General features: G+C 47.5%; 1 protein-coding gene across 3 annotated transcripts; it reads right to left on the bottom strand.

Moving 5' to 3' along the window:
• Positions 1-23,532: 23,532 nt before the first annotated feature.
• LOC119395211 (calpain-9) lies at positions 23,533-135,142 on the bottom strand. 3 transcript variants are annotated; one of them, XM_049415527.1, is made up of 19 exons: positions 134,860-135,142; positions 55,170-55,383; positions 52,496-52,565; positions 49,145-49,397; positions 47,739-47,913; positions 47,049-47,126; positions 44,915-45,081; positions 43,632-43,804; positions 41,492-41,652; positions 35,730-35,935; positions 33,373-33,439; positions 31,843-31,881; positions 31,132-31,189; positions 29,268-29,350; positions 28,409-28,477; positions 28,237-28,315; positions 25,651-25,764; positions 24,802-24,857; positions 23,533-23,834 (listed from the first exon to the last, which is right to left on the bottom strand). In XM_049415527.1, exons 2-19 carry the CDS (start codon positions 55,344-55,346, stop codon positions 23,808-23,810), a joined length of 2,052 nt encoding a protein of 683 aa, XP_049271484.1. In that variant the 5' UTR covers positions 55,347-55,383; positions 134,860-135,142; the 3' UTR covers positions 23,533-23,807. The 3 variants fall into 3 exon arrangements, with proteins under 3 accessions (XP_049271484.1, XP_037518410.1, XP_049271485.1); XM_037662482.2 differs by lacking the exon at positions 134,860-135,142 and having other exon boundaries at positions 55,170-55,422; XM_049415528.1 differs by lacking the exon at positions 134,860-135,142 and having other exon boundaries at positions 29,268-29,332; positions 55,170-55,422.
• Between the last annotated feature and the right edge of the window lie 9,037 nt (positions 135,143-144,179).

Below are 144,179 nucleotides of genomic sequence, written 5' to 3'. Positions count from 1 at the left end.
GATGCAGGTATGGGTAGGCCATGCGTCACTGCATCCGAAGTCCTGGGTCAAGAAGAAAAAGCAACAATGGACAGCCCGGACTCACAGAGCGTATGTTTGCTGGTTACTGAAGGTCGCAATAGACACTATCGTCAACAACCTCATAGTGGGTGCCTCTGACCATTTGACTCAAGGACGAGAAAGACGACGTCATCGTGACCCCAGGTTTTGTTAGCTCTGAGATCAAGAAACCGTGCCACTTGCAGGGCCGTTTGTGCCGGTAAGTGCCAGTTCTGGCGCTGTCAAGAGTGCATGTTGATGATCCATGCCAGTTACGCGTCTATGTAGGGTCAGCTAGCGTTGTATAATTACTGGTCGAATTGCAGTGCCTTATCCGTCTACTACACCGGAACTGAAACTGGCGTGCTTTTTAGTTGTTTTGGCGCCATTCTTTCTTTTTTTTTTTTTTTCACGCGATGAAATTTTTTAAAATGTGTATAATATATTGGCTGATACTGGAGACAGATATTGGCTGAATTCAAGAATGTCGCTGTGCAGGCCACGGCGGCCTCCCATGGCGTACCGGCGAAGCGCATATATCAACCAGAAGTAGCGGACAATACGGTCAAAGATGAGAGAAGAGAAAGCGCTGAAGGAAGTGACGCGCGGTGATGTAACTTTCGGTGCGACAGAATTTGCAGTTTTGCGTTACAAAGCTTTACTTCAAAAGGCGCCTAAAGCATGCGGGAGCGCGTAGAAAAAGCGGACAGATGCATATACTGAACACACACAGTGTGCGTGTGTTCAGTGTATTCATTCAACTTTATCGGTATGTGTTTAACTCTGTGCGCGTGTGTTCAGAAAATGTTCTGTATATAATTCATTCAACTCTATGTGTGTTTGTTTAACTCTGTATGTATGTGTTCAGGGAAAAACGCACGCAGAGTTGGCGTGAAACACTCTTGATATGCATACATAGGATTGTTAGCAGTCCGTAGCAACCAATGGTAACGTTGTTATCACTTCCATATTCACGACTCCAATTCTGATTTATTCTCAGATTTCCTCTGCCAGGCCATCACGTGCTAGACCAGCAACGTCGGGGGGAAGCATTTCCTCATGACCACCATCGAAAACAAGGAGGACTCGCCCGGTAAGCTCGCAGAAAAACTTATATAGAATCTCGGATTTTGCATGCCAAAACCGCTGTACTTTTATGACGCGCTTTGGGGAGGGGGGGGGGGCTACTTAGGCTTCTCTAACGTGCACCTAAATCTAAATACGCGTCTTGCATTTCGCGCCAATCAAAATGCTGCCGTCATGGAAGGGAATCGAACCCACGTCCCACATCCTCGTGTTGTTATACGGTAACACAATACGCAGCCTGAAATAGGCATTTTTTATTTCTCCCTCGCAAAGAATGGTCAAACTAAAGTGCCACGCCAATTCGATCACAACAACTTATCAATTAGTTGTGCTGTCTGCAGCCACGTTCAACCTGTTTCTTGCCATGTTTGCTCTTCAAATATGCAAGCCTGGAAGAAGCATGCTCGCGTGCATATGTAGTAGAAAACCGCAACAAAAGCTTTACAACCATCTCGTGGAAAAGGGGAACAGAAATAATCTTCGCAATGTAAAAGTGTTTTGCGGTGAAGCATACCAAAAATTATAAGGGGCCGCTGTCACGTGACAGTGTGCCTCCAAAAGACGCGATTTTTTTTTTTTTTCGAGGATGGGTTTCGCAGACACCAAAAAATGGCTTCGCGGACCCCCTGTGGTCCGTAGACACCCATTTGAGAACCACTGCTCTACGGTCTAACTGAGAAGCAGCAAGTAACATTTATTATACTTTCTAAACGCAGAAAACGCTGCAGACGTCAAATGAGGCCTAGTGCGAACATGCGAGCCAAATATTATTGCACTGCATAGTGAAGAAAATTTGCAATTTTGTGTGCGAAACAGTCAACATCACTAGCTATCTCCTCGGCAAACTACAGGCGGGAGCAAGCGCGGGCGCGACAGATACTGGCTGATTTCAAGAATGTCGCCGTGCAGGCCACGGCGGCCTCCCATGGCGTACCGGCGACGCGCATTTCTCATCCAGAAGTAGCGGCCAATACGGTCAAAGATGAGAGAGGAGAAAGTGCTGAAGGCCGTGACGCGCAGTGACGTAACTTTCGGGGCGCGCATCACTCCCTTGCGACCATAGGCGCGCGCAGGGTTCCCCTTCAGGAAGGGCGAAGGTTCATCGCGGCGCCCCCCCCCCTCCCCTCCCTATGAAGTCAATGTATGCGGCAGACTTTGCGCCCTTTCTTCTTAGGTGACAAGGGGGAGGGGCGCCCCCCTGCCCCCCCCCCCCCTCCCGTGCGCACGCTACCCCTCCTTTTATGCAGCTCGCTCATGGCAACGAAGAGAGAAAACGAACATTTTGGGCGCTAACTCCGCTTACACTTGACGAACTCGAAGACGCAAGGTTCGCGAGGCTGCAAAATAGTAAGGTCATGCTATAACTTACAGAGGTGTTGCAGTGCCACTTAAAAAAGGTTGCAACACATTGATTCCATTCCCGAAAAGAATTACGCACTCACCTTTATGAAATCAAGGTTACCAACATCTGCTAACATTTCGTGGCGCTGAATGCCTTATAATAATGTGGAAAATTGATATGTAATGTAAAGTGATCGTCTGAGATGTTAATTAGCTTTTACTAAAGTAATAATAACATTGAGGTTTTACGCGCCAAAACCACGACATGATAATGAGACACGCCGTAGTGGAGGGTTCCGGAAATTTCGATGTATTTGCTATCGCAATAACAAAATGCCACAGCTATATGTAAGCTGAGGTGAGCTCGTATACAGCACCGACTAGAGCCTTCGAGATGTCTGTAGGTTGAAATACAGCAGTGGCTACAGTATAGACGTGTTACTTTGTTACCAAGTCCAAAATGAAACTGAGACATTAAAATAAAACAATGCTGAATCAATGTTGAACCAAAGCCAGGAATTCAGCTACATATGTAATAAAACAGATGAACCAGTTATCACAGCTTGAGCCTTGCCACCAAAAACAGCTAAACATCAGTGTTAAATACTGCGAAGAATTTACGCATACACGACACTCGTGTCTTTTGTTTTCCGTGTGAACGTATACCAAATTGCACTTCTGAAGATGAATGCAGCAGTAGTCTCGACCATCTCATGATGATGACCAGTGTCAGGATGATTTTAGTAATTGATGACACTTTCGTGTCGGCGACACTGAACTTGGCTTTGAGCAAAAACGCCTTCATCCAGGGATCAATATAACATCGATAGTTCCGTAAATGCTGGGGCTACATCCACCTTTGTAATTTAATTGTTAAAACAAAAAGAAGGATTCCTCGCCGTTTCATCGTTCTTGGGGTTTTACCGTAGAGGCTATTTATTCGAAAAAAATATTCGAAAAATGTTCGGTATTTTGAATATGCACCATTCAATAGGTGAATAGCAAGATGGCGCGCCGTCTGCTAGCGTACTTCCGGTTCGAGACCTAACACTTCGCTGCTTCAAGCTGCTGGCTATTCAGTGAATTAGCGGAGGAAACAGGTGTACTTCTGCGACGCGTTTGTTATCGGTTGTCCAGAGATTGCGTTCTTGAATTATTTGGCCAACGGGCACAAGATATTCCGCATTTCGGAAAACGAAGCGAGAAGTGGGAATTGGCAGTCGTCGTGGAGGAAACGCGGGGAAGGGTGAGCGGTGGGTGTCGAGCCCAGCAGCCAGTGTACGTGTACGGTTATGCTTTAAAACGAGCTGCAATATTTTGCCGAATTAGCTCGATTTAGTATTTTCGAGCACAAACAGTGGCTACCTCAGAAGTCCATAGAGGAATAAACGGAAAATTACGAAGAAGAAAAGCTAAATGCAGTACCTTATTATTGTGCGACGTAGTACACATCATCTTCACTGTATACATACGCGAGTTACACAGACGAAGCCAGTGACAAAAATACGCACCAAGAGAGCAGCACACACATATACAGTCGAACCGTTTAACAAAATATTGCGCATTACACAGGCGTAATGCCGTGAACATTACGAGGTCCGGAAATTTCAAATTGTTTGGGAAGGCTGTGAATCGCAGTTCGTTAAAATGGGGCGCTTCCTGCGACAGCACCTCGTGATTTTGAAACAAATATCCAAAAAATCAGAAAGGCGAAAATGTTCCGCCATTTCTTTAGGTGGCGCTTTAGGAATGTGTATGAGGAGTGAGTGGCAGTAGCGGCGTGGGTGTGGTGTGTGCCGCTTAACATTTCTTTTTTTTTTTTTTGAGGTGGGGGGGCTTTGGATACGTGACTGGTCGAGGGCAAAGGATTTTGTGGCACGACATCAGAGCAAATCCAGCCGAAATCTAAGCTTTGGAAATATTTGTCGCTTTTAAATCGATTTGTATCAGAGTGACGGCACACTCTCAATCAGTCCCTGCTTGACATGCCATTTAAAACCGGGAAACCAGACAAAAAGTTTTTCGTCTCCCGGCTATAGGTAGCACTTTACACGGGATCTGATTAAGGGTGCACACGTGTAATTTGTTTCTCGGAGAATACTTGGTAACTTTTGTTTATCTTATATTATGTAATCGTGAAGGAAATGAGATTACTCTTAAGGGCTCGTTTTCTTTGTTAGACACAATATTAATGAGGTACTAACAGACAATAACGCCAAGGTAAGTATAGGGGCTGTTATCTGTAGTATTTAGAATATAAATGTGAAGAAAGTAAAGTGGACGAAAAGATAACTTGCCGCCGGCAGGGACCGAATCTGCGACCTTGGAATAACGCGTCCGATGCTCTACCACTGAGCTACGGCGGCGCTCATCCACCCGTCCACTTAATAGGGTATATATGTGCATTCGAACCTTGGAGTGTTAGTCAGCGCCAATCGCAGCCATGGCGGCGAGTGTGGAACACTCTTTTTTCGCCTGTTGGCGTCACGTAGCACGTGATCTTTTACGAGCTGGTAGCTGACTAATAATCCCTCGCATACTACCTGAAGGCATCAAGTCTGCCAGAACGAGACCCTCGCTATGATCATGATCATGAGCTGTAATCATGTAATGTGTGTGTACTGTAAGCATATTAAAAGGCGTAAGGTTCACATGCATTGCGTGTACTGATAGATAGGAAGGTGACCTTAATTTGAGGATTTGTGAGGTCATCCAGGTTTGTCAATTGGGGCACTCGCAAATACGTTTGTGCTGACTTTAAAGAAGATCGGCTAACATTCAGTGTTATTCATTTGCATTATGTGCCTCACGAACTGTCCATCGTTATTGCTCCTCAACTCGTCCGTATAACGTGCGGGGGCATTTTCAGGAATGCCACTTGATGACGCATCACTTTTGTTTCGTCATCACGTGATCGACTTCAAAGTTCAATCGAACAAATTGAACAGCTGCCACCTAAATGTGCCACGAACGAGTCGCGCGTGTCGGGTTCCTCTATTGCGCTTTCCTCTGGACATGCGGCGCAGTCTGCAGAGACACGCACACGTTGTCTCCCTCCCTTTGCCTGACCTCCGACACACGCCGTAGCGTGCCAACGATACGAAGTAATATCGTGTTGTCCAGCCCTTGATCATGGCCGTATTCCCATGCAGGAAAGAAAGGCAACAAAGAGAACTACGTAAATAAGGCACGAGCACATGCGGTATCGCGCTGATATTCTTGGGGATGCAGGTGCGATGCTCACCACTACAGAACCTTTTAGTCCTTTTTTTTTATCCAATTAAGAAAAAAAAGCTTCAGTGAATATGCCGAAACACGGTAAAATTTACAGAGGGGAGAAATTACTCTAAGATTGCTATTTGCATCAATAAAGAACACTTCATGAGCCTTTGCACGCAGCTTGGATTTCTGAAGTGCTACCGATACTAAAGTGCACGCAGCCAGCATTTGTTGGGCGATTTAACTGGCTGGAAGCTACAAATGAGCTGAAGTATGCCTCCCCCCCCCCCCCCCCCCCAAACCCTCAACTAGCATATCTGTTGACAACAACGGGATACATGCACGTATACCCGATGACATTTAATTCTCCCAGTACTTTCTTTGACAGCATCCCGTTACTCTTGTATTCCTCGCCCTTTATCTGGCACGGAAGATCGTCGAATACGAAAGATTTTCAATACAGCGCAGTGTATAATGTGCTTCCGAAACGATATTGAGTCCGTCTTTTGCTTAGGTGGCCAAGAACGCCGGGACAAGGCTAGCGAGTGCGATCCCAGCGATGATGCGCACGGAGCGTATGAGCCCCCGGTGCCGCCTCTGGACGACTCGGTCGGTTGGTCTGGTGTACAGCCGGCTAAGGCCGAAGCCCGTGGCCTAAAAGACGTGGCGGTGAAGGCGCCTGCAGATGACTGGAGTTGCGTCGACAAGGACGACAACCCGGGTTCGCTGAACGATACAGCACCTTCGCATATCACTGTGCAAGGGGAAAAGCCCCATCGGGGTAAGTCGCGATCGCAGTGGTCGACCAGTAATTTGGGAACTGTTCACGACTAATGCTTGCAACTTCAAAAGGAATGACGATATGAAACGACTCTTATAAAACCAAACTTGCATTTGAGCGTCAACATTTGAGACAACTCAGCCTGGTTTAGGAAGGGGCTAGTTTAAATAATAACATACGCCAACCAAAAGAAGTTTAGGTAAGGTAAGCATTTACTTCAACGGCCTTCGTCTTGTTGCAGTAAGCAAGCCTGGCGGTCCCTACTGACCAAAGACAGAGCGAGCTACGTATCTATGAGGAAGGTTTTTGTGTTTGATTTTTTAAAGCTTGCTCCGCTTTCTTTAGCATGCATGCTAAAGAAAGTGGACCAGGCTTTAAGAAGCAGTGTTTAAACGAGTGGGCAGTGAATAAACATGAATGAGGATTAATGGAGGGCATCTCAGGAACCTGAGATTTGCTTATGCCATTATGCTCTTCAGCAATGATAATGGCGGATTGCAAAAAATATTATGGGCTTAAACCAAGAAATTGTTAAACTAGGGCCGGAAATGAATATACCGAGGACAAAACTAATTATTAATAGCCCGGCAAAAAAAAATTGCGATTATCAACCAACCATTGGGGTCTCTACAATAGTATGTATACCTAGCTCAACTACAGGGAGTCGACTCATGAAAAGGAAATCAACCGAAGGGCAAAGATGGAGCGCATACCATATCCGGAAGCATTACCATATCCCGACAGGCAAACTGCGCATGTCCCTAAGACGAAAAGTATACAATCGTTGCATACTTCCAGTTCTAAGATATGAGGCTGAAACTTTGAGGGTAAAAAGATAAAAGAAAAAAAAAGACATGAAAACTCGATAAAATGTTAAGGACCACAGCGCGCGAAGGAACGGGAAATGGTAGGCGTATCATCAAGAGATCGGAAGACAGTATAATGGGAAAGATAGCAAACAGGCGTAGCTAATATTCTCGTTGATATAGGACGAAGAAGTAGACCTGGGCCGGCCGTGTAATGCAGGACAGAAAACCCGTGGCCAGTTGGAGCAACGGAGCGGATACAAAGATAAGGGAAAAGGAGCCGAGGACGGCAGCGAGTTAGACGGAGCAATGAAACCAAGACGTTCGCAGGGACGAAATGGAATCAGCCCGCGCGAGATAGGGCAAATCGGAGATCACTGGAAGATGCCTTCTCCCTGCAGTGGGCAAGCAGGCTGGGCACGATGACCATGATGATGATAACTTGTAGCGGAACTGAGAGAAACAGCTACGGAAAATATTGTCGAGCCTGCTCTAAATTTGTTGTCGGCATTTCCTGATGGCCACCATCGAAAACAAGGAGGAATCGACCGGTATGCTCACAGAAAGACTTATACAATCTCGGATTTTGCATGCCAAAACCGCTGTACTTTTATGAGGCACGCCTTAGGGGGGGGGGGGGGGGCAGTGGGGATGCGCTCCGGATTATTTTTGACCATGCCACTTAGGCTTCTCTGACGTGCACCTAAATCTAAATACATTGGTGTCCTTGCATTTCGTACCCATCAAAATGCTGCGGTCATGGAAGGGAATAGAACCCACGTCCCACGTCCTCGAGCTTAGCGGCGTGATGCCAAACTAATATATATATATATATATATATATATATATATATATATATATATATATATATATATATTCAGAGAGAGAGAGTGCGTTGGAGCTTCAAGCTTCATCCGCACTACCATTTGGATACCGTCAAAAAAGCTCTTCGCGACCACTTCCCGTTACAGATACGGAGCTCACACGCACGTTGGGCGACGGACACCCTCAAGGAGAAGAAGAAGACAGCCAAGAGAAAGAGCCGAAGGCCGGGAGAAGCAGAGACCGTGGTCGGAAGGGAAAGCGCTCGACAGGTGCAGTGCGATCGGAGGCAAATGAGGCAGAACTCTCCGTGTCCACCGCGAGTGGTCGCCGGCAAGCGAGTGATGCTGCAGCCGCCCCTGTAAGCACCCGCCAAGCTCCAATTCTGCGGCGATCAACAAGGAATCGACGTCCACCGGAGAGGTATCAGCCTTGAAGGGAACAAAATCCGGTCGACCGACTCGGGCCAAATAAATCACTGCTGTGTTCTCTTGTCCGATTGTCTGTAAGAAGCGCCATTCAAACACTGTCAGGTTTCCGCTCTGAACTGTCGGCCAGCAGCGAAGCACATCAGCGTTTTTTGTCTTCGTGGAAAACTATATGCCAAGGGTATTGCAACAGCGACTGCGATTATAAAGAAAGAGAAGGCTCCGAAGTGCATACGGTAAAACGATTAGTAAGCAGCAAACAAGGCTGCCTGCCGATCACTTTTTTTTACCTCTTTCTTGCAAAGGCCGCTGCGAAGCGTTTATAACTTATTTAGGGACACTGCAAGCCCCACGAGTGATCATAGCTTGAAAGGGGTTACGGTACATATATTTAAAGCATCCGATCGCGATGACTTATCAACAACAATGTTGCAGATAATACTGGTGTGTACAAGGGCATATGGGTTGTAGTAATGCCATTAGAAGTTGTGCTACATAAACCTGTCGATAAGACAATAGCGGTACAGAAAATAAAACCGGTAGTTTTAAATAAGTACAATGCCGGGGTGCGGTGCGGCACGCGGTACGTGCACTTCATGTGAATTAACACTTTAAGGAGCCCTACAACACGTTTTCAGCATGGTCAGAAAACGCTGGTGATCGGTAGGCGAGGCTCCCGAGAACACGCGAGCCAAACATTACAGCGCAGCAAGCAGCCTGGAATTTACAATTAATTCTCAGTCAACTAGAAATCGTTCCCTCTTCTCTTCTTTTTCGTTCTACTTTCAAGGCCAAGAAGGCCAGCCACTTTTGCAGCAGTCCGGGCACGTATTCGAAATTGTGCTAGAATTCTTCGTAAGAGAAAATTTCAGCCAATCCTGATGCTGGGCATATCATTAGCGAAGGCAGGTGGCCAATGGGAAAGATCATTTACGAAAGAAGTCTTAAATTTGCTATATTTCAGATGGCATCTGCAGCAACAGCTGGCATTTCGGGTGATTGATTCCGTTGCGAACAGTGCGAAACAATATTCGGAAGACCGCGAACATAAGTTGCGCATTTTTTGTAGTCGGCAGACACATTTACTTCTATCACTGTTAAGTAAAAAACTGTAGGTGGATGTGTCCACGTAAGAACGAACACGAGGTCTCGGGCACCATTGCCGATTTCGATGAAATTTACTCCAGGCGCAGATTTTAGACCCGGAACAGTGATTTTGAAGTTATTTTAGCAAAAAAATTTTGTTGGCCTAAAAAATACACATATTTCGGCCGCAAAAACCACTTTTCCGCCAATTTCGCAATTTCTCAACATCGAGCGCGCCTAGCGAAAGAAAAAGAAAACCGTGCACTTCTTGGTCACAATATTTGTTCCCATCAAAGAACAAGTTCAATGTTATGAGTATTATATTTCCATTTCCTGTCGAAGGACTTTTGAGGAAAAAAATGACAAACATGGTAAACTGTACAAAATACATGTGTTTCAGGAATTTATTGCTACAGATAAGTTGAAATGAGGTTAATAAAACTCGGTAAATATGGACGTTGATATCTTAGCTTCCTTTTAAAAAATTTCATGGTTTTCGCGCTCACCTTTATAGTTCAAGATTGTACTGAAACGTATGTAGTTTACCAAAAACGCCGAAGTTTGAAAATAGTTTTCTAAAAAGGCAGATTTCTCGTCGCGTAAATGCACCTTGTTGGCAATTTACAGCTTTTACTTTTCATAGTGATGCATTCCTTATCTCATTTGCCCTCCGAGCGTCCTTTGCACGCGCAAGCGGAGCTCGCTCGCAATCGAAGCGGCACTGGTAAGCCTCGAGCGGCCGCCGGTATTCCGGTCGTATATTCAAGTTTGCCAAGCGGCTGATCACGAGACAAGGCTTGCTGCAACATGCAACCTGGCTGCACATTTGGGTTTTTGGAACAGCTGCTTCGGTATTATGTCACGCACAATTATTTTGAACAACGTGTATCCTAAATTAACGGCGCAGCAGCTAGGCTGAGTTGATCACGATTCACGCCTCATAACTTGTTCAAGTCAAATAATGCAAAATTCTTTTTTTTTACGCAGAATAGAATGTCCATGACTTCAATCAGAAATATTAAAAAAATTAAACTTCGGCGTTTCTGGTAAACCACATACGTTTCACCACAATTTTGAAGTGTAGCAGTAATATCTGGGGTTTTACGCCCCGAAACCACGATATGATTGCGAGGGGCTCCGTAGTGGAGGGCTCCGGTAATTTCGACCATCTGGTGTTCTTTAACGTGCACTGGCACCAGTGCTGGGCAGTATCGAAGATACATGTGTCTTAGATACTATCTTAGATACTATATGAGTATCTTGTATCTGTATCGCGATACGCCTCGAAAGACGAGTATCTGTATCTGTATTTCCGATACATTCGATAATTTATCGTGTATCTTAAGATACAAGATACTCCTATCGCAACACAACCGTGCGAAACAGCAATCGCTGGCCAAGCTCCGCTTCTCAAGCTGGTACTGGTACCACTAAGCCGTCTGAATAAGTCTAAGGGCAGTGACGTTATTTTATTTTTATGCCAGCGAGTCATCCACTGAGGGTAGAAGATCAGGAAGACAAGCACGCGGACGTCTACGCCCAGCCCACGTACCTTTTGTTTTCTCGATTTCTTTTCTCTTTAGTTGCGCCATTGCCGCGACCTGCTCTTAGCCACTGTCCTGCGCCGCGTACTCCACTGCGTGCGGCGTCTATCGCGCAAATTCTGATGTTGTTGCAGTGTCGTTATTGAAGATTCTCTTGCGTCTTGCTCCGTAACGAAATGTGATGCGTGCAACAATGTGGTTGCTTTGCGTCGCGTGGATTTTACATATCAGCGATTTGAAGAATCTCGTGGATGTAAGTTTGACTTGCATGCAATGAATTCACTTGTATGCAAATAAGATTCTAACAACTTTAGCACCACTGGTACTGATGCTAGATCTTAATAGAGGAAGCGTTTACCTAACAGAAAATATCTTGGTGTACCGCATTTTCCCCCTTCCATCTGCATTTATTCAAAGAATTTATAAAATCATAATTTGATTATTAGCACAAGTGTTTTCTTAGCTGCCGTTTTTGCATGACATACACTACCTAGGTCTCTGCACTGTTTTTCCGGTCTGCTCACTGCAGTATGTCTTTTGTAGTGCGCTCCCAAAATAAGATTTCTGCTTTATTCTTCTAATTGTCTGCTTTATTTCTTCTACTGTTTACACATTTACACGTTGCCAAGGCGATTTCGTAAACAAATATATTATGTGGGCGTGCCTTGAGTATACAGTGCAAAATATTCTGCTTACCGCTTAAGAGAATAGAGAAATTGAGTCTGCAATATAATAATGGAAGTCATTAGGAGCCACCTTAAAGATATTAGGAACGGAATTCGAGAAACGTTGTTTAACTGAATGCTCCGTTTTTCTCATGAGCGTCCCAAAGAGCCGTTTCAGGCAATTTTCTATAGGCACTGAATTTTCTATTGTCTCAACAGGTAAGTTGACGATACTTCATGCTCATAGCTTTTAAGGGCGCCGTCTGTATTGTGTTTCTGTACTCATTCAATGTGAATGTTTGATACACAACCATCTCTCTATTTTACTTATATTTGTTTTCCTGTTTTAGGCCTTAAATATTTTTCGTATTAGTAATCGCCACGTAATGGGAGCTATAAGCGGCAATAGCGCGAATAGCGGCGGTGTCTTGCGACGCTTTGTGCAACTATACAATATGTCTGAGATATTTCTGTGTTGCACATGTTCTCTCTTTGAAGAAAAATTGCTAAAAGATTGCACTTTAGTGAGTATATCAACAAAGAATCCCTTACGCCAGCAGCTAGGTAGAATATGGAAATTCATTGCAGTTTTACATCATCTACGTATACACCAGGGCTCTCAAACTCAGCTTATAGCCGGCGGGCCGCAGTCGTCAAATTTAGCTCCAAGGGCCGGCACAGTGAAGATGGTGGGGTCGGAGAGAGTTTGAACAAAATGACGTTGTCATTTGAAAGGAAGCATTTCTCATATCTCATATACAGGTCATTTATGAAGAGTATTTGGAGTCAGGATTCGAGAAATATCGATACCCATGTACACAACGAGCGAAATCTGGACGCGGATTGAAATATAGAGTTTTTGTTCCACAGTTATGTTTCAGCACATGGTGACCACATGTTCCTCACTAAAAAAATGCTTGATACCAATCATGTATGTGTAGCTCACGAACATACTTATTTATAAAATAAAAACAAATTGGACGGAGGCGGTCATGTGTGCCGGCCGGGCCGCTGGCGAACGGTCTCGAACGTCGTATACACCATGCGTCCCCCCGCCCCCCCCCCCCCCCCCAAGAAAAAGAAGTCGCTACCAGCGTTGTTGCTGCTGTACACCTGTCCGGATATGCGGTATTGTGCAAACTGTCTTTTACAGACAAGGTAAAAGTCCACACTGGTATTTGCGCCGTCGTGCAAAGGCTTCTTATCGACGTTATTGTGATTATATGGCAACGCGATAGCTGGTCGGCAAGCTGAGCAGCGATTCCCATCAATTGCAAAAATGACAAGAAAGAACCACTGTCAGCGAAGTGTATAAAGAGTTGTCCTGTGAAGAAGCTAAGACAAGCCCCAATAAATTGTTTTGGAAGGAAACTAATGTACTTTGAGCAAGAAGGGCAAAACTTTTGAGATACTAACAGACATTTCATTCAAGTGAAACAAAATAGGTCACAGTTAAGAAATTTTCAAGCAGACATTTTCGTGTATTGGCGTTTGCTGCTACAATATATGGATATATAATAACAAATTTGAGAATGTATCGAAGTATCTTAAGATACAACTGCCAAGTATCGTATCGGATACAATTATTGCGGCAGTATCTTGTATCTGTATCTCCAATACTTCTTCCTGAGTATCTTGTATCGTATCGCGATACAGTTTCAAAGTATCTTTGCCCAGCCCTGACTGGCACATTACTCTACACATGGGCCTCAACGATTTCGCCTCCACCGAAATTCGACAGCCGCGGTGCAGCCGGGATCGAACCCGCGACCTTCGGGCCAGCAGCCGAGCAACGTAATCACTGATCCACCGTGACGGACGAAGTGAAACAGTAAGCGCGAAAACCACGAAATTTTTAACAAGGAAGCTCAGATATCAAAGTCAATATATGTACCGAGTTCGTCAGTTTAACTTATCATGCAACGATAATTTCATGAAATACAAGTATTTTGTGCAGTTTACATGTTTGTGATTTTTTTCCCTCAAAAGTCCTTAGTCAGCAAAGGAAAATAATTTACTCATAAGATTGTATTTCGCTTGTTCTTTTATAAAAATAAATATTGTTACCAACAAGCCCGCATCGCCACCCCTGTCGAAATGCTAGAAGTCTGTGTACTGTGCAGTGTCAGAGCCCGGCAAAGAACCCCAAGTGGTCGTAATTATTTGGAGCCCTCCCCTACGGCGTCTGTCGTGACCTGAATCGCTTCGGAACGTTAAACCCAATAAACCAACTGAAGTTAAACGCATGTTATCATAGAAGGCACTTGGTGAAGTGTTCAAATTGTGGAGTTTCCGAATTCAATACGAAATGTATAATGCGAAATGTTCGAGGAAAACTTCCTCCGAATATGGAATCGACTGTCGCATTATTTCTCACTTCTTAACGAAGTAAAATGCAAAGATGACGTGGAGTCCTTCGATAAAAAAATATCAAAGCCCCTGTCTTAAAGGATCCCTGCAACACTTTTTCAACATGGTCAGAAAACAGTGCCGATCGGTAGTCGAGGCTCCTGAGAACACGCGAGCCAAACATTACAGCGCAGCCCGCGACCTCAAATTTACAATTAATTTTCGAAGTCAGCTAGAAATCATTTTCTCTTCTTTCTACAAATGACGCCATATACCCAAGTGACCGCGCCATATACCCAATTGCACGGCCATTGGCTGATTTGAGCATCGTGAGCTGCATATATAGCTATCGCGGGATGCCGCGGATCACGTGACCGCGACGTCACGGATTAGCGAGTGGGCGTGACCCCCCCCCCCCCCGCGCCTCCTCGGGGGAGACGGGGACCTTTCGCCGAAAGGACAAACAATCCCCCGGCGGTGGGAGATATAGCGAAATTTCGGGCTTTTGTTTGGCCACATTGTTGCACTTGCTCCTGCAGAGAGCGGCAGCGGGTGTACAGTCTGCAGCTGCATGGTCGTCTGCAGCTCGTCGTCAGCAGCTCGTCAAACGGGTGGTGCAAGCCACCAGAGTAGTCTAGTAACACTGGTCTCCCCCTCCGTTCGCCTCGTCCGTGTGAGTGGGGGGCATTTGTGGAGACTTCTCCTCGCGAGCTGACGTCACTAAGCTCCGCCTTTATCCCCCGAGCATTTCTCCCCCGTCTGAATACCCCTTACTGGACGGATTCTAAAAAAATTTGCGGTGATCGATTCGTGAGACAATAAACTCCTTTAATAAAGCCATTCGACGGTTACTTGAAAAAGTGTTAGAGGGCCCCTTTAAAGAAAGACCATGAACGCGAAGCTTTCTCCCATGCAAACTGAATCAAAGTCCAAAGCCAACGAATACGCAACGAGTCCAACAATTGCTGAGTGACTCGATGCGATGCATATGTGATTTGATTGCTTGTTTAGGATTGCATTTTTTGAACGTTGAAGTTGAATGAAGACATTTCGTTGAGTTGCATAGCCTTTATTTGAAATCATGTTGCCGTTGATTACACGCACACAGCTCACACTTTCATGGATGAATCTACACTTGCCCAGTATTGCCTTGTGATCGCTGTGGTAGACGGTCAGAGGCTCTGCCATCTTAACGTGGCCAACTCCCAACGAGGCCACCGGCAAGCTACCTACCTTCAGCACTGCGAACAGTAACGTGTGCCCTGCTACGCCCCAGAGTCTATACCGAAGCTGAACGCAGTGGAGGAGTGACTGGTTGCGTCTCGACCGCCGTTCATGTGCATCAGGCGCCTAACTCACAGTCGCGGTCAGTACGGCATCAAGGGACAGATCGTCCATCGTTCACACACAGATGAACACACATGAACGGCAGTCGAGGCGCAACCAGTCGCTCCTCCACGGCATTCAGCTTGGGTAGACCTTCGGGAATCGGAGGGTACACGCAACTGTTCGCGCTGCTGAAGGTAGGTAGCTTGCCGCACACTCGAACCAGCTGGATCGCCGAGACCCGGTTGGTACTTGCGAATCACGTCAAACGCTTTGCCGCGCTGATCGTCTGAGCGAATTCCCGACAGTGAGGACACCTGATTGTCGAACGAGAGCCGATCGCAGACGTCGCGTGTAGTAATGCAATGCAGATACATACAGTTCGTCTGGGTAGCATGGCGTTGCAGTTCCCATTGTTCTTATCAGTGCAACTTCGAATGTAAACTCTTCTGCGATACGCATGTCGTGCGCCATTGTTATATTGTGTGTGCAGATGCGCAGATAGTCCCATATTGTGCGCGCACATAGTTCCATTGTGTAAGTTGGCTTTCCTGCAGCGCGTTTTCGACGCTCATGGACGAATCAGCGAGACATAGAAAGCTTCGGGAACCCAAGCTCAAGTTTGGGCGCGACGCTCGCGCGGCCGAGCTATGCGTTACTGGGGATAGACGCTGCCGGCGAAGGCGGTTTGTCGCCGGATTTGGCGGCGGCGGCAAGGACACGTGCGCGCATGCGTTCCTCAATCGGTTTGAGCACTGCTAGTCAGCAATAGTTACATCGTGAAGCATCGCAATCCGAGAGCTCTGCGCGTTCGCGGTAGCCGCGCCGGCAGGCAGTTACGATAAGAGCAGTGACGTCGCTCGGCGTTTTCTTATTTATTTATTTATTTATTTATTTATTTATTTATTTATTTATTTATTTATTTATTTATTTATTTATTTATTAGTTTGACGATACATGATTGTCGTGGTGCAGGAGACTAAAGGCGACATTATTAGTCCAAGACTCATTCTGTGTCCGAAACAAGATCAATCAATCAATCAATCAATCAATCAATCAATCAATCAATCAATCAATCAATCAATCAATCAATTATGAGTCGCCTGACTACGCCTCAAGCAAGTTGCTTGAGGCCTAGTCTGTAAACGTTGCTTTGGAAGCCTATTTTCCTGGTTAGATGCAGGCACGGTGACCGCGACTTCACGTGCGGTTAACTGGGGAACTTGTAAAATGAGAAATAAGCGTTTGCAGTTGCCTGGTGCACCGTGGCATCACCAGTAATATACAGCCAGAATGACATCATTGTTTACGGACGAAGATGAGCAAGTGTCATTATCAAGCAGCGATCATTCCAGTTTCCTTTCTGCACCCGATCGCGCTTGCCGGAATAACCGCCTGACAACGACACTTGCCCCTACTCGTTCGACCACGCGAGCGATGCCACACTGGGCAGTAAGTCACGGCAATTTCGCTTCTTGGCAATTCGGTTTCGTGTTTTTTTATTATTATTTTTTAGTGAAATTAGCGCGACCCCATCACTCCAAATAAACTAGCAGCATCGTTGTTCGACAATTTTTTAAAACGAATATGGATACCCTTTATAAAGAAGTTCCGCTTTTCCATTAGGTTCCAGCCCCTCCTTGTTGTGGTTTAACTGTTAGCCTATTTTTGTTAATTACCGATAGGATTTTCACACCGACTCCTCACTGAAGAGTTATTGCCGCTGTAACCAACGCAACTGGGCAAAAACTGCTCATATATCTACTCCTCTGTATTTTATAAGGTCTCGAGGCACATTTTCTGAAACACCCTGAATATCGCGCCTCTGCGCCTGCGCGATTTACCACACGTTCATCCGTGTATACATGTTGCTTATGCAGCATCAAGCCGCGTACATGCATTCGCTTACTTCGCGTTGTTTGCGAAGATATGGCGATGGGCAGTGACGGTGACTTCTCGGACGAATGGTCGTACATAACGGTGCCCGACCCCACCAGGTTTTGGCGGCCGCTTCCGCGCGCTTCGTCGATGCCTTACGGCTGGCTTCACTGCGTGCGGTCGCCGCCGCCTTCCCGACAGCGAACTCAGCTTATAGCACTTCGACGCCCGCCGGCTCCTCGAATCTCCAGCGAGGCATCGGGAAGTGACCTACTGTTCCGTGATGGTACCAACCATGCACCAAGATGAAGCAGGAATGCTGGGGGGAAAGAGTTGACGTTGCAGTATACCTTGTGGAACAAGCAACGTCTCTAGCGCTAAGGTTGCCTGGTTGTCACTCTCAAATAAAGTATCGTCCAGCGCCGCTTCACATTTTATGAGGAATCCAAAGGCTTGGGCTATAATTTACAACGATTTTTCGTTCGTAAGCGACTTTTCCAAATGGCTTGTCGCCTTCTCCTATACGTCCAACATCACGGTGCTGAATTCGCAAAGCTTTCAGTTTTTAATTAAGCTCTCGCTTGCCTTTGGCCAGCTAGCTCTGCTAATTATATGTCAAGTGCGGCAAGATGGGAAGGTTGGTTCAAATGAGTTCAATGCAGAGGCGCACAATAAACGGAGGCAAGAGAAAGAGACGTAGACAGGACAAACGCCAAGTTCTCTTTGCCTCCGTTTCTTATGCTTTACTCCTTTGGAGTTAATTACAGGTCCCGTGTCAGGAATGGCAGAAACCTTCGCTTACGAACATTTCTAGAGTAAGGTGTTTTCGTGAATACGGCCCCAGGATTCGCTGAAATTTTCTTATTTGCAAAGAATTCTGCAGCGCAACAGCGTCTTGTGAATACGTGCCATGATGCTGCGAGGAATGCAAATCGTGAGTATTGTAAGGGGCTCCTTCGTGCCGTGACCCGTAGCCGACAGTTGGGCCCGACTAGGTCAGTCGTCAAACAGGGCCCGCACAGCGATGAGGCGAGACGACATCATGCGCTCTTTAGCAGTGTACTTACTCGAAAGGTAGTTTGAGGCCCGTGTGCTTAGATTTAGGCGCACGTTAAAGAATCCCAGGTAGTCGAAATTTCCGGAGCCCTCCGCTTACGGCGTCCCTCATGATCATATCGTGGTTTTGGGACGGTAAACCCCAGATATTATTATTATTATTATTATTATTATTATTATTATTATTATTATTATTATATTATTATTATTATTATTATTATTATTATTACTCGAAAGGTTCTCTTCCAAGCACTTCCGCCCGAACACTTACTTCCGGATTTACGAGTATTCAGAAAAAGTCTTCTAAAAAATAAAACTGCCGCGAAAGCGATGGTTCTGGTTCAAGTTGAGAGTGTCATGGCATACACATGATACTGGAGCATAAGTTCACTTAAGGCAAGGGCCATTTGGTGCTCAGGATAATCAATGAAGATTAATTGAACGAGTTCATTGAAAAAGCAAGCGGCTTTCCTTTGAGCGGCTGGGATCGTTGCGGTACGTGGCGGAGATCTCAACCACGCGCTTCTTCGTACGTGGCCTCTGGGATCCGCTTCGGCAGCGCTACGAAACACAATGTTAACCCGAGGAATACACCAGGGCGCACGAACGCCGACTTGCGAGTGCCGCCACCAGACACCTACCTATAAGCCAATGATTAGGGTCGCCTCCAATTTTTTTATGACCTCTCGAGAACAGTTTGCGCATCGGCTCAGAAGCCTCCCTACGGAAGTTCCCCATCCATCCTTTATCTGAGCTGATAAGCGACAAATGCACCATGCGCTCTTGAAGGCCCCTTGCCACTTATCTTGCTCGGACAGTGACATTGACTTTGACAACGACCGATGGCGCGGCTCGGTGATAGGGGGGGGGGGGGGGGGGGTTGCCTTCGCGTCATTCGCTACGCTCTAGCCGTGCTCGTTGCATTTTCATTGCTATCCGAGTACATTAAACTCTCTCTCACACACACACGTATGTATATATGTCTTACACGCTAATGATATGCGGCGTACGTTTCTGAACATCACAGGATTGAAGGCGGTCATTGCATATGCAACACGGCTTCTTTATAGTTGTGCGAAGCTGCACGCCACGCGAGAACGACCGTGCCGACGGCTTCCTGGTGTGCCAGCGACGCTCAAGGTCTTCGACCTCGTCTTCGTCACGACGCCGCTGTATTACCTGATTTTAACGAGTTCCATAAGTATATTCTACAGCCTTAGTGCATGAAGATCACTGAACATGTCCCATTTGTACGCCGTTATTGATACAGCACGTTGCCCAAAATGTCCTCAATTGCACAAGATTTTGAAGGCAGTCTAGACCCTTATCGACTAACATAACTTGTAGGGCATCAGAATGACATGATATGCTTATTTCCTTTTCACTTAATCATGTTAAAAAATGGCGACTCCTCGATTTAAGTTTTCTAAAGTTAAACATTACCGCACTGCTATATTTAACTATGCCACGAAGTCAAGACATCAAGACATTCGAAATATTCCGGGGATGAGACAAACGGTGATGCGGATCATCCTGTTCGACCACTCGGTAATATTAATCAGCAACGGCGCGAAAACATAAATAACCGGGGCTATATTTAGAATCGAGCTCGCACTCTCCTTACCGCAGGAATATGCCATCGACTTTAGAAGTTCATCCGCATTGGTGGGTGCTTCCAAACCTTGGCTCTAATGAAGCCAAGGTGGTGAAAACTAATCCAGAGCACTCCACAACCGTTCTTCTCAGGCTGTACAGGTGTTGCTTTCAGGTGTTACACTTTATCGATCTAATTTTACTGTACCAGTGAACCACTAATCGCATATATGTCTGTGTGCGCATATTAACGCGATAGCGTTAAAAACTCCGTGTCGCCGAAATACCAACGTTGGCGTGGCGTCGACGGCGTTGGTTGTGAGCGAGAAAGCGCGATGAATGCCCAGAACATAAGTCAGCGGTTCGAGCCGGAATCGAACCCAAGCATTCTGCGTGGCAGCCAGGTGTTCTACCACATAGCTGTGTCAGTGCATGCTTGAAACTGCTTCGAAGAAAAAAAAGAACTCTACAGGCATCATGTGGTCTGATGAGTAGCGTTAACACATGTAATATTATGTGCCAGAGGCGCAAAATCTCACCAGGGGTCACACATTGTTAACCCTTTCAGACGCCACCTATGAAGAACTGCCTGTAAATGTATCAAATCGATACAACGTTATTTCAAGGCACTCAGTATTCCATTGAAACAAAAATAATGTCCTAATAAGTTTATATATATGTGTTATAGTAATTAATCCTAATTAAATTGCAATTAAAAATATGTTTATTGTGCAGGCATTCATGCTCTGCCTTTGCATAAATAGATTGAAACTTCAGGCTAGAAATATAGTGCAAATACGCTTCCTGGTATGTCCATTTTGAGCAAAGAAAAATTATGGTTTTGACGTGGCTCGCGGGAAGCGGCACGTCGAACGAATCGTTAAACATGGTAGTGCCTTCAGCAAAGTGATCATATGCAACAGTACACGGCAAAATGGATTTAAAGAGGACAAATTTATTATGCAGAGGCTCAAAGCTCAATGTTCATCCAAAGCTCAATGTATCTTGCTATTTCTTAGCCTTTAGTCTATACAAATAGCTAAAACAAGTGGTGCACACAATTGCGTACATAGCGTCTAAAAGGGTTAATTGCGAAACGAGTGGGTGGTTTAGAAGCCCACCCATTACCAAACCCGTAAGGCGTAATTGATAATCATCATCAGCCAAACCATCAACAAAGTGTGCTGCTGCACGCGTAACGGGTACTCCGCTACTTTGCGAAATGATGAAGTGTGGAGTAGTGGGCACTTCACAACTGCACTTGCAGCAGGAATAGTAGGAGAGTTTAAAAAACGGCCGGTGTTACGCGCGCAGGCGTTCCTTTCCTCGCGGCACGGCTGCGCTGTCCGCCGAGAAACGGAGCCTGGCAAGCGAATGAGAAAGCGATGCGAACGGGGTCCGATTACGCTATCGCATCCCACTCGTGAAGGCGAAGCGTTTTTACAAGTTTTGATCCTTGATCAGAATTAAATAACTGGAACTTACCAACCGTGTCGCCATTCGTGTTTCTATAGGGCTCCATGTTTTTTTTTTTTTTTGTTCTTTAGGTTACACAGTAACCCTTCCTGTTAAAACATAGCTGAAAAATTCGGCAGGTCCCACGCGTTGTGGGAATCGGTTTCACGCGAAGCAGTCAGCGAGTACTTCTATGCTGTATTTTATGGCCTTGAGTCAAGCTTTACGAAGTGGATCGACGTGTTTTTGCAAGTGTAGTAGCTGTGTGCACACCGTGGGCTTACCAGGCACGTCGACAACACTGGCGTTTAAAGGGTAACTTATGGTGCGACGTAACGTCAGCCCTCACGTTAGAGTACATACGTCAGTATTGTCGAAACTAAGTGCACTTTATGGTGCAATCATGTGAATATCATACGTAACTTTCTTTAAAATATTCCTCCGGGGTCGAACAAGGCTTCAATATACGTTGCCGAATCATAGGAATACAAATGCAATGTTTATTAGACTGCTATAAAAGTGGAGCCAACACTGGAACCACGGACGTTAATCTGATATGACGCCTGTATGGTAGGAGTACATATGTAGTGTTTATTGATTTCTTGTAAAATTAGATAGCCAGCACCACAACCACAATTGACGTTGCACCGACATTACGCCTGCATAGGCTGTTTGTCCAATCCAGTTTGTAGACCTGGCGTGGCTCTGTGGTGTATAATACCTGACTGCCACGCAGAATGCGTGGGTTCGATTCCTGCTGGGATCCTAATTTTTATTCTTTTCATTCGTCGGGTCAACGCTGCCGATTACGGTTTCTCTTAACGCTCTCGCATTTAAATTACCAATGTCTGTTCTCGCCGTTCCTGGGTAGGTATAAACTGTCGATCACCTGTGGCGCATACCCGTACACCGCGGCCCGTGGTAAACGGGTATGTGCCGCACGTGTCTGGAGGAAAGGGTTTTGCCACGTACGCGTCAAGATTTTCCCGTTATTCAGGTCATGACCAGACAGTCATATTCGTCAAACCCTCATACCCTCCCATGCCAATTTTGGTCTACACCATGTTAAGGAGGCGATCCCGAGAGCACCCAGACGTAGGCGGATAGATAGATAGATAGATAGATAGATAGATAGATAGATAGATAGATAGATAGATAGATAGATAGATAGATAGATAGATAGATAGATAGATAGATAGATAGATAGATAGATAGATAGATAGATAGATAGATAGATTAAAACGGGAGGGGGGAGAGGGCGGAGAAGGAGGAGGAATGAACTTTATTGAAGAGTGACGGAATTTTAAGGCACGATGCGAGGATCAGGATCTACGAGCGGATTCTGTGGTAAAGAACCGGAGAGATTGCACGGCTGCGCGATGGTCTTCTAGCCTGCCAACTGGTCGAATGCACCCGTTGCAGCTCGGCGCATTTTCATGGCGGAGGTGCTGTCTCCGGGTCGCGTCATGTACCGGACATTTCCATATAGCATGTGCAATGTGAAGCATCGTGCGGGTTGTGCGCAGTCGGGGCAGGCGTGGCCGTAGTTGCGGGCGCCATGTGCTGATCATTCGTAGTCATAGTACACACCTCGCTTGCTTATCTTGGTCTAACACCTCGCGTATGTGCTCTACTTTTCTGGCACTGTGACGTGAAATCGTCCAGCAGGGAATGTCGCAGTTCTGCTTTTCCAGCACGCCTGACATGGCGGTGACAAAGCCAGACTGCAGAGTGACAAAAAACAAGCACTTGTGCCGGTAAACTATTGGAGGCGACGGGTGCCGATCAAGACGCTCATAAATCAGCATTAACGTCACGGTCTTGAATCTCACCTTGAGGTATGTGCTCCTGTTGCTGCTCTGCGAAAGCGATGAAACTCCCCTGTGTCGATGCCACGCGCACTTCGATGTCATTTCTCCCTCTGGTGCCAATATTTCTGAACTCAAACTGCATGGGTAGCCGAAAGGACAATATGTGAGCGTCAGCGGGTAAATCACATCTCTGCGGTGCACTGTGTGTGGGAACGACTGCGGCAAAATAGACACGACAAGGTGTTGTAAAAAGACATCCTTTATTTCCTTCTTGCGAAAGATAGAAAGAAAAGATGTCGCTTTGGGCAGGCACGCACACACTTACGAGCGCCACACTCGCACACGCACGCAAGGTACAAAGTTCTCGATAAAGTTTTGTTTTCTCGATAGATTAGTATATATTACATATTTTGGAGTCGCGGTGCGCGACTCGCCTATTTCGAAGTCTCTGTCCATGGAACCCGGCACCACGACAGGATCGGGATGTCTTCGTAAAAGTATCTCGCTTTTGTCCTTTAGGTCTCAGGAGTACACCGTCATCAAGATCATCTGCAAATGAACATCGAAAGAAAAGGTGTAAGAGAAAAGGTGTAATCTGAAAATTAACGCCAGTGCTGCCGTCGTTTGGGTGTCCTGGCTCTCTGAGCAAATAGGCTAGCTGCCTCCACGTTGTCCGCATACAGCATGCGCCACCACATATGCGAGAGTGGTTTTAACTGCAGACTTTAGTATAATTTACAAATAACGAAGAGTTATGTGGCCAAAAGCAAAAAAAAAGACTTTTTTTTAATGCCTCAGTTGTTATCAACACCATTACGCTGTGTTCACACTTCAGTTCAATAATGAAATCTCTGACATGAATGCTGAAAAATAGACGGAACAACTAGAGCTTCCTGTGCACTACGCAAAACGTGCGGTAAGATTTCTTGACTACCTTATTCAAAAAGGGCCGAGAAAGAAAATCCGCTCCTGTGTTTAGATTTAGACGCACTTTTAAAGAATCTTAAGTGGCCGGATATCACTTGGGCTTCTCTCTGCATATTCGGAACGTTAAACCACACAATTAAATTTTAAACGACCAAGAAATGTGTTCCACTGGAAGAAATTAAAATAAATTTTGCCATTTCACGCGCCAAAATCGTAATCTTATTGCTGAGTTACTCCTTTGAAGGGGCTTTCGAGTTATTTCCTACCACCCGGGGTTCCTTAACATGCACTCATTACACGATGCACGAGCGTTTTTCTGTATTCCGCCTCCAACGAAACGCGGCTGCCGCGGTCACGGGATCGAACCCGCGACCTGGAGATCAGCAGCGCAACGGCATACACTCTGAGCGACCGCGACGAGTTCTTCGACGCATGGAAACGGAGTGAACTTAACGACGACCCGGCGCATTTTTCTCCAGTCGTACTGTCGCGGCCGGCTGGCATATACCATATACAGACACTTCCTGCGCGACGGAGCGAGCGATGCCGCCCCTTATTAGTGCTGCTCCAATGCGCCAGGCCAACTCACCTCTTCCAGGGAGATGGTGTTCTCCTTGAGCTTCTTTTCCACTTGACTGTACCTGTCTGCGAACGATGAAAACAAAATAACAATTCCTAATGTCACATGCATACAGTATACAGCAACAATAAGGGCCGTATTCATAAACCAGCCTTGCCCTTATCGTTCCTATGCCCTTAAAGGGCCCTTAAACAACCTCCGATTACGAAGAACGAGTGCGTTATTCTCTCCTGGCGGTGCCCCGTCTTTTCGGCACAGTTCGGGAAGCTAGCAGCCTGTTCGCGTGACGTCCTGAGGAAATAAGCTCTCGGTTGGTCCATATACGAGGGATACCAGTTGTGAATCGCCTCCTACCCTGCTTTGCCATGCAGTCGCACGCCCGTTCTGCCTTGTCTCGCATGACTATCGTGCGCGATCAACTGATTTCCCTTAGCTTTGTGCGTTTTCGACTGCGCAAACGGAGATAACGGCGTGTAGCCGAAAAGTGCGAAGTCGTGATAGGCTTTAGCGCAACGCTTAGTGCTGACATTGTCCGCGTGTCTTAAGATGAAGTGGCGAGGAGATAGTGCCTGTGAAGAGGATAGTGGCGGCGAGAGAGAGACCAGTCTCTTTGAACTCGGAGTGGTTTAGACGTCCTCTAACGTGCTTCATAAACAAATATAAAGCCAGTATTCACAAACCAACCTCTGTTATCTATTGCCTTGCCTAGTTTATGCACTTAACGCGCGTTAAGGGCCCAAAAACGATAAGGAAAACGAAAGATAAGAAAGGTTGGTTGGTGAATACGGGCTCACGGTTTATTGTGTGGGTATGTATACCATACGCCCTGGCGTTCCTCGCGCTGCGCAGCTCTCTTACCGTGTGCCAGGTACAGCTTGACTAGAGCTCCGATGAAAGCCTCCGCCGTGATGGTGCAGTCTTTGGTGTAGCGGATGACCAAGCATTCCAGTACCTTGTTGCTCACCGTGATCCCTGCGCGAGTCGAGGAGGCACGGGTTCAGCGCGGCTATTCAGGAAAGGACGCAGCGGACAGCGCTCACTATGTAACATTCCAACATTCTTGCAGAATAATCTGCACCGTTTTGCTATAGATATTGAAAATTGAAGGAAAGTCCAGTGCAGATTCAATACGCATATAAAACTGTTTTACCTTCTTGTGATGCTTCAGCTTCCCTTTAAGGAAATATTTGTGCAGCGGTATTACTGGACAACCATCATTTAGGTTTCATCTGTAACGTTAAGGCACATACGTCGTTGTATACTTTTCGAAAAGTCTCCTGGGTCTCAGCTCGTTTCCTGTTCTTTTTCCTCTTCCCTTTTTATTGCGATATCAATTATATGGACAGTCTCGGCTGATTTTTGCCGTCCCCGTCGCCGCCGTCATGCACCGTATATGTATATGTGCATATATATATATATATATATATATATATATATATATATATATATATATATATATATATATATATAAATAAGAGCCACAAAGAAAAATAATTCAGAAAATCTTTCCGACGCGCGGAATCGAACGGGCGACCTCTCGCTTCGCAGCGCGCGGCGTTAGACGGTTAGGCCACGAACAGTGCCGTCTTCCAGCCTGCTCACGGCAAGCTTTTTATATACACCATTTACTTCAGCATGCTTTCTTAGTCCCCAGATAGATGGCGCGCTTTAAAGATCGTCGCCCCGCTCCTGCAAACGCCGTTGCTCTTCGCCCTGCAGGGCGTGGTCGCCTTCGTGCGCTTATCTCTAGTTGAAAGAAGGGGCGGCCGGTGGGGTGGAGCGGGGGGTACGAAGGTCACTTCGCTCGCTGCAGCGACCGCGTTTGCTGAAGGAGCGCGCTGTTGAAACAGAAATAAGTAACAACTGTGACATTTCGCGCTCGTCCTGTGTGTACCTGTTCGTTCGTTTCGTGCGTCCTGCTTTATGTTTGAGCAGTGCGCTTCAAGTGTCGAGCTGTGACGCATTAGTTCGCGCTCGTCCTGTGTGCGTTCTTTTCGTGCGTCCTTTGGGCTCGAGCGACACGCTGGCAATTTCAGGCTGCTTTCCGTTCTTCGCGTTACATTCCAATTTATTGCTATCGCATTCATTGCTTCGCCATTGCGGCGAAACTGACTTTTTTTTTTCAGTGATATCATATGTTGATGATATTGCCACGTGCGTTTCTTATTATCACTTTTGCTGTATTCGGTTTTCGCCCACAAAGGCTGTCAGCAACGCTCAGCGCAAACCGTGCCTCATTGTTCTAGAAGCTTAGCGATTATTGCAGATCATTTTGGTAAGATTGCGCGGAAGACGCGAACACTCGAGCTTTTTCTAGAGATTGCGCAACAACCAACGACATCGCTGGAAAGTTCGATGGCGCCTATATAAAAGCCGACGCGCTTGACCACTTGTCAGTTTTTTCGACGGTCGACGCCCAGTTCGCAGCTATCAGTGTACAGCGTGTATTGCTGTAGTTTGAGTTTTCATTTCCCGGCCCCAAGTTCAGCCAAGTTAAGTTGACATAAAACTACGTAAAGGAGCAGAAATCACGCGGAATAAACAGCGACTTTTTTCGTGTTCACTGTTTCCTTGTTATTTTCTTACAGTTATATGAAACAGTATCAGTCAGCGTTTCAGATACGATGCGTTAGGCATCATGATTATTCTTTTCCGCTGTTTGAGTCTACCAATTCCTGCCAGGATCAGCATACAGACCCGGCGGACACCCCGTAGTGTGCAGTCATAGATGATTAATTGAATAAATAAGCATGCACTTCTTCTGATTATTATTTTTTTCCCTTCGTCCTTCGTCAACACTGCTAAAAGGTTTTCGGAGGCTTTTTCTCCGGGTAGCTATTGAAGTAAATTTGCTTGCGTGATTATTTTCATTTAATTTATTGTGCCCTCAGGCGTTCACTGCGCTAGTGAAAAGGGCGGACGTGGTGGGGGCAGCGTAAAAAAAAAGGACGAAAGAAATAAAGAAGCGCGAAACCGACTGATCGCAAAAACAGAACAAATATGTACTACATGCCCTCTGTTTAAGCGTGGTCCTTGCTCTCATTATTAAAGATATGGGTTTGGAAACACAGTAATACCGTTTCTTTCTTTCTTTTCTTTTTCTTTTTAGGAGAAGGGCCAGAATTCACACGCACACACAAAAGTTCTTACGCTAATATTGCTCGTTAAAAAAAAAGGACATGCCATCCCGTCATGATGACTGACAGCGAAAATATCTGTGGATTTGGCCAAAGATTCGCAATGAGGATGGACGAAATGATACTCCCTGTCATATCACTGAGTGCCCTTTTCAGTACCCGACGCTACCAATTAATAATTGATAAGGTACTATCCGCGAAGCGGCTTTGGTTAAATCATCTATCAGTGGCCATTCCACCGACGTTGGAATAATGGGACAGCCGGTGTAAGCGAGCCGCGGTAATGTCTCACTCGGCAGTGGCTTACCTGCTTCCCACAAAAGCGGCCTCAAGTTGAAGCTGCTCGTTCGCCCTTTGTGCGGCCGGTCAAACTTCACGAAGACACTCTGCACGCAGAGAAAAAACGAGAGACGGAGTTGATGCTACGGCAGGCACGAGAGAGAAGGCGTCGCAATTGAAACATAGCCCCATATACGTACCCGCCAAAAGTGCAGCATGCCCAGGATTAAGGGCACGTCCTTGATGTTTATCTTGCCGTTTATCACGGGCTGGTCTCCAGTTAAGGCTCGGCAACGAGGGGGCAAATTTCTCCGATCACACTGGCATAGGCGATCTAACAGGTACGCCCCACGAACAGTATTTGAGCACTTCTGCGATAATGCAGGTGCAAAGTATACCAGTATTTCGTACTGGTTCCTTCTACAGCGGGCGAGGTCTTATGATTATTATTTAGTGCCTGCAAAATTGTACAGATGAACCGATGGCAACAGATTCGACTTTTCTGTATTTATGACCGTATTTTTTTACTGTTCATAATACCTTCAACGTTCAAGCAAGACCAACCAGACGAACAGTTCGCCTGCGAATAATATTGCCAAGTTAAGATAATGCAGGTGCACAGTATCAATATTTCGTCCTGTTTGAAGTTCTTTTTTGTAGCTCCTGAGGTCTTGTTATCATTTTTTGACGCCTAGAAGTAATGAAGATGCACCTATGGCAACTGGTTTTCAGGTATACATGGCCCTCGAACGTTGTCTTCCCCATGCCAATCTGAAATTATTTTTTTTTTCACGAAAATGCAATTTTGTCGTAACAAATGTCACATGTGACTCGGTTTCATTTAACGGCGTGCGTAGAGATTTGAGGTACAGGCGCTGCTCACAGCGTGCTGCCGCTTTAAAACTTGTGGTTGCTCAGACGTTCTATGTTGAGCTTGCGGTGTCGCAGGAACGACTATAACGCCGCACTTTACCACGCAGTGTTTCATATGGGCAACCACTTCCGCACAGTACCTGCAAACGCTTCGCAGATAACCTCGGTCACATTGAAAAAGGATACATCCTTCAGCATGACGAGGTGCCGGCACAGCTCCAGAGTCGGCTTCTCCAGCAGAAGCTGCGTATCTGAAAGGCACAGGTTTTCTGCGCGGAATAAGCCCAGCGACCTTCGTGAAGATTATCGCACATACACGTACTACAATCGGCACAAAATCAAACGCGAGCGATTAAAATATGCATATAAAACCGAAAAGGTAAATCGGAACCTCTCTCGTGTTCACTTACCTCAAAGAGAGATGTACAGCCGTTTTCTAAACATATCGTAGTCCGAAAACTACGACTAGAATCCGTAATTGCACTAAAAAGCGTCGAATTGTTAACGATGAAGTGCAAGTAAGCTTTAGTTTATTTTGATTCGTTCGCTTTTCAATTTGTGCTGACAGTACCATAATCGTCATATACATTAGCCTCGGAATACGACGCAGCAGTCAATTAGCCTGACTGCTGCACTTCATAAACTCTTCTAGTTCTCAAAAAAAAAAAAAAAAAGTGGAAGGAAGAAAACTTCCGAGGTGCAGGTCTGATTGACACAAGGTCCTTTCTGCAACTAATTGGTTGTTGTGGCAGGAATAAGATCAATAGCACGGCGTACAACAACTATACGCGTGGGGGCCGCCACGCACATATAATGGAAAATGTGTAGTATAACATTCATGGACCTAAAAGAAGTTTAAATCTGTGATGAAAAAATGGTAAGCTATCGCTGTAAGCACTTCCACTTGCAATACTGAAGTCAATCATAACTGTATCGTGCCACACTGTTATACAACTATATATATACACACACACACACACACACACACACACACACATATATATATATATATATATATATATATATATATATATATATATATATATATATATATATATATATATATATATATATATATATATATATAGTCGTGTGTATGTAAGTCGTAGTTACTTTTGAACAGAGGAGTAATTGGAGGGGACCACATCTCCCAAAGCTGCACTTATATACTTATATAGACTATGAGGAGAGCTTCAACTAAGGGTCGGGATGAGAGTATTGAAAGGAGTACTGACACCAATTTTAAAAATTTTCGGAGTATTGCTCTAAATACAAATACTGGTGTCGAGAAACCTGAAACGAGTATTGTGGTGCCTGGGAATGCATTGAATATATTTTTATTACCACTACCTTAAAAAGACACTTTCGGTTTCGATATCGAGGGGGCGGCTTCTCAGTGACGTGTCATAGCAGTGTGACGTCACGGGGAGACAGCAACTCGTGGCGTACTAGCGGAAAATGTGTCATCTGCTCGTAGTGCACGTAAAAAACGATGAGTGAATTGTCGTCCAGTGACCCCGACAGTGATTTCTGCGATTTAGGCTGCATGCACGATGCAGAGCACGCAAACTCAGGGCAGCTGTGTTGACTCATCGGGATAATGTCTGTTGCAGTGGGGCTGGCTTGCATATTCCGTGACGAAAACTTTAGAATCAAAATATTTTATACGTGTTGTCTGGCTCCGGTGTGTGGAGAGCGTTTACGCTGCATACCAAGGAAACGAAAAATGTCCCTTTTGCGAAGTCTCAAAATCGTGTCAGTACTCCTTTAAATTCAATCCATTTTTTTTTTCAGATTGGCTGAAACCTGACTGTTATTAACCCGGGAAGTTAACAAATGAAATGCACAAAGACACAGCAGTGCATGCGAAACAACACCCTTGGGAATGATTTCTTTTTTTTTTTACTGTCGATGTAAACTCGCCGTTATAAAACTTCTGACAGGCGCCATTACACTCGCTTGCCCATTATATTGATGAATGAAGGTCTTGAATTCGATAAACAAGCATCACGTGTGATTTGTCTCGTTGTGTGTTCCTCGAGTCACTTACTTCTGGAGATGGCCCGCAAAATCTTGAGCAGCATGTAGGCGTCAAGCTCACATGGTAGCTGCGATAGGTACATCACACGAAGCGTCAGTCAACCCCGCTTCGAAAAAAATTCACTCCGGCATCTTATCACCGAGAATTTTTCACTTCATGTAACACTACATAACCAGAAATGATAGATAGAAACACAACAATAATAATAATTTGTGTGGTATACGGCAGCCAGCACGCGAGAAGTTGAAAAAAAAAAGGAAAAAAATGCCGGGGGCGGCAACTGTCGCCGAAAGGGAACACAAAGCCTCCCTGCTCTTGAGATAATAACCGAATGAAAACGCTCTTGTTTTTGAAGGAGTCATTATGCTAAGTAATCCCCACTTCCTCACCCGTCTAGACTTTACACGTCTTAGATAATATGGGTAAAAGTAATGGGAAGAAAAAAAGAAGATACGGAAATAGAAGTTGATATGCCTTAACGACTTCAGAGAAAGTACAACGCTAGCTGATCTGCACGAAGGGCAAGACTGACAGTCCGCACAGAAAACCGAACAGTAAGAACAGATTTGCTAAGGAATTTTTTTAGCCTAGTCAAGGAAAAGCCTCAACAGACAACTATAGACTACTTGTTCGATTTGTGTTAAGTGTCAGACGTGCTTCCGAAACAGCAGGCGTTTAAGTGCAGACAAACCAACGATGTTCTGAACAAACAATACGTACCTTGTGCGCTAGCTTTGAAAACATGGCAGGTCCTTTCGGCTGCGAAAAAAAAAAAAAAGTATGAAAGCAGATGACAGGGCGTCAAATTTCATTCAGGGTAAAATTTGTGGCGCGGAACTGTGCCCTTAATGAATAAAAGTTTTTATTGGGCAATCGAGGTAAGAAATTAGATACTGTGCTGTGCGCAATGAAATGAACGTTGCAGTTTATGAGTAACCAGAACAATAGAGCTTCGCATTCAATTTAACATATAGTGCTAAGTTCCTCTCCGGATGCCTCTGTAACAGCGAGGAGTCATTTACCTGCCTTGCTACGAGATGTTAAAAGGCTGACGTTCATTCCAGATGGGTAGCTGTTACGATGACATAAAAACTAACTATTTGGGCAAAGACACCGCGTTGTCGCCGAAACTCTGCGACATATTTTTTCAAACTTGAATAGTAGGAAAACATACGTCGTAGTTCACGGTGAGGGGGGGGGGGGGGTGGTAAGAGGGAGGAAATGAGGCTAGAAGTGTACTATGAAAATTAACTGCTCTGCCGGCTCTCAGATCTTGAGTATTTCTCATATTTCCTAATAACCTACGGTATATTGGCAGATACTGCACGTGCAACTATAATAACAACGACAATTTTACAAGGCCGCGCACAGACGGAGGAGGTCACCGCCAAGACATCTTCTGCGGCCCCGGTTGACTACACCGAGGCCATGGACATCACTATGGATCGTGCAAAGTATATGGATCGTATTTCTGACCCAAATACCCCATTCGGTCAGAGGAACATACTTGGCCAAGAGACCCGCGCAAAATTACCTCTGATTCGGGCAGGTCGAGTATGCATACAAAGCCGGTCATTCTGTGCGACACCGATGCGCAGACGACTCGCGGGGCATAGTGCGATCATATACCGCGAGCAATACACATCGGTATAATATCAAGGTTCTTACTGAGCGTATTATATATCCCTGTCATTGTACTTTGCCAGCTATATTACTGAAACCGCAATTTTCATATATATTGACATTCGTTTATTTGGCCTGAACAATTATGTATAACGACGCATATTTATTTTTAAATACGGTACGGCAGCCAATGTAAACGTTTCCAGGTCTGTACGGATCCCGACACTTGATGTTTTCGGGACATTGGCAATTGACTTGTTTCCACGCCAGCAGTGCGTTTAGCCAGCCCGGCAACGTTTCAGATAATGTTCAGGTATAACACGTCAGTCTGCCCACTTCACCTGTGCAATGTGATGAGACCCGATGATAGAGCGCCCTCCTTATCTAAGTTCCTCGAAATACAGCTCTTATCTAGGCTGTGTTTGTTGCCCGACGGGCTTCTAAAAATCACACGGTCGTGTCCATGAATCACATTCTGCAGCTAAAGCCTACGTTGTACAACACGCGCGCATATGGCGTGTCGACCTACATCACCGATCTTGAAAGGGCGTTACAAATGAACATACGGAATCTTTATAATTCGCTTAAGCATACCAAAAAAAGGAGGAGTTCACGTAGAATACTCACATGACCCGTAGTCCCATTCTTTGTCAAACTCAAATTGCGGTAGATTAGGTTGTCATCGTTGACTTCCCTGCGATATAAATTTATGCGGGATGCTAAAATGAATAGCGTGGAAATCATACTGATGATTAAAAAACAAATAACACACACCCGCACACAAACAAACAAGCATCAGTTATTGCTCCGGTTTTCTTAACTCGTCTCCTATATACGACAGCGGAAGGCCCCATGGAAGTGGTCGCTTCCCTGTTCTCGGGAATTTCGCAGTGCGCTCGACGTCACTTTCCCGTTTTACTCTATTGCCTGCAGAGGCTTCTTAAATACAGGCACAGACACCCGAAGCCACCCCCAGAGTCAGCGATGAACACAATACAGGGCACAAGTTGCCACGAGCGAATGTCGAGTGGTGATAGCTGTGCTTTATTTTGGGAATGTGCCCTTGCGTTAGCACGGTGCGCTCGAAACTCGGCCAAACAAATGCGAGCGCACAGGCAACGTAGCTGCGTGTGCTCAGAGTTCCCTTAAATATTTGTGGGGATTTCTTTTCTTCCTGATATGTTTTACTGTCTTGTAATTAAAAACAGTAACAAAAGGCGCTGATAGCTTAATGTTTAGTGTATGAGCTCTCAACTGAACATCGCCGTTGGGTGCATAATTTAGATCTCCAGCGGCGACGAGAGGAAAAAATATATATATTTTTTTCATTTTGTCATATGATAAGGGTGAAGTTAAGAATTGCAAGTTAGCCCGATGACGATGGCGTAGCGGAAAGGACGACCGTATATGGTACGCAGCCAATCACGTTTCGAGGCTTTAACGGCTGTTGCTGTTAATTAAAGAGAGAGAGAGAGAAATACAGATTCAGCGACCCCATTACGGTTGGAAACGAGTGTAAAAGCGGTCGTGTACCGAGCACCGTAGATGAGTGCTAAATGAACCCCACCACCACCGACCCGCGCTATGTGGCGTCGAGCAATATACTGGGTGTTGTTTCTGTAAATGCGCTAGAAATTGTTTAATAATAAGAAATATATGAGATACCTGGGGCGATGTCCTAAGGACTGCCGTTACCACAGCGGCATTTTTAAAATGACTTCAAGTAGGATTAGTTAAACAATAATAAAAATTAGACGAATAAACGTGTTAGAGCTAAACCGTAATGTCTGTGGTGTCCCTTTTAAGTTTCGCGCAAACATTTTCCGGCATAGAATGAACCAACTAGCCCCTCAAGACGTCCTGATCAGTCATACGACCAATCCTATTGGTGTGCTTGAAAACTGTCGTCCACGGAGTTCATAACTGGTGTCAGACTTGCAAAAAGATGGCGCTACTAATCTATTCGGAGTGATTGACTCCGACTAATTTTGATCACAAATTCGAAATTGAAATGCCTCAGAGCGCAAATGTTAGGACATGTATAGATAGCCGACTATCAAAACAGCGAACTATAGTAACATGGTTGTTTTCTCCTCGACGGTGCAGGAGCGACTTCCTTCAACTTCTCGCCCGCTGGTGAGACCTGCAGTAACCGGCATTCTATACGCTTCTCTCACGCACTCATCGCTCACGCATGCACCTCACTCGTCTTGACTAAAACACGCAACCAAGGCAGCTCTCGTATGTAACTTTCAAGAGGCCTAATCTCTCCCAACCGCAGGTGACGTGAAAATGTAGATAAATCCTTGTTTTCGAGCATACGTCACAGCTCATGGAACCCGCAAGCAGCCGTGTCTATACGCACCATGCGACCCGATGCCTGACAACGAGTCTATTAGGTATATGTATAGTATACATAGCAAGTGACGTCCGCAAGCATTGCAGTGCTCCCCGTTCCCGCTCACCCAGAATGCACGTAGACATTTCTTGTTGCCGTAAACACTGCGTCACGGCCACGCATTGTCGCTGCGCTTTTGCTGACTTTCTATGTCGGCAGCATCGTCGGTCACGATGGCTCTACAAGCGTATACGTGAACCACATCAGCCTATAACCAGTTCGCCGCAACGTAACAGAATTGCCGAATTACAAACAGTCGCGCTTGTCGTGCGCGAAAAAGTGGGCTACAGCAGTCGACAACCCGCCATTCCGTTACCCGTCCTGTAGCGACAAAGCGGTGTAACGGCGCGTACGCCGGTCAACGAATGCTCCCCTCGTGGATGTAACGGGAAATATCTGCTTTAGTACACTCAGCTCGCGGCCGGCGAGCCGAGAACATTACCCGTGTCCGCGCGTATACGCGCTGCCGTAACGACCTTAGCACGCTCGCACAGTCCGCGTGGGTCGCGAAACACATTACGTCCAGCTATGGCACCGCGTGTCCGACGCCCCAGATAGAATGGCTCCCCCTGCACAGATGACGTACCACACGTTGCTGTGCTCGTCGGTGAAGATGCGCAGCAGGAAACGCGTCTCGCAGTTGGGCGCGCTGGTGCAGGGCAGCACGATGTAGTCGCCCGCGGGCAGCGTGAAGAAGGTGACCGTCTCGCGCGTCGTCGTGTGCACCGTGACGTCCAAGGGCCGGTGCGTGGCCACGAACTGCGTCGTCAGCCGCGTCAGGTTCGCCGGGATCTGCGGGGCAAGCACGCATATGTATATATAGATGCGGGCATCTCGAAAAACGAACGAGGAAGGACATCGCGGGTATAGCATGCACCTTTGTTTTTGAAGTACTGCGTTGGGATTTCTCGATTGACGGAGCTTTACATTTCGAAGCGGTAATGAGACCGTGAGAAAGACCGTGCATAGCAAAGAGATGTCGATTATTTTCGACTATTCCGAAACAATGCGGTCGTGCCGTTGCTCTTCCGCTCCCTTTCGCGCTTCGACAGTGACCTAGGGCGGTTCTGCGCCGACACTATCACAAGAGACCCTCGCGGCTTTTTAACGACGGATAACACTAGCCTAGCCTCTTTTCGCGTATTTGCCAGAATAATTTAGAAGTGATCGTAGAGGAAAATAGGCTGATCGTCACTCGATGCGTGGTGCTGACCTCAGCTGACTTTTCTTTCATTATGACGACTAAAACTGCGCTAAAAACACAAAGACAAAGACGAGGAAAAACAGGACTCGCGCAGACTCACAACTGAACGTTTAATGTCTGAGGGATGACATATATACACAGTTAACATTTGATGAAATAAGATCATAGGACACAGATAAGTCTACGTCACAAAGTGGCACCTAAATATTTCATCTCACAATCGGCAAGAGATACGGAAGGTTCACTTATACACCCCCGTGTAATGTTAATCTTGAAAGCCTCGAACATCTCGCGTGTGCACCGGTCCTTATGACGGAACAAAATCTTGGTTTTATTCACAAGCGGTTGGCACAACTCGTTGCTGTTTTCGGCGCCTCAGAAAATGTCGCGATTGTGTGCCAGGGTAATGAATGTCATTGACAAAACACCTAATTACAGCCCTTTTGTTTGCAGCATTGAACATAGGTCCAGGTTTTCCCCGTGTGCCTGCGCAGTAGTTTATGAATTTCCTTTTTCTTGTGGGCAGGTGTACGTGGGACAAACGGGGAGGTGTATAAATATTCGGCTGAAAGAGCATCTTAGGAATTGTTCTACAGATGGCTATTCGCACGTGTCCAAACACTGTAGGGAGTGTAAAGTAGGCAGCAACGAGTTGTGCCAACCGCTTGTGAATAAAACCAAGATTTTGTTTCGTCACAAGGACCGGTGCACACGCGAGGTGTTCGAGGCTTTCAAGATTAACATTACACGGGGGTGTATAAGTGAACCTTCCGTATCTCTTGTCGATTGTGAGATGAAATATTTAGGTGCCACTTTGTGACGTAGACATATCTGTGTCCAATGATCTTATTTCATCAAATGTTAACTGTGTATATATGTCATCCCTCAGACATTAAACGTTCAGTTGTGAGTCTGCGCGAGTCCTGTTTTTCCTCGTCTTTGTCTTTGTGTTTTTAGCGCAGTTTTAGTCGTCATAATGAATCTTAACCAACTAGCCCGACTTGGTGCTCTACTTCAGTGACTTTTATTTCCTTATGAAGTTAGGTAGACCGCACAGCGAAACAATGCCTAGAATTTCGAATGACATGGAGTAACGCGGTGCAATAGCATTAGCCGCAGGCTTCAACCCAAATTGCGCTAGAGTAAAAATATTAATGATAAACGGAGGAAGCTTTGGAATCGAGAGTTATACTAAGATTATCACTATGAATTATACGTTCCGAAGCAGTCAGTTCTATAGGCAATGTTCGCAGGGGCACTCGCTGAATGTGAATGATTGCCCGGCCCAGATACGGCACCGGTTCGCCACTTCGCGCGTTCCGTTATAAAAAAATTGGAGGCGACCCTAATCCTTCACTTAGGTCTCTGGTATAGTGGCACTCGCACGTCGGCGTTCATGTGCCCCGGTGTATTCCTTGGGTTAACTTTGTGTTTCGTCGCACTGCCGAAGCGGGTCTCGGAGGCCACGTAGAAAGTAGTTCGTAGTTGAGATCTTCTCCGCCAGGGGCCGGAACCATCCTACCTGCTCACAGGAAAACCGCCTGCTCTTTCAATGAACTCATTCAATTATCTTTATTAATTATCCTGACAGTTATTTGCCCCTTATCTTAAGTAAATCCATGTCCTAATATCATATGTATCCAATGTAGCTCGAACCAGAACCATCGCTTTCGTACCAGTTTTATTTTTTAGGAGACTTTTTCTGAATATTCGGAAAGCCGGGAGTAAGTGCTCTGCCGGAAGTGCTTGGAACAGAAGAGTGTCACTCGGCGCTCGTGTCATTGAAGAAGTCAAGCACCGTGAAAGTGTTCAGGTATGGCGCATACAGTACTGTGTCAACGCGTCTTAACTCGGATTATGCGGCAACTAAGCTGTATACTACGGAGACTAAGCGACCTGAAACAATGATGATGAAGCTGTGCTGTCGCTATTAGAGGCCGTTCATTCATGCCCCCAATTCAGCCAAACCTGACGCTGGACATATTACAGAACCCAGCCGTCCAATGGGAAAGATCACTTAAGAAAGAGAAGGTGTATGAATTCGGCCCCTGGGGCCCGTATTCACAAAAACATCTTGCGCTAGAATTAGAATTGTTCGCAAGAGAAAATTTCAGGCAATCCTGATACTACGCATATCATTACTGAATCCGGCTGGCCGATGCCGAAGAACACTTGCGAACGAAATGCATCGTGAATTCGGACTAGTATTTTTTGCTCTCACACCCGCTTTTAGAGCAAGCATGACTTCGATCTTGACCCCATAATCTTGACGCCAATTACCACCGTCACCTTTCAGCCCAAATACTGCGGGTTTGGTAATGTAATAGCGGATGGCGAACGAATACCAGCGGCAAGCACGCGACAAGGACAGGCCGGACACTATCGGTGCCGTTCGTCCCACCTGACCCGCAGCCCCCCAGGCAAAGATGGCTGAGTGCATGTTATTCCGCTACAAGCAATGAAAATTATGGCCTGCAGCACACTTCCAGAGCGCTGTGAAGGAGCCGGCCAAATATTCCATAATGTTCACGTGCCCTTGATCTCTCCCTCTCTCTCTAATGGGTACATAGCTTAACCATGACATTCCTTCCTTAGTTGCATTACGAAAACCGACCTCTAGTGAAATCGTTGCGAAGTTTATCCTCCAGAAAAATAAGGGAATATTTTCGAAATGTGGGTGAACACGCTTGACATTCTGCGCATATCGAAAACTGAAAAATGGTTTCTCGGGCGCACATTTTGAAAACTCGACACGGCACTCGCACACCCATTCGCGAATTGTCATTGAATACTCCCTGCCACTCAACACGCGTGTATAGCACCGACTGGTCGTGAGAATTGCTTCAATACTCAAACAGAGACGAATTCTAAGTGAACAGGTGTGCTCTGATTGTCCATGTTGAACGTGTTGAATGCAAAAACGCACTCTTGCAAGTATCGCCCCACTTGCGTTGCAAGGCTATCTGAAAACAGCTATACAGCAAGCGCTACACGTTAAACAACGAAGATTCCTCGTTGTTCTCGACGTAAAATGCGGCAGAAACTGAGGGGCGCCTATAACCAGCTATCCCTCCGACCGAAGAAAAAAAAAAGCTAATTATTTTGGACAGTACTTCGCACACAGACGTGGACGAATGCACACGAGCGTTTGCCCGTACAACGAGGAGACAAGGGGCTGCGAGTGATTGTGCGTATTGCTTTATTCATCCTCTTTTTTTTTAACTCAGAACCGCTGCCTATATAAGTTCTCAGAATAGGCCAACTAGCTCAAAGCAAACGGTTTATTGCAAACGCTTTACGATGCTGCTAAGTTATGCGGTGGCGCAGTCGACAGTTATTGCTCTGGCGATCTGCCCCTTTGCTTTATCCTGCCGTTCGGCTGTCCCATTTCCTCGCGATACTTTAAAGGAACTGGTATCCTGTCTCGTAGCCCCCCCCCCCTCCCCCCCACCTTTTTTTGTCCTCTCCTTCAAACTCCCCGTTTGTAAGCGCTCGTTTATAACTCCAAAATGAAACGGCGTGAGGTGGCCCAACTCCGGAAGCTATTTAGCGCATATAATAACAAGGCAGGTTGCGTGCTCGCGGACGGGCGACCTGCAGAAGCGCCAACGTCGCCCGCGCGTAACGCCATGCCAAGTGCATCCGAACCTCTCCGTGTGCGGTCGCTCCCGAAACAGTCGGAAAACGTACTTGAAAATAGAAAAAAAAAGAAAAGAAAAGAAAAGCCGACGTGGGAGCGCGAACTGCACGCGACTATGGCACGCAATCGCTTTTTCTCGTGTCTCTGTGGGTAAAGACTGCCCACCCGTACACCTATACGTGTATAGTATTACACGCGACAGCTTTTACGACGCGGCGTTCAAGGTTGCGAACGCCACCTGCTCAAAGCGGGTTAGCTCGCGCCAGCGTGAAATCACGCGACGCAAACGGCCGACGTTTGCTTCGACGATGAGACCGAGAGGAAACGCTTTCGTTGTCGAAGGCTACGCCTACACAAACCGATGAAAAGCCGTGGTAGAGAGCCGTAGCTGACGCACAGTATACGAGCCTTTATTCGATCATACATAGACGCACGTGAAAGGGTGATTCAATTCAAACGACGGACGAAACTGTCTGGACGCCGAGTTGACGTCACGACTCGCGAAACCACGCCGCGGACGTCGCTATATAGAGACGTCACACCCTATCGAGCGAATGTATCCACGATTACATCTCACGTGGTGAATCAGCGGAATAGACGCGTAATAATAGTGTAACCTAAGGGCTTTGTATAATTTCGCATAAGCAGCCAGCGCCGGTGAGCTACTTTTACGTTTGTGTTACTAGTAGCAGAGTCCTTCCAAAAGGACTCTGCTGATAGGTGTACATTCCCTGCAAGAGTAAAGCAGCCCCGCCGCAGTTCCGCGTGCTGAGAACGTGTGTGTATTATACACAGTCTTATTTTATCACTGACAGATTTTTTTAAATACATATCCTGCGGTGTATATAGGACAAGCTTACTAGATTAGTTGAAGATGCGGCTACCACTTTCAATGAAAATCGAAATGTACAACTGAATTGTCAAAATCTCGCCGATAAACGTTTCGACTAATTATTTTCGCGTACATATGTTACACGAAATGTACGAATCTACCAACACAGAGAGTATCGTTTGTACCTTTCCACGCATCGTCTGCACACCTGAATCACATTTACAGCACATTTTTGTACATTAGCGCGCTCGCAGCGACCACCGTAAACCGAGAAAGAGTGAGAATGAAAGATACGATGGAGAGGAACAGAGGGAGGAGAAGCATTTGATTCAAATTTTGCAGCAATAATTTTAAACGCTCAGTCCAAACACATGTGCCTTTTTTATTCTATAAAGCCGGCTTGGAAGAAAAACTTTACTAAAAGCTACTCCAGGCAGCGTTGAGTAGCGCACACGAGTGGATAGACTGCGTTTTTGCAGCCTCGTGATTTCGCATCTTCACAATGTTCTTCCCTTTGCAAGAACATAATAACCATGATATTAGTGGCTGAAAACAAAGCGGCAGTTCGCGGGCCAGTATCGCGAGAAAGCAACACCAATAAGGACATAGAAAGAGCTTGCACACGCTTTGACGTACGACGATAATGGGTCGCAACAAAGAACAGGTTCTCACCTCGTATATAGCGAAACCGACAGGGTGCAACGTGGGCTTCTTTCCAGAATCTCGTAGGGCATCTGTGACGTACTGCTGCGTCACGGACACCACCATGTGGCATTTACTTGAGTTTGTCTTTGGGATTTGCACGTGAAACTGGGGGTTGCATCCCGTGGTTTCTGTAGGAACAAGTGAAGCAAGACGTGATATAGAAGGTGGATGGAGAGGGCGGGGAAAGGGACGAAGTCGACCGAGTAAAGCACTGAAGTTAGGCTGGAACAGTGCAAGGTTACGTGCACGCACGACGGCAAAATGTTTTTTTGCGCCTTTATTTAATAACTGGGACGTATAACATCAGCTGAGCACTCATTTCGCGAGCGGTATGATTGAAGTGGAACAGGAAAGCACACTACGCATTGCGTTTCCGGTATGCTTTTAGTATGTCGATTTTCGCAGCGGAGGGAGTTTCGCCCAAAAATGACAACATTGCTGTCTTTGCAAGCGCATATCTTCAAAAGATACTTTCACCGTTTCACATTGACAACATTTAAAAACGTCTGCATTGAGTGTGAATGGGCTCGTTGGAGTGCGGCCCCCAACACGCGTGTTTCTTGCGCGGGAGCTGCGCGATTCGACAAGACACGTCACAGCTTTGCAAGTAGGTGTCTAAGGGGCTCGCCTGCTGTACTCTATGCAGTCGATGATAAACTAGAGCAGTGAAGGTCATATACAAAACAAGAAGCATCAGTCCCATATGAGAAAACGTGTGCAATAGCAAGTTCATTCATTCATTCATTTTTGTTTCCTTAAAGACCCCTTGAGGGGTATTATATGAGGAATCTATAGCATTCACTAGTCTATTACATAAGTTGTCTCTAACTATGGGGCTTGAGGTAGATGGCACCAACGCAGACCTACGCGCAATATTACAATCAGTTGCTTTTAAAACATGCCTGCCGCGTGATGCAGGGACCGATTGATCTAAAGTAGTTGAAGCGACTACTTAATTGAAGCAATTAAAATAACGTAAAATGAGTTTCAGTGTTAGACAGAAACTGCACCTCATATATGACAAACACGTCGTTGACAACACAGCCTCTCTCGCACGCTCGCTTTTCGGCCCACAAGAAACGCCCTTTGCCCTCTGCAGTTCTCCATGGCTGAAACCTATACGGAACGTGTTCGTAATTTTTTTTATGTAGCAGAGATGTAGATGTTTGCCGTGTGTCGTAGATAGAAAATTATCATCATCATGAACCGGCACGTGCTCTCTTCGCCCTCTTCTTCTGCTTCGCAGAAATAGACAGAAAGAAATGGAAGAAACGCACAAGAGAGAGAGACAATTCGAGAAAGGGAGAGAAAGAAATAGAGAGAGAGAAAAAGAAGGGGAAGAAAGAGAAAGAAAGATAGAAAGAGCGAGAAAGGGAAAGAAATAGAGAGAGAAAAGGATAGAAAGAAACAGATAAAAAAGAAAAAGAGAGCAAGCATAGCCATGTGTAGTATAGTATAACAAGGGGTGGGGGGGGGAAGAGAGAGGTGAGAGGGTAAAAGTCTAGCCAAGCCAGGACCAACTATGCGGTCACCAGCTCTGCTGTGACTCAGCCTTGCGCGATTTTTAGTGGGATACAACTCAAGTAGTCCGGAGAGGCCCTGGACAGATGACCGAAGCGCAGCAGCCGATCGCCTCCGCGACTGAACAAATAGTCCCGCTCATGCACTCGGCAATGTTCTCCGAAGGCCGAGTCACCGGCCGTCCGGTTCATGACGTCAGTCTGGAGTGCGCGCCCATAGGTGCAGGCTCGTGCGCATCCGCCTTTGAGGGGGAAATGCCGCGCACTTCTAATGTTGTATCAGACTATAGTGCAAGTTGCTCTAATTTTTTTTTTGTCTCATACGAGCATTCATTCCCGATGCCACTGTGTTTCTCCAAGACAGTTTGGAGACGCATGCGTCCGGTACATATCCCTGTTCTTACGTGCGACGAGCTTTGCAATTTGGTTACCACGCATTGTCCGCTGCGCAGCTTTTACCACCATGTATCGTCAAGCAATGGTAGAAAAAAAAAAAAGCACTACGACTTGATATGAACCCAAGTGGGCATTGTATTCGCATGCGGCTTCAGCTCATCAAAAAAGAAAAAAAAAACGCCACTGCTGACCAGGGTGGTTCGGTCCTCCACCGGCGTTGTACCCGGCCCTCCAGCGACGCCTGGCCAGCACGGCGCGCCAGGGCTTCTTGCTATGAAGCGCTGACTCCTGCATCCAGTCGTCCGGCCCGATATGCACAAGGTCCAGATGCGTAAAGTTCAGCGTGAAGTCCTCGAAGGACATCCTGCGAAGGCGAGCGAGAGCCGTTGCCATAAGTATCCTTTATGTGCGCAATGAAGCACGCCCGCGGCGCCGCACTTCGAGCTCGCGCTCCTTACAGTAGCCGAGAGGTAAGCGCGTGGCTGTTGCGACTGTGGCCACATTTTTGCGCTCAAATACCTGCGGGCCCTGCGGACCCTGCGGGCGACCGCTGAATGGCAGCTGTCGCGAAACGAGCTTCGCATATTATTAACTAAGCTTTACATCCGTATACTTGTTCCGCTATAGAGGGGCTAACGCACAAATTATTATACGTACTTAATAAAGCGGCAGTATACGAACGGAAAAGGTTGGTTATACTTTGTAGGTGCGCATACTTCTTTGTGTCGTCACAACCTCCGAAGCTAAACGGATGTTATACTGCATGTTTATATCACACTAAATCTCTACGCATAATCATAACATAATAGCTGTTTGCTGGCAGTTTACTTTTTCTAGGTCACAGCCACACAGGTACCCTTTTTTTTTCTTAGACGGCGCTTGATGGGACGTTTCCTTAAAGAAAATGAAAGGTAAGAACATTTTAGAACAAAACTAAAGAAAACTGATTGTTCAGGGAACTGGGTTAACGAGCTAGGCGGCGGAATGAATAAGAAATTAATAAAATCTCATTACGGGCTTTGGCCCCGATATAGTAGGTTATGAGCGACCGCGATAAGCCGCGCCTGCAGTGTAGCGCGAACAACGCGCATGTCAAACAGAGGCGACCAGCAGACCTCGGCACTAAGCTACATTGAATCAAACCGGTGAAATCTGGATGCCTAGAAACGTGACAATTTTGTCCTCTCGGCGCTGGTATTCATCTTTCATTGTCCGTTATCGTAAACGTTAAGTTTCCTCTAAGTGACGTACCAAATTGCCCAACTATAGTTATTCTACTGTGGTAATAAGTGGCCACAATCAGCGCGGTATTAGAGTTGGGAGGACTTTATGGCTTGAAAAGACAGTTTATAGAGACCTTTTAAATCAACATACATCGGAGGGCATTCTGCGAGGACGTTCGCGGGCCCAAACAACTCCGTCATCGCCTTTGTCACTGCAAGCTCCGTCATCGATTATTGTCGAGGCAACTGACCAGAACTCTCCGTCGGAGGGCGGTTGCCGCAGTCCGAGAAGCTGCCGGTCCCTCTCGGAGAGGCTGTCCCACTCCCACGAGCGGTCACTCCAGGGCCCGTTCCACTCGCCGCGGCCCCACGGGTTGCGCAGCCGGATGAGCGTCACCTCTCCCTGTTTGACGCGCACCTGCGAACACCGCCGCGCCGCGGCACAAGTGAACAACATCCATTGGTTTATGCCACTGCGAATCAATTTTCCGTGCTATGAGCGCCATGAAATCGAGCACATACGGGGAGAATCCGGCAAGACGTCACTTCAACGTGGGTTACACAATCTCCTTGTCTTGGTAAGAGATAGAGAGAGAGAAAAGGAAAGGCAGAGTTGTACCTCGTCTGCTAAGCTGCACTGGGGGAGGAGAAAGGAATGCTTAGTCACCTTTGCTTTCATTTCATTCTTATTTTTTGTAGGATTTGTAAATATTTTATCACGATGAACATCAAATATATTATTTCAAATAATCAAGTCACATCGCAGCAGTTTCCGAACAACCGCTGCTGATGCATATCCCTCTTTAGCTAGTTGCTCCTTTCACGGCTATGCAAACACGGCAGCAACGTACAAGGAAATAGGTGGGAAGGCAGTGCATTTGCCGCACGTGCTTCTTCTCACGGAAGTGGAATCCTGTGGGAACGAGGTGGCTGAAAGGAATAGCAAGGACTCTGAAAACGGGACGTACCGCCACCCTTTCATTGAAACAAGACACCTTTAACGCGAGGGACATGTAAGACCAATGTTTATATCTTTTTATATATCTCTTACACTATACTTTATGCAAAATAACGCGAACAGACTTCAGAAAACAGCTGGCATGACCCCGGCAAGGAAGCGCATACCTGATGCAGGAAGCGAAAATTAAGCGGGAAGGTGTAGACTGCAGCTACCATCTATGTCCCAGTCTCTTCCTTTCATTTGGTAACTAAATGTGCGAACTTAAAAAAAAAAAAAGCATCAAAAGAGAAGGCACATAAAAGTGGAAATTATATTAACCGGTTTACCAACGTAGGTCGTCACAATACGCTATATTTAATGACATATACTGTAAAAGACTTATGAAAATTTTTGTACGGGCTAGTTGGTTCATTGCTCTAATGGATGCTTCTGTGGAACGGAAAAGGACGAGTACAAGTAGGCAGGTATATAAAGAGAGACACACGAGCGCCATAGCGCACATGCGTGTCTGTTTTACACTGTGCCTCCTTGTACTCGTATTTCCTCCGTGCCGTAGAAACATCCATTATATTTAAAGATCAGCTGCGCATATGTACTAACGAATAGGTGTTTGGAGCCGAAGTATATATTTCTTTGATGACAGATTGCCAAAGTGTTAAAAATCTCGTAAGCTTATCCTCTGGTTATCGATCCAACCATGCATCATACGTAGTGTATCTTTAATTTCACGCATGTAACTGTGACACTCAGTGTCAGTAAACCATCTAGTATACTCCGTACTTTTTTCTGTGTACCTTCTTTCGTGTCGGCTTCTTCTGACTTCGTACAGTGAGAACGCGGAAGTTAACATGAACCATAAACGTGGCCCTTTCTTGCCTTTCTCAAGACACACGTCTTTGTCTTCAACCACGCTGGAGCACGTGTTGAGGACTAATAAAGTGTGGGGCGACTTGGATGTGTGGGAAAGCTGGCTTGCAGGGAGAGGGACAGAAATAAGAGGTGATCGAAATGCAGCGAGGTGAACCAGAGTAGACGGTCTGATTTTCAACTCTGCGCTGGGATAAAAGAGAAAGGGTCGAAATGACGGAGAAGATGTATATGATATAAAAATAGCCGGTCCGTATACAAGGCAGCTGACGATGAGTACAGCTTTTCAATGGGCGCTGCGACCGGAATCGAAGCTGCGTCCTCGTGATCTGCAGCGCAACGCCATTAGCCGTTGAGCTACCGTATACATAGAACGTGGTTCAGTATGGTGGCTTTCGGTATTAAAATTAACGCTGGTAGATATTTTTCTCTAAGCTGTTAAGTGCTACTTCTTTTTCTAAAGAGCATGAAGTCCTACGTGATCATTGCTAAAATATAATATCAAATGGCTGCGTACTGCACAGTTACCACGACGAACAATAGAAGAAAATATTCACCTTTGCTATACCCGTCACGCTGTAGGCATGTTGGGTGTACAAGCCATTATTTAGTCGTGCGGGGCCCTTGTGATGGTCCTGCGAGTGGCAAAAGAGAGAGAAAAAAAATAAAGTGGAATACGTTAGGTGACCGTCTCTTGAAGCGCAAAGCCTGGTCAGAGGCTCGCCGAAATACGGAATGCTACTGGCCGTTCCGGCTTCTAAAATCATTCGCGATTACCGATAGCTTGTTTGCGCAAGATAACGAAGCTGCGTCAGGTAATTAAGCCGTCGCTATAATCGTCGTGCGTGAATAGCGCAAATAGTTATCAAATGACAGCCACCGAAGGACGATTGAAGACCGTATATGCAACTCGTGCAACAAATTAAGGTCGATGATGCCGTCAGTCGCGACCTTTTGTACAATATGCGACGCTAAGGTTCGGTTGTGTTGCCTCCGCTCAGGATCCGGAAAACTATCTTTCAAGCATGTCGGCAATGCCGAACATGTTAGGTGTCCTGAATAGAAAAGGGCAGCCTCTACGATTTAAAATTATTTTCATTCCTGCCGAATGTATACTACATTACTTTTTTTTTTAATCTTCACTTGCCGACTGCGGTCACGTAAAATATGGCCCTCATGCCACCTTTATTTTCTCCTCGGCTCTCGCAAAGTGACAACGGTAAATAATGTAAATTCAATTCTCTCACCGGTATAATGCAGGCGGCCATGAGCGTGGAGCGGGGCACAGCGCTGGACACCATGGAGAAGGCCATGGGTGGGTCCACGTGCGCCATGCGGAAGGTCTGCGCCACGCCGCCGGTCAGATCCTGCAGCGCCCGGCCCGTGTGGCCGGCCTGCAGCTGGTCGTAGCCGCCGTAGAACCTGCATACGTGCGAACCCGACTTGATTCTCGGCAGAAGCAAGAATGAACATGCGCGGCTTGCCCTAGAAGCGTGCCACATCAAGAAAAAAGCAGCTGACTATATATCAGTGATACTTCCATTACCTTGTATTAATCTAGATATGAATTCATGTGCGCGCATCTTCGTTAACTATCTCTGATGCGAGTTATGCAATATGCGGTCTTATTACGCGTGCGCATGCATGGTAATGTGGTTCTGGCATTTATATGCGTTGTTGCAAGAAGAATAAAGCAGATGCTAATCAACGCAAGTGCTCGTTTCGTATCTTCTTTGTGGTCCGTCCTGGTTTACGCTGAAGTTTTTTCCCTTAAATGTTATGTACCAACTAGGCTAAACCGAAGTTTTATTGAACGCGACTGGATTGCATACACGTGAGCCGGATTTTTATTCATTCGCAGTAGTCGATATTCGCACAAAACAGAAAATTTATGACACTAAGCATGATGGCAGTAAGGAGCGCGACGCAACGGCCCGCAAGAACGGGACTGCTTTTATGTGCGCCCCATGGTAACGTTATCCTCTTATGTTTCCTTAGTTTTTTTTTTATTTATGGTTCTTTCAGACTGTTCGATATCACACTTCGCTCATTATTAAGCTTCGTATTTTTTTCCCAATAAATCTCAGGTTTCAGTGTGTGTAGCCCTCTGCGCGTGTCCATTCTTCATTCTCGAGTGCCGTTTCGTTGTGCTTCCCAGCATCATGCGTAGTCGATATATAAAGCCACGAAGCATCGTGGCCCTCCGCACTTCCCAACAACCCTGGTGTACTACAAAAAGTCAGTGGTAAGCGTATCTTAATGATTCTCACTAACAATACTACACAGTCTCACGCTGGGAAACTCACCTCCGAAAAGTGTCATAAAGAATTCATTAATAGCCTAGTAAATTTACTTCTTGTTACAGGACATTAAGCGCAAGCATAGCGTCGTCACAAAACGAAAATATACTGCCTCCAGTGTATTCAAATCTTTCGATTATTTATGGTGCTTTTAGTATTTTGGTCGTGCAAAACGGAGAAGCCGGTGCGAATGAAGCCGCGATGTTTTCTATAAACCGCGTCAGAAAAAAAAAAAGAGCAAAACATTGAGCTGCTGCACGGTGCTTTATACTGCCTTGCACAGTACTGTCGCGGAGTTCACGAGACAGACCAAGCAAGAAAGCGAGCAGATGCGTGAGGCCATGCATACTTACTTGGCATACGCCTTCTCGAGCAGTGCCGCCCAGAACTCGCTGGGGTCTGCCGAGTGCATGTAGAAGAGGCGTCCCCGGTGCGTGGGCAGCCGGTCGTCGACGACCAGCTCGTGCCATTCGCCGAAGCGCCAGAAGCGGAAGCGGAACAGGCCGCAGTATCCCGGGCCGAAACCCTGGTCGGACGGCACCACGCGGTCCAGGAACCGGGGCGTGCTCGTCAGGCATGAGATGGCGGACAGCAGCCAGCGGTCTCCTGCGACGGCAACACCGCGTGTCACCTCAAGCTATATAAGTGACTCGGTGTCTGCGGAACAACGCAGTGCCGCTAGTTCATTCGTAGTCGCCGTTTGCCGCCGCTGTCCAATTTCAAGGGTTTCTCGTATACTCCCCGCTTACAGCTCTGTTTTTTGCCCATAATGAACGCACTCCACTGGGGAACGGGAGAGGTGCGCTACAAAATGGAACATAACTAAATACATGACTCCCGACGAATGAGCGTTTAGCGTTCCCTCGGTGTATATTTAATAGTGAGTCGCTTACGGCGTTGAGGAAAGACGCATTTTGCATTCATTCATTCATTCATTCATTCATTCATTCATTCATTCATTCATTCATTCATTAGATGGCCGGGGCAGGTGGGTGCCGAAGAGGACGATTCAGAGTTCGGGTATACGTGCGCGTTTCGGAGCTCAAATGAAGCGGCAGTTACAATCACAGGCGAACTTGAAAACGCCCCTCAATAGCACCTATAAATGTTTCCGGCTTGGTTTTAATTTATGCTGATCTAACATACATTAAAAACAGAAGAAAAATAATACAACTATCTTTTACTATGACCTTGCACTGACCTGCAACTACAATTATAATATCGAGCTGCACAAAGCTTGGAGTGGATCTTAGAACAGTATTTTCTTGCGTCTAATAATTTTGTTCTTGTCTTTGGATTTTCGATTATCTGTTTTCTGAAATAACGTTTTATCGTCTCGTCGTATTTGCTCTGAGATCGAGCATACTGAGAAAACTGCCAGTCCCTCTCGCTCTACCCACACGGATATAATCTCACCGCATCGCGTTGTTCATTTTCTTTTTTTGTTACTCTCTAGGCGCCTGCATGGCATACTGAACGTGAATCAATTTTCTTCGCATATATACAACGTCGTGCATGTGTGACATCAGTATGCTGCCCGAGGACATTCACTGCCTTCGCCGACCGAACCTCATAATGCCGCGTCCCCATTTCGCTTTATCCATGCAATTACCTTTTTTTTTATCGTGAACAAAATAAACAGATTGGTATATTCAAAACCACAGTTCATTTGTATTTGAGTGGCTGCAAACCTGATTTTTCTCGCAAGGGCAAGATTTTTTTTCTGCCTTTTTTTTTAGTATGTATGTTTCTCTTTACTCTTCTCAGGAGATGCAACGAAGTCTTTTCTTTCTTTCTTTTTGGAACTCACCGAGCGAAAATTAATGCGACCACTGCAGCATTCGGTGCGCGATAACCGTTAAATTGAAGCTGGTTCTATTCAAAGTAAACGCACGCGAAAAGATTTGTGCGCGGCGACGTCACATACGTCGCTAAGTCGAGGCAAGGCGGGAACCGTCGCGTCACGCAGGCGCTGTCATTCAGAAGCAAGTTGCTCGTATACGCTACCTCATTTTTCATTTTCGTACAGTGATTTTTTCATTTCGTACGTTTCATTTTCGTACAGTGACAGACCATTCCTGTTATTGTCACCGTTGCGTCTCTTCTTTCTCTATCTTGTTGCGGGCACTTTTGTAACGTAGGTAGATCAGCTACGGTCGCTCACATGTCCCTCGCCTCTTAAAGGAAGACAGCGGTGCGGGCGTGTTTCACCACAGCTATCAACCTCCGTCTCCTCCCGCGGAACCTGATCGACCAGCCTGGATCTGCTTCGGCGTAGACCGAGCCGAATGGATGCTGTGATTCCCTTGCGGGGGTCAACACAACCCTCTTACGTACACCCTACCCCACTTCTTCCGGTTGATGAATGTAAACACAAGAGCCAGAACGAACGCCCCGAGTCGCCCCCACTACCGCCCACTCCCACTCTTTAGCTCTCTCTCCTCTTATTCACATCCCGACCCTTTGTTCGCGCGCTCTTGCCGGATGGTCCTCGCATTTCTCTGAGTTGTGAGATCGCGGAAGTTTTTTTCGTTCAGTATACTCCTTGGCCTCCTGCGTGACTTCCTGTGACCTCATAGCGGTCACCAATTTGGCCCTTTCTGCTACCAGGCATCTCGCCGATCGCGGCTCCGCGCAGTACACTTTTTCGGGGGATGAGCTGAACTCTTACGGAGAATTTGAAGTCTTTTTAAAAGAAATTGCACATTGTTGGATATGGAAGTCACCATTACATGATTTTCTCGCTCAAGCCGCAGAGACAGGCGTGTCAACGATATGTATATAATAAGAACGATGTCGTAGGTTGAAGACGCCTACTGAGCGAAGTGTCGCTGCTGTTGATTGCATTTACGCCAACGGGGTGTTGGGAAGCAGCCTACGTGTACCATTTGTAAGATTACTACGACAGCACGACACAAAGTCAGAACTCGTTTCGATTGACCAGCGTTCAAGTCGTTTCGACACGCTTTTGTCTACTGAGTTCATGCATTTCCACGACGAATGGGTACTGATTGCAGTGGCGGCTGTCTTGACGAGATATGTGGCCTTCAATCTAAAGCAGTGGCAGAGTCCTCAGTGATTAGCTTTATTTTTTGCATCAGCATTTTTTTTTTTGCTTGTCTCATCTTTTCTTTGTGGTCCGTCCTGGTTTGCGCTGGAAGTTTTCACGTTAAAAGTCATGTACAAACTAGGCCGAAACGAAGTTTTATTGTATTAGCAACCGCGGAGTAAGTCATGGCTGTGCAAAGGGGTGAGAAAATCGCTGTGTAAGTAGGGCTCAGCGGTGTTGTTGTTGTTGCTTTTTTTTTTCTTGCGAACACGTCCTCAAAGTGTTTGAATGAAATATACAAAAGCAGCATAACGCTCTGCCTGTCGGACTCGTGAAAGCGCAGACCGGACGAACTGAATCGGCCTGCCTTCATCAAGTGTAGCATAGCATATACGTCGACTCATCCATCGCGATCGGCAAAATACTTAAGTGCAGGCTGCAAGGTCAAGTCGGTGATTAAGCAGGCAACCGCAAGCTTTGCTGGAACCGCTCTATTCCAGGCCGATTCGCTTTGTTTCAGGGCTACTTCGGAATCGATTTATTGCCGTCTAGTTAAGAGCTGAGACTCCTGTTTTTCGGAAACCATATAACTTAGGCACGTGACAAGTACAGCTAATTAAAATATAGGCTGTGACACTAGAACACGGTGACTTACCCAGTTCCCCTTGCTCGACATCAAACCGCGACGAACCTTCCGAGATAAACTTTGGTCTGGCACATATTTCCTGCGGAAAGAAAAGATAACAGTGAAGTAGGAGAGGGAGGGCGGGGGGGTGCTGAGCTTTAGTGTTAGTAATTAAGTGGCATTAGCAAGGTTCCCAGTGATTCGTGAAGCACAGTAAGTTTTCGTGGTTGCAAATTTATTCCAGCTTCGTCATAAATCCGAAGCAGTGATCGCACATTACAATGCTGTTGTGTGAAAATTTGGCACTTACCCAGGAGGAGGGATGGAGGGTGTATAAAGAGTGGTTGAGGCCAGATGCGTGAGCTGCAGGGGGAGGAGCGATCGCTTTCTGTTCCCTGACCTTCCTTAGCAGCCATAATTAAGGCTGCATTTTGTTATAGACGTGTAAAATGCTGGAATGAACCTTGCACAAACTGATTCTCAATTTTGATCACCACCATTACAGATTTATTTTGCACATATGCACAGTACGCACAGATTGAAACGCGACATTTTTTTTTGTTTTATTAAAGAGACTGCTATGAGCAATTGTTCGTGACAACCGCGTCATGCCGCTGTAAATCTGGCCGCTAAAGGCTCTGATGTTCGAATCAAAACTACGCCGATATGACTATAACTGCAGACGCTGGAAATGAAAGTACGTGCATTACTTAGTCCTAAATTTTGCGTTTGAATCCGTAAGCACTGCACCTCACTCTGAATGCACATTAGTGCGCCGTCTAAAAGGAGGATAAGTTAGTTTTTGTCGATATAGCTGCTGCTCGTACTTGAATTATCATAACACTCACCCTCTCTCTCCGAGCATTTAATACAGAGCACCGCGAAATTGTTTGAATATCGACAATCGACATGCGTGTTCTGTGAAGAGCCCATAGACATGTATCGCCATCGCCAAACATGCGCGGACTGAATCCCCGATGCATCTCGCCGTGTGAATCTTGATTAATGTATTTTTTCCGCAGTTATCACGACCATAAGGGGAGTGTTGTCTAAAAAATTCGAGTGTCTCATAGGGGTGTGCGGATATTCGAGTTTCGAATTCGAAGCGAACAATACCTAATTGAACAATTCAATTTGACTTTCGAATAGCTAGTACACAAAGTTTCAAACAATTCGACAGGACAAATATCTAAAACGCGACAAAGGCCGATGGTGCACCTTGGTTAGGGTGGGGTGGCTAAAACTAACGCTAACGTCGTTACAGTAGGCATTTCGTTAAGACTTTCACAGATATCCTGGTTCAAAAGGAAGCGCATGTTTATTTTAAAGGAGATTATGTCATTTCCGCACGTCATGGCTCCAGCAAAAAAGGCCAGGGAACAGCCTGGGAGACTGTCGAACTGCTAGCGCCAAAAAAATAACCAGCTCAGCCCTTATAGCCAAGAAGTTCAAAAAATACTTCAATGAGCCCGTGATCCCCAAAAAATGATGATCCTTTGAAACACTGTAAAGAGCATGGAGCTGCACTTTATCCAGGTATCACCAATATTGCTTTGCGATACATTCACATCCCTGTCATACTGAGAGAGAGAGAGAGAGAGAGGTGAAAAAAGGACGGCCGGGAGGTTAACGAGATATTAGCATCTGCCTGCTATACTGAGGTGTTCAGTGAGCGCTTGTTTTCAACTGTAGGAAACACTGTAACATCACGGTGAGAGAGCCTGAAGCCAGGTCATGTCGAACAGCTTGTGTTTCTGCATAACAATTTGTAGTCTTTCGGTAGCAGTCGCTCACCGCGTTACGTGCTCGAGGACATGAGCAGATTTCATTCGTTCGTTCTTCCTTTCAATTTTCAACAAAATGTTTTGTATTCGACATTCGATTCCATATTTTGGGCCACTATTCGGCCCTATTCGATTGGAATTCGATTCGAGATAAAATTTCACTATTCGCACACCCCCGTAGAGTCTGATTAACCGGACGCGCCTCCCTCTCCGTGAACCCCGAGGGAACGCTGAATATACATTCGACGCAGTCCTCGTGGTGCAGCTATTTCCCTCGTTAACACGTCTTCTTGCAGTTACTTCACTGACGCTTTGGGCATTGCTTAGAGAGCACGCAAATGATCTTGGAGGAGACAACTTTATTAAAGAGAAATTTAAGGGGTTTGGAGATGGCCGCGGGTCGTGGGTAACCTCTTCCGCAATGATTGCTTTTTGCAGTTTTTCTTCGGGGGACTTCTCCCACGTCGTTTTTCAAGGAGCTGGCAGAAGCTCTCTGGTTGGGGGAAGGCCCTCGCATTCCCAAAGGATAGTGACTTTGGCTTGCTATGGCATTTTTATCGAAATTTTTGCATATTCGGTCAACCTCTCCGCCTGTGAAGATCGCTAAGCGATGAGGAGTGTTAAGGCTGTTTGAATTCGGTGGAGGATAGTGGCCTGCGCTCTCGTGGGGTTGCTGTGTGCTATAGGGTATATATTCTCCTATATTCTCCTGTCATCTCATATTCACGAGCGACGCTTGCTTCTTCTTCTTTTCTTTTTCTTTTTTTTTTGGGGGGGGGGGGGGAGGTGATTGTTAACTTGCGTGGTGTCCTGCGACAACAGCACTAGCGTTGCATGCGTATATACAACTGTTGTGCGCAATGACAGTACATGCGTAGTTACATTAATTAGCGAAGCATATCAGTCTGGCTGACACTTACGTAAGGCCTCATCCAGACGACCTGGGCGCTAGCGTACTTGTTCTTGGACGAGAGGGCGCGGTTCGAGGGCGGGAACTCCGGGTCCTCGAAGAGCGTGCCCCGGTCCCGGCAGAGGCGCTTGAGGTAGGAGTAGCCCGGCCCGTGGCCGTTGGCCAGGCCGCCATCGGACACGCCCATGGCACTGCTCACGCGGCCGGCCGGCGGTCCGCGCTCACTGCGCGACACAAGACGTCGTTGTCTGGGGAGCACTTCCATCGCGTGCGAACACATATGCTGGAACATTACACGTGACCGAAAACGGGGCAAGCGAACGGGGCGAGAGACTCGACAGACGTAGGAGCCGTCTTGGCGCATGAGATGTGTCACCTGCATGCTTCTGAGTCATCCCTTCTGCTCGCGGTGTTTTCCGTCAATAAAGGTGTACTGACACTAACTTTCGAAGCCGAGTTTACTCCACCGTACAAATTTCCTGTATACAGAGACGGCTTTGAGCAACTGTGAAGCTCAGGACATTCTTATAAGTTATTTCATTTTGACATTAAAGTCAATATTCGCATGGCGCACCTACTGACATCGACACTAGCGTGACGTCATGCTACAGTATCAATTCTGGTGACGTCACGCACCAGTATGGTTGGTTGTGATGACGTCAGTCCAAAACATACAATATGGCCGCTTGTGCGTCACCAACGGAGCCACGAAGCAGAGCGGCCATGGAAACATCACGCTATCTTGCGCGATCACGTGGCAAGACTCGTACCGCGTCGTGACGTCAGGTTACAGTAGGAGCCTAAACTAGCTTTTCAAAACATGTTTTAATTAAATTTTCAGGGGGCGCGCACGCTTACCAGTACATTTTATAGGCTCTTAAAAGCTCAACCTTTCATTTGACGCAAAAAAAAAAAGAGCGATAACTGAAACTTTTAGTATAAGTGCCACTTTAACGATACAAGGTCCATGGACACAACTATATGTTGTTCCGGATATGAAGACTTGTGAAGCGAATACTACCCGCATACAGAACCTACTATGTGTATATATGGACTTCAGTTTCTCGCAGTGCATCATAGAAATAACTTGGAGTGCTGGCGGAAAAAAATATATATATAAGCCCAAATTTAGGTATTTTATCGCTAGTATACAACATTGATCGAACGCCTGCCTTAACATTTCCGTTGTCACAATTAGCCGTCCTTGAAGATAATCCCTACCGAACGGCATTATGAATACGAAAAAATGTGGAGCACACTCAGACTCACTCATGAAATATATTTTGTCCTTAGAGCTCACTCGAACTCAGGCTCACCAAAATTTTCCTCACTCGGACTCACTCAGACACACACTCACGGCCCTATCTGAGTCTGAGTGAGTCGACTCATGAGTCCATTAGCGTATAATTGGCTTTTTCGACCATGGTGTCAATGCTCTTTAACACCAGTATCTTGCATAAATGGTGCTCTACTTGGTGCCTTTTGATCTCCTACCTTCAAATATGAGTTATCAGTGGTTACAATCCAGTAAGGATATTTATATTGAAAGAGGTGCCTTGCACGAGGTATATTTATCAAGAACTTCCTGTGAAAGAGTTTGCGGGGGGGAAGTCAATCTTCTACCCCCCCCCCCCTCCGTAGCTCACGCCCTTATTAATAGATATTGAGCTGGCATATGAACGCTAGTGCTTTGGAGTGTGCGGGAGTCGGCGGGAGTATATACGTGAGCCGACATAAGACTGATAGTAATGCTGAAGTTGTGTAGATAGAACCGAGCACACATATGATTGCGTCGTCTCTTACAGAAGTCGTGCGGAGTGTACTTTTAGAGTTCTGAGGTAAAGGTAGTTCATTGTACCTCTACGTTATGTCGACGTGTGCCGTACGGATCATAATCGAGAAGCTATTTAATTTCTTTGTTGTTCAGTATATCTGGCCACTTAGTCCTATAATAGATGCCCGTGACAGTGCGAACAGCCGTTTTAGTGAATTAAAAAAAGAAAGAGGACTACCACTTGACCCGGAGAGCGCCATTTTCAGGTTGTATGCTTTTATCACCTTTGCTAATCCGCATTTAGTTAAGACGGCAGTGCGGGTCACGCGCGATAATGTCCAGGTTGCGTTCATCTTCCTTATCTGTTACAGAACGGGCCGAATAACGCTGTCACAACCTGACGCTTCCCGCCATGGTGGTGAAGGGGGCGCGCCGCGATGCCCTCGCGCGTCCGTGCGCGGACGACGTCGTGGGCGGCGGACGCCACAGCTGCTGCCGCTCACCCCGATCGCGTGCGACGCGAGTCAAACGAGCGTGGGCCGCAAGAGTCTCCGATGCTACTCGCAACCCCATTGAGAGGCATGTGGGAGGCAGGAGAGCGGAAGCAGGCATATCCCTGCAGCCATCTTCTCCCGCGGAGAGCTGTTTCCTCCACCAGCGGGCGACCCGCAAACAAACAATTTGCATGCGTTCGCCTTTATCTGCGAAGGCCTTTCCCAATCACGATGCGCTGTCGTAGGATGTGCGCGCAAAGGTCCTTTTTCTATTTCTTTTTTTGCATGGTGGCGTATACATGTATGGAAATCACATTGAATCCCTTTTCCTGGTGTCACCTGTCAATCGTTTTTTATCGAGTGAGTGAGTGAGTGAGTGAGTGAGTGAGTGAGTGAGTGAGTGAGTGAGTGAGTGAGTGAGTGAGTGAGTGAGTGAGTGAGTGAGTGAGTGAGTGAGTGAGTGAGTGAGTGAGTGAGTGAGCGAGTGAGTGAGTGAGTGAGTGAGTGAGTGAGTGAGTGAGTGAGTGAGTGAGTGAGTGAGTGAGTGAGTGAGTGAGTGAGTGAGTGAGTGAGTGAGTGAGTGAGTGAGTGAGTGAGTGAGTGAGTGAGTGAGTGAGTGAGCACGTCGTGTGCTTCTCTCTGGCTGTCCTTGGCACCCCTTATTATATAATCGAAATACCACTCTCTCAGCTGGTGAGCAAGCAGCCAAAAGGATTTTGTCAACATAATAAAAATAGGAAAACGTTACCGAAACCAAGCGCGTACACATCGACCTCTATACAGACACGTTTATTTATTATTTTTTTTTTGCATGCGCCCGCGTAAGAACGATGTGGTGTTGCTCTCTAGACGTAGTGAAAGTTTAAGGCCACAAAGTGTGGGTGCGCGCGGCGGAGGCATTGTGGTGATTAATGAGCACCGCGGTGAAATAACAGATGCTCACGTTCCCATTTCATCTCTATCGAGAACAAGGTTGCGTTGCGTGCGCGATGTCAGCGGAGGCAGCATTTTTTCCGAGCTGAAGCTATACGTCCGAAGAGACTACAGATTACGGGTGTATCGTTATTACAGCTTAAAGGCACTATAAATTGCTATGGTATGTGTGTCACTAAGTGCAGTGCAGTGGAGGCTATAGTACACGAGGCCCATGACAACTAACCAATAACGAGAGCCTGCTGCAACTTCCAAATGAGGGGAGAGACCTCAACCACTGTGCGCCATCTCATACATGCTACGAAACTTTCAAATTCAATCGGTGTTGCGCGGAGGACAATCGGAAGCGGTCAGTGGAGGAGCTGCCATATAATTCAACGCACCACTTTGCCAGAAGCGATGATCAAATAGAAGGAGAAGCCACCCAAATTTACCTAACCGAAATTCAGTCGCCATGGCGAACAAAGAATCATTGTGCGAAAGCCCCCTCCGTATAGAATTCGTAGACCCAGGCCTGTTTCGTCACCGCTGTCCGTTGGTGGAGTGCAACCACTCCAAGATTTTGACGAAAACGAGACAGCTGCCTCTTCCGTGAACCTGGCGTTCACGCCTCAAGGTTGCGCTCCGTCAAGAGCCCGTGTCAGTTCGTGCTGTCGCGGCCTTCATCACGTGGCCGCCTTGCCCGCATTTCTCGAAAACAAAGGCACGCGCCCCGCGCGGGGGGTAAATGTCGCCGTTCCAGTCTCCCCGCGCGCGATCGAAAGTCGCGCGCTGCAAGCGCCGTGCCTTCACGGCATCAAGCAATCTTTCGGCATGCCGCGCTGTTCCACGCGTTATATAAGATAAACAGCGGCGAACGACAACTTATTGACTGGCTTCGCACGCGAAGCGGATTACACGCTCGCGGCCGCACCAACATTTTGATGGGCCCGAGCGCTCGCGTGGAATAACCCTCCCAAGGCCAGCGTGACTGACAACGGAGATCGGGGCGCGGGCAATCATTTTCCCTTCCGCCCACCTCCGAGCCATCGTTGTTTTGCGGCGATGACGCGGCGCTGTCTCGGCCGCCGCTCGCGCGCATCGCGGCGCGCACGTGCACGAGCTCGCGCCGCAAGCATCCTTCGCTGCTGGACCCACGCGATTCATTCGCAAGGGGGCACCGCGGGGGGGAGAACCTTAGCCCCTCCACCCCGCTGCCTGCACACCGATGTATCGCGCGCAAGGAGCCCCACTGGCCGACCGGCCTGTTTGTTTGGCCTGCCAAAAAGCGGGCCTAATTGCCGGCCCGCGATGCACTAGGCCGCGACAGCGCGACGCGGCGCTTTTTCCGCTATGGCGCGCGCGTGTATAGTAATAACGGACCCCGTCGAGCTCGGGGTCGGCCGCCGCAACCAACCGACATGCACGAAATGGCGACGGACCGGTTCGCCACGGTACGCTGACTGCGACTTGAAAGGAGTGCGCATGGTGCGCGAGGAGATTATAAAGACGCCATGCTACTTTCTGGATTAAGGTGGTACTTGATTGATAGCGTTTATATTGACAAAGCAACACACGACAGATGCCATACAGTGGGACGCCATAAAGATTTATTTTTCCACGTAGCTTTCTATAACATTTACCAAAAGCACGATACACCGGGTGACATTTCTAAATTGAACTCGCAATAAGAAATGAACGCGCGGGCCACAATCCCGAGTACAGTAACATATATGTCGCGCACGACCTAACTAAACCAAACGGACAACGAAGCCGCGAGAGACACAGGGGACGTTATCTGTAGTTATTAACTGTAGTGTAGTAATTGTGACATCAATGGCAAGAAACTAAAGTGGATGAAAAAAACAACATGCCGCCGGAATACGGACCGAACCTACAACCTTCGGATAAAGCGTCCGATACCAGTTGTGCTACAGCGGCGGTCGTTTTCCCATTCACTTTATTGGGTAATCCTGTGTAATGGTGAGAGTGTTAGGCCAGCGCCTCAAGTAGCCATGACGACAAGCGTAGAACACTCCTTTTTCAAAGGCAAGGGTATAGCACCATTTTCGCAGCAGTTGTCGATGCACTCATCATCTAACTGACTCAGCAGTGTAAACGAAACCAAATCAACGAATGAGCTGCACGCTTGAGACAATTAGGTGATAATTTTGCCATAGTGCTCCTGTTCACTGGCAGACTTAATGCACGTTGAAGCCTCCTATGATTCCGGTATACCTAGATGAAACGTTGAGAAATTTTTTTAGACCTTGTGCTCGACTACTTGAAGAGGCGGACATCACGTGCACGAGAAGTCCAAATACGTGATTTGCTAATTTTAAAAAATTCACAACCCAACTTGAACATCAATTACGTTATGGTCCATCCCAATCGGCCAATGGTATAACCGGTGAGTTGGCAAGGTGCATTCACTTGGAACGGATATACTCAGGATGACACCACTTTCAAGATACTCATTTCTAAAGTGTGTTAAAAAAAAAGTAGAAAAAATTCCGCGTGCGTTCCAGTTACTCTTGTGCTCCAGTGGCACGTAACGGAGTTTCGTTAAGAAAATACGTGCAACTAAGTTACATGGCGTACAGCTCGAAACCCGCGCCATCCTCAGCATTCGTTACAAGTCGGTATGCTTTGTAAACTTTATTATCTATACAATTTAATATTTGCGATGAGTGCCACAACTACTTAAAAAGCTAAGCAGCGAGTGTTTGTTAATTCACCCGTTGCGTATTTTCCCAAGATTTATTGATCTAAGAAAGGAGCATCCTATTCCGGGACCCCATTGGTATCAGCCGCTAGCTTAGCAATCCGGGCCAAGGCCCTTTGAACCTGTTGGGCCGAGCAGCCGAGCAGGGCCGCCCCCCATCCCTCTCGGGTTGGGTTAGGGCTGGGGGGAACAGCTGAGTTTAGCTGGCAAGCCCAAACCATGTGGTAGATGTCAGCCACCTCCCCACAGTATTGGCACCTGCAGTGGAGGAACGCTTCGAGTGAGCGAGTGAGTGAGGATTACAGTTACGTTTTCACGGGAGATTTTTAACAATTATGTAAGGCTAAAAAAAAAAAAAGAACACGCAGTATGCTGCACGTTGGAGGTTGTTCATTTTTGCTGTACGGGCTGAGAGCTTCCTGGACAGTCGCGCACCACTAACGTGCGCGTCGGACGAGTGCTTTCTCTCAGGTCCGTGGGCCACGCGACCGTCTTATTTCCCTATTTCTGTATAACTTGGCAATGAAGTTCATGCCTGGCTGACTTTTACTGGACCAAGAACGACGCAAAAGCACATTTGCGTGCTTGCGTGCTGGCGGCAGTGACTCGTGGCCTCGCTGGTGACTCGGTATCGAGTTGTGCTGTGCCGAAAGGAAACTTGCAACGAACACCGGCGCGGTTGTGTAGTATTTGATGTTGGCCTATCAGGATCGTCGCACTCTGTCGTACTTTTGAATATCACAGTCGCGAATAAAAACAAAGGATTGTGGATAACGAGCTAATAAAAAAAAACCAGGGGCAGAATTCACAAAACTTTCTTAAGTAGTCCTCCTCCTCATTGGCCATCTGCCTTCGCTAATGATATGTGCGGCGTCAGGATTGGCTGAAATTATCTCTGGCTAACAATTCTAGCGTGAGTGTTTTTGTGTGTGTGTGTGTGTGTGTGTGTGTGTGTGTGTGTGTGTGTGTGTGTGTGTGTGTGTGTGTGTGTGTGTGTGTGTGTGTGTGTGTGTGTGTGTGTGTGTGTGTGTGTGTGTGTGTGTGTGTGTGTGTGTGTGTGTGTGTGTGTGTGTGTGTGTGTGTGTGTGTGTGAATATGAGCCCACAGCCTGTATTCACAGAAACCTCTTATGTTTGAATTGTTCGTAAGAGGAAACTCGAACCAAGTACAGCGCGGTGTATAGCCATACGGTATAAGCACTTTTTGGCTAACCTCCGCGTCTTTCCATCCATGGCTCCCCCTCCACCTCGAGAATCAGGATTGTTTCAAGTGTTCTCTTACGAACAATTCTAGCGTAAGAGCTTTCTTTCTTTCTTTCTTTCTTTCTTTCTTTCTTTCTTTTTCTTTTTCTTTTTTTTTTGAGAATACGGAGCCTGGGGCCGAATTCACGAAGTCATTCTTCCATAAGTGCACTTCGCCATTGGCATGTCGCCTCTGGCCCCATGGGACAACGGGCTATAAGGAATAAAAAAAAAATGATGGCGAAGGCTACCGTCTAACGGAAAATATCACTTATGAACGAAAAGCTCTGTGAATTTCCAACCCCTCGGGTACGCAGCTCGAACTGTAAGCGGGTACCTTCCGCCTGAGCATGCGAAGGCGTTGAGTAGACCTTGTGCCGATTCGGAATTCTCGAAGTTGCATCGGGGGTGTCGCGTAATGATGACCCGGCGCTCGTATACAAGACGCGCGCACATTGCGCCAAGAGACACGACAGTGCAGCTGCAGGCCATTTCGATCACCGGCTACGGCGTATACACGCCGGAATGTGTGTACAGCTAAGGGTCGTCCGGCCAGCGCTTTGGTTAACAGTTTTAGTTCCAGACCGGCGTATACGGCCGCGGATATATCATTCTATAGTTCACTGTTCCTTTCAGCATCTCGTGGGGCGTTCCATTATCGTGCGAGGCTGTGCAGTCGCTTTAGTATAAACCGTCAGACATGTATGACGTTCACTGCTCTCAAATCGCCCTTAAGCGCTCGAAAAACAGCGGCAAAGAATGCATGTACACGCGCGACATCGGTAAAAGGACTGCGTAGAGTGAAAAGACGCGTATTGTTTCAAGTGCTCGCATCTGTTCGCATGCGACCATTACGTTTGCCGTTTTTCCTGCTTTTCTTTTTTCTTTTCTTTCTCTCTCTCTCTCTCTCTCGTTTATCTACCTGGAGTATCCGCAGGCGCTTGTAAGGGAAATCGGAGAAGTACTCGACGTTTAATGACGCCTCTGCTGGCGATCTCAAGGCGACTTCTGCAAATGGTTCAGGCGTCGTATATACACAAACGCATCGAGTGCGCCCCGAAACTACGCATGCCGGGCGTGGGGGGTATACGCGAAGTCGCTCGCGTGTGATATAACGACGCATTCTTTTCATCCGCGTATAGTTCTGCTGCGTAGACCTTTCACTTTTTCCTCGATTTTTCCTTTGAGCAGCGGCGGCGGGAGCTCGCGACTTTGCTACTCGTGAATGCGCGCGCGCGCGCGTGTTATGCGTTTTCCTCCCGGTCGTCTCCTAACAATGGATTTTCGCAGGCGTGGCCGAGCGCCGCCATGTGTATGCGTGTTCACGATGCAGAACGTCTTCGGAAGTCTTGTGCTTCCTTGCCCGGAGGGAGGCCTCTCGCTGGGCGCCCTCTTTCTTGTAAACAACAGATTCATCCGTTTTCATAGCTATACTGCAGCCTGTCGACGGCGCGTTCTTTTTTTTTTTTTGTTCCTGTCTTTTCTATGCGCAGCTCGCTTTAAGTTCTGGGACCGTATAACATAAATCCTTCTCGGTGGCCGAAACGAGGAAAGACACAAAAGAATTTGAACCACACCCGGAAGAAATTCGGCGCCCCCCCCCCCCCCCCCTCTCATTATTTTTCCCTGAGCGTCGCCCGTAAAGCGAGTGCGGTGCTCAAAAGAAAGCGTGTTTAACATGACTATAGCGTCGCGAAGCTGGGAACGACACTTAACAAGCTTGGCTACCTGCCTGCAGTGCGTATGTTCTCTGTGAAGGTAAATGGGAAAGCCGACAACGCGAGCTACTATAATCGTGCCGTACGCTTTTAGACTGCAATCATGAAGTTGCGCATTCCAGAGTGCGTGCACTTTCATATAACTCTCTTTTCTTTTTCTTTAACAGCACTCTAGCGATGTAAACATGCGTACCTGAATTATTTTTAAAACTTTCATACCTTCATATGGCGGGTTATGCGAGACTAGTAACAAAGCGCGTTGGAACCGTGAGCTTATCGCATCCACGAAATAGACGCATGCACACGACAAAACCGCGTTATGACGCAGACGCTCGCAATATATATCTTGAATGATCTTAAGTTTGTTCTATTACACTCGGGCGCAAAAGATTCTAAACGTTGTGATCTTCGAATACTCTTTACCTCAAAGACGCAGAAGTCTGAGATTAATTTCTCGAAAATTATGTCAGAACGGGATTCTCGGCAGCATACAGTGCCCAGCTATATACTGGCAGAAACATTCGAGCGCCCTGCACATTCGGGAATATGACTGTCGGGTCATGACCTGAAAAAATTCGGCAGATCCCACGTCCCGTGGGAATCGATGCTATGCGAAGCATGCGGCGGGAAGGTGACTGTGGCGTAATTTTTTAACTGAGCGAAACGTTACAAAATGACGCTAAAGATTTGTATAAATTTTATACGCACACTATATGGTGAAGAGCCGCATATGTGTTATATAACGAGTTGTTTACATTTGGATAACGATGCCAATGACAATGTGGGTATTACCAAGTCCAACACCAGAAGCGGTAAGCTGATATGTAGTGCTTTTACTTGTCCCTTATGATGGAGAACGCACGCACGTTTCACGAACCAGTGTGCATGTGTGGAAGAAGTTCTTGACAGTTCTCGAACAAGGTCATCATCGCCGTGGTCAGTGAGCACCAGCAGCTGGTCATGGTTTGTTATTGAATTCGGTCGTGATCGCGGTGACTAGGGGTCCATGTGTAGTGAAGTATGAGGTACAGTACAGCTGTTGGAAATCGTGGATGCCTCGGTCATTTCTTCGACAAATTGTCTGTCGATAGAGCTGGCGACATGTCGGAACCTGAAGTCACCGTTCGCGTTGGTGAGGTATAGGCCGTCGAGGCTAGTAGGCCTGGATAGTGCTAGGTACACCAACATCAGTGGATGACGCTTGTCGTATTCGTAGACTATGTAGACGTATGTGGCCTACGTAGCCTAGCCTACAAAGCGGCTGTCAGTCAATCTGGCATCATCCTCAGTCAGCATGAGGCCATCGCCCAGCCTCGTAATAAATGAAGATGATATTGCGTCATTCTGGCGGAGCAAGTGCACTTTACGGTGCGATGATGTGAATGTCATACGTAACTATCGTTGATGTAATCCTCCGGAGTCGAGCAATGTTTCAATATAGCTTGCTGAAACAGAAATACAAATCTAATGCTTATTAGACAGGTATAAAAGCGGAGCCAACACTGGAAGAACGGACGTTAATCTGATATGACGCTTGTATCGTAAGAGTATCATGTAGTGTTTATCGTGGGAGTATGATGCAGTGTTTATTACTTTTTTGCAAAATTAGATAGCAAGCACCACAACCACAATTGACTTTCGCCTGCTTAGGCTGTTTTTCCAAACCAGTTTATAGAGTTGGCGTGGCTCTGTGGTAGAATACCTGATTGCCACGCAGAATGCTTGGGTTCGATTCCTGCTGGGATCCCAATTTTCATTCTTTATATTTGTCGGGTCAACGCTGCCGACGTCGGTTTTTCTTAACGCTCTCGCATTTCAGTTACCAATATCTGTTCTCGTCGTTCCTGGGTAGATATAAACTGCCAATCACCTGTGGCGCATACCCGTACACCGCGACCCATGGTAAACGGGCATGTGCCACACGTGTCTGGACGAAAGTGTTTGACGACGTACGAGACAGGATTTTCACGTTATTCATGTCATGACCTGACAGCCATATTCGTCAAATCCCCTTACCTTGCCATGCCAATTTTGGTCTACACCAAGTTAAGGTGGTGATCATGAGAGCACCCAAACGTAGGCGGCTAGATAGACAGATAGATACGTAGATAGAAACGCTCAAAGTGCCAAAAGTTCGCTAAGAAATGCTTCGCATTTAATAACGTGAAAATCCTGCCGCGTACGTCGTAAAACCCTCTCCTCCAGACACGTGTGGCCCGTACCCGTATACCACGGGCCGCTGTGTGCGGGTATGCGCCACAGGTAATTGACAGTTTATATCTACCCAAGAACGGCGACACCAGACATTGGTAATTTAATTGCCAGAGCGTTAGGTAAACCAGACATCGGCAGCGTTGACCCGACGAATGCAAAGAATAAAAATAAAGATCGCAGCAGGAATCGAACCCAAGCATTGTGCGCGGAAGTCAGGTATTCTACCACAGAGCAACGCCAGGTCTTTAAACTGCTTTGGAAAAATACCCTATGCAGGCGCAATGTCGGTGCAACGTGAATCGTGGTTGCAGCTCTGGCTATCTAATTTCATAAGAAAGCAACAGACATTACATATGTACTCTTATGATACAGGTGTCATGTCGGGTTAACGTCAATTGTGGTTACAGTAATAAAACGTCCTGTTGGGCGAGTTGGTGATCTATCACAGACGACTTGGTGGTGATCTATCACAGACGAATTAGCGCTCGCCCTGTGCACTGTGTTCTTTTCTTCTCTTCTTAATTCCTTTCTTTTCCACTTTTGCGCTATGAAATGTCGTCTGTGGTTAGAGTGTTGGCTCCGCTTTTATAGCAGTCTAATAAACATTACATTTGTATTCCTATGATTCAGCAAGCTATATTCAAGCGTTGCTCGACCCCGGAGGAATACGCTAACGAAAGTTACGTAGGTTATTCACACCATCGTACCTTAAAGTGCACTTCGTTGTGATAATACTGACGTATGTGCTCTAACGTGAGTGCTGCCGTTACGTCACACAATAGTTACCCTTGAAACGCCAGTGTAGTCGACGTGCCTGGTAAGCCCACAGTGTGAACACAAGTACTGCACTTACAAAAACACGTCGATCCACCTCGTAACACTTGGCTCAAAGCCAGAAATGCTGCACAGACGACTACATGTTGTCTGATTCGCATGAAACCGATTCCCACGAGGCGTGGGATCTGCCGAAATTTTCTTTTTAGTTATCACTGTGGTATTTTTCAGTGGAACATTTCCTGGAGCTTACTATTTTTTTCCTTGATTTCACTTTTGTTCTGATTGAAAGTTCGTACAGTCTTCAGGGGCTTGCGTTGTTCCAACGTAGCTCCCGTTTTCAGCGATATTTCTGTGGCCAAAGTTGATATCTAACGTATTTTTGTACCGTGTGTATCTTCGGGTAGCGTTCTTTTTTAACCTATCCGGGTTACATTATAGCTCGGTGGCGCGCCACAAAAATGTGCAATGTGATTCAAGCTGAACGGTGCACTGACGAGAAAACCATTGTGCATTAATATGAGCACGTATTCAGAGAAGGAAATCGCTACACCTTATACCCTTCGTACACATCAAGTTCGTCTCAATGGACGAACAATAGGCATGGTCGTTGGTAAGAGCACGCAGTGGGAACAGTCGCTGCTTCCTTTGCGAAAATGTTATCTTCGTCGTGAAAGCCGCTTTGTTAGAACGATGAATATAGTGACGTTATCACATGTAAAACGTCGCTGCTTTTACACTGACTTTCAGTAGTCGAACAAAAGGCGAATGAGGTAGTTGTTTTTCAGTAACCAATATAATGGCTAAACGTTGCCCAATATAGACCTACCACTTCTACAGTCAGGGCGGGCGTAGATGAAGAAAGATATCACTACATTTCTAACTTAGATGTAACACCGTGAAGTCCGCTGTATGGCGCGCAATTGATCATGTAAGAAACTTGTGCACAGTCGGGTTGTCGTCATGTTGCTCTTGCGGCTTTTAGCCCGGAACTTGCCATTGCGGAAACGACACGCAAGTTGAACATAAAAACTGCTTTAAAAAATTAACAGCTAGACACCGTGGACTCATTGCAACGTATACTCAGATGCGTTCTTGTTACCAGGCGCTATAAAATACGACCTCACAGTTGTGCAAAACGTGAATGGAATATAATGCGCGCCCGACGTGGCGGGGACCTTCCCCGTCACGAAATTTTTGGGGGCGCGATATAAGCCCGTCTAACCACTAATTGATCGACTCTTCTCGTGTGGAGAGGAAGAAAGGTTTGGCAACTAGGGCGTGGCTTTCCTCTTTTGAGGCTTGTGCGAGCAATCACAGCGCTGCTTGAGTGGCGACGTTGTATGCTCACCTTCGCGCGGAGTGCAACGCTTCGGGAATGTTTTAGCTCGTTCTGTGAAATAGTTACATGATATCAGCTGAGGGCGCCGAGGGAACCCCACAGTAAAACTGTAACGCCTTCTACATACAGGTCATCTGTTAGTATACACCTTGCGTGGTCTAGCCGTGGAAGTCGCCGTGAATGTCGCGCGTCTTCGTGCGTTGTATGTACTGAACCGAAACCCGCTGGCCTTGTTTTAAAACGAAGGAAAATGGGGAAGGGTGGGGGAGGGGGTGGCGCGCGCGCTGAGTTTCAAATGTGTTCCACTGGCAACCGCGCTTTGGCCCGCCGCTGCCTCGCCCGGACGATAGCATCAAAGCCAGCAGCAGAGCCGCGCGTTCCTCACAATGGACTCCTACATAACCGCTAGCGCGCAGGAACGTAGGAGTTTGCATCTCGAGACAAGAAAAGGAAGGAAAAGGGCGTTGTCTTTGTCGTCCTCATGGTGCATCACGTTCTTTTCTATTCTTTTTTTTTTCGCCATTGTCTCTCTTGCGATGCACAGTTATTGTCTCCGCTTATCGGCACGTGTGGCGTTAACAACCACTGAGACCGTTTCTTTTTCTCTCACTCTCTTTTTTTTTTTGCGCTCTCTTTTATTTTTCGCGTCTGTTTGTGGCCCGCCGTAAGGAGACCGGCCGCTCGCTCGTTTTTCTTTTTTGCTCCAGCGCGTGTCGCTGACAGGAGGGACAATTTTCGAAGTTTCCGACGCGCGTAACGGTCCAGCAGACTTGAGGAAGTGATGCAGCCCTGAGGCACATCGGGAGGCAGGAAGGCATGTACTGCGCCAAGGAAGACGACAGCCGCTTCGGCAGTTGACGAGTGTGTACATTTACAATGGCGGGCGAAAAGTGATCCGCAAATGCGTCAAAACTGAGCGCGTTAACTGCGGCCCCGCCGGTAAATGCCGAAGCTATAATCATATGAGATGACTGCCTCACGCGATATACACATATACAGGGTGTTTCGAAAAATGCCTCCAAAATTCTTAAAAATCAGTAAAATGCGATATTTGCTCGCTGTCTTCACAAGTGCTTTTTCTGTAGCGGCAGGCATCTTAAGGTGGTTAAAGACATCACTTGGGACAGTAATTGGGAGAGTTAAAACAATTAACTCTTTAATTAGTGGAGTTAGGCGGTTATGTCAAATGGGAGAATTGAAGTTCTTTATGCGAAAAACCCATCGCGCAGCTTTGAGATACAGAAAAAGCGGCGTCTAGTAATTATTGTAATGAAATTCAACCAATTTCAACGGCGAAACCGAAACCGAAGCACCGATGAGCGCAACAAGCAGACGACCATAATGACGTCACTGTTCAAAACAACGATTACAAAGGTGTAGTTCGTCCGCGTTCGTTAACGTATGTGCGCCATGCGCGCTATAATTCAGGGGCGTAGCCAGAAATTTTTTTCGGGGGGGGGGGGGGTTCAACCATACTTTATGTATGTTCGTGCGTGCGTTTGTATGTGTGCGTGTATATATACGCAAGCAAAACTGAAAAATTTCGGGGGGGGGGGTTGAACCCCCCCCCCCCCCCCCTTGGCTACGCCCCTGCTATAATTGCAAGCGCAGCCCGAACACCCACACGACGAAGTCGACTAATGGGTGATATAACGAAGCTCACTCATTCTGGACGTCTCTGAAGAATATGACAGAACACAAGAAAAGTGGCTCGCGCACACGTAGCCATGACAGGTGGTCCGTACCATACAGACGCACAAATTATCTCATGCAGTCACTACGACATAGCCTACCATCGTTGTTAAATAAATTGGAAGGGGAAAGATTAATTGCAAATACTTTGACTCGCAAACAAATTAGAGAGTACTTTTGTAAATCGGAATGAACACTTAACAAAATCGTTACTACATTTTCGCATTTTCTGTTGTAATATCTATTTCGCGCTCAGTGTTTCAATGTACAAAGTATCATCATATTGTGCATCATAGTCATGTTTACAGCAGTGCTTTTCTTAGTGTTGTAAATTCCACTGTTCATGATTTATGACAATGCATTTTCACATTTCTTCTCACTAAATGTATTAGATTTCTATGTTATGTTTAAATACCATGTGTTCGTAGGAAAATACAAGTGTTATTCAATATGTTGCATTTTTTTTTTCAATTGGATTAAAATGGTGTATTATATTTGGATATTTGCTAAACATGTATATATGTGCTGGTTTTAGTGCTACTGTTGCCATGTGAGGGCCTTCAGGCACATTCAAGCTGTATTGTGCAGCTTTTCGCCTGTAGGACCCCCAACAATTTCGTTGGAAAATAAAAGCATTTCTGATTCTTCTGATTCTTCTGAACTCGCAATTATTACTAGATGCCGCTTTTTCCGAAATCTCAAGGCTGCGATGGGTTCTCAAGGCTGCGATGGGCTGCGATTCTCCCACTTGACATGACCGCCTAACTCCACTAATGAAGAAGTTAATTAACTTAACTTTCTTAATTACTGTCCTAAATGATGTCTTTAGCCACCTTAAGATGTCTGCAGTTACAAAAGAAGTAATTCTGAAAGCATCGAACAAATATCGCGTTTCCCTGATTTATGAGGATTTTGGACACATTTCTTGAAACACTCGGTGTAAAACACAACAATGACGCGCGCTTCGGTGGGCAGTCTCACGCTTGAAAAAGGTTACCACCGCGGTTTGGGACGTGTCCTGCCCCAACGCTGTATACTTCCGCTTAGTACAGCTGACCTCCCGTGTCTGCTAAGTAAGACATGCGGCAATTTCGATTCCTTCGAGCCACGTTCACTTATTTTTCCAGGTGATCACGTTTTCCGATTAGCCTCGAGTCCATGCGCATTCCTTCCTATATTAAGCGTACATATCTATCTCAGTGACCGAGGCGTTCTGCTGCTCAACACGAAGTCACGAGTTGGCCGCGGTGGCCGCTTTTCGATGGGATCGGAATACAATAAGGTCCATGCATATACTGAGATTTCCGCGCAGAACAATCCAAGGCCGTCGAAATAAAGCCGCACGTCCATCAATACCCCGTACCCTCATTACCCCGTCTCTGAGAGCCCCCGTCAAGTGGGACGTAGCCTCCAGTCATTATATATGCCTTAAGCTGCTCCCATAAGTATAAATAAATAAACAAGCAAGAGCATTGATCGCGCACCTAACGGAGGTTAGGAGTTCATGGGCCGGTGGTTCCCACCGGTTCGTTGAAATGCAGTGACTACAGTAGAAGATGAAGATATTCTTTTGTATATACTATACCATACAGAAGGCGAATCGGTGATACGAGACTTAAAAGATGCGGAATCTTTCACGAGCGCTTCATTTGAGCGTGATACTAGCTCCCTATATACCAGCAAAATTATGCGTATACCTATATGTGGTAAAGCTCCTTGTCAACTGTTCATCGTGGCTCATCAGATTCGAGGCTGCTCCGATTCTTGGAACCTGATGCCTGTTAAACGGGATTATTAGGAAATTATCGGAAAATGCCATATATGCAGTCGTCTACAACATATAACATCTCATGCACATCGTCTCAATTGATCAAATTAAAAAAAAAGAAACTGTTTGCCGTGAACTCGAACAATTCTCTTTTACCTCCCGCAATATTGATGCTACAAGGTCGGCTACACCGACGTTGTAGGATTCCGGCAGCCAGTCATTGCGATGCACTATACAAGCCAAGCTGCGCCCTTTATGCGCACCCATGTCATATACATGCATGCTGATCTTGCGCTATATCTACTACAAAAGGGATAACAGCGCTACCTGACACACGTAACAGCCATACACACACACACGTTACGGGGTTACGTGTTTGTCAGGTAGCGCAGTTATCCCTTTTGTGTTAAGATGCACCAACTCGCCCAACAACAAGTCCTTTTAAATTATCTCCACTAATTTTCCTTTCACAGAGTGCTGCTGTCAGGTAACGCCACTGCGATGATCTTTCGCACGACCGGCTGTTTTTTAGGATAGTCGTGTCCGTTCGCAGTACATCGTTGCGCCGAACACTGTGACGTCGGCACAGTGAGGAGATGCGGGGCGTCGAAGGGGTCGTTTATCCTGCGCAGCCATTGGAAGAAGTTGAAAGCAAGAGCTCGCGGCAGTGACTGCGCAGTCCTCTTCAATGGCTTCTTGGTTTGACCATTGGCGCGTGACTGGCCGGCCGGCCGCATCCGGAGAGTCGATCTTCTTTTTGGACGCCAAAAACAGGGTCGATGCACCTCTTCCAAGCCGATCCTTCCTCCCTGCCTTCTTCAACTTTTCTTTTCTTTTCGCTTCTCACATCACTGTTCCCGCTTTCGAAATCGTGCTCCGAAAGCCAGAGCAAAAGCATTTCCGTTGTCTTCGCGTTCCCCGGGCTTGCCTGCTCTGGGCGCATACGCGTTCACGGCGCGCCCGTTTGCAAGTGAAAAGGTACAGGCCGTGTCGCGGCGTTGGCGTCTTCTGCTCAAAATGCACTTGCCCAAGTGGTGCGTCGTTTGCGTACGAAAATTGCGCGCCACGGTCGTAGAAAGTGAAACGCTGCTCAGTGATCTGTGAAGGAACTCTTCGGAAAACGGAATGACCTCTGCTATCCTTGACGTCGTGGGAAAGAGAGGGAGAAGGAAACGGTATAAATTTACAAAAAGGCTTCACAGCATGCCCATCGTTTTGTACTTTAGGCTCTTTGACAACTAACCGAACAATGCTACGATGGACGCATACGCAAAGCGGTAGGGTCAGTGGACTCGACGTTTCATGACCTTGTTAATTCACGTCGCGACATACAAAAATGAGAAAACATTCATTTAACAGCCCAAGGTTCACGCCGCGGCACAGCTGCTGTAATGCTTCGAGAATCAGCGAACGGGCTTTAACTGTAACGCAGATATCCAGATTTTTGGGAGGGGCGTTCTTTATCGCGTACGCACATTTTTGTACTTGTCACCAGTGATGACAAAATGAAAAGGAACAGACATTGTGTTTCGGGTAAATCATACCCCCATCAATACTAGATTGGTATTAACTTGTGGTGTGCTGTGTATTGGTAAATGTGATCCGTTTGGTATAGAGACACTGTATATACTGCGTTTGGTGGGGTATACGACTTGGCGCTAAACGATAGCAAAAGGCGAAATAATAATTTGTTTGTCGTTTTTCGCAATGCTGACAGCCAATAAGTAACTAGTGCTTGTGCTTCGAGCCGAAGATTTAATTCTGTTCATGCAAAACCGCAGCCTGTTACCGAGTGCACAGTGGAGAGATATTCAATCACTCCGTAATTATCGTAGCTCCCACTATAATTAAATTAACAAGACAGCATGCTATACCACATTGCCTTTCTCGTAACGAAGTGTGCAGCGCCTGTAAGTTATTCTCAGCTTGACGCGTAACATCGGCAATCCATTATAATTCGTGCCTGAAGGAGGTAACGTCAGCACGTATTATGTAACGAATTTTTTTTTTTTCATTCAGGTGTATCATTTTTTTATTTCACCATTTTCTCCCCTTCCGGCTATCCCACATTCGCCAAGATCAGACATTCAGTGGGACGGCTGATACAAGATCGATAAAACGGGTCGAAAAGAAACCTTACGTAACTCCACGTGATCTCTTTCTTCTATGATTTCTTCTTTTCGTTTTTCTCGCGCGCGTGCATGTTTGTATGCGTGTGCCGATGTGGTGTGAAATGTAAGGGACGAGATTGGTGGGGAAAAAGAAAGCATTGTTCCGCTCTGTTATAGCAAGTTTATTTTTCTTTCTTTTTTTTTTTTTTCAACAGTCAAATAGGAGCGCATTCCTATAATTATAAATATTCTGCGGCTGTAACAGAGCGAGGCTCGCCTCCCGTCGGTATAGCATCGTTAATTCGAACAGAAAATGAAAACTAGAATTGAACATTACGAAAACGCGGCATTACTGCCATGCATCGTCTTTTAACAAAGAAAAAAAAAAGCGAGGGTTGGGCTGATGGATTAGGAAGACAACAAATGCATGCGACTTTTTTGTTTCGCTCATAGTTCCCGGCGCAATGTTTATTCCTAAGTGAATAATTAGACGTAAATAATTATCCTCATTTGTTAGTCAACTTACGGCGACAGAAACCTCTTATTTCATTTCATTTATTTTCTTCCCTCTCAAGAGACACCCATGTAGCGGTAGCAAGTGTCTTTTTACACGCCAACATTCGCCTGCGTCGTCCTCTCCGTATTCTTTGTATTCCTTCAAGGCTGAAAAACGTCCGGTCCCTTCAAGGCCGTTGACTGCGCACGCACTACGAACAATTCGCGGACATCAAAGTGTTCCGGCTGTCATTCACCTCGCGGCGAGGCCGTCTATAACAATGAGTGTCTCGTTCACGCCAGACTCATTACTCAGCCTCGATTTGTCTCCGCGCTGCTTACACATTGTTGCGAGCGCAGAACGTTTGCCTCCGTCAATCACGCGCCCATCAACTCGCCGTCTGCGCTAATCCCTTCTGCTCAGCCCCGTCACGACGACTGTGTTTGCCTGTACGGTTCAACTTTAAGCGGGATCGTCGCCAGTGGGCTCAACTGTATACATTTCCCCTTCAGGCTCGAATTATGATGGACTGCTTGCAAATGTGTCAAATTGGCACAACGTAATTCCAAGGCAGCCGAATTACATCCCGTGAAAGAAACTGAAGGGGTATCTTGCTTTGTGCGACTTTCAGCAATTAAACGTAATAAGCGCGTAATTATATATCTAGTTTTTCTGCGGTCAGTGATGTTCCATTTTTGCATAAAAAGAGTGAAATCGTTGGTTCTTCCATGCATGCGCAATTCGTTTTTGGTTGCACTCGTTTCGAGCGCAGAAATATAACACTTTTGACGTTGGTCCTGGAACGCGGCACGTCGAACATCGTATAGAGCCTTCACCAAAGTGATCGGCTACAGTCATACGCAGCGCACTGAGGTTAAGTCAAGACGAATTGACTATGCGGAAGGTTGAATTGATCCTACGCGCAATGTATCTTGCTCTTTCTTGGCTACTATAGTCAAAAGAACTGGAAAAAAAAAAAAAACAAGTTACGTCCACATATGTGGACGTAGCGCCTCGAAGGGATACAGCGTGAAACGACGGCTCATGCGTTATTATTTTTTTTTTGCGCTATAATCTCGCTGCCGCGAATTAGTCTATTTGCATCTCAACGGTATTCACGTGATCAGAGCAGAAACGTCACGTATGCGGTCACCGGTAGAGCGGTGCGTCGCTGTCGACCTTGGTTCTGGCAGTGGTGCTGGTATAATAGTGAAGACCGCGAAGCGGTACGGAGCAGTACGGAGTAAGTTACTGCCCCCCCCCCCCCCCCCCCCAAGTGACACGGGCCAACCATTGACACTGCCAAAACAGCGATACTTATGCAACGCCAGGACGAACTTTGCCTTTCATTCAAATCGTACGGCGGAGGTGTGACGTCACACCTGACGTTTCTGCTCAGGTCACGTGACTCCGAGCTGTCTAGGCGCAAATGGACTCTCCCCGCCGTCGCACCGTCTTGCAGTAACATCGCCGAAGCCGTGTTTTCCGTTAATAAAACACGTGGCGATATTTCTGCGATGCCAAGAATGAGCTCCGAATAGAATAAAGCAAAATAAAATTATTTTGTCACGCACACACATTAAAAAAAAAGAAAAAGAAAAACTCGTTAAGCTCGCAGCCACCACGCTGAGGTTATCGTGTTCTGCTGCCGAGCACGACGCCGCGGGTTCGATTACCGATCGCAGCATTCGGGTTCCGGTGGGAGCGCGATGCATTCCGATGGGAGCGCGATGCAAAAATGCTCGTGTGCAGTTTTTTAGGGCGCACGGGAAAGGAAACCGAGGGCTGAATTCACAGAAGCTCCTCGTTCGTAAGGGTTCTGCGCCATTGGCCAGTCGACTTGGCTGATGGCATGTATGACATCAGGATTGGCTTAAATATTCTCTTAACGAACTTTTTTTTCAGTGTAAGACGTGTTTGTAAATACGGGCGCAGATGATAAAAATTAATCCAGACTTTTAAAGCCCTCGTGTTGTTACAGGACGTTGAGTTTACAGTTAAAGCTCAAAGACGTACCAACCGTCATCGTTGTTTCGCCGATAGCTAGAGACGCTTTTGCATAAGACACATGGGTGCCGCTGCCTTGGGCTGTCAAACGAATGTTTTCTTATTTTTCTATATCGCGACGTGAATTAATAATGTCATGAAAAGTCGAATGCACCAACCCAACCGTTTTCATGCGTATGCGTCTATACCGTAGCACTGTTCATTTATTTGTTAAATATACAAAAAGGCAAGGCTACAGCCCAATATAGCGGCACCGAAACCCATCCGTAATATATTCTACAGCGATTCATCGCAGCAGCGCTCATATAGGGAAGTAGAGCACCACCGTCGTCATCGGAATTGAGAATCTTGCACTTCCTGTGACCGCGACCACGTATTACCTGTTCACTTCGACTGCTAGGCTGTTCCTGAAAACCAGTCCAGTTTATTGGCGCACGCGGCAGCCTGACATTCCTGGGTGTACAGCGTCTTTTGCAGCTGTCTTTGCGAAAGGCCGTTGAAGATATATGCGCGGGCTCACACGGAATGACTTTTTTTTTGCATCGACCACAACGAATAAGTGTACAGACGGTCACGATTCCAAACCTTAATCAGAACTTTAGATACCGTGTGGTAAACATTGTAAACGTTGTCTTCTTGCGATGGAAAACTTTGTTTAATACATACTTGACGTATTCGACATATCGGACTAATTGTAGCGTGTAGCAGTCCTAAACTCGTTAATTTCGAACACGTGATATGTAGTCTCATGTTCTTAAGTTTTCTATGTTCATAAGTACGCTTTATTTCTTTTATAAAAAGATGTGCTAAGTGTTTCGCGATCTTTGTCATGAGTGTTGGAGTCCCGAACATTGCTAGTCGTACGCATCCACATCGACAGAAAAATCAAAACAGAATTTTGTTACTTGACTCCTTGGTATTTTGGCACACCCCCTAACTTCATTTCCCGGGGAAACCGCTGGAGTCGTCTAACCCTTGAACCAGCTTACGTGGCCTCCATATACGCACCAATATGACTGTGCTACATGGACTTATAATTACGCTTAACGGAATTGCATTGGTCCTCTTCGTACTATTTTTTTCTTGTATGTAACACAAGAATCCACCACACGTACCACATTTTCCGGCGCTGCTGTATTCGAGCCGGTGTGAATTATTCCCTGCTGCACCACTGCCGTCGTTCGCTAGGGTTCAATAAGTGATTCGACGACCTCCAAGCCTGAGGTGCTAATGAGCCTCAGCCCAATTACATCAGACATGCCCCCGAAGCTGTCCTACGTATAATATATTTATATGCGCTAAAAAACAAGCCCCCAAATATCATTCGTGTAAGCTATACGCGCATGCACACTGTTCTCTCGCGACCGCTCGATCGGGGACGGGTATGTCTGGACCGCGAGTGCGGGACCTCCTCGCTCTGTGTATGCGTATGCCCCCATGGCGATCGCGCCGAAGCCGACTGAGCGCGGTGACAAAGGCGCTCCACATTCATGCGTCGCCCGCATATACGCGCTCGGCAATTAGCGCCGATCGAGCGAGGTGGCGGCCGGCAGTAGTGATGCGTGCGTGCTCCTTCGACCGCGGAGCGAGAGGAATGCGGCACGCTCAGCTGCTCGAGCGAGGGGAGCCGGTAGGAATGTTTGCGCTGCGTGCACGGGACTCGTTGCGATCCGGCGCAGTGATAAGCCGCTTGATTAAAGGCTCAGCCATCCCGCGGGGCCGCTACGCGAAGCCCGCTACGCACAAACACATGGCGAGTAGAACGGAGGAACGCCCTTCATTAGTTGCTCGCGCTCTGCATGTAGACACTCGATTTTCAGGGTGAGCGTTCCGCCTCGAAGAGTGTAGTTTGCGCGCGCAATCGGTGAGAGCATCGCGGAGACGCCTCGCTGCGCATCGAAAGGCAGGCGATTCGATAAGAGAAAGCTCGTAATGTTTCAGCTGAAGGACGGGTAATAGGAAACGTTCTGTTCCGAGCGGCGGGCGAAGGTGCGTGTAATACTTTGTGAAAGAGACTCTTCGTATACAGCCAAAGCCTGATGTAGCGTGGAGATATAGCATTGGCACGACATAGCCTTTTATTGCATGGCGCCCCTAACTGCGATGCGGTTTTCTACACGTAAGGCAGCACATCTTCAAGCCGACTTTTTTTTTTTCGTGCAATTTGTTGATTCAGGTTTTCTCTCTGCACCCATGACTAAACAATTACATTGATAAAGAGCCCCAGACGGTCAAAATTAATAAGGAGCTCATCACTATATACGGCATGCCTCATAATCATATCACGCGTTGTTCTGGCACGTAAGACCGCAGCAGTTATATTGCACATTTACACTGACTCCAGAGGCACCAGGGGAAGAAACGGGTCGTTCGCATCAGGCGGTCCATGTATGCATACAGGGCCCGTGTTTGTCGTTCCTTGCTCGTCCTCGTTTTCCGCGCTGTTTATTTCGTTCAAGATGGATGCACACCAACTCTCCCAACTAAACGTTCTGATGTAGAATGCACACCGGCAACCATAGGCGCGCGCAGGGTTCCCCTTCAGGGAAGGCGAAGGTTCATCGCAGCCCCCCTCCCTATTAAGTGCCCCCCCCCCCCTCTTATGTGACTAGGGGGGACGGTCGCCCCCCTCCTCCTGGCCCTCGTGCGCACGACTATGCCAGCAACTGCTCTTTCCGCGGGTGCCATCGGCTTTCAAAACGTTTCTGCTGCTATAAAAGTGCTAGGATGATGAAAGTGGCATAGATTCACATTGTTGCAGAACCAAACAACGTGAGAAAAGTATGAAAGCCTATCATTGAGAAATATAAACCACGAGAAGCAGAGGCCGCACAGGTACTTCCAGAGCATGGACCAAGCATTCCACTTCACGGCTCATTACGCGCCAAATTATGCGGACGTCATCAGTGGTCAGACTTATATAGCCTGGAATATAAGCAGTTTTATTCCGATGAATTTGCCGCGTGCGAAAATAACCAAAGTATAACGACGTCAAACCTATACCACGAGGAGTTTCTTTCAGCGATGACAACCCGCTAAACTGTATATACAGGCCGTGAGGCCATTGTGCGTATGGGTAGAAGATAGGTCAGCTTATGTGAAACAGAGCTATCGTGTGTTTCTACCTTCTTTCCCAAGATCTTCTGGACTTGCAAGCGTTGTCCGTTGCGAGACACTCTTAATGTTGTACGCAAAGTGATGTATTTCATTAATATTCCTTGACGTGACACTTCATGGCGTCATGTTCAGTTTCAGCTATCAGTTTCTTCAGAATATCTAGGCATCTGCAGTGTTCTCATTTACACTGAAGCCGAGTGTATTTCCCAATTATTTCAAACCTGCTTTCGAGGTTTCCGTTTGCAGTACTCGTTTCATGCATCGTCAATCAAAGTTATTGAGTACGAACTATAACGGTGAAGCTAGCATCATGATTTTAGCTTCAAACGTAGCCTTGTTGTGGGGTTAGGCTCATGCCAACCACAAGTTATCAGGATCTACGTTGCCTATACGAACGACTTGAAGTACAACATTAAACAGTCGAAGTCTCCTATGCGCACTACATGTAACACTCGGGAAGACTTAAAACACGTCCTGCATGATTGATACCGTTACGACGCAGAGCGACAGATTCTGAAGTTTCCAGCTCACCCACCTCTCTACTTTACTGCGTTCTGAAGACAGCACTACATTCGCAACAAAGCTTGAACTTGGAGCTGCGACAACTCCTCGGCTCGTAGCAAAATCAGCGCCTGTGCGACACGCAACACGAAAGCGCTGTTGGTGTTTTTAAGGGCTACACACCTGATAACTCTTCTCTCTCTCTCTCTCTCTTTGTGTGTGTGTGTGTGTGTGTGTGTGTGTGTGTGTGTGTGTGTGTGTGTGTGTGTGTGTGTGTGTGTGTGTGTGTGTGTGTGTGTGTGTGTGTGTGTGTGTGAGAGAGAGAGAGAGAGAGATCATTGTACATACCATAGTCATCACCCAACACATGTAGTAGCAAGCCAGGCGACAAACCAGGCTAACATCTCTGGGGTTATACCATCAAACATTGATATTTAAAATAAAAGCATATATATTCCGACAGCACTGAAACAACCTATATGTCTTTCGAATGCACCTCTATAGTCCGGGAGCTGTATTAACAGAGATATCTTCCACTAAAGAGCTGTTGGTAAGGGGAAATTTCAGCCAATCGGAATGCTGGACATACCATCAGCGAAGCGAGGCCAGTGGCAAAAAAAAGCACTTACGAACGAAACGATTTGTCAGTATGACTCCAGGACTTTTCATTCAGCAGGTGAGACAGAATTGGTGACTCTACCATGGGTATATATTGAGCATGCGACCTTCGACAGCACCGCCGAATTATTCTCCCAGTTATCACAGTTTGCGTGCCTCTTCGCTATCAAGGCGAACCTCTTCGTCCTGATCCTCTTCGCTATCAGGACGACTGCCGCCGTAGCTCAATTGGCAGAGCATCGGACGCGTTATTCGAAGGTTGCTGATGTGGTCCCTGCCGGCGGCAAGTTATCTTTTCGTCCACTTTAATTTCTTCACATTTATATCGTAATTACTACAAATAACATCCCCTATACTTTCCTTGGCTCGATTGTCTGTTAGTTCTCATTAAGGTTGTGTCTAAAACAGCGAAAACGAGTCCTTAAATTCCCCATCTTTCGTTCAGCCCCGATCTGAGTAGTATCTCGCATTTACATGCAATGGTCGTTATCAAACTGGTTTACCAAAGTATTTATTTTTTCATGAACGTCCACCGAGTAGCAATTAATATAAGGCTCTGCAGGGTTAGTGCAGTGGCCGCGGTGTGGCCCCGACGCCGTCGGCATTGTGTCTGCGGCGGAAGGCCCTCCTCCGACAGGGTCACCTCGCGGCGCGCATCGTTTATCGTCGTCGAGGAGCATACGCGTGCGACAGTGCACCACCCCTCTCTGGGTCAAGTGCTGCTCAGTGCCCTGCGCTGCTTACCGCCGCTACCGCCGCCATTCATACGTAAGAGCTCACTGGCCCGGGCGAGGGCTCGGTCCGGTTGTCTGCCGCGCTTGTGCGACAGTATTATGTGCGAATGCATGGCGGTAGCTGACACGCACGCACGCACGCACACACACACACGCACACACACACACACACACACACACACACACACACACGCACACAGAGGAAAGCTGGGGTAATAAAAAAAATCGGAGTTGTAAGCTTGACCGTATCCACCTGGCACGCTCCAGGCGAAAAAGTCAGGTTGCACTTGGCGTATACGAGCACATGCAGTGGTCACAAACATACACAAAAGGGCACGCAAAGTCTACGCATGTTAAACAAGCGCAGTTGCATTCTCTTCCTGTTGGAAATTGTTGCACCAAGAAAGAAAGAAGGAAAAAAAAACGATTCGTAGGTAAAGGCACGAGGGAGATGTGGAGGAAACCGTAGAACGTTGCGTGTTGGTGGGCTACGGAGGAGATGGAGCCAGCTGGGGCCGAATTCACAAAGCTGCCAATGGCCAGTGGACAGCCAGTGCTGCAGCAGTATCTGCCAATGGACAGCCGACTTGGCTAACGATATGCATACGTGAGCATTGGCTGAAATTTTCTCTTACGAACGATTCTGGCGCTAGACGTTTTTCTGATTATGGGCCGCGGAGTTTAGTGGTGTCTTTTATACATATGCTCAGAAACATGATGTTAGCTTGAGGGCACCCTTTTTTTTTTCGTTCCAGCTCGGTATAAAGTATTCGCTGGGTTCGTTTACTCTGAGATGATGTTACGGAGCGATACGAACATGGATTAGTGCGGTGCTCTCCAAAGACAGGCTCGTCTCTGTCATTATTGTCGTCCCTGTTTTTCGTCTGTGCTGTTATAAATCATGACGAATACGTTGTTATAAATCGTCGTTATAAATCATGACGAATACGGAACACCCAACTCGTAAGCTGTATGACGAAACATTTACCTTCGTACCTAGCACTTGTGCATATTGCGCACGCAGAAACTGCAGATCCTAAAGTATCCTACCTTAAAACTAAGAACACCGATGTTTCAAGTGAGTACAGTTCAGCCCCCCCCCCCCCCCCCCCACACACACACACACATAAAGGAAAAAAAAACAGAGTTCCTCCACTGATGTGAAGATGCACGCCAGCGAAGCTGGGACTATGGGTCTGGTATAGTGAATATTGCTATAGTGAATTTATACGTTACCATTATTGACTATATTGAGCGAATAAAGAGACCCACACTCAAAGATACCGGTGTTTCTCTTGCGCATGACGCATATTATCTCATCAACAATGGCCAACAGCAGTCTCAAAATGAAATCCTGTAGTACATAAGAAATCCCGTTGTTTTAAAAGTACAGAAATAACATGACGTTCGTTTCTTATGCAAGTGGTCTTGTCTTTAAAGCAAAATTGTTCACGTCATTTTGCCATGCCATCGAAATGATACACTTTTATGTATACGTTTACGCCATGTCCATTTTTTTTCGACGCAAGAACGCTGAATTAGTCGAGTTAATCGGTTCGTCGAAAATTGTTATTCTAAGCGCCTTTCGTCCGCAGACGCGATCCGCGTGGGACCTAGCCATATTCAGCTTGGCTGTTAAAAAACGAGTTTATTGGAGCATGCAATGAAAGCGAAGCTTGCGTGAGAAATGCTCAAAATTCCTTGCGGTGGCGTCATCGCGGTCACAGCGATTCAGCGTCACTTTGTTCTACCGAACCACAAGTCACGTGCTATAGGCCACCGTGTCGACTTTGGTGCCCGCAGCGGAGACGACGGGGCGTGGACACGTCCCACGTGAGAGCGTGTCGCACCGCCCTCCCGTCAATGAAGTTGTGTCCGTCTAGGCTTACGCGTAGCGCATGCGACCTTCAGGCGCAGTCACTGTATTTACAACGTAGCTATTTCACGTCCAGGCCCCGCTAAAGCTCCGTCATTCTAGGCTCCGATGACGCAAAGCCATTAAGTTGTCCGAACCTCCGAGCCAGACAGAAAAAAAAAAGCTATGAAATTCCACTCACGAAGACGTCCTTTCATTTTATTTTATAATTACGAGAATCATTACAAACAATGTCATCAGCAGCAGAACTCTCTTGTGTAAGGGGCGGAGAGTTGGCCTGAGCCGCGAGCTAAAATCATGGCTGCTTTAGCGAGAACAATCAAATACGTCACTCTATTGTGGTGCCCCCCTGGCTGAGTAGGTATTCATCGGACGAGACTTTTCGAACAGCATTCATTAGGCGATTAAGACATAATGTTTCAGCTGGGTGCAATCCACTCTGCGCTTTGTGTTCGTATCTATTGCATGCAAACATATACTCAAAGGCCACGCTGCCACGCGCGTTTGCAACACGTGACTCAGGCAATGAACTGTGCGAGACGTTCGTAGCCTACAAGAAAGCACGGCGCGTGCGCACAGCAAGGCCCTCCTACATTCCTTGAAGTAATAGGAGCTGGACAGACTTAACGAAGAGTCTTCTGAGCAGATCTCTGTGCACATTGTGCGCCTGCTTTGGTACGTGTACGTGTCGGCTCATCGTTCCCTCTTCGTGCGGAGCATCACATCGGGCCGACCGTCACTATACAGGTAAATATAGATTAAGGCTGTCCACAAGCTTTCTCTAGGCATCTATTTGGCTAACTTATAAATGCAAGGTGCTTGTTTTAGACAATACAGATTTTAGTAAAAATGCCATGACAGTAGGGCATCTGTCGTAGTCACAGACGAATTCCATGTCGAGGTGGAAATACCTTCCCACTGCTAAAGTTACACCGAAAGGAGCAATGAACAAAAGTTTTTAATTAACTTTAATTACCAATGCGAGGGCATTTGTTCATATGAAAAAGTTGTAGGGCGTATATATGTCGTATCCATATTATAGAAATGAGCAAGAAATCGCATAATTTGAGATATTCTTAATTAATGTCGAAACCGGGCGCGCCGGGCGCGCAGGAAAGGTGGCCGCTGTGTTACGTCAGACCGGAACTTCCCGTGACGAAGAAAAGGGACGAATTTTGAATAAAGGCGCATCGCGGCAGTATCTTGTCGTGGAAAGCGGCAAGTTATCTCTCTTGCACCAGTGGATCCCCTTACCTTCGCCTGTGATGTTTGGCGCTTATATGTTTAATTCGCGCTGTGCGCAAGAAAACCAAAATTTCCACTTTTTCTTTCACTGCACAGCGCAAAACTAGCCGCTGCGGCGCTTCTTCCATGGCGGACAGTTCAGCAGGCGAAAAAGTGCATTGTACTACTTAATAGTTTTCAAGAAAGAAACATATAAGCGACACATATCACGCGCAATGAATGAGTGGTCCATTTGTGTATTTCAGACGACTAACCACTTTACCTAGATTTCGCTGCGACGCTCTTTCACTCAAATTTATTCACATCTTCGTTACCAGAAGTTGTGGTGTGACGTAACAGAGCGGCCGCCTTCACTGCGCGCTGGCATCGTCGGAATTGATTAATCTTAAAACTTTTTTGTCCGCCGCGGTGGTGTAGCAGACCCGAAGGTCGCGGTTTCGATCCCGACTGCGGCGGTCGCATTTCTATGGAGGCGAAATGCTAGAGACTCGTGTACTGTGCGATGTCAGTGCCCGTTAAAGAACACCAGATGGTCAAAATTTTTCGCAGCCCTCCACTACGGCTATTAATCTCGAAACTTTTGCGCTACACCAAAAGGGTACAGAGAAAGAAACACAAGGATGAGCGCTTCTAAAAAGTGGCTTTATTTGTTGGAAATATATCACGTGTGTGCTGGACAAACCGGCAGGCGTGTTAATACAAGGTTAAGGGAACACATATCTAGTTTAAAAGGACGGCACACATTTGGCCTTTCATAGTAACGCGTGTGAGAGTACACCGTGCTTTGACAACACCATTTTATTCAAACATGGTAATCAGACACCGAGGCGAATCGTGGAAGCATTTTACGCATCACAGCACAAAGAGAATTAATTGTCGCCCATCCACCTCTCTGTCAGATTAAGAGATACGTCGCTACTTTCCTCGTATCTATTTAAAAATTCAGACAAGTCACGTGTTTGGTGTGTGCGACCAAGATGGGTTGCTGAGAGAGAGAGAAGAGGGAGAAAGGCAAGACAGGGAGGTTAACCAGAAGCAGTCTCCCGTTTGCTACCCTGCACGTGGGAAGGGGAAAGGGGGATGTAAAAGAATGAAAGAGAAGAAGAAGAGTTTGTGACGACAGCACGCGACAAAATACTACAACAACAATAAAAAAAAACGAGATGTTTGTGCGCAGGTCTGCATGGTAGAAAAGTCAGCTGTTTCCGAAAAAAACAAAACCATTTGAGCGCTTGTCCTTGCGTATCATTTGCTATCCCCGTTTGTTTAGCACAAACATGATAGGCTTATACACTTGCCGCACGCTTTTAAGCCATACCCTGTGCTCTAGGGGGTCAGGGCCACTCAAGCTGTTCTCACAGCTTCTACCTGTCCTTGTAACTTTTTTTTCTTGTTGCGGAGTAAAATTTCCATTTCAGGAAAAGAAAAGGTTCAAGATGCGTCGGTAAGGTATGACAGTTGCTCTCTTCGGCGCTTCGTCCGTTTTCCTGAAATCTCATAGCAGCCGTGGGCTCTTCGTTGGAAAAACTTCAATTCTCCGATTTTACCCGGAATTTTTCTAATAAAAAAAAAATTCAGACCGCTTCGCACTAGTGGTCCCAAGCCTGAAGGAGCAGCGGAGCTGGGCGGCCATCCTTGGTTCTGTTTTATTTTTCTCTTTCTGTCTTCACCTGCTTTCGTTCTCTCTGTTTTTCTCTACCACTCTTTTGTCTCTTTTTCTTTCTATTTCTTTATATATCTATTCTTTATTTCTCCGTCTCTCTCGCTCTTCATATCTTTTTTTGTCTTTCTTCCCTTTCTCTCTCTCTCTCTCTATTTCTCGCTTCCTCTTTCTTTCTTTCTATCTCTTTCTCTCTCTTTATTTATTTCTCTTTCTTTGGTTTTCTCTCTTTCTTCTCTCTCTCCCTCTATTTCTCGCTTCCTCTTTCCGTCTATCTACTTCTCTTTCTCTCTTTGTTTCTCTCTCTTTCTGACTTTCTTTCCTTTCTCTCTCTTTCTTTTTGTGATATGCTTTACTCTCTCCCCGCCTTCTTTCCCTCCTCCTCACCCTCACATCTCCTATTCTCACCCTCACTTCCATTTCCCACCCCTTTAATATACTATACGACACTAGTGTGTGTTATGTTCTGCTAGCGTGCCTGAATAGCCGTTGCGGTTACGATGCTCACCTTCGGATCGTAGGTACGAGAGTTCGAATCCCGCCTCACGAAGAAATTTTTTTCGCCAAGAATTTCTGTTTCTCTTTCTTTCTATCTCTTTCTGTCTCTCTCTCTTTCTATCTATTTCTGTCTCTCTCTCTCTCTCTCTGTACTCATTCTCTCACTCATCAGGGTTATCAGAATCCTGCGCCGGACAAATAGGCGCACGCGTTCTGCGAAAAAAGCAGAAGATGAAGAAGAGGACGAATGGGATGAAAAGGACGAACATAGCGCGTGTCGGTTCGTGTGATGATAATTTTCTGGGGACAGATAACAACCAACGGCTGGCATAAACAGGCCCACTGTTGAAAGTCAGTTACTTTAATTATTGTTATTACTGCCTAACTTGATGTCGGTAGTGATCTTAAACTGTCTGCCACCACAGAAAAAGTAATGCAGAGCGTAGTGAGCGAATATCACAGTTCCCCTACTTTCAGGATTTTTCGCGCACATTTCTTGAAACACCCGGTATATGTGATATGTACGCAATGAAGAACACTCGGTTAGCAGTCATTAACGGGCATACAGATAATTTTTTGATATCCCAGAGACCATAAGGTCCCACGGCAAATTTTGCGAGAGACAAGTCTACTACAGCAATTTTTTTAAATCTAGTCCTCACATATAAACACACGCACATACAAACAGAAAAACGCACGCGTGTACACGGGGATTTTAATGGCGACATGTAGTTAAGGTTACACTAAGCTCACGCACCGTGTGCGCACATAGAAAAAAAAAAGAAAAATAAACTCACAGGGTCCCTTATGCATCCGCCTCAGTCGACTCGAAGTCGAAAGCTATCTTCTTTTTGTTCTAAGCCGATGTATTGAACCTTCCGGGCACCCCTCCAAAAGCTTTCTGCAACTAACGTGGTTTTACAATGCCTCCAGGATCGGAGGCATTGCAAGCTTTCTGCACCTCACCTTGTTTTGTAATGCCTCCTGGATCGGCCCACCTTTGAAAAAACAATGATCTCATGTGATGACGCCACCATGTGATGTCTAGTAGTATAACGTCACAATGGCGTCAAAGTGACGTCATGGTCACGTCATATGGTGACGTCATCACGTGATGATGTTTTTTAGCATCACTCATGTTGACGACACCGACGGGGGACGCCGACGCCGGACGCCGGTCAGTTTTCGCGTTTGATGAGGCATCTAAGGCTTTCGCCTTAAAAAAGGCACCACCCTATTGTTCCAGCGCCACGAGCAGCGTACGTTGGTAACCAAACCGAGGTTGTCACCGCCAGCAGGCGTTGGCTGTTGCTGCGTTCGAAATGAGCAGGAGAGCGTAGAATTCCCAATACGGTGCTACCGAAGGGCATGCCAGCGGGCCAAACGGTGGCCGTCGCGTGCCTTCAGCGCAGCGTCGCATTTCGGAAGCGCGGGCATTGTGTCCGCATCGGAGTCGTCGTCAAAGGACCAACCGTAGCGCGCCGGTAGCCTGCAGGCTGCAGGGCAGGCCACGTTAAATGGTATGGTCCATCCACGCGAGCGGGTATACATCGTAGCCTGCATATTCCATTTCGAGCCCACGGCACACGAGATCTTTGTCCGCACGAAGGGGCAGCGCATATGCTGCGGAGCTTTCCGATAAAGAAAGAAAGAAAAAAAAAACAGATATTGCCGTGAGTGCTGCAGGAAGTGGCTTCAGATGAGATTTCGCGGGCAAAAAAGGCGTTGAAGAGAGGGCGGCGGATAGGGAAAGAAGTTGGCGCGTAGGGCGGTGGACTGGGCTCCGCGGCGGCCCCGGCGCAAGAAAGTTGGATTGTCATTCGGACTCGGCCGCCTTTTGTTCACCTCACTGGTCCTCCGCGTCTCGACTCGAAGTTTGCGGGGGAAAAGATAAAGCGGGCCGAAAGCATTGTTCTCCGCGTAACTTGACTGACGGCGCGTATATTGTTTTCTCAAGACGGCGCCCCGCGAAAGCGGAAGCAGACAGAGTGGACCAGTGGACAAAGTTTTAAGTGTGACAGATATAGGCCAGACATTTTGGTGTGGTTTCGGAGGAGGTTGCGCGCAGTTATATCACCACCCGTCTCGCACGGACAGAAACAAAGACGTCGGGTGGGCTACCGGGCTTCAGGAAATGCGGAAGACGAAAGGGGAAAAAGAAAAAGAAAGAATGCGCTGAAGCGACGAATGATCGACGCGCCCGTTCACGAAAGATGTGTAGTGGAGATTGGCGCCTTGTCCGTCACGAAAGCAGCCGAGAGAGCGCGGTCAAGCGCTTCGTTGCATTGTAGACACGAGTGAAAAAGAAGACACCAGCAGCGTATGTGTGAGCTTCCTTCCTCCGCGCGTGGAGGCAGCGAGCCGTTGCATAAAACGCTTTTCTATTCATTGAGCCGTGAACGAGAAATGCGCGAGTCACGTCGGATCAAGGGCTTTCATCCGCGAATCATACAGCGAAGCGAGAATGGATGCATGAGAGCGCACCATATCGGGTTGTCACCCAAAAGAGCGCAGCGACCTACGCCGAAACGCTTCACGTGCTCGACCTACCGCGACGTTCTCCCGTCAATATATCCTACAGAGCGATTATATAGCGAGGCTGTCGATTCTTAGGAAGCGTTCACGCTTTTGAGGTAGCAGGCGAAGGTCTGTCGGTCAGCTGCCGCCTCCCAAGTTCACGTACTACGTGACGCTTGTGGGTGAAAAAAATGTCGCACAGTCCTTTATGCATTTGCCCAATACGACTCGAAGGCGAAAGCCAGCTTTCTGCACCCTACGTGGTTTTGCAGTGCCTCCCGGATCGGCCCACCTTTGACCAAGCGACGACGCAATGCGATGATGTCATCAAGTAAAGGCACGTTATGTGATGTCATTGTGGCGTCATGGTGCTGCCACCAATTCTGACGACCTGTGACGTCATGATCACGTAATATAGTGACGTCATCACTTAATGATTTTTTTGCATCGCTCGCGTTGACGCCGACGGTCACTTTCCGTGTTTGATGAGGCATCTAAGGCTTTCGCATTAAGAAACATCGTACATTCCCCCTTACGTCCATGACTGGCACTGGCATGACTGGCATCAGGCCACTCCAGTGGTTTAGAGGCGCAAAAAGACACGATCATCGCCGCGGTTTAATTGATAGAATATCGCAATTGTGCGGTTCAGATCCCGCCAGCGGCAAGCTTTCCGTTCTTTCCGTGCTTTTTTTTTTTTTTTGCATGAGAATTTCATCTTATCGCAAAATTCATCCCTCATGCATTCTTCACACATTTCACGTCTGAATAATAAAAGTAGTTAATATTCTCTGTGACCCCTCTGGCTTCTGGCTTTCTCATATGTTGGCTTCAAACTGTTTTCTTCACTGTTGACTTCAAACTGTGTTCACGGCTTTCTGTCTTGCTGGTTACGTCGCAACCACATCAGGCCACAGAGATGTGTACACATGCTTGATTTCATCGTCTTATGAAATCAAGTTAGCTCCAGTGTGGGTTATGTTGCGCGTGTGCACTTATTTATTTATTTATTTATTTATTTATTTATTTATTTATTTATTTATTTATTTATTTATTTATTTATTTATAGCTTTTCTTGCTCTATTCCTGCGAAGCAGCTGCAGCTATAACACTACGAAGCCTGACGTCATATTCTGAAACAAGTTATTTGCTTTTTACCTAGTTTGCTCCATTTTTGAGTCGATCTACTTTACTTTTTCCTCTTTTAAAAATGTACCCCGGGTGCGAGTACTGTATTAGGTAACTGTCTATTAAATACGTTTATCTCTATAGACCAAGTGTTACTTTAAACGCAAAGAATTGTTTCATTTATGTCGACATCCACGTTTCTATTCTCAGCGAGTATCATTTGTTTGGAAGTGGTCGCAGGAGTAACGCAATTAAGGCCCAGCAGTGTCACAATGGCTCTTGGAAGCCGCCTTATTCTTGAGGGCGGTCGCCCACAGCCACCGTGGCCTGGAAACCTTTTGTTTTCTCACTCATCGCATAACTTATTCGTGCTAATTTAAGTAGTTAGTAGGCCAGTGCGCAGTCCCATCTTTTCTCTTGCATTGACAGGTCGAACTGCTGTATGTGTTGTATACAGTGTTTTGGCCTAGTCAAGCTCAGGCCGACCTCTCCGCCTTCTAATAAACTATTTCATTTTTTTTCTCTCTCTTTCTCCTGCCGTGTGATTACTGGACGTGGAGCGGCCTTCGAGATGCCCTAACAAAGATATTGCGTCCCTGCGTCCGCTGTTCTTGTTCGTACGACGTGATTGAAGTAACGTTGGAATTTGTATTATTAATCATTCATATATCCTCACGTGCTACGCGAAGTGCCGCAGTCGTTTACGTATATAAGCTATAAATCACGAGGAATGAGGTTGAGTCTCGATACGTAAATGGAGTCAGGTGTACGAGAGACAGCATACCATGGGCTCCAGTGTAGATATCCCAGGAAAGAACTGCAGTAGACGCGTGCATGTGAGGACCGCCCTTACAAAAATATATTTAGACAGTCTATAGACTGTCTAAAAATGGGTTTAGACAGTCTGTAGACTGTCTAAATTTATTTTTGTAAGGGCGGTTCGAGAGGCGTGCTTTCTTACGTGCCTTCTTTGCAGACGGAGAATTAAACTCGATCCTGCGTGTCAGGCTTTTTTTATTCTAACTTTGCGTGGTGTATATATATATATATATATATATATATATATATATATATATATATATATATATATATATATTCGACACATCTTGAACCTGAGCCGAGCCAGCAGCAGTTCACTTCGATCACATTCGGGTCGTCCGTGTAGCTACGCTCACCGATGCTCTCTATGCATCGGTGAGTGTATATATGTATAAAAAAAACACAGAACAGCCGGTATGTCTTGTTTCTTTCGATCCTCTGGTCGGCCCTCAACACCTCCGACGACGCTCTCGTAACCGTGAACTGGCATCTCTATTTGAAGCGCCCATATTTCACAAAAATTACCGCCGCTTCCACGCGCGCGCGTACACGCCATTCACGGCCTTCTGGGGCGGAGCACCACGTGCGCCACGCGTGCTTCGGGTATTGTACTATATACGTACACGCACAAACACGCGCATCGGCCAGCGAAGTCGCACCCTCGAAGCTCGAAGAAGCGCACGCGGCTGCGAACGATGACGCGGGGGCAGCGCGTGAAATTGGCGCGCCGCCGTACACGAGCTCCTCCCTTCGGTGTAATGCTGACGGAGCGGCTACTCTTTTAACGCGGTCATCCCTGAAGGGCGCGTTTCCGCCTCTTCTAGGACCATGTAATGACCGCGCGGCCCCGCTGAATCGGCTCTTTCTGAGGGAAGAGAGGGAAAAGCGCGAAACAATAACGGACGAGTACAACCGCCTTTTCTTCCTCCCTTTTTAAAGGCGCGCGCACGCTCGTTCAGAATAAACGAGCACTCGTTACGCTGGCGCCCGTGTACGGACGGCACGCGCTCATCTCCGCACACAACGCGCGCCATCGGTCAAGCGCGCGCCGCACCAACGAACGCATCGCGCGGCGCGACCCGAGTCGTTGTGCGCACGAGGTCAAAGAGCTGACGCCGAATGACCGGTAGAGCCGAGATTGGAGCCAGCGGGAGAACGCCTTTCCCACACTACTTCGCGAGATCTCGCGCGCTGACCATCGGCGCGGAGACCGCGGAGGTCGCACACCCCCGCGCCGCACTTAGCTCGAGGAATCTATTATCGCGCACCTCATTCAAAGTAAGAGACGCATTCGCGTCTGCTGGGCGCCCTCAACCCTCGATCGCTCCCATACGCATGCACGCGCGGGCACGCGCGCGTGTAGCCCAAGAAAACTTGGGTTGAGGACGGTATCTGTGGCTCATCGTTATCCCGGGAGTCAGGCGCGGTCGATGATGCTGCAAAGAAATTGCGCAATTTGTTAGCCATCACTCGCGATAAGCCCTTCACTTGAGTAAAGGTTTGCTTCAGAACAGGCACGTAGCCAGAATTTTTTTTCGGGGGGGGGGGGGGGGGGGGCCCAAGGCCTAATTGTTCGAAAGAAAGTCTTTCCATGGCAAAAACAAAAAAAAAAGTTGCCTGGGAACATAGAACGCTGGAAAAATTTCGGGGGGGGGGGCGGGCCCCCCCCCCCCCCCTTGCCTACGTGCCTGCTTCAGAAAGATTCCAAGGAGTGCGTTGTATATGCACATTCTTCGTTATGCTTCTCATCCATTTTCGCCTTCTTCAATTTCTTTAAATACAAAGCTGCATGAGCTGTCCGCTCATTTGGTGCAGATACGTCCTTCCTTTGATGTAAAGTTGGTTCTGACCAAAACACATTTAAATGATGAATTCTTTTACCTAAAAGTTTCATTCTCTTGGACAAGATGAAATATCCATGAACAGGGGGAGTCGCTGGAGCTAACGTTTGAACAAGTGCATCGTCTCCTTCAAGGCAGCAACTCAATGGCAATTCGAGTTTTGAAAAGTTTGCTTGGAGAATTATTGATTACGAATGAATTTCATTACGCAGTTCTATATGTCATTATTGGCTGTGTTACAAAGTAGCACGCATAATTGGGTTAGTTGGTACTTGTTCATTTCGGACAAGATATGGCGCTCACACGGACACTAGAAAAAATACGGAAACAACACAGGCGCTGATTCGCAACTACGTTTTTATTAAAAAGAAAAGCTTACATATAATATGCCACATTTGTCACATGATCTGGCTACTCTCGCCCAGGGCAGAAAGTAAAAAGCAAAATTCACGAAGATAGAGAAGGGGCTAGAAAGAACTGCCTTAGGTCACACCCTCGGAGTGCTGATGAGGTAGGAAAATTCTTTCTATTAATGTGATGGAGGGGGCGCTTACGCATTTTTCCCCACATCTCCTAATATGAAAGGCCTCTATCAGTTCTCTGGTGGTTTGATCTGAGTGCTTTCATAAAATAGTTGTATCACAAAAAATAGGTGTGCAACCGCACGAGCTGCAATGTTGTGACAGGTGTGGACAATCCTTTGATTCTAACGACCTTCTGTGCTCTTTCAACCTGATACACCTTGCAACCTGATATTCCTATAACACTTTGACTTGGGCGAGTTGGTACATACTCGAATACATGCAACGCGACTTGGACGAAGACAGGAGACACGGCGCTCGTCTGTGTTTTATGTGTCTGCTGTCTTCGTCCAAGTCGCGCTGCACGTATCTGATATTCCTGTTTGACCTATGTATATATGACCACAAGACGTATGTATGAAGCTTCTCGTGGTAGTGAGCTTCTGCAGGATCTCGAGTAGCGCCCTTTCGCCTGTGAAGTCAGTATCCTATTTTTTTTTTTTTTTTGACGGGGGGGAGGGGGTTTGCCTCGCCACGTTACGATATGCGTCATGAGCTGCAATGCTGACCTGCACAGAGACATTTCACTTGATAAAGCTCGCTCCCTGTACGTCAGTAGACTCACTTTCCGCGTAAGAAACAAGGGATAGAATTCAGCCAAACAGCTCGCGACGAAGATTTCTTCGCTCATGCCACGGCTAGCGGACACACTCCACAGGGGCGGGATTTCTCCAGCGATGCTCTAAACAAATCGACGTACGAGAACAGGAGACATCTTCGGCCAAATACAGCAGAGAAATACGTTTTTTTTTAACGGTGTCGTTCTTCGTATTTCAGCGCTAGAGAAACCAAAGAAAATGCACTGAAGAGGGAGGGGGGGGGGGAATTAGCTAGGTTGCAACTGGCGGAAACCAGCGAAAAAAGAGAGGGGGGGGGGGGGAGAGAAAAGTAAAAGCAAGAGAACAAGGATATTGCACATGCGCACACATGACAACGTTCATCGCGCAATAAAATACAGTCGTAGAGTTCAGGTGTCTCTAAAAAAAGTGCAGCGGTGCTCAAATGTTCCAGACGCGGGCCATGCTGCATCGTTGCCTGCGCTGCGTTTGCGTCGTATCGCTGTGGACCCACGCTAGTTTTCCATTTTGGGGTTGTAGCGCCCCGCCAATCGTGGCTAGTCGGCCAGGGAAAAAGAAGAGCGCCCCGTGGCTCGTGGTGGCGTGAGCTAGTGGCTAGTGGCTCTTGTAGACTTATGCCACAGGAGGGAAGAAACGAGACAGTTGAACCAGAATCACAGTATATTTGTTACACCGCGACCGGAATCCTGAGGCTAAAATTACAGTGCAAACGCACAAGACACCCACGAAGAAAATAAACGTACGACACAAGCGCTGACTAATAACTGCTTTATTCTTTCATACGCCAATGCATATATAAGCCCAAGGCAAACTTACCGCACATGCGCACAGAGCAATAGCTCTAAACCAAAACGCGTAACAAGGATGATAGTGTACACTGTAAACAAAAATTAGCCGAGATGGGAGCTTTTCCAGCACATGAGCCCCCAAAACCCCCATGCCCCAATCATTTACTCCGTGGTAGCGGAGTGAAGTCGGCACATGTCGTCGAAAAACGCCCCTTGCTTAATGAGGGAGTTTATGAACGACATGACCTTGTTAAACTCCCCACGGAGTTTTAGGTCACGTGGTTAGAAACTCCCTATGGGAGGTTTAAAAAGTATTTTTGGTCGTGACGTGCGTGCCGTGGTTAAAAACTCCCTATGGGAGTTTTAAAAACCATTTTTGGTCGTGACGTGCGTGCGTGTGTGAATGTGCGTGTAGCACGCCGGTGTGAAGCTCCAGTGCCTTGTGTGGGTCGCCGTGTGAGCATTTGTCGACAGACAACGAAGTTATCAGTGCAGCGAGGATTTGCAACGGCCGGTTGGTTTGTGTAGACGTGTAGGACTATTTTCTCCACTGAACCGTTCTGGTAAGAGACAAGTTCAACTCGCGCCAGCGTCCGACCGCGAACACATCGAGCTGGCTGTCCCGTGTTTATTCTCCCGTCAAGCGGCAATGCCCATGCACACGAGTGCAAGCCTCCGACACGCCACGGATACCTCGCTTCAACGTGCCGAGTTACGAAGAAGCGCGAAGAATAATTTCATCGGTAACAAAAGTAAGCTGTTGCGATCGTCAGCGGGTTGTTTCTGGAGTTTCACCGGCTAAAACTTCGAAGCAGTGAGAAGTAGGCTTCGCTACGTCGTCGGCATCAAGCCGGCCGGCGGCCGGTGTGAGAGCTGCGCCGGCGACGCGCTCGCTCCGACCACCGGCAACGCTTGCTTCTCGGAGTGTCACCAAAACGATGTTTCACCGGCTGCAACTTCTAAGCGGTAAGAAGGCTTCGCTACGTCGTCGGTACCAAGCCGGCGACGCAGCGAACTCGCACCGCCACACCGGTCGCCGTGGTGAGTTCTACGAGCTCACACCGGCCACCGGTGAAGCAAAGAATATGTTGCACAGAAAATAAAAGCTGCTGGAATGAATAAGCTTAAATTGTCTCTTTTGCGCCATGCAACCACCGCTGTCAAACGTCTAGCGAGAAGGCGAGCGCCGATACGAGACAGATTGAACCAACGTGCGACCGCCGATGTACTGCGAGCAACAGGAACCGCGACTACGAGCCGTCTCGTTCGTTGTAAGTGCATCGCTCCGTAGCTTAACGCGGACAGCGGACTCGGATAGCGGCAGTGTGTGTGTAAAAAAAACGGCGACGAAAACTGTACAGCAGCAAGTATTTTGTGATCGCGAGCTGTCGTTCATCGTATAGCCGTGCCGTACTCATGGGAGAGGCCTAGCGACGCCGTCGGCCACAACGCGGTATATACCGGCGGGGCGACGCATTTCTTCGCCGGTGTTGCTCGTGAATGTGTGCCGCTGAAGCGTTCGTGCACGGCCGCTCGTGGTTCGTGTACGATTATGTGCATTTTACAGACTCACGCACAGTACTGCTAAGGCGGATACATCCCATGCGACAGAGTGCCAGCTGATAATCAAAATTCGCTAATTAAGAAGGCGTTGAATGTTAGGCGGGTTTATAGTAAAAGATAGGTGTGCCTCAGTGGTATCTATAAGCTCATCACAAATTTACACGTACGCCATGAATGTTTGTTGCTTAATTTCGGAGAAAGAAGTGTCCCATCTGAGCCACATTGGAGGTCAAGATGTGGTGCCTATATATACTCGGTGACCAAAGTTTTGTTGTGAAGCGCTGGTGGTGAGTTCTTGTCAGTGTGAGTGTTGTATTACTTTGCGAACGTTGTGTGCATGTTTGTGTACGTGTGATTCAGTTTGCGTGTTTCGATGCTAATTTAATTAAAGAGCGAGAAGCGTTTTTTTCTTTTTGATGGTTATAAAAATTTACTCCCATATTTACCTGGAAAAGCTCCCCTATGGATGTAAACAAAAACTCCCCTCTGTCCATCCAAAAACCCCGTCCTGTTGGGGAGTAAATTTTTTACTCCGTCCGGACGGTGTTTTTAAAACCCCCATCAGGGCGTGCGCTAGAGGACAAGCCATTTACTCCCATCTCGGCTTATTTTTGCTAACAGTGTATTAGATACGCGAAGACATGAAATCATGTTCAGGTGGGTGCAGGGAAAAAAGAAGTACAGAAGTAAGAAGGACAAAGAAGTGCGTTTGCGCTGTAATTTTAGCCTCAGGAATATGTACCTAATAGAGCCAAATGAAGTTTTATCTTAGTGACCAGAATCGACGCCCGCAGGGAACGCGAGCCGTGGCCTCACAAGCCACTGCCAAGCGCCTTCTCTACTTTCTTCACTTGAGGTCGCGCGCTCTGCGGTTTTGTTTGCCGCCCAAAGGAAGGCGCTGCAAGGACTTGGGGCAACGCGAGCGCAAGAGTCCTTGAGTGGCTTGCGTTCTGCGCATGCGTCCTGGCGGCTCGCAACTTTCTTGGGTCCCCAAGTCTAAAACTATTTCGCCGGAGTTGGGATGTGCGCCTTCGACTTTACTTTGACATACACGGCGTGGTCGACCGTGCTCGCGCGATTCTCTCCTGAGGGAGTTTTTCTACGTCTTGTGCTTTCACCGAAAAAGTTTGCGTTGAAGCTATAGACCACACGATTGTCACTTTGCTCGCTGCAGCGGCCGGGTTTGCGCAAGGAGTGAGCTGCTACAGCTAGAAGAGCCAAAGTAGGGGCTGGTTGAGGTAACAACTGTGACAGTTCGCGCTCGTCCTATGTATACCTGTGCGTTGTTTTAGTGCCTCCTTCTTTTTGTTTGAGCAGCGCGCTGCAAGCGTCGAGCTGTGACAGTTGTTAGTTCGCACTCGCCTTGTGTGTTTTCTTTTCCTGCGTCTTTTGTGCTTGAGCAGCGCGCAGGAAGTTTCTAGCTGCTTGACATTCTTCCTGTGACATTCCAATTTCTTGCTATCGCATTCATTGCTTCGCCCTTGAGGCGAAACTGTGACTTTTTTTTTTAATTCTTCACCGTCACCACTGGTTGTGGAAGCGAACCGCGACGTATTAAACACTCATTCTCATATACAATATACAGAAAGTGCGGCCTCCAAGAAACAACCTGATATCCACCACGCTGGCATAAGTGGCTGTGACGTTCAGCAAAAGGACGCGGTATCGAATACCGCGGTTAAAAATTGCGGAGTTTAACGTCTTGAAACTAACCAGTGGATCACAGGCGGCGGTACACTTGCATTCTATATATCGGACTGAACTGGGAAAGACTTTGTATACTGGGGGGTTGAGTATTTTTTAACTGAAGAACTTTGTGATGGCAATTATCTCGGCACACACTTTGTTGTATGGCGTCTTTAGTAGGCCACTGAGCAGTTTAAGGCCACCACCAGGCTAAATTACATCATTTCAAAAGTGTCATTCTTAAGCAGAACTTGCACATACTCGTAAATCAAATTTTAATGACATAATGTAATACCTGAGTTTTTACGCGCCAAAACCACGATATGATTATGACGCACGCCGTAGTGGAAGGCTCCGGAAATTTCGACCATCTGGTCTTCCTTAACGTGCACTGACATCACGCAGCACACGGGCCTCTAGCATTCCACCTCCGTGACTTTCGAGTGAGCAGCCAAGCATCGTAACCACTGTACCAACGAGGCGGACAATTCAATTTCTACATTATGCACTGCTCCCAAGTAGTTAAGATCATTAACGCTACAAACTGTTCGGCCCGACGTTATAAATAAGTAAATAAATAAATAAATAAATAAATAAATAAATAAATAAATAAATAAATAAATAAAAGAACGTGCCTCTTCTCGGCCTGTGTTGATTCCTGTGGCCGAATGGTATTATCCTCACCCTGGCGATAGCACCTCCTATTTAACAACGCACTTACCAGGTAAACCGAAAAGTCTTACTGCGTTTTTTACTTATTTATTTTAGCTCTGGAACTAGATCACCGGAGCATAGTACGTCCAAAAAGAGTTGCTTCCACCGCTTGGCCCAGTCGCGAAAAGTATCAGTTGCGAGTGCACGGGGCGGATGTGTGAGCGACTGGCACCGGTATACGTATACGGCCTCGAAGCACGGTGAAACCCTGCATTGAGGCGCCAAGAGGGATATTTCTCGCGAGAACAACGGAGGTCCCGGACGACTATCGGGTGGACGTGCGTACGTACGCCCCGCACATTGACGCCCCTGCATCTATGGGTATATAAGGGTGCTTGGCCGTGCACCGCGCGCGTACTCGCTTATTTTCTCCTCCGACGATCCCCCGAATCATACGCAAAGAAAAGGCGGGCGCACCGGTGACGGGCGATAGGGAAGTTAACCTTGTATTCTTCCGTCCGGGCTTTGACTGAATTGTGTCACAGGCACTAGAACGGATTCCTCACACCGGCCGCCATTCTCCTTCCGTGTAAACAAGAAAATGCGGACGCACCGCGCGCTGTGAGAAAGGGCCGGCCGGCGGAGGTTGCGCTTCGAGATTGTTGCCTGTCGAGCGCTGTTTTGTGCGACGTGTCTGCGTGTGTGTCAAGTGTATACGAATGTGGCGCACGCTCAGGCCACGGCCGCGTGGGACTCGCATATGAGATACTCGCAGCGGTCCACTCCGTGGCGCCTTCGGGAGCTGCCGCTCAGTATGCCGCGTTCTTTCAAAACACGACGACCACCGCGCGCGAGCAGCGAGGCGGGCGCTCCCCCCACCCAGCGCGTGTCCGTGGGAAGTGGCGCCCATGCGCGTGCTGTTCTCGGGCCGCGCGAATCGGTGGGCGGAAAGAACAGCGGACGGAAACGGAGACTTCCGTAATTAGCGCTCGGGGGTTCCCTGGCCGCTATTCCCAGCAGTGAGAAAAGAGCCAGTGGGTTACGCGGCGGCAGGCCGCGGCCCGCCGTCTTCGTGCCTAACGGGCCTGGCCTTCCCCACCCCTCTCTCTCCCACCTCGCATCAAATGCATACGACGCGCATGTTTACAGAGGACGTCGCCGAGGGGTAACAATCTCCAAGCCATCGTCTCACGTATGCCGCCGCGCCCGCTTCGCCCCGATCTGTTCTGTCGCGCAGTCGACGACGTTGGTCTTAGATTGCCGTATTACTACTGTCTGGTATACATAAGCTATAGATATGCTTCGCTTCTACAGTAACCCCTTCTCTCTGTTTTTTTTTGTCTTTTTTTCGTTATTTTCCGACGAGACACTATGCGGTATATCTGACAGCTGTGAAAGATGTTTAATTTTCGTGTTTCGTTGGCAGAACAAATATAAAAAGCAATGGCACCACCACCACCACCACCACCACCATCGAAACTCCCATTTGGTCATGCGCAGAAGACGAGAGGAACAATTTCACTGAATATCACATGAGTGAGACGGTAAAGTATGAGATCCGAATAAATTTATTTTGAGTCTACCTGGCAGATCCGGTTATACTGAGCGCGTGGCCCTTTTATCGCAAGTTTTAGCCTCTTCAGCAGCAGAGGGCCCATATGAGAATGTCCTTCTAAAACGATGCCGTTGCAAGCTTCGCGCGTGGATCGAAGGATATGTCGCGGAATAAGAAGAAAGGAGAGCTTTGAAAAAAAACGGGAGCAATCTCCGCTTCCGGGGCCCCTCCCCTGTCATTACGTTCCTGTTCTGGCACACAATGCAGAACGGCGCGAGAGAGTCTGTCTGCATCTGCAGCCCGAGGTCGTAATGGCAGCTCAGCACTTCGCACGGGGCCACCCGGGGACCGATTAATGCGCGCTCGGCCCCCTCCGCTGCAGCCCGAGTGATATGGCGGCCGCGCCGCGAGGGTGTCCGTGTGCGCATACTACGCTCCCCGCTATAGGGCAATTATGAGTCGGCGCCAATTAGCTCCTTCGATACTCGAGCAGAACGCCGCTTCGTTCCATTGCCCCCCCCCCCCCCCCATTGATGTAACTATATAGATGCTATGTATACATGCGTGGGAAGAGTGCGGGCACGTGGGCGTCGCCTTCGGTGTCCGCATAGTTCTTGTGCGCACGTCTCTGCCTTCTGTAGCTTCAGGTAGGCGAATTCTAGCATTAGCATCTTCCGTGTGCTGGTGATCTCTTGACCATTTTGACGGACCCGGCACGAAAACCATACAAGTGAGCTTCTCCACCGACGTGGTTTGAAGTGACCAAGATCGCGGACCACGTGCTATAGGTCCGTAATTAAGACGTTAAAATGCGAGCTGGTGACATCATTCCTGCTGGCCTCCGTTTCACCGCGTCATCTGCAATGTGTGTCTCAAACAGTGCTATGCCAGCGGGAACGTGTTCATCTTGCATCATCATCATCATCATCATCATCATCATCATCATCAGCCTATATTATATACATTGCAGGACGAGGGCCTCTCCCGATGATTTCGAATCCCACCCTGTCCTGCGCGAGCTGATTCCATTTTATGTCTCCAAATTTGTTAATTTCGTCGCTCCACCTCACCCTCGGGTGGTCATCTTGCTTAGGACAGGTTAAAAGTGTCAGAAAGAATCTTTTATGAATTTGTGGCATGCCGTCCGTTGTCACACCTCCAAGTTGGTTTTGCAGAAGCTGTTAGCGGCACCACAGGCGTGCGCAGGGTTCTCCATTAGGGGGAGCGAAATTTCATGGCCTGCCCCTGGCACCCGGCTTTCCGGAGGTAAAGGCGGAAAGTAAACAGTTCTCGGATTGCAACATCAGGGGTCCTCAGCCGCCATTATCGTCAAAAATCTGCATGGCCCTGCACTTTAAGCCCTCATGGGACAGGTCTAGCTGAGTAAAGGTGCGGAAACTTTTTAATTGAATGTAGACAGACTTGCTTGCTAAAATTTTAAACTGCTATATAACATTTACTTCGAACAATCCACGATTTTACCGCAGTGATACACCTCGCATATCACTAATCACTTTGACTCGCTCGATTATTGGCCACTCACCTGAAATGGGCTTGAGCCATTCATAGGGAATGGGATGACGGCAACAACAAAAGCAGCATCAACAACAACGCCAGCCCATAAAGAGTTGCTATTAGTATTGGACTAGATCTGCCCTTACAGGTATTCTTTATACTCTAGAGATCGCTTGTGTATGGAGTGCTTTCGATTATCTTTCCTTTTTTTTTAAGCGAAGCTTGTTATCAGTTACAGGTTTCGGTGACGGCGGCATAGTACGCGAAAAACCCGGCGAGTGTACAAAAATGCGGCCCTCGAAGGTGTGCGGTCACGCGCATTTTTGCATGCGCCGTTTTCCGGTTATTGATCTTCTCTCGAGCACGGGCTCATCGGCGATCAACCGTGCCTGATGTGTCAATCTGATCGTTTATCGAAGGGGCTTGTCATTTCGCGTTGTCACAGTTCATTGTTGCAGAGATACGAACGCATGACCGTCGTTGCGTTGTTGCCTGTAGCAACTGAAGTGCTGAGCACGTGGGTGAGGGCCCAATTCCCGGCATGGAGGAAGGCAAAATTAGAAGGGAGCATTGCGCAGTGCGAAATAATGAAAGAAAGAAAAGCAGTATCACGCACGCGTCAAGTTTCGCTGGCCCCCATTTTCCCCATAGGGGAAGGGCTCCTGAATTTTCCCATTCTTTCATTCGTTCTTACTTTTTGTTTGTGTGTGTTTTTCAATATAAATGTCATGATGCTGGGACAGTCGGCCCCAACGTAGCCTACCTTACCATGTTTTCATATTTAAATAAATTTTAAAAAGTTGCTATTAGGCAGAATAAGACGCTTGCTGCGAAACCTGCGGCTGCCATTTTACTATGCTAGTTATATATAGACCAACGCGCTGACTCGAACAAGGTCGTCATCGTCGTATGCAAAATGAACAAAAAACTAGCAATACGTTATCAAATACGAATACCAGCATCAAAAGATTGAGCAATAAACAAATGGTCTAAAGGATAAGGAAATAATAAAAAAAAAGAACTTGAGAATGCCCGGTGGCAAAAATGAGTGGAATATTAATGGCGTACGCGGTGCGAGGGCTGACGTAGCAACGCTTCCATTGATTTGCGGTAAGTTTACCAATACAGACAATTTGCGGCATAGTGCGAAAATTCCACAAATGAAAGACAGAGTACGCACTGATGCCTTCGCAGGGGTTGACTTTATGCGCCATATACGGGATAATCCGCATGTATGCATTAATGAAAGAAATTATGTGTGCAGCCTTATTCTGACACAGGCTCGAATACGTGAAGTATACGTGCGTGACACTTGCAGAAATGGCCACCCGTAGAGAGGCACTGGAGAGCGGCATGGGCAACTTGTGATTACGATGTGGCGATGCTAAATCCATGCTGCATGGCTGCCTCATAAAACAAACGACAAAATAATTTATTTTCGCACTAAGCTTATATTTCCACCGCACGCGCACTGAAAATACAAGGGAAAGCACAACCTTGTCCTCTTTGTGCCATATCTGGACACGACACTCCATGCGCTTTAATAATAATAATAATAATAATAATAATAATAATAATAATAATAATAATAATAATAATAATAATAATAATAATAATAATAATAATAATAATAATAATAATAATAATAATAATTTCCCCAGATATAAAGAAAACGCATTACGTTATATTTTGTGACAACCAGCTCCGACGCGATCAAACGCCAGCAACCCTCAATCAAGTGACCTGATGACCCCGCGTGTAGTTCAGGAGAGAGGTCGCCGGACTACTCGACGTACCTGTGGGCGATTCCCCGCGAGAACATTTTCAGTACAGTTACGACTGCGAAAGATTTATGCTGGGTAGCATGATCTTCTCATCTGTGAAATGCGCAAAAAGGCGTCGTCAATACCGTTGGCGCAAAGGCGTTTGTGCCACTTCTTTTTAGAACTGGGACTGCCACGGATATAGGGTGTTGCAGTCTTCACTGGTTAAACGAAGTCGCAAATATTCGCCTTTGAAGTAAGGCAGCGTTCCCTCACTATTTCGCAGGAGATGAGGAAACAGGGGAATACAAGAAGAGGACGACTGTAGAAAAAAAGAAAAAAGAGCTACGCATTATGAGGGGAGAGGGGGTTAAACTGGCTGCGCAGATAAAAGGAAGAACGCCCGGAGAGGACCGACGATGACGCAAAGCAGGAACGAAAGTACGAGCGTGTCGAACATTGTGACGAGTCGGGGGCGCGGCCTTCTGGCTGCGGATGCTCCGAGCACGAGCGAGGTCAGCACGACGACGTCCGGAGGGAAGAAGGCGTCAGACAGGAGACAGTAGACGAGTGGGCACCGGCTTGCCGCGAGGGCTTCCACGTCTCGAGGAGGAGAGAGCTGCGCAGGTAGCCTGCTGCACGGCCTCGGAGGAGGTGACCGCGAAACGACCTGAGCACGACGCGCGACTCGCGGAAGCACACGCTCCGGATGCAAAAGAAAGCGTGGCCGATGCGCGGCGACGCGACGCCATCGGTCCGTTCCCAGGCGACCGCTGTTCGGGGAAGACGACGCGTCGTCGTGATCGCGCTACTGCGGTTACTGCTGCTGCTTTCCCCTCGAAGACTCGCGACCCGCGGAGAGGGCTTTGTGCTGTTTTGCTGCTGCGCCGCGAAGAACGTCCCGGCGTTATGCACACAACGGGGCAGGCCCGCGCGATCATCGGCAAGTCGTCGCCGGCGGTGGGCGGCGGCGGCGGTGGCATGCCCACCGCAAACGCTGGATTGCTCCAAGCTCCCGTGCGATTCTCGCTATAAGGGTGCGAAAGCGTTCCAATGCGGCCGCGCCGGAACGAAACACTTCGCGCGGGCGCTTGTTCTTTTGCTGTTGCCGTTATTGACCTCGTGATCACCGCGAGCTGCACGCTTTATTATTCGGTGCCCTCCCGCGGAGGGAAATCGCCAGCGCGGCTCAGTGGGAAATGGTTCGCCCTTGACTGGGTCCCGATGCGCCCGAACGATCGTGTTCAAGGGCACAACTTGGTGGGCGTGCCGGCGACGGGCAAAGGGTTTGCGCTGCGCTAAATGGAATGAAAAAACACAGAAACACACAAAAAGAGCTGCATATTTTCAGAATCGGCGTCCAAGGCGTACAGAGAAGCATGCCACGAAATGTTAATAGATGTCATTGAGCCTAATTCGTGCTCACTTCACTGCCGTCGCCTTCCGTACGCAAGAACACGAGCGCAGTGACACAGATGAAGAACTCCTCTGATAAGCTATCTCACTTTTTTCCCGCCGTGATTGCATTTTCCCCACCGAGCGGAACGGAAGCAAAATTGACTATTCTTCCCAATCCATAACATCGCTCATTCCCTCTTTTCATATTCATACTGGAAACCCTCTCTTCACGGGACAATTCAAGTTTCCCGGCACCCGGTAGAATTCAAAACTTTTTTTTTCAAAGCGTCCGAAGGCATCTCGCATGTTAGCCGCACATGCCAGATGTTCTCGGACGCTTTTTTTTTTCTATTTCGTGAACAAGAATTACTACTGCTAAACATGCGGGAACACTATTGTATTACCAGCCACCGCGGTGGCTCAGCGGTTACGGTGATCGGCTACGCGAAAGACGCGGGTTCGATCCCGGCTGCGGCGGTCGCATTTCGATGGAGGCGAGACGCTGTGCTATGTCAGTGCACGTTAAAGAAACCCAGGTGGTCGAAATTATCTGGGGCCCTCCATTATGGTGTGTTTCATAGCCTGAGCCATTTTGGGACGTTAAACCCCATAAACCATCAAACAATCTATTATATTCCTGGGGAATATGCATCAGTGCTCCAACCAAAAGCCGGGTGAATATTAATTCTAAAAGATTTACTCCGACTTAACTCAACCGGCAATAACAAAATAACATAGACGTTTCGCCACCTATGCAGGTGGCATCCGCAGTATACACTGGCACCAAATGAGCAGAGGTACGTCGCCCAGTCCACTACTATAGTTACCGGACGTACATGTATATCTGACTAGTAGCGGATTGGGCGACTTCTGCTCATTTGGTGCCAGTGTATACTGCGGATGCCACCTGCATAGGTGGCGAAACGTCTGTGTTATTTTGTTATTGACTGTTAGGTCGGAGTGAACCTTTTAGAATCAGGAATATGCATCGAAAAAAGAGAGTAATAAATAATACGGGAGAGAAAGCGTGCAATTTAAATCCCGTCGGACGCTAACATATATGTATACGTATATTCAAAACCGAAAGTGAAAAATGGTTTCGCTACGAGTCGCTTCGCGCGCATAAACGCACGCCTGCCTGTCGAGATTTCGCGAGCCGACGCCCGCTCCTCTAGCCCTGCCGGAAGCACGCACACGTGTGTGTGTGTCCCCTACTGGTGCTACAGATTAAAACAAAAACAAAAGTTCGTACTTGTGCATACGAAAGCGCGCATGATACGCTCGAGCCAAGAGAGTGCTGGTCGGCCGTCCGCATGGCAGGGCCTGCATGATGCATGTCCGCCTTCTCCCCCACCAGCTGCATATACCTGCTGCTCGATCGGCACGGTATTGTTCCTTGGTCGGCGACCGACAGCCGCCGATGCGGAGAAGGAAATTAGTCTCTGGACGTTGTCCGATCGACATTTTTCCCGTGACGCAACGTGGCAATGCTTGCCAGCCGTTCGAGGTCATGGGAAGCAGCCTTGGATGAGGAGCGCGCTACGGCGAAAAGGACGCCGCGCTCGAGCGCGCGAACAATATGAAGCCTGAGCGCCGAACAGCATGACGAGAGAGAGTGAGCGAGCCACCTCGGACGCGCGGCCTTACAGTGTGCGTGTGTGTGGCCTTGGAAGAAGGCCGATCATGTTGTGGTACCAGATCCATGACCGCTGATTAGACGAGACGGAGGAGGACCTCACAACTGAGAACAATAGAGAACTCGCAGATACGCGCGCACTCGTATATACATGCACGCTGCGCGATAGATGAGCTTTCTTTTTCGAAAGAGCGGGTCGAGGTGTTCGGCCTCCAAACGCGATCAAAGCATGCACGGAATTCGGCACTCCGAATTCTTTCCGACCGCGCGGGTTGATGCGCGGAGGTCAAGCGGAACGCTGCCGCAGTCGCGAAAGAAGAGCGCTGGCCAGTGGGCAGCTTTATCAACTGGAACGACGTTCGACAACAGTATACGAAACAGGATGTTCGCCGGAGGGCCTTCAGTGACGGGATGATCACCAGTGTACGTGTGTTCCTCGTGGCAGGGGTGGCGTGAGATGGATATGCTTCCAAGAGTCCGAAAGCGTACCTTCGAGGTCTTCACGTAAAAATCCCGTTGAACACTGAAGGTATTATAAGAAGAGTACCGCACGCTATGACGACAAATCGCGTACCGGGCTGTAAGGGCAAATGGGATCTCCTCAGCATCACTTCTTACTGTACAATATTCTGATCGTCGTCTCCCTCTCTGTTGGTCTCGAGACCTCGGTGGGTCTATCACGGTACAAATACAGCATGCTTCTTGTCATTGTTGCTCCTGAACCCATTACTAAAATGAACACAGATCCGAAGCTATAGTTCCGATCTGTATATAACCCTGAGACAAGCACCATTTGCTAAATAACCATCCGCAATATACTAACAGTAGCATGCGCTTCTATAAGCTAATTTATTTATTTATTTTTATTGTTCACGATCGGTAGGCGTCATTAGGTATGCTTCGTTAGCGGTAAGCTTTGTTGTCCGTGAAACCAAAATACATTATTCATCCATGAACTTCAAAAAAGAAGGAAGCAAGACTGAAATATCGACAAGAGCTATGCACACACGAACACATCACAAGCACCACACAAAGAGTACCTCTACCTGTCATACGCTGCCGTCGAGAGCAACGTAGCAGAGAGAGCACTAAAAGGACGCGCAGTTCATAAACACGTTGACAAACAACGCACTCGCGGGATGGTGCATGCATCGTCAAGGCAGGGAGTGAACTGAGCGACGATAATGACTCGGCGACCGAAGTGACGCCTCTCGCGCTTCCCCCTCCCACCGAACATGTGCGCGCCGGCGGCGGTCGCTTCGTGCACGCAGCAGGCACAGCAGGCCCACGGCGCTCAGGCGGAGCGCGGGTGGCGCGCGCAGCAGCGTTGCCATATGGTGAAATTCGGCACCAGATTGGGAAAATCTGGTGAAAATTGGGGGCTGCTGGTGTTGAGGTGCCAGCACAGCTACACCAGACAAAATCTGGTGAAAAGTGGTGAAAAATGTTGAAGAATGGCTTGTCACTAGAATTATTCGTATTTACACCGCGTTGTTGCCGACGACTTGTTGGCCCTTCATTCACATCCCACGGGTAGCACCAGTTTCTTTAGCACTCAAATCTTCCAAACCTTCAAACCAAAGCCGGCCGAGCAGGCCGATTGTGTGGCGAAGGTCGCGGGACAGTTCGCGGGCCTGGGACACCACTGTGGCCCTCTCCGCTCGTTCCTCTTGTCTTCAATAAAGTTTATTTTCTCCTCCTTGTTTATGCATATCCACCGCTATGGCTCTAGAAGGCGACGGACTCTAAGGGGGTTAAAAAAATTCTAGAGTGGCAGCAATCGAAATTTCATAGGAGCGAATGCAGGGGCGTAGCCACGTTAGGGCACACCGGGCCCGTGCCCCCCCCCCCCCCCCGAAATTTTTTTTGCCATAGCATACAGAGCAGAAAATGACACTCGACTACATCTGCCTGCTCGTCCCCACTACAGATCAAGGAGGTGCCCCCCCCCCCCCCCCGAAAAAAATTTCTGCCTACGCCCCTGAGCGAATGTGAAGCCAGCGTTTGGACATACTTTACCTGAAAAACACAGCCTTCTCGTGTGATGTCCGATTAGAAAATGCCCTTGTTCTGGTGACCTAAATGCTAGGTTAGTCATTGGTCCGTTACTATCCCGAGGAAAGTAATATATCCGAATGAGTATGTGATGATCTAATAAAGCTTCCCAAGACTTTGATAAGGAATCCACTAACACAGAGGCACGTTGGGAAGTATCTGTCCGGAACAATTAGCCATCGAAGGTCCGTCTTCAAAACCAACCTTGTCTTTACCTCTTGTTTTCTTAAGACGTGCTAAGTGGATAAAAACAGTAAACAGGGCTAAATAACTGAAGTCTGTTTGTGGACACTGGCTTCATCATACGAAAAGAAAACGAGAGGTAAAGGCACGGTGTAAGATATATGTGGAGTATATATCTTACACCGTGGGTAAGGGTTAGCTAACTTATTTTAAACTAAGAGCACATGTGACAGCTGACTTGCTACTTTTTCTTAGCTGACGTTTTATCGTTCGGCTTTCCCACTCCAGCATCTTTTTTAACATCCTTGGGTGGACCTTTCTTCGAGAAGATATCCCTGCTCCCTCCGCCGCCCTCCGTCCTGGTTCTTCTATTTCTTTATATATTTTTTTCTTCCGTTCTCGCATTTCACTCCGCGGCGCCTTGTTCGTTGGTTCCCGCTATTTTCACTGCCCAGAAGTTTGCCTGCCGACACACAGTCCTTTCGCGAAATAAACATGAGAAAATGCATAGAAAAGCGACAGTTTCGGGTCCCACAAGGGTACTTGAAACGAACGCATGGCTGAAGCTAACTGCTGCTGCAGGACACACAAAGGATTCAGTGAAGGATGCACCGAACGTTGCCGAGTCGGCTGGTCTTCAGGGGACGCTCCGAAAATCTTTTTTGTTATGTAGTAAGTAGTGACAGGGACAAGTAAAAAGTGCAGAAATAATCAAATCACTCTCTTTTGTAATAAAATCGTTATAAACAACAAAAATATTTTCTTCGGGGCAGGGCTTTTGCAAAGTAAAACGCTAATAAGAAATAAAATGACGTCATAGTCGCCATTTTAAAGTGTTGGTGAAATCTGGTGAAATTTTGGTCTAGGGTTGGTGTCGAAGCCCCTTTCCAATCTGGCAACGCTGGCGCGCAGCCGCCATTTCGCATCACGGCCCGCCGAGCGCGGCCCGTGGCGCAGGCGCGACCTTCCGCCGATCTTCTTCCACTGCCGCGGCGTCCACAAAGAAGGCAGGGCTCACGCATTCACGCTCGCCATGCGGAACACGCTTCTTTTGTGCCGGCTCACCGTTATATACTACAGAGGCGCACTCGAAATACATCCAGGCTGAAGAAGCATGCTTGACGCGCGGCGAGCGTGAGTTACCTTCGGCCGGAGCACTTAGTATGTGCCCGCCCGGCTCTCTCGGTGCGCCAAAGACGGAAGCTGCAGCGGCTGCACTGGGTGGCTCACACGGATCGCGGAAAGAAGCGCCCGCACACACAATTCCTCTGCAGCCCGCCGCGGCTCGCCATTATTATCTGGCGCTAAGGAGCGTAAAACAAGCGAATATGGAAGCTGGCGCTGCAAAAAAAGTGAAACACGTACGCCTCGGGGCAACGACGATACTAGCCTAGCGTGTCTGCCAAATAACCCGCATGCACCAGCAGATGCTGGAGGAATGAGGGGAGTTATATACGAGCACGGAATCCTCCGCATCACGTATACAGAGGTGATTTTGTTGTTGCTATCCTTTTTTTTTTTTAAGAGCGCGGGCCTTTTTGTTATCCGTCTGTTGTCTTCCGTGATTTGCATGAATTTATACGTGGGACTTCCTTTCTTGGCAGCCACTGCCTTCGTGCATCCTGCAAGCGCAAGTAGGGCGGAAGGCTATCAGTATAAACGCGAGGCCTACGTGGTACCAGTTCGTGCCACCGAAACAAAACACGCGGCACCGCAGAGCCTGCTGCGCGAACGTACGCGTGTTTCGTTCTTTTTCTGAATTCAATTCATGCTCTTTTTTTTTTTTTGCACAGCTAAAGTGGCGCCTTCAAGGTGTGCCTGGACGGCATCTGCTCAATTCGGACGCTGCGTTAGGGCTGTGTAATGCCGAACGAGGTACTTCTTTGCAGGAAGTCAACTATGAAATTGTTTAGTTCTGTGTACATCTCAGAAAATTTCCATCACACGGGCCAAAGGAACGATTGTTCGAAACACAGAGTCTCAAGTCTGGGTCACTGGGTCTTCAATATTAAACGAGGTCTTCAATTTTGAACTAACGTTATTAAAATAAACGCCACGCTAGCTATGAAAAAGCTGCTTGCACGAGCATCTTATGCATTAGGCGGATACAGTTGTAGTTGTCGGGGTAAGTAAGAGTGACCAATTGTATAATTAAGAAAATTTTAAAGCAATATATATATATATATATATATATATATATATATATATATATATATATATATATATATATATATATATATATATATATATATATAAGTTTATATAATGCACACAATTAAACCTCGATATCACGTCGTCGGTAAAATCGGCAATTTACCTATTTACCTCATTATACTGAATCTTCGCTAAATTGAAGTTTGACCTTTTTGAGCAAATTATAGTCACAAAAGTTTTCGTTTTTGCGCAGGAAGTGCCGGATGAATGTTTAACTTACGCGGCAGTACAAAAATGCTCATCTCAAGAACGTGAAAAACAAAATTAGTTTTCTTTATCCTGACACCCGGCTACAGCGGCTTCATGCTGTGCCGGCAAAGCTCTCTTCGCAGCGGCCGAACGTCACTTGTAACCCGAAAGAAATGCAGGCCAAACGCATTGCGGTAATATCGAATAAGCGAAGCTATCGATGCCAATCTGCCACTGCGGCTTATCATCAAAAACATCGAGTGTTGTGCGGAGTAGTGCGACGCCGATGCTATCACGATCACCGAACCGCTTACTTTCCACTTGCTTCGATGAACGCACAACGTCGATAACCGTCGCCCGCCACAAAAACCAAAAGAGCTGCGTTCTAAAATCGTATAAAAGGAAGGCGACAATCTGGATAACTCAACCATTTTACCACTGGCCCCATCAAAAGTTCCAGTTTATCGCCTCGGTCTCCCTCAGCGGCAGCACTGCAACTTCGTTATACTGAAATAACTGATAAACGCGGTTCCTTATACTGATGTTCAAAATAAAAGGTGTCCCGTGGACATGAAGCTGTGAAATGTCAAAAACTTCGTTATATCGAGAACTTCGTAACATTGAAGTTCATTATATCGAGGTTCGGCTGTATATTAATGGAAATTCACAATGTCTAAGGGACTAATTGAAAGCGTTCACTGGGGTTAACTTCCTGCTTATTATTCAAAACATGTATTTTTTATGATGACGTAGTCATTCCATTTCCCACTCTCCGGCCGCAGCTTCGCCAAGTGCAATGGAACAATATAAAATGTTCTGGCACTTAAAACTCCAGAAATTATTGTTTGAAAGTGCTACCGAGAGCAACGCGGTCATATTAGAGAGCTTCATTTAATGAAGAGAGAGAGAGAGAGAGAACGAAAGCTGCTTGTTCAAATAAAGCTCACCATCTCACGATTGGAATAACACAGTCGTAAGGCTCATACAAATAAAGTACTTGAACACGAACTAAAATGATTAAGGTCATTATTACGAAGTTCCGAAAAGGTTTAAAGGGACACTAAAGGCAAATATTAAGTCGACGTTGATTGTTGAAATAGTGGTCCAGAAACCTCGTAGTATTACTTTTGTACCAAGGAAGTGGTTATTTTGAAATAAAATCACGTTTTAGTGGTCTGCATCGCGTTAGCGCACTTCAAATCACCCGCCTGAAAGCGGTCTTTCTCACATCACTGTTGCCGTGCTCAGCGTGGCCCGCCTTTACTGCGCGGCGGCGTGCCCCATTCGGGCATCCGGCAACATCACACGCATGCTGTATTTTGTCTAACTTTCTGTCAGAGCGACTTTCACGAGTGCGCAAAACACACGCGACAGTACGCGGTACCGAAACTGCCACTGAGACGCGACCGCGTGAGCGAAGCAGGGCACCGGGCGAAGCGCAGTTCGGCGAAAACGGAACCTTTGAACCACGCGCGCCGTTCCCCATGGCAACGCCAAAAAGGTTCTTTTTTCTATGAATGAAACAGAAACGAACAAGCAGCATTTTATTACGTTTCTTGATGCAGCGGCAGGTTCTTTTTTTATTGCAGCTAGTTTGATTACGAGTGACTAATTGGAGTCGGACTCTCTCACGTCATCGAGATAATTTCCAAAATGTCCCGTTCGTGGCGCTCATCGTGTGATAGATTTAGCTTAATTTCTCGTTAAATAGGGCACTGCTGTTGATAATATTGCCGTTTTAGACCTTGTCATACATTGAGTTTTCGCTCTGACATAAATTGTTATTTGCCTTTAGTGTCCCTTTAACGCCAGGAAATGTGTGCACTAAGTGAATGGACTGACACAGTGACTTAGTCCTCCGCTACTTTTTTCCTTTCCGTGTTTCCTTTCTTTCCTTACTTTCTTTAGACGCCAGAGCAAATTTTTAATGATTGGGATAGCTGGCTTATCGCCGACTGTACTTGTTCTCTTTCTCACCATTTAACAAACAAGCGATGCATTTTTGCCACCCCCCAACCTCCCACCTTTTTCCTGTTTGTTTGTTTAGACATATTCACGAGAAACACTGGGGCTGTTATCTCTTGACGCCTGCAACTCGCAGTACCGCATTTAAGCTCTAGTGTTCACGCATATAAAAAAGAAGGATATGGCTTTGGGGGGCGAGGGTCTAAAAGAAGCCGACCACAAGTGATAGCTCACAGTTGGTTTGTTTCTCTGCCCAGGTCATGCCACAACAGCCGATAACCTGATACCCACACTCTCTTGAATACACGTTCAGACAGAACTGATCGTACATAACCATAACATGTGACGTAGGTCATAGGTCGGCATTGCATAGGTCGGCAAAAAAAAAAAAAAAAAATGGGGATCACTCACACTCACTCAAGAAATATATTTCGCTCTGAGGGCTCACTCGGATTCAGACTCACTAAACTTTTTCTCAACCGGACTCACTCGGACTCAATTTCACCGACATATTACTCAGCCGAACTCACTCAGACTCAGACTCACGGCTTGACCTGAGTCTGAGTGAGTCTGACTGAGTCGACTCATGAGTCCGTTAGCGAAAAATTAACTTCTTCGATCATGATGTCAATGCTCTTTAACACCAATATCTAACATATTCGGTGCTCTATGATACATCTTTTGATCTTGTACCTTCAAATACGAGTTATTAGTGGTTTCAATTCAGCAAGGAAATTTTTATGAAATGCGCGACTCACACGACATATTTTCATGAAGAACTTCCCGTGAAAAAGTTTGCGGGGAGGTCATGGCACCCCACCCCCATCTCACGCCTCTGATCAATAAATATTGAGGTAGCGCATGAACTCTAGTGCGTTGAGATATGTGTGAATAGATTTCAGTGTAAACGTAAGCCGATGTAAGCCTGATAGTATACTGCTGAATATGAGTAGATAGGACCATATAGGTCAGCAATAAAAGGTGGAGATCACTCAGACTCACTCAAGAAATATATTTTGCGCTTATCTCACTCGGACTCAGGCTCATCAGTATTTCCCTCAAGCGGACTCACTCGAACTCAGGCCCACTGTAATTTTCCTCAACCGGACTCACTCGGACTCAAACTCACCAAAATATTGCTCACCCGCACTCACTCAGATTGACTCATGAGTGAGTTTGCCGACCTCTGTACGTCACACTGTAGTTTTCTCAGGACTCAGGCTGTTTGGTTTCTACGTCCTCCAGACGCATAGAATGTGCGGATTTGACATGCCGGAAGCCCGTGATCAAGCGTACTGCAGCGCCGCTTTCTTTCTTTCTTTTCTTTTCTTTTTCTTTCAAAGCGCACGCGGACTGTCGATGGTTTGTAATCTGCATGTGTAACCACAGCGTGCAGTGGTATTATACGTCTTCCACGCGTATGATATTCTTTGCGTTGTGCTTGTGTTTTAAGAAGAAAATACAGCTAAATGCGCATGACTGTGACTCTGTGGCTAGCGCGAGGTATTAGGTTTGTGCTGCTCTCTCTTTTTCCATATCGTTTCTTGACTTTTAAGGGTCCTGAGGGCATTACGTTCCTCTCCCTTTCTTTCTCTTTCTCTGAATGAACACCTTTGTAACGAAATTTCTTGCGTCCCTTATTGCATCTTCATGTCGTTGATAAAAGTCATATTTTGTACAATCATATTCTTTCACTTTTCATTCCCCAGAAGCTTAAGATCAATAGATTAAATTAAAGCAATCGCTTTTCACCGCGTTCGCCGTGACGACATCGCTATTAGAGGTGTGCACGGGCTCCGGGTAGCCCGAAAGCCCGAGCCCGACCCGGCCCGCGGGCCGGGCTCGGGCGGGCCGACGTATTTTCACCTCGGGCCCGGGCCGGGCTCGGGCTACTTGGAGTTTTATCGGGCCGGGCTCGGGCCCGGCGCAAAGCCCGACTCAAGTCCGAAATGTAGAGAATGATCGGGAATTGTGAGGAAGAACCTGCCACAAAAAAAAGCAATGCTTGCAGTTGTTCAGTGAGTGGAGCGACATTGGTGAGAATGTAGCAGTTACAAAAGATGAGCTCTCCGATTATCTCTCTATGGAATCGCCCTCCTGTCCATCTGAAGTTTTAGTCTTCTGGAAGAAGAAGCACCAGAGATATCCCAAGCTTGCCAGGCTGGCAAAAAAAGGTATTAGCAATTCCGCCGACGAGTGCAAGCAGCGAACGTAACTTCAGTTCGGCGGGCTACATAATGCAAAAGCGCCGCACTTCATTGCAGCCGGAATCGTTGGACTGCTTGCGGTTTTTGCACGACAATTTGTAATCTGTGTAATAGAGATTTCGTCGTGTGTCGTTTGATCATATTTGATATGCTCAATAAAATGCCAAATTACCGGAAAACAATGTTTTGTTTTCGCAGCGAACCTTCAAAAAGCCGGGCCGGGCCGGGCCGGGCCCGGGATTGTGTTTTTGTACGTCGGGCCGGGCCGGGCGGGCTCGCAGTCCTTTGCCGTCGGGCTCGGGCGGGCCTTCGAAAAAGTCAGCGGGCCCGGGCCGGGCTCGGGCTCGGAAATACGGCCCGTGCACAGCTCTAATCGCTATATACATAGGCGTGCGCTGGGTTCCGCTTCAGGGGGGGGGGGGCAAGGGTTCGTCGCAGGGCTCCCCCTCCCACTTATGTCAATGTATGGCGCTGACATTGCGCCCCCCCCCCCCGAGTCGCATCGCCCCCCCCCCTCTTAGGTGAATAGGTGGGGGCGCCCCTGCTCCCCCCCCCCCTTGCGCACGCCTATGGCTACATTCATCATCATCATCAGCCTGTCTACGCCCACTGCAGGGCAAAGGCCTCTCCCATGTTCCGCCAATCAACCCGGTCCTGTGCTTTCTGTTGCCACGTTATACCTACAAACTTCTTAATCTCATCTACCCATCTAATTTTCTGTCTCCCCCTCACGCGTTTGCCATCTCTTGGAATCCAGTCAGTTACCCTTAATGACCACCGGTTGTCCTGCCGACGTGCTACGTGCCCGGCCCATATCCATTTCTTCTTGATTTCAACTATGATGTCCTTAACCCCCGTTTGTTCCCTGACCCACTCTGCTCTCTTCCTGTCTCTTAAGGTTACACCTATCATTTTCCTTTCCATCGCTCGCTGCGTCGTCCTCAATTTAAGTTGAACCCTCTTTGTAAGTCTCCAGGTTTCTGCTCCGTAGGTAAGTACCGGTAAGATGCAGCTGTTATATACCTTTCTCTTGAGGGATAGTGGTAGATTACCATTCATGATTTGAGAATGCTTGCCGAATGAGCCCCATCCCATCCTTATTCTTCAAGTTATTTCACTTTCATGGTTCGGCTCCGCGGTTACTACCTGTCCTAAGTAGACGTACTCCTTTACAACTTCCAGTGTCTCGCCACCTATCGCAAAGCGCTGTTCTCTGCCAAGATTGTTCCACATTAATTTATGGTTACATAGGTTGACTCTATCTCTATATAGTTTCCGCATCACTGCACGGTTTTAAATTAAAGATGTGAAACAGCGAGCAAGCGCTCAGGGCATCAACAAGGCCCTGTTCGACGTAACATCGACGAATGACAAGCAGGCATCGCGTGCTCGCACGCCTACCACGAACCCCGTCTGCGCGTTGCAAAACTGGCCGAGACGCCGCGCGCATGCGGGGCGAGAAGCGGGGGCAGACGCATGTTCTACAACAAAGGGAGTGCCCACGCTCCCGGGAACTGCTTCGCCAGAGTTCCGTCGAAGAGCAGCCAGCCAGAGGGCCAGACACGGGGCGTCCGACTCGTGTCAAGGAGGCTGCAAGGCGAAGCGAAGAGCGACGCCCCTGTTTGATGCACGCCATGATGCACACGCGACGGTTCTCCGTGGGCCGCGGTGCCTTGGCGGTGCCGCGTGGGCAAGAAAAGCGCCACCACGTCGCTTCGGTGCGCAGATGCGCCCTGACGCTCCCGCTTATACACCCCGCGGGTCGCACACGGCTGCCCAAACAAAACAGTCCGCCTCGCTTTTACTTTCTGCGTTTCTCCCGGACTAATGCGAAAAAAGAAGCGAGTCATGCTGGAGAGTGCTACGTGTCGACGGATGCCAGCTGCACCGTTTGCCGTTTCCTAAAGACCTCGCCCGTAAAAGCGCAATTTATCTTGCTTTTCCGTAGCTTTCGCGAGCAGAACCCGCGTAAAGTTGGCAACCTAGGGCTATATAGGACTGAGCGCGAAACTTAATGAGCTCGGTGATTGTCTGCCCTAATGCGTACGCGTTCGCAAAAATCTCCACGGTTCGCGTTCCAGTGCGCGGGCATTGCGCGCGGTTGTTTAGTTCATCTTCTAACGAAGAACGCAGCAGGACAGGAGGAAATAAGAGACAGACGAGCGCAGACTCACAACTTGCTCAACTTTCGACGTTAGTTCGTACATTGTTTCGCTGCTTGTGCAATGAGCAAGAAACACACGACATTCGCGAACGCCTCTCACTGAAGATTTTCCGTAAAGTTACTCAACATGGCTCTCAAAAATGACTCTGTAGCTTTATACAGTGAACAGCGCCTGAACACATAACGAGTGCATGGGGCATGAACATAGGCGTGCGCAGAGGGGGGGCAGGGGGGGGGCGCAAAATCTGCCCCGTACATTGACCCTTCTAGTCACCTAAGGGGGGGGGGGCGCAAAATCTGCCCCATACATGGACTTTTTAGGGTGGAGGGGCGCTGCGATGAACATTCGCCCCCCCCCCCCCCCTAATGAGGAACCCTGCGCACGCCTATGGGCATGAAAAATAAGAGGAATTTCCGTGAAATTGACCGCGTATCGCGGGGCAGGAGTGTGAGAGATTCGAAAGTGTCCAAGTGAGCATATTCCAGACGACTCTCGAGATCGAGATATTAGTAGGGAGCTTACCACACATCCGTTCTCAGGGGCGTAGCCAGAAATTTTTTCCGGGATGGGAGAGGGGGGGGGGGACGTTGAACTCCCCCAAACCCCACCCCCCATGGCTACGCCAATGTCCGTGCCAATGCATGGCAAAGCTCCTTGCGTGTAACAGTGAGGTTAACTATATGAAGTCGGGTCATTGTCGTTTGGAATGGCGTTGCTGTACCTTCGGCGTGTCTTTAGCTGCTGTTACAGGCAATGCAGAGGTGATGAATGACAGCGTCATATAAGCGAGAATGAGAGATGACAAGTTATAATCGAAACACGATGCGGAGAAGGACAGGCCTCGTGACCAATGACAGAGACCCGGTGAATAAGTACACGGATTCGGCAATTAGATATACGTACATATATTAAAAAAATCCTGCGATCGCAAGGGCATAGTGCTAACTTGTCGTGAACATTGCAAGTGTGCTGTAGTGTTAAACACACTTTCACTTTCACTTTCATTCCTTAAAGAACCCTTTGGCGGGTATTACATAAGGGGTGGGTTATACAGAAATATTACATGGTGAACACTTGGTTACAAGGTGCATGGTGATGTAATTGCTTCAATGAAGTCAGGTGACCAGGCTTGAGACAGAAGCAATATCATTCGCAAGGTCGTTCCAGTCTTTGGGTGCTCGAAGAAAAGAACATGCGAAGGCGACACTACGCGCATAACGACGGGCTACGTTTAAGGAATGGCCTATGCGATGGGATAGGCGTGATGCTGGAAAAATATATGGTGCGTGATTAAGTGCGCTGTGGTAGAACTTACGGAATAATGATAAGCTAGCAATGAGACGGTGATGGGAAAGGGTTTGTATGCCAGATTCTGTTTTTAAGGATGTTATGCGGATGTCATGCGAAAAGGCGGAATGATTTAACCGAATGACACGGTTCTGAAAGGCCTTGCGGCCGCTTGTGAGGAAAATATGGCGATGAATCCAAATGGCTGATGTGTTTTTTTAGTTTGGGCCGTGTAAGCGTGTTAGCGGTGCCTTTATCTGATAAAACTTCATCCCGTTCGTCCGGTAAGGAGAAAGTGCAAGATGGCTGCGGGTTGATGGTTTGCCGCAATTATTTAGTACTTTCACTGTTAATGTATAGCTAGGTCATAGTGAAATTAGGTGAACTTGCTTTGATGGATTGCTGCGAGATATACGCGTTCAGCTTCATAGTGGATACTTGTCCCATGAGTGCAATTTCGGGTTTTGTTTAGCTTTACGAAAACGGCGCTTTTTCTTGTTTTTGAGTTTTTAAAGATTTTTCGCGAACCATGATTTGTGGCACTCTGCGTGAACCGATAATGTTGGAATGTTCTTATTGGTTAAGTACGCTATTTGTTCCCTGAAAAAAAGAGAGACCAGATTTGCTGAAACATCGCTTCGTACTAATCGTAAAACTGTTATTATTCATTGCGTATCGTCAAGAAAGTAGCCAAGACGTTTTGTTCTGCCGCCACCGGCCTAAAAGAGTATCCAAAATGGCGCAAGTAGCCAAATCTGGCAACCCTGGATGAAAAGAAGTTGTGATTTGGAACGACATATGATCCATAGAAATTTCCGAATCCCAATGCATCTCAACGGTGGAAAATGAACGTTGTTTGTTAAAGACAATGTGGACGCCTCCAACTCTGCTTCCCTGCCGACATTTGAGGATTATTTCAAAGTTTGGCAGGTTTGATATTTCAGTATCAAGAACATATTTACTCAGCCATGTTTCGGCTAATATGAACGCGTTATTCCCAGATGACAAAACTATGTTTGATATTGTCAAGTTTTGAAAGAATGCTTTGTATGTTAGTGTACTGGAGATAACTGAAAATGACGTAAGTACGCGAGCGGCAGGTGTGGCACGGCAAGAAAGAGGAGGGTGGGGGGCTGAAATGGTGGGTCTGCTGAAAATTTGCTGAAGAGAAAACAAAACAAAAAAAATCGGCAGATCCCACGCAGTGTGGGAATCGAGGTAATGCGAAGAAGCCAGCAAAGAGCTGCATACATCGTCTTGTTTGTCATTGAGGCTTATGAAGGCATTCATGTCGTGACATCTAGTTTGCTATATATCGCGAGATTGTCATACATGCATGCGTGTATACACTGGTATATGCCATGATAATGAAACACATATTCTGCAAAATATATACGATGCATGACCTGCTATTTATGTTCGTCACGCACTCTTGTCATGCCATACCAATTTAGGTATATATCCAGTAAACAAAATGGCCGAGAGTGCACCATGAGCGTGACGTCTAGATCATACACTACATGACATGCGTGTCATGATTTTTATGTTACCACCTTTTATTTGTGTTCGCCACACAGTCACGTCGCGCGATACCAATTTTGGTGTATATCAAGCTAGCCAAACGGCCGCGAGCGCACCATGAGAGTGGAATGTTAATCATGCTGTACATGATATGCGTGTCATGATTTTCATGTTAATTCCTGTTATTTATGTTCGTCACACAGTTACGTCGCGAGATACCAATTTTGGTGTATATCAAGCTAGCGAAACGGCCGCCAGCGCGCCATGAGCGTGGCACGTAAGTCATACTGTGCACGACATGCGTGTCATGATTTTTATGTTGCCACCTGTTATTTGTGTTCGCCACACAGTCACGTCGCGCGATAACAATTTTGGTGTATATCAAGCTAGCGAAACGGCCGCGAGCGCACCATGAGCGTGGAATGTAAATCTTGCTGTACATGATATGCGTGTCATGATTTGCACGTTAGGACCTGTCACTTGTGTTCGTCATACACTATGGTCACGCCATACCAATTTTGGTATATATCAAACTAACGAAACGGCCGCAAGAGCACCAATACAGTGGCATATAAATCATGTCGTTCATGACATGGATATCATGATTTTCATGTTATGACCTGTCATTTATGTTCGTCATAAAGTCACGTTACGCCATACCAATTTTGGTGTATATCCTATTAACGAAACGGCCAGGAGAGCCCAAAGTCGTAGGCGGCTAGATAGATAGATAGATAGATAGATAGATAGATAGATAGATAGATAGATAGATAGATAGATAGATAGATAGATAGATAGATAGATAGATAGATAGATAGATAGATAGATAGATAGATAGATAGATAGATAGATAGATAGATAGATAGATACGCTCAAACTCGCAGAAGTTCGCTAAGAAATGCTTCGCATTTAATAGCAGCAATACATAACAATCGACTCTATAGTCCATCCGAGCGTCAAAAAAGCTCTCAGTACTTCCAAAGCTTCCGCACTGCAAAATCGCATCGTTGAAACGCCCTTCTTTTAAACATTTTTTTTTTTCTTGGGGAAACTAAGAACCGGGCGCATGAAGGTACATCTGCTTCATGCCATAAGAGCCATAAGAGCACCGCGTATCACAGTGAGGAAGACCGGCAGTGTCCTTGGCCGCTTTTTACTGATGGCGCGGTGCCACGAGCGCGCCTTCCTTCCTAAGCAAGAGTAAGTGGGCGCTCCAGCGTCTTCCGCCTCCTCGTGTTCTGAGAACGCGTAACCTGGCGGCAGCAGCAGCAGAGTAGAAGGGGGAGCACGCGCCAATGCCCGCGTATGCAAGAGCAGCAGCCTCCGCCAAACGACGTCGGCCGACTTCTCTTTTACCCTGACGACTTGATCCAAAATTAACACCTGACCCATCACGACCTGCCTCGGCGCGAGTCTAGAAGCCAAGTCGCCGCCGTCTTCGTATACATGAGGACCTGCGGAGACTGACGTGTGAGACGAGCGCCGTAAACGGAGCGCGACCGGTGGGCTGTGCACGCGAGGGACGCCCGCTATTTGGGCCGCCGTTAGCGCGCGCGGGCGAGCTCCGCGGTTTGTGCATGTACGCGAGAAGTGGCCGCGGCATGCCGGCCTCTCGGCCGTGCAACAGGCGGCGGACGCGACGTTGTGCATCAGGCGGCGACGAGAGAACGGCTTGTATACGCGGGAATCACTGCCTCCGCGAAAAACGGGGCAGACTTTATACCCCGGCGAGGCGGACACGTACCAATCAACGTGTCATATTCGGGAGATTACACGGCCGCGTGATTTTGCAATTCAAATTCCTCTCCCCCTCTCCCATCTACCCCCCCCCCCCCTCACCTGACGTCGCGATATAATACGGAGCAGTGCCTTGGTATACTTCCAGTGTTAGCTCCAAATTATCGTCGGCGCCATTTGGAGGCTAAGGGCTTCCTTCGTGATGAGAAAAAAAAAAAAAAAAAAAGACCTGATGATTAGGCGTTAGTGGCAAAGATGCGTGATGCATCTAGGAAGGAAGGAGGCAGACACGGAGGTGATGATAAGAGGACGCGTATCGCTGTGCGCAGAAGACTTGGGGTTAATGATGCTATTCTCGTCATCACCTCAACGTTGTTGTTGTTGGCCAACATCGAGGTTCAAAGGAGACACCGTCAATATATCTAAGGCGTACTGAGGTTTAAAAAATTAAAAAAAGCCCTTTTGAGAGTCGTCACTCGAAGAAAAGTTCGTTCATCTAAAACGTTACCTCTGTCCTGGAATAATCCTTCTGTTGTCGGAAACTGCGACGCTATTAACCGATATCTTCCCGTTATGCCACGAACTCTTACTGCTGCGATATCGGTGCCACGCGTAAAGAAGAAAGCTGACACCTGTCCATATATAATCGAGCAGTTATATTGTAATGATATCATGTATATGTTTGTCGCTAGCCGCGGAGACCACGCACACGGCCATACAGTATTGAAGCTCAAATGACTCCCTCTTTGAGCACTTAAAACAAAAAAATAAAGGAAAGCTTATTCGGCGGAAATACAGTGACAATTGGACGCTTTTTAGCGGAGCCATATATGCCGTCTCTGCAGAACTTGCGGCTGTGTAAAACACCAGGATGTTTCATCCCAATAAGTTAAAAGGTAGCAGAAGAATGACCAGCGCCTCGAGCTCTGTGCAGAACGAAGCTGCTTACGTACAGACCGCGCACGCAGGGAAACGAGCCGTGTATACTGATGCACGTTTCGTCTTCCAAAGGCGTCGTCCTCGTGGAGCGCAGGCCTGGCCCCGTTTGGCGGCCAGGCCCCGTAGCGTCGCGTCCCGGGCCCGCGCGCGCTTCGTTGCCGGATGGGAGGGCGAGACGGAGGAGGCGCACGCGGAAGTGGGCCATTAGCGACTTCGCCCCCGCTCAGCAGCAACAGCGGGCCACACGAAAGGGCGAAATCCGGTCGATCTCCCCACTGCATAGCGCGAGACACCCCCCCTCCCCCCGATGCAGTTGGCAGCGGACCGGTCAATGACAGCGGCGCGTTCAGCAGCCGGCCTGAGACATTCGGCGGCTCCCTCGAAGAACAATGGGTCGTTCATTAGAACGCCCCCGAGAAGGGGGAGAACCCGGCGCGCGAGAAAGTGTTGTGGCGTAACTCCGATGGACAGCACTGGACGTCCATTATCATCCCTTCGCGGACTCTTCCACGGAGAGGGTGGCTGTGGGGCGACAGCTGCCAGACCACGCGCTAACATCGAACGAGGCGGCGGAGACGGCGACCGAGACGAGATGACGGACGTCGTCCCGCTGGCCGCCTGGACTGTGAGCCCACTGTCGCAGGCCAGCTTTTCACTCGGTCGCGGTTCACCAACGGAGTCCGCAAAAAAAAGAAAAAGAAACGCGGTGTGGCTGTATTGTATTTGATGTTCGACAATATAAGTCGATTCGCGGCATGCGCAGTTTTCTGCACCTCACATTTTGTCTATAGAAAGAGACGCCCGTTCTTTCAGGACTGCGTACTGATGTTAAGTGACAAGATTGTTCGTTACAAGTTTTCTTAGTGGCCAATATTGAAGGCAAATCTAAAGTGTCAGGACAATTACCAGGTACTTACTTGCAACGACCGCATGAGGGCCTTGAACCGTCCGTGTAACGCATGCAGTGTCAGAGACACGTGAACTACGTGCGTATGTATGCGTGTGTCGCGACTGTGAACCGTTGGCGGCATTCGACGTGCCGTCGTGATCACCGGAATTTTACGATGCATAAATCCATGCGGGCAGGTGCTACGGATTCCACTGGCTTCTATACAGGAGACCTTTTCGTGGACTTTCTGCCGACAAGACATGTTTATGAGGCTGCACGCAAATATAAAGCTGTCAAGTTGGGCTGAATGAGATTGCGGGCCACCTGGTGCTACAACCACCTGCTCTTGCTGCAGCTCCTTGTTCTCAGCCTATAAACCGCGCGCAGCAATGATCACATCAATTCTTGCCCAGAAGTTCAATGACATATCGGTATATGAACTTGTTGCGTGGATGTAACCGTTATCTCGAATGCACAGCGTATACTTACAGCAAGCGAAGCCCACCACGCACTCAGATATTTTTGTCGGCTCCCGCAAAAACACCTTATATCAAAATACTAATCTACATGTGATGATGTGACCGAGTAATAGATGACGAAAGATGTCAGAAATGGCCAACGCGCGAGTGCCATCCGACATCCAAAATGTAAGACAAGTACACATCACGCGATGCTGTTCGGACACGCGAACAAACTGAGGAGTGAAGCATATGCCCGGTGTACAGACACTGTAAAAAAAATAAGGGCAGGGGAGGGGGGATTCGCCGTGATGTCTCCTTATCAGTGGCGTTGCACAGCAAAGCATGAAGTCGCGGGTTCGACCCAAGTCGTGGCGGTTGTGTGCCGACGGGAGTGGAATAATTAAGCGCGTTAATGTATTCCGCGCATCAGGTGCGCATTCGTGAGCAATAGCGGGCAAAAATTAATCTGGAAACATGCACTGCGGCGTCACTCATGACCCCCAGTATTGGTAATGTATATGGTCACGAGTGTGCAAATCACAGAGTTTAACATAGGGAACGAATGAGATGTGCTTGCAGCTCAGAGAGATCGCAGCTCAGTGTTCCGTATACTGCTGAGGTAGTAAGGCACGCGTATGATATGCCTCATTCAACACCGATAAAACGACGCGGTGCGGGTAGCAGCTGTCTGTCGGGTCGTTCTTTTTTTTTCCGGCCGTCGTGATGATCCCATGCGAGAAGCTGTCAGACAGGGACGAGTGAGAGGGAGGGAGCACAAGCCATAACAACCGGAGCACGAACTTGTCCGCGCGAATGTTCCTGCCAAGGAAGAAAAAAAGATGCGCATAACGGGAAGTTGCGGCGCAGTATAGTTTCCGCGTTTTTTGAACGACTTGAGGGGGGGGGGGGATGATGTCGGTTGGGGGCGGTGCGACGAAGGCGTTTCCAAGGTCAGCCGCTAATGGCAGCGGCGGCTGTATAGTATATATATATATATATATATATATATATATATATATATATATATATATATACACACGCCTTTCTGCTCGCGGCACTTGGTTGTCCACGGTTGGAAACCTCAACACGCGCGCCTGCCACTCGCTCGACGAACCGAGCCTCATGGACCGCGGAAGAGGTCAAGTTTTTTTTCCGAAAGTACTCCGCGCTGCCGCCACGCATGCTTTCACTGCAGCACGCGAAGTGAAGAGAGAGGGGGGGGGGGGGGGCACCAGAGGCACCACACACGCGCACTTCTTCGCAGTTCAGAAAAAAAGAAGAGCAAGAGATGAGGGAATTGAGAGGAGGGGGGGGGGATTAGGCGAGCATCCGAAGTGGCGTAACGATGGCGGCGGAAACTGGCAGTGGCGGCGAGAGAGAGAACGGTCACCTCGCCGCGGAGTCTTCGCGGCGGCGCAAATGTAAGCAGCGTCCGACGCGAAGCGCGCGCGCGCGCGCGAAAAAGGCTGGCCGGTTGTTGTAACGGAAGGAAAGAGATGCGCGCGATCCTTTTTATCTGCGCGCGGAAAGGGCTTTAATTGCCCCAGAGTAAGAAGCGCGGGGTCGGCCCGATTGGCGTAGCTTCCTGCTCGTCAACATTTTTTTGCCGCCCCAAACTGCCTGCCACCGTTCTTAACGGCCGCGCGTACGCCCGAGAAGAAGACACGCGCTGCACCACTATCTTCCGCGCGCCGTTTAAAAGATGTGTGTTTCTCCTTTATGCTCTCTCTCTCTCTCTCTCCTGCTCGTATCTCCCGGTATTTAGCTTCGATGCCTCGGCTCAAGGAGAGTCAGCCAGCCTGTTCCTATCTGTATCGAGCCGCGCCAATTAGGCGCGCGCTGGCCCTGTCACGCAATCGAGCTCACTGTCGCTATCGCGCTCTCTCTCGATGCTGTGCAGGGTTAGCCTGCGATCTTCACAGTCAAGTTAGAGCTAGTAAATGGGAGAGGGAGTTTCTTTTAGTTCGTTTATTCAGTGACTTTGCAGAACGCGAGTAATATGGGACTGTATATTTTCCTGCGCTCCTTTCCTCCTGATAAACAAACTTTCCTTTGTTTCTTTTTTTTTTTTGTTGAATGTAATTAAGGAGAGGTTGGTGCCTATGTGTGGCGCAGGCTACTCCTCTTCTGTTGCATAGTTGTCGTTCAAGTTTCCTTTATTTCTCTCTTTGCGCAACAGTAATCTCAGCTAGTACTGTGTGCCGATTCATTTCGAACATTATACCGGTAAGTGGCTATGGCGTAGCTCTGCTAAGCATAAGCTTTCGGGATTGATTCCCGGCTGCCACCTTCCCATGGCGCGCCGTACGAAACAGCTCGTGTACCGTATCCTTCATGTGCGCATTAATTAATCTCAGGGGGTCAAAATTACCCACCAAAACAACGTTGCGCACAGCTCACTGTGCATATATTGGAAGTTAGGCGCCCCAAATTAATTTTTAAATTACTTTCCTTTCTTATCGTCCACCACTCATGGCCAGTCAATCCCGGTGGTAACGGAGCCCCTCGAACCACTCACGAAGAGCGAAACAGAAAAGTAATTGAAACATCCCGACCATAGGGCCTTTTTTAATAATTACCTTCATTTTTCTTTCAACAGACATGGAAAATGAAATGGATCATTAGGAAATGGGGCCCATGGTTGCATTGAGGCATTGCAGCTATTGTCAAGTGTTGAAATGGGCGCCATTGTGACAGGTCTTGACCTGCAATTAGGGCCGAAATGCGGACTAATTGGTCGCACTAATTAGGATATGTGAGCGGTTGTACCGTCCATTTCTCTTCTCCTTTGTCGTGCCCTGTAACATTTTACAGCAACATTGAATTCACGCTTGCGACATACATTTGTTGTCGTTGTTCTAATGACTGCTACACGAACAGCGTGGTGGTGTCTGTGCGACTCTTCCCGTTTGCAAGAAAAGTGATCTGTATGCTTAACCAAGGACGTGTGTTTGTTCCCTTAGCGGGACCCGCCACGGTGGTCTGCTGGTCGTTAAGGTGCTCGACTGCTGACCCGCAGGTCGCGGGATCGAATCCCGGCCGCGATGGCCGCATTTTCGATGGAGGCGAAAATGCCAGAGGCCCGTCTATTTAGATTTAGGTGCACGTTAAAGAACCCCAGGTAGTCAAAATTTCCGGAGCACTCCACTACGGCGTCTCTCATAATCATGTCGTGGTTTTGGGACGTTAAACCCCAACAATTATTATTACATTCCCTTAGAGGAAGCTCATATACATCGGTCAGGGACATAGCAAAGTGGAATCGCAATTACACATCGTTGCATTCAAGTGATATGGAAGGTTTTTTTTTTTCTTTTCTTTTTTGCCTTCATAAGCCGTTAAATTTAAGCTCGTAAACGACTTGCGCACAGGCCTGCGCGCACTGTAAGGAGTAAGTTGAGCGGCAAATACGGGCGTCACTTAATACGGGCAAAATTCCTGTTAACTGATCATTGATGAAGTTCGCCAGCTTGTCGAACGTCCGGCCGACCTAGCTTCGAAACGGGCTTACTGCTTCTGTATCGACGCTTCTCTCCTCATATATCTTAGACTTGCTTAGACTTAATAGGCGGGGGTGGGGGGGGGGGTTGCTTCGATGAACCTTCCCCCCCCCCCCCTGAAGGGAACCCTGCGCACGCCTATGAACATGTGCACACTTGGCCGCTTGTATATGCGTAGTGCTGGCAAATATTGAGAATCATCGAGCATTACAGTTACAGTCACGGCCCGTTCTGTGGCTCAGGACACAGGACTGCAGTTTGGACAGAGAGAAATATATACATCTAAAACACACGCGCCCGCTGAAAGAAGTGACTGAGCTGTGACGAGTTGCCTATTTCCCTTGGGTATGCCGCATCAGAGCGTGAAGCAGTGCGAATGTTTGCCAATCCTTCCTGCGGATGTTTACATGCGCATCGGAGTGGAGGTGGAGTTCCTCTGCTCGAAGCCAACGAGGGCGACACTCTTCAGCGAGCAGCGGCTACACTGCGCTTCCTCCTCTTGTCTCGAGCTGCATGCTGCGACTCCGTTCTTCGCGGGTGGTGGCGGGGGTAAGGAAAGGTCTCATCTCCGTTGTTCTGGTGAGTCGCGGCATCCCCGCGCACAATGGGGTGCCCCTTTCGAAAGCCCGGAGAGACAACAGACCCGTTCCGCAGGGCACACGCACAAACACATGGCCGCCGCCGGTCCGTTTATTTCTGCGAAAGAAGTGGGGGGGTCGGCCGCCGTCGATTGCGAAAACGGCGCGCAAGGGTTTCGCAGTGACGACGGTGTCAACAGTGCGCGAGAAGTGTGCCACGCGGGTGGCCCAACGCAACCTAAACATCGCTTCCTGCCCTCCTTCCGTGCACGCAGCATGCACGTTGTCTCCTCGACCCCTCTCGCTGAGACGCGCGCGCACCTTCAGCCCTTTTTTGTGCAATCGCTCCTGGCTGGCATGCTTGCGGCCACACTGCTGTTTGTCCCGCGAGCAAGGCGACACAGTGGCGTGCACGTGTCTGTTTTGCGAGCAGTCCGCCTTCACCCTAGTGAAGAAATAAAAAAGAAAACGAACACGTTTCTTTTTTTCTTTCTTTTCTATTTACCAGCCGACAACGATGTCTCAAGCTTCACTGTCATCTCACGTTTCCAGTCGCACCTCCCGTATACCGTCGCGCGCGCGCTTTCTTTTTTGTTCAACGCCACACGGCGATTTCTGGCTTGTCGCACGCCTATTCGCCGCGGCCTCCCATGTTGACGCACGCGGGGCAAAACGTTGTGTATACCACGGAGAAAGAAGAATAATGCTTGCTCTGCGTTGTATGTACCGAGCCCTCCTCCGCTTCCATCGTGACAGTCACGGCCTCTCAAATACATACATTTTGTCGTGAGTGACGCAATGAGACGAGTCAAAATGGAGAGCGTGTATCCGGCAGATTACGGCTATTACCGGCCGTGTCCACTTTCGGTGGCTCCTCCCGCACGGTTGTTGCGCCGGTCTCATGACTCGAGCTCTCTTTGTTTTGTAATGCTCCTCGCGCAGACGTCACCAGCAGAACGAGAAAGAACATGGCTGAGCGCCGGCGCTTCGAGGCCGAATCCTGCCGCCGCAGTGTCGCGAACAGGAATTCGAGAAGAAATAATTATGTACGGCCTCTGGGAGGCCGCGGCCCGGGCAGCTTTGACTGTAACGGGCGAAGGTTTCGATGGACATTTCCTAGGCATTCGACACGTTCCCCACGCTTACTCTCTTAACGCGATCAATCAGCTTTCGGTATACCTTTTGCGTGCCTAACTTATCATAACTTGTGTTATCTATAACCTTTCTACGAGTAAAATGAAAGTTTTTTTATATTATATTTTGTTTATTGATTTAATTTTATTTTTTGTCGTAAGTATCACTCTGTGGCGCTTAGTGTCGGCAAACCTGTCCCAGTTAAAATAGAGCTCGATTGCGGAGATAGTATTCTGGAGGATGTAGTTGAGTGTTCCGTGGCCTATTTATTTTACTTTCCAGGAATAATTTTTCCCGAACATATTTACAACGAAACGATAAAATCAGCGCGGTGACCCGTAATATACCAAGACAAAAAGTGAATATTCGCAGCTGCATGGGCGTTTTTTGTTCTTTTTTGTATTTCAATTTTGCCCACCTAGAAATATTTGTTAAAGCAAAAAAGAAGAAAAAAAAAATTGAGGAAGAAAATTGTCAACCGCGGCCGCCAGCCATCATTCACCAGTCGCCCCGTAAAGTCGGATTCTTATCTACGCCGGAGTCTCCTTCACTGAAGCGATCACTCGTGCCATCCATTGGTCTACATGGCCGCCGAATGGTCATCGCTTAGTCTCGATTATGCTGCGTCTCGCGCTGCGTTTCAGCTACACTTTCCTCGAACTAGATGCCCCGCATCATTTCTTACGGGGAAGCTACCATGGCGACGCACTTAAGTATCCGAAACGAGCGACGGGCCCCAAACGAGATCTCGCTTCCTCCGTCCCTTCGCGCGCGTGCCGCTCGTCGAGAAAAAGTAAGTCGGCCCGCACGCGTTCGTCTTCGGTCAAAAAGCGAGGCCAAGTTTCCTCCTCTATCGGCCGCCAGACTTCGTAGGTCGTCTTCTTCGTGCATTTTTCTGCGTTCCTCGCGTCAGCTGTACGACATTTGCATAAGAGGAGCGCCGTTTCCTTCCCGAGCGGCGGGCTACATGTGCCTGGCCCTTTCAAAATTTGGCCCTTCTCCGGCGCCTCTCCGAAGTGGCACGGAGCTAAGGGATTTCTTGTTTCTTATTTTTCGCGTGCACTCGCAGCCTGCCTTGTCATTCCATGGGCGACCGTTGGCCGCCGCATGAACTCTGGAGGTTGTTGCGGGCGCGGGGTTGAGTGGGGGGCGCGAGCTCGCGGGAGCGACCACGCTACACGCCGAGGTCAAGCCGAGCACGCGGGGTCCTCCTGCTCGGGGCGCTGCTGTTCCCTCTTTGGTCACCCGTTAACACAGTTTTCTTACGCAGGGGCCCGGTTCTGGTTGCGCGGGAAGGTCCCGGCGCAGCGAGTAGTAGTGACCCCGCCATGCGAGCGGGTCAACGACGGCTGACCTTGCTGAGGCGGCCCTAGCGCGCGCGCTTTGACGCCGCCCGGACAAGAGGAGCGCCGTGTTCGGCGTCTTTCGCGGACGTGACCGCGAAAACGGGGCCGCGCGTCCCGAGAAGAAGAGCAGCGCGCCGAAGGGGGCTCTCCCCTCTCGTCTTGTCACGCGCGCCGTTCAATACCGTGCCCGGCTGCCGCGCTCATTTGCGTGTCGCCATTGTGGCCGTGTGTGTACCAACACACGCCGTTTCCGGACCTCTCCTCTTCTCCTCCTCCCGTTTCTCCCAGAGCGTGCGTTCGCAACAAAGCGGACCCTTTTAAATCCCCCTCTTTCTTCCTCTTCCGGAGTTGGTGTTGTTGTTGTTACGCGCGCAGTAATTGTGGTAAGTGGTTGCGTAACGCTGCGGCCCGTCTTCAGGCACTACCACTCTCTGCAACCGTCCAGGTGATCTCGTGCCCCAGACATTTTTAATTACAAAATCGTACCCCGCGTTTCCAACCGACCGTTGGTTACGTCTACTGGGGACAAGACGTCCCGTTATCTGTGGGAGGATTGGTGTCGGTGGTACGTGTACCATACGACTGATAAAAGAGAACCGGAATTAAGAAACGGAAAAGAAAGGAGCGAGGAGGGTTCTTGATTTTTTTATATCCTCACTCACCTCTCCTGCACAGCTGATGAATGTAAGGCTAATCGTAATAACTGTTGGGGTTTTAAGTAAACAAAAATACGATATGATTATGAGAGCCGCCGTAGCGGAGAGCTCCGGAAATTCCGACCACCTGGAGCCTGACATGCACCCATATAAGCACACGGACTTCTAGCATTTCATCGTTATCGAAATGCGACCGTCGCAACCGGGATTCGATCCCGCGACCTTCAGGTCAGCCGTAAAGCAAATGTATAGGTGCAGGAATACAAAAGAGTCTACGTTGATTATGTGCTTGAAAAGATGTCTGTTGTAAACGCTAGCCAATGACATCGCTTGATTCGCTTAGTCACGTATTCAACTAAATAGGACCCCTTTGCTTTGCGATGATAAGCATTAAATGACCTGAACTGCTGACTTTCTTTGGTATCTTCTTGTAACTCAGAGCATGCTAGCGGAATGAAACTGGCGCAAAGGACTTCATGTGAACAGATTGGATGTGACTTTCAGTTGAGTACACGTAAGCGGCAAACGTCCCTGTCAACACAACGCATGGCGTGCTGCCTTTGTGTGCGAAGTTCATTGATATTCCGCATGTACTGTAGATCCACTCATTTTTTTTTTTTGTAGACATGAAGGTGATCCCGGCAATGTACCCACCAAACTTGGCGCAATTATAGCAATGACCCTTACAATTGTCGGCAATCTCTGAAACTAAAGCACACCAGGACTGCAGCTTTCGAATAGGCGCGCACTTTTCACTTGCATTATAATTTTGACCAGGCCTATATTTTAACCTGTGCTGCCGATGTGTGCACGACTCTTTTCTCGTTACAGAGAGAAAAGTCACTATACTGAAAATGTAGTCTTAAAGGGACACTAAAGAGCAAAACGATTTTTCTCATATTAGTAAAGTAGTCTTTCACGATACCAAAAACACCACGCTTGCGGCGAGAAGACGCTTAGTAAGCGAGAAAACGCGCAAAAACAAAATGTGGGTGGCGAAGCCACCTTGAAGTTTCCGCACCATTCGCCGTGACGTCACATATTTTGACGGCGCCTACTAGGGACTACGTAGTTCCTAATCGGTAAAAATGAAGTACATTGTCCTCTGAGGGGGCCATAGGCTTAACATACCAAGTTTGGGGTAATTTTCTTGAGCCAATGGCGCCAAAGTACGATAAATACACTTTGAAATCCGTGACGTCACGCGGGGAGATTTCGGCGCGAAATTTAAAAATGATACTTTGTTCTTGATTTTGTCCTTCATTAATAAACCTATGATGGCTAAATTAACGACATTAGAGTTCGTAGAGCACAATTTATCGATCTAAACCGATTCACTGCTTCTCTTTAGTGTCCCTTTAACCAGTACTAAAAAAAAAAAAAAAAAGCTGTTACGTTAAACGTTTTCTGAATAGCGAACTGCATACAATCATCACAATCATTATCGAAGGCAGTAATGGCAAAGAGCACTTACAAACGAAAGGCTTTATGAATTCGGCCCCTTGTCTTTCTTGCCCAAAGAACCAAGGCAAGCAGAGAGGCGTGATCCACGTGCAAGTGACGCAACGCAGTCGTGCAACGCGCCCCTTAGTAGTTGTTTACTTTTCAACGCATACGCGATATGAGGACATCGCTATAAGGTACTTGGAGAGCATTGTTTAAACGGCAGCATTGCCTTTACAAAACCGAGGTCTTCGCCTGTCGTCGTTTCACTTCACAACAGCTGCAGTCTTTCACTGCGAGAAGGAACCAAGTACTGCGTCGTCTGAATTGCATAGTAACGATGCTAAATAACGACTAAAAGAAAACATAGGAATTCCTTTTTAGTTACCAGACGTTTGGTCGCCTTTTATGGCGGCAAACGTGGCGACAGAGAACTCATCTACACCATTGTCTGCGCATTTTGTTGTGCCTCGGGAACGTATACGTGGTACGAAACAACGACGAAGATAGGAAACTTTGAAATCACGTGTATGTTCTTTCCACCAGCTTCCGAAGTAAGCGGAGGACAAGGAGACACAATTGGACAGAAAAAAAAAAGTATATTGAGCTGCGTTCTTCAATGTTTAGTTCAACGAATAAAGCGAGCATACTTTTAAGCAGGAGCGCTCCTTCCTCACTGTGTTATTTGTGGATAGGTTTGTTATTCCAGTGGCGGCAGTATATATGCTGGATGTGTGCCGTGAATCAGGCAACTTTGCAACCTTTGCTTCTTTTCTTCTTAGTCGAACTACCAACTCTCGCCCCGAGTCTTCTCTGTGTATCCCGCCAGTGTACTGCGCTCACCCGGCGTTCTGGCGAGCGTTTCGCTTCGTTTGAGACTGATTTGTGAAAAGTGGTGTGAGAAAAACTACGTGCACCTTCGCATACCTTCTGTCATGCACATTCTGCCCCTCTTGCGTCACATTGCTACGGGCGTGACATTGTTCTAAGCAGAAAAATGCGAAAGGTGAAATGATCGTCAAGCCGCACTTCATTTCATCTCGGGACCATCAGTTCCGGTTGCATTGCCTGACTTCAGAGAGCAAAGGAGAAGCAAAACTATCAGGGGCAAGTACAATTTTTAAGCTACAGCGCTAGAAAGATCCGACAAACGGCACAGCCCAGCACGGCTCTGAGTACGCAAATTCGAGATGTTCGCCAAATGAAGGTTATGCGTTATAATTTTGAAAGAACACATCACGAAAACCTGTCGCACCACATCAGCATCACGTTCAAGCGAGCTTGAGTCCCGAAGAACTCGGCACTTCCACGATGTCCCCGACATCTCGCCAGGACAGAGTACTTCCGCGACAGAGCTTTTCAATCACGCCCTTATGGTGCGGCTTCCGACACTAATCCGCGCCTGCAATCTTAGTAGAATATGACGGCACCCTTTTCGAACGAACATCGTTGTAACCGCAGGCGAGGCACGAGCAGCAATACTCCGAAGTCCAAGACAGCGTGGAACGCCCCCAAAAGAAGGGTCGGGATCCGTTTCCGAGTACTACACTATACGGTAGATGCTGACAGGACAACCCCTGACCGAGGCGTCGTCAGGAGTAGTTGTGTCAACACAGCGAGAGAGCTCTCAAGCACTGCCAGGAGATATCCCCCGCACTTTATCAACGAAGGCACAGTCTCGCGGGGACTCACCAGTGCGCATGGCCTCGACGTCCGTCGATAGCAGCAGCAGCTCGTCGGCGCGCAGTTTTCTCCACTGGCGACAGGACGAGGCGGGATCCTTTCGCCGCGACAACGGGGAAGGGGCACCGGCAGTCCCGCTGCCGGCCGGCTTCCTGGTCTTGAAGCGACAGCCCGCAGGTCACGCGGGCGGCCGCCGCGATCGGCAGCCGTCGTCGTCCCGCGCGGAAGCTGTCACAACACGGCAGAGCGAACGGACCAGGCGAGTTCGAGACGGCGCGAGCACGCGGAGCTCACTGGCACTTCTCTCCGGCAGACGCAAATCATCGAGCGGCGCAGGTGCCGAGGGCAGCGGCGGCGAGAAGGGAAGCACTCCTCGGAAGGAAGGGAACCGAAACTAGCCGGGCAACCCTTCTCGCGCTTAGTACCCTCCACCTGTTTCTTTCTTCCTCGGAGAACGCCATCCACGCGCGCGATTTCGGGGCGCGCATACAAACACACGCGGGCATGCAACAGTTGCGATGTGGCAGGTCGCCCGCCCAACGCAAACAGAGAGAGACCGGCAACACCGATGGTGGGAGACGTCGCATGTAAATGCGGGGCTCCGAGATTCGCGAGTGTCTGACGTCAAGCTGTTACGAGGCGACCCCCGCGCGACCCGTTGCGAGGTCTGGGGCGCGCATGTAGCGACTTGGCCCTTGCGATTTCGTGCACGTCGTGAGGAGGAGCCGTGTCACTCGAGGGCAAACTACGAAATTTCGCTCTGATGGGGCTGCGAAAAAGAAAAAGAAGAAAGGCATATTCCTTTCCTTTGCCTTACAAAAAAAGGAACCGTGGAGGATCCCTTTTTGACGGCTTGCGCTCCCTTCTACATCACACCTGATTACAGGTCACAAGCAAGCTAGATGGGAAGGACGGATTTAGAGAACAAATAGCGAACCACTTTTGTTGTTTTAGCAGATAGGCCGTTTTAACGCATTCCGCATATTGTAGATACACAAATAATCGCAAAAAAGTGACATATTGCAAACCATTCTCAGAGCCGTGCCCTCACACGTGAACGTTGAGAAAAGCTCGCTCAAGGTTTCTCGCTCTGCACGAAGCGAGGACTTTCCATTATCGTCACTACCAATCACTTGACGTCAGAGACAGAGCTGGCGCTGCGTATTATACAGAGAAGCCATCGTTAACTAGTAGCCATAGGCTGAGTGCTTAGCGGAGGAGCTAGAACCCATTGCTATGTTGTTGAAGTGCGCACCCTTTCGCAAAGCGGCTGGCACACATACCCTGTGGTACGCGCTTGAAGATTTTGCAAATCGGAAATGATCAGCATCATTCGCCTTCTTTCAAAAAAAGCACACATATATATATATATATATATATATATATATATATATATATATATATATATATATATATATATATATATATATATATATATATATATATATATATAAACAAGTCTCCAAGCGGTCATTAAGAACTGCGCAACTCTTCCGACGTACGCAACTTTTGTCCTTCTGAAGCAAAAAATAATAATAAAAGAAGAAACCCGCTTACTTCTCTGCTAGATTGTGAGGGCAACCATCCACGCCCGGCGTCTGTCATGCTGCAATAGCCCTCTATGTGAAAGAAAGAAAGAAGCTTTTGATGTCTGTTCATTTGTAGCCTCAAGGCATTTGTATGTGCCCTATGTTTTATGCTAGTTTTCTTACGGTGCACCACAACGGTTCATTGTGAGGGGCGTTGCTGCTGATGGTGCTACATAACACCACGGCACCAAAGCGGTGGCACTCCGCCCAGCTCATCGTGACTTCTGACAAGTAGAAGCGAAGTGTAATTTTTGTACGGAGCAAATAAGCTACGCATCGTCCAATTCAACTTACAGCTGTGGGGCCAAATTAACGAAGCTTTTCTTTCATTAGTTCTTTTTTGCCATTGGCTGGCCGCTTTCGCTAGCGATATATCCGGCATCAGGATTGGCTGAAATTTTTATCGCGGAGAATTCTTTAGCGTAAGATGTTTTTTTTATGAATTCGGGTCGTGGTAACGTACCTAAATAGAATGACAGTGGTTGGGTTCTGCTCTCCGAAAACTTGAGAAATTCCGGTCGTGGTAACAATCCTAAATAGAGTGATATTGGTTGGGTTCTGCTCTCCCAAAACTTGAAAAATTCAGGCCGTGGTAACGATCCTAAATAGAGTGACATTGGTTGCGCTCTGCTCTCCCAAAACTTGAGGATTTGCGATGTAAGGCTACAAAACGGCGCTGACTCGGCATGATGCCCTAAGTTGCCTACAGGATGTGGTACAATGAGATCAGCGCCTTTATGAGAGCCAAATCCGGGCAGGTATTCGTAAAATGTTCGTTGGTTAGAGTTGTTCGGATAGAAATATTTCAGCCAGTCATTTCAACATGCGGGCATCATTAATGAAGGTGGTCTTCCAATAGCAAGTCAATATATAGTCGGATACAAATTTAGAAGTGCGCGGCATTTCCTCCTCAAAGGCGGATGTAAACAAGCCTGCACCAATGGGCGCGCACTCTAGATTGACGTCATGAGTCGGACGTCCGGTAACCACGCCTTCAGAGAACATTGCCGAATGCATGAATGCGGCTATTTTTTTTTAGCCGCGGAGGCGATCGACTGCTGCGCTTCGGTCGTCTGGGCGGGGCCTCTCCGGACTTCTTGAGTTGTATTCGACTATACATCAAGAAACTTCGCGCGTCAGTTTCGCGAGTCAGTTTACGGACCCAAACGAAGCGACTATTCGATTCGACGTACCGGTGCTTTATACTCGAGTAACGGTGCATGCATACACTTGAGCCTTTTACTCGAGTACACTATAGAGCCGTTACTCATTACTGGAGTACACTATAGAGCTGTTACTCATTACTCGAGTACACTATAGAGCCGTTACTCATTACTCGAGTAACGGTGCATGCATACAATAGAGCCTGTATAAGGTCAAACTGCGGTTTCAGACTCAAATAATCTAACATAATAGAAGCCCAACGTACACGATGCGTAACATCATACCCTGAGCGTAATGGCCAGTATAGCCGGTTCACACTGTAGTGCAGGCCACATTATGACCAATGCGCGGAGTTAAAGAACGCATGGCGATGCCTGATCTGTGCAGCACGGTAACCTATAGGTGAATGAAGTCTGTGGTTTTACATGCCAAAACAACAATATGATTACGACGCAGGCCATAGAGGAGGACTACGGATTAATTTTGACCCCTAGGGTTTTTTTATCGTGCACCTAAGTTTCATCCCACGGGTGCCCTTGCATTTGACCCTGATCGAAACGCGGCCGCTGTGGAAGGGAACCGAAACCGCGTGTTCGAGCTTAGCAGCGCGACACCTTATGCTACCACGACGGGTGATTACCTTAGATGGCGCTGTCCAGTGAAGCAACGATAGTTTTTTTTTTTTTTTTCTCTATCTAGAGGTCAGCCTTCAAATTGACAGCTTGCGCTGAAAGGCTGTCAACGCGGCGCGCCGTCGTCGAATTGCCGGCGGACGTTGCGGCTCGATACCGACGCTCAGCCAGTTCATCGAATACCCGCCGAGCCGCTCCCTGTATCAGCCCATCATCGGGCGAAGGCTGCACGCGTCCTGCAGTTCCACCTCGCGCTTCAAATCACGTGTCCCCATCTTCGCCACATATTTCGGGGCCGGGCGTCGCTCCTATTCTTGTTTCGCCCGTGGCAGGCACGGCTCGTGGGGCGCGATCCGATCCTTGCGTGACCGAAGCGTCACGATTGGCAGGGTATTCGCGAGCCGGCAGTGCGCACGACACGCCCTATCGTCGTTAGCTTCGGCAATGACTCTGTTTTTGATCGCGTCTCCTATTGCCACTTGCACTGTTTTTCTCTTATTTACTTGTTGGGCTGTTTCTGACGCTGAGTTGCGGCAGCTGCTGAGGCAGAGAACGTCTAAGCGTGATGCACGCACGTGCTGAGCAGCTGTCAACAGCAGTTGCGTACAGCGCGGGATGTAAGCTTCGAAGTCTTCCGACACGCCCTTTTGCAGTGGCTAACGCGACTCTTTGAAAAGTGCTTGAAACGGCCACGTTAGTGAGCGTGCTTCCAGCCTGCGCTGAATTTCCCTGCGGTGGATTGGCTTTATCACTGGAAGCACGAACATAACGTTGAGTGTGCTGCCTTCCTTATAGTTCCGGACAATGGTACTTGGCTACGGCAAGGTTTGACTTTTACTAGCGATAGCTGGGGTACAGTACGGTGTGGTTTAAGGTACAAATATGAAACAGAAGGTGGAGAGAAGAATGATGGGCCACAAGCAGCATAACTGCAGAAGTGAACAGTACCGTGGTCCGTGGCCCAAAAAGAGATGGAAATGGTTTGTTAATATATGGTTTGGATAAGAAGAATAAACACGATCCCTTGTGGGTTGAAGAAAATTTGCGTCTTTTCTATCTTCAAACCGCTACCAATAAATTCGACAGATGTAAGCTGAAAATTGGCAGCCCAAAAGTTCAGCTTTATCTAATTAAAGCATATGTAACAGCACAGCAAGCTGTATAGATGAAAGTGGGAGGCCAAAGCGGTTTGGCGATAACGTGTGGGGAACATGCACTTAAAGCAGGGGAAAGCGTCACGGGTCACCCATACAACAACAACAAAAAAAAAAGATTTAGATAGATAGATAGATAGATAGATAGATAGATAGATAGATAGATAGATAGATAGATAGATAGATAGATAGATAGATAGATAGATAGATAGATAGATAGATAGATAGATAGATAGATAGATAGATAGATAGATAGATAGATAGATAGATAGATAGATAGATAGATAGATAGATAGATAGATAGATAGATAGAAACAAGTCATAATCTGTTATACATTTCCAGACCTGTTCTTGTCGCAGCTCCTTGCAAAGACAGACTAAGAAGCTCATACGTTCTACATCGAGGATATCCGGGTGTTTCCTTCTTGGCATTCATGATCATATTTATTAATAACATGCTGTCCGAGGATGAAGCAGGGCCGGCATTACAAAAATCATTTGATAAAGAAACATTGCACAAAAGTGGAAGTGGCAAATTGCATGTTTCAGCGTTATATAGCAGGATCTGCACCAAACAGATATGTAACATTCAGTGGAGATGCATGAAAGCGCTACTCAGGTGTACTGTGCGAATAGCAGTGCGATATTACCAGCCAACGTAGACTCCTTTTGTACGATCATGAACAGAAAGATGCAATATTTTCAAAAACGAAGACTTCCTCACCATCTCTCCCCCCTCCCCTCACCCCCCGCCCCCCTACCCAACCCGCCAATTCGGCAGCGGTCACTGTCGGACACAATGGTAAACCAACAACTAAGTAGAGGTCTTCTTACAACTCTGCTATTGAAGTGAACTGAACAAAACTTTATTCGGTCCTGCGGAACTCTGCTATCACATAATTACAGAATACTAGGCCCTTTTCATAATTGTAAAGCCTGCGATGCAGCTAGACCAACTAAGGACGGCTAGTCACTTACTGCAAACAGCGTGTTCAAGAGTAGTTTGATTGCGCTATGATGCGGAAGATGTACACTCAGCTCTCTTGACATAAACGCGCATAATATACATTATTATGCGCGTGCAACTAGGACCTCGTCTCCACATGAAGGACGACAGGTGCCGCCATTAGTTGGACGAATATGCAGCGCAGGGAAGCGCACTTGAGAATTATGAAAAGGGTCTATTAATTTTTATAACGTATACCATTTTTTCTACGGTGAAGACTGTCTTCTGTTCCCCTGTACGACGTGTGGCAAGTTCTTTGCTGTGCGAGCCGCCTGTGCGACGCTTTCACACCACGCGCCCTAGCACTGCGGAGGAGGCTACACCACTGAGCAGGGGCTCCATGACGCCAGACTATTCCGTCCTGTTTTCATGTCGTTCAACCTCACGTGAAATTTGCATAAACGGCGATGTAAGCACGGGAGGGAACCAGTAAGTTTTATCAAGATGTCAATCAATTGCTGTGAACGTTTACAGAAAAAAAAAGTTCTACGAAAACGTAAAGCATTACCAGGTCTATCTCCTTGGCTGCTGCAAGTCGATGATCGCGCAGAAGCGTTGAGTGAATCAGTTGGGCAGAGAGAAAGCGGAACACCATGAAATGAAGGTTCTGCCTGCGTCTGCGATTAATCTGCGTCGCTTTGCTTATCATACTGTGACTTGCAATGAACGCGGAGGCTGACATCAAGGCGTTAAAAAACGCATCCTCACAAAAAAAGGAGAGAGAGAGAGAGATAAACGTTTTAATGAAAAGCTGGAGATGTTTGCCTGGCTGTTCGCCTGACATGCTACTCCAGGTGCTGGATGACGATTATGATATATACAGTGATAAGCGCATAACACATACAGCCCCACAAGTTCACAAAGTTTCGTTCAGGCTCGTGGCCCGCAAGAAAGTCAACAGCGCTTTGGTGGCACGTAGCGCACAGGTGCTACTTTGCCATGGGCCCAGAACATGTCGCAACTCTAAGCACGATCCCCGTTAAAGGTGCAAGGCCGCCTTCAGAGACTGTCTCTCTGATGCGTATCGCTTGCATTCACAAAGAACATGATGCAGATCTTCTTCGACGTTACATTGGACGCACATTGGTGAGTCCGACAGCTTAATCTTGCTCCTGAAGTAGTTGGTGTATGCGAAGTTTAGTCTGATGCGGTGCAAGCATGTTTCCTCTTGTCTGTTTAGGTCTCGCGGCATATCGAAGTTACATGATGGGTCGATCTTGTAAAGAGGTCCATACTGGTGATTAGCATCTGTCCATAGGGATCGCTGCAGGCGCCAAGCGTGTGCCGATACGAGTGTCACCGCATCTTTCCTCGAGAAAGGTATCTGGATGATTTCTCTCGAGGCGTCATGTCCAGATTTGGCAGCGTCATCAGCCTGGACGTTGCCTTGTATTCCACAGTGGGCAGGTATCCACTGCAGAGCAATGCGGTGATGGAGGTCGCAGGCTTTGTTGCATAGATATTTGATGTCCATTACGAGTTTGTCCTGCGTGCGCGGAGACTTCAGAGACTGCAGCGCCGCTCTTGAGTCGGTGAAGAGGACCCAAGACTCAGCTGTCTGATCTACGATGTAATTAAAAGCAGCCCGTAGTGCAGCCAGTTCAGTCGCTGTAGATGAAGTACGGTGACTAAGAGTGGCAGAGATGGTGACAGTGGCAGATGGAATCCAGACACCAATTCCTTCGTGGTCAATAATCACTTTTGTGCCTGGGTTCAAGAATAAGAGACGTACACCCGGACCAGCACTAACATATTTCACACTACAGCACGTGGAAAACAATTACAGGGCTCGCCGTCATATTTACACTGATGGCTCTGTTACAGAAAAAAAGGAGTTCACAAAGCGTAGCAATGTGTGCTCTTTTTTTTTTTCCCCTGAGGATGCGATATATGCTTAGAATTTTTTTTCTGAATCCACTCTAAGGTGTTACTTCTGGATTTGTAAATGCCATTCCAGATCACAGACCCATATTCAAGTTGGGGAAGACAGATTATTGTGTACAATTTACGGAATGGCATTGTAGCATTGAATTCGCTCGATAGTATAATAATAATAATAATAATAATAATAATAATAATAATAATAATAATAATAATAATAATAATAATAATAATAATAATAATAATAATAATAATAATAAATCAGTCATTTATTTAACGTGGCCAGGAACAACCGTAAGTGCTTTGTGCCGGCGCACGCAAAAAAATCTAATAATAAATAATACAATAAAGAATGTCTACAGGAGAAAACACAAACAGAAACAGCAAACATGTAAAAACGAAATGTCAGGACAAAAGGGCATAAATACAATAACACAAGCAATACAGAATGTCAACGATAAATAATACCTCATACAACAATGTGCAAGCTAGGCTGAAAGACAATGGAGAAAATGATTTGGACAACGTGTGACACTATGGTAAAACGGAACAAAGCGCAGAGGAAAACAATGACTGTGAGCTATGGAAAACACCGAGATCAAGAAAGTGAGAATTATAAAAAACGTTGTATCCTGCGGATGGTTAAGTGTTGGCAGAGGCACGCGGGTACATGAAACGGTCTATGATGTCTGGTTATGCGTATTACGCGGAATTCGAAAATTAAGACAAATGAGCGGTTCAGGGCAGGATATAGTGAACAAGCTCGAAAATAAATAGCAGATCATCGCGAGTTAGTCAGCAGCGAAGTGATGACAATGATAATTTTCCAACAGTGTTAATATGGTGGCTAGCACCATAGTGTTAATAAGAACAGTAATAATGCAACACACGCACGTGTGCGTGTCTGTGTATGTATGGGTGTGTGTGTGTGTGCGCGCGCACGTGTGTGTGTGTGTGTGTGTGTGTGTGTGTGTGTGTGTGTGTGTGTGTGTGTGTGTGTGTGTGTGTGTGTGTGTGTGTGTGTGTGTGTGTGTGTGTGTGTGTGTGTGTGTGTGTGTGTGTGTGTGTGTGTGCGCGCGCGCGCTCGCTCGCGGAGCGGGAGTGAGACAGCTTGCCACACCCTTCAAATAGTTGATAGGCCACGGTTAAGTGCATATTAACTCGTTAATTCAATAAATTTTCCATTGAAAGTCGGCGCTTGTGTGGTGTTCACATCTTCCTTCATCTTCGTTTTCAGTGCGCTGCCGCTTATTTGCCATGAACGATGCCATGTCACACAATGCTTCAGGTGTTAACACATTGCATACTAAAATATAGTATGAAGAAAAATAAGTTCGTGTATGCACTGAGCGAGCAAACAAATGTTCCAGAATGTAGCGGCGCCGTTTGCTGGCTGTTTTCCTTTAAAACGTATACCGTTTAATCTCTATGCAGCCAAATCTCGACCCAGCGAAGGCCGGTTTTACGCAGCTCCCAATGTAACGAAGAAAATTCTATTCCCCGGCAGGTGGCCATAGGTTTGATTGTTGTCATCAACCCGAAATAAAGAAACTAACTTGGCACCAAACCAAAATAAATGAACAAAAAGAAGCGGTGGTTTATTAGTAATTTTGACACTGACTCGTTTTTCTTCGAGCGTGCGCTCTAATATTATCACGTTAAAATATCTCGGCGTACGGCCCTAGCTTTATTTTGACGAAGCTGCACGCCACGCCCATGCACCTAACAGACTCAGTCTCCGTAGATCTCTCATATATGGTGCTAAGGGCGGCGGTGATTTATTGGTTTGCGTGACACAAGGCACCTCGCAACTTTTTCTTTTTTTTTTTTTTTTTGCTGGGCTTGCGCGCACAATCAGTGCATTCGTTCTCCGCGTCTTCGCATATCGTCAGCCGGTCATAGC

The sequence above is a fragment of the Rhipicephalus sanguineus genome, chromosome 1 (genome assembly GCF_013339695.2).
Source record: "Rhipicephalus sanguineus isolate Rsan-2018 chromosome 1, BIME_Rsan_1.4, whole genome shotgun sequence".
Classification (NCBI taxonomy): domain Eukaryota; kingdom Metazoa; phylum Arthropoda; class Arachnida; order Ixodida; family Ixodidae; genus Rhipicephalus; species Rhipicephalus sanguineus.
This window is presented reverse-complemented; position numbering and strand designations above follow the sequence as displayed.

Excerpts from the sequence above, each read along its gene's own strand:
- LOC119395211 (XM_049415527.1), bottom strand. The coding sequence starts at position 55,346 with ATGGGCGTGTCCGATGGCGGCCTGGCCAACGGCCACGGGCCGGGCTAC. Across the intron at positions 33,440-35,729 it reads GACGAGCACAGCAACGTGTG|GGAAGTCAACGATGACAACC; the intron begins GTACGTCATCTG and ends TTTATATCGCAG. Across the intron at positions 28,478-29,267 it reads ACCTCGTCATGCTGAAGGAT|CCCGTGATAAACGGCAAGAT; the intron begins GTATCCTTTTTC and ends ACTGGAGACCAG.